This window comes from Podarcis erhardii, assembly GCF_964252035.2.
Source record: "Podarcis erhardii genome assembly, chromosome: 13".
NCBI lineage: Eukaryota > Metazoa > Chordata > Lepidosauria > Squamata > Lacertidae > Podarcis > Podarcis erhardii.
This window is the reverse complement of record NC_138502.1, coordinates 26,944,641-27,053,831: the sequence shown is the minus strand read 5'-3', so window position 1 is coordinate 27,053,831 and position 109,191 is coordinate 26,944,641. Positions and strand designations below refer to the sequence as shown.

The window sequence follows — 109,191 nt, the reverse complement described above, 5'->3', positions numbered from 1 at the left end:
CCCCTGCAATGCATTTGAAATATCAGATTGCAAAAATCCTAAAAGCAAGATTCAAAGGAGCCTTAACCCTTATGCTGGTAGCTCACAGCACCCTGGATGTTGCCTTATGTCAAGTCAGACCAATTGGCCCATCTAGCTTCCTGTTGTCTACACTGGCTGGCAGCAGCTCTGGTTTCAGGCAGGAATCCCCACCTGTGGATGCTGGGGATTGAATTCATATTAAAATTCAGCCTCAGCAGTCAACTTTTACATTGCAGTTGTATATAATAGTGCTTAAGCTCAAAATAGGGATGCGGGTGGCACTGTGGGTTAAACCACAGAGCCTAGGGCTTGCCGATCAGGTCAGCAGTTCCAATCCCCATGACAGGGTGAGCTCCCGTTGCTCAGTCCCGACTCCTGCCAACCTAGCAGTTCAAAAGCACATCAAAGTGCAAGCTAATAAATAGGTACCACTCTGGCGGGAAGGTAAACGGGCTGGCCACATGACCTGGAAGCTGTACGCCGGCTCCCTTGGCCAGTAAAGCGAGATGAGTGCCGCAACCCCAGAGTTGTCCATGACTGGACCTAACGGTAAGGGGTCCCTTTACATTTAAGCTCAAAATAAGTCTGTACCGGGCTGCAGCTTGAACCACTTAAAGCTGACAACTTTTTATTTATTACATTTACAACCCAGCATGCATACTTCTCGTTTTACCCTCACAACAACCCTGTGAGGTAGGTTAGGCGGAGAGTGAGTGACTGGCCCAACATCACCCAGTGAGCTTCATGGCTGAGTGGGGATTTGAACCCTGTTCTCCCAGATCCTAGCCTAGCCCTCTAACCACTGCACATTTCTAACGTACAGTGGTATCTCAGGTTAAGTACTTAATTCGTTCCGGAGGTCTGTACTTAACCTGAAACTGTTCTTAACCTGAAGCACCACTTTAGCTAATGGGGCCTCCTGCTGCCGCCGCGCTGCCAGAGCACAATTTCTGTTCTCATCCTGAAGCAAAGTTCTTAACCTGAAGCACTATTTCTGGGTTAGCGGAGTCTGTAACCTGAAGCGTATGTAACCTGAGGTACCACTGTACTGTAAATCTAAAATGTACTCAGGAGAGATCAGCAGTCATATAGTAGACAAATCAATCTAAAATGGGAAGGACTGAGAGATTTCTGGAATAGCCAAGATTCAACTCCAGGACTTGTTGACAATGCTCAAACCCCATCTGCCCTATGCATTTAAAGCAGTATCATACCACTTTAAATCTGCCCTCAGCCCCAACTGTGGGAAGCATAGTTTGTTAAGGGTGCTGAGAGTTGTTTGTTAAGGGTGCTGAGAGTTGCTGAGAGTCTCTTTCCCTCTCACAGATCCATATTTCCTAGAGTTGCCTGGAAAGAGTGATTTTTATTTTTATTTTTGGTTAAGCCACTCTGAAAATTGTAGCTCTGTGAGGGAAATAGAGGTCTCCTAGCATTTTTCTGCCTTTTGCAAACTACAGTTTCCAGGGCGCTTTGGAGGAAGTTGTTACCGTTTAAACAAATATGATAGTACTTTAAATGCATAGTGCAGATGGGGCCTCGGTTCTACAAAATGATATTATATGAGCATTTATATACCATTTTAAAAAGATCAAGGCACTTTGCGTGCTAAGTACTGTAATCCTTACAAAAACCCCTGTCAGGTAGGTCAGTATTGTACTTCCCATTCTGCAGAAAGGGAGGCTAAGAGAGAGGAGAGGCTTACCTAGCAACTTCATAGCTGAGATGAGATTCAGGTCACAATCCTACACCCATTTCCTGAAAGTAAAACCATTTGTACTCAGTGGGACTTACTCTTGAGTTGATAGGATTACATGTCAGTGTACCAGGAATTTCCAGATTTCTTAGCACAATCTCTTGACCGGGACTTAGCACCCTTAATGTGAGATACTCGAACAGATGGCAGTGCCTCTGGGCATGTGAAGACTTCCAGATTGGAGGCTGCCTGCTGTTGGGCAAGCTTGAGCCCTGGGCCCTTTGCACTTGCAGGAACAAAGCAGTTCAAAATGTTTACATTTTTAGTCAATCACGCAAACCCATCTGACTATGAAAAGAGACAGAAGAATGACTATGTAGAAGATGAGTATTCTCGGGTTGGGGGGAGAGTTAAAAGCCAGCACAATGCAGGACTGGAATACGCCCCCCAAAATGATCTAATGAAGAACAACACACAAAACAAGCCCCCTGCAAAAAGGTTCCGGCAAGTAGGTAAGTGCAGTGGTACCTCGGGCTACAGACGCTTCAGGTTACATACGCTTCAGGTTACAGACTCCGCTAACCCAGAAATATTACTTCGGGTTAAGAACTTTGCTTCAGGATGAGAACAGAAATCGCACGGCAGCAGTGGGAGGCCCCATTAGCTAAAGTGGCGCTTCAGGTTGAGAACAGTTTCAGGTTAAGAACAGACCTCCGGAACGAATTAAGTACGTAACCAGAGGTACCACTGTAAATGTGAAAGGAGATGTAGAACTCAGGGAAGTCGCCGTAATAATTAATTGGCACAAGGTCTCTTGTCCACACCCTGAAGAAGTCAACAGGAGAGCTGTGCAAGAGGTCCTGCTTCCAGGGAGGGGCACGTCACTCCCAGTTGCGACAGCTTCGCTGGCTCATTTACAGGCATGATTTAAAGTGCCCTGAATGGCCGAGGATGAGTATTTACCTAAAGGACTTCCTTCTCCGTGTAGGAACCTGTCCGAATCTTGAGTTCTCCCCAAAGGGCCCTTCTCTCAGTCCCTTTGAGATCTGAGGCGTGTTTGACGAGGGTCAAGAGACAAGGGGGGGGCTTCTCAGTGGTGGCACCCCACCTTTGGAAGGCACACACACACCTTCATCTATGTAGGCAAGAGGAATTATCTCAGGTCAAGGATACATTCCAGCCAAAAAGAAGTGAGGGGTCTGAGAAGTGAGAGGCCAGAGAGGGCATGGCTTAAGGGAGAATCTCGGAGGTCTGGAGGTATGGTATTTTCCCCCCGGCCTAAGGTTCTCCCCTGACTGCCCCAATTAGCTCTGTTCAGTCATTCATCGCAGGGACCCAAGGCGTGTACAAACCCATTCTTCTTTCCCAACACTCCAGGCAGCTAGTGCTTATCATTGTGCTATGACAGGCTTCCACCAATTTATTATTTTCCCTGTGGCCTAAGAGGGAGTTACATGTACAGAGCCTCCAGCTGTAGGAACCCTCTACCTGGAACGTAGAGCTGATGTCGGAACAGGTTTAGTCTGCGAGAATAGAGAAAATGTTTCTTTCCCTGGCCAAAAGCCTTGAACTGAATAGGGGAAATGTTTCTCCTTGGATGCTAATGGTGTGCTTTTTTTTCTTTTTTGTGCTTGCAAGGAAGCTCGCTGCTCCTTTCCCTGGTGTGCAGATCATAAACCCGCCAAATGGCCTTTTAATGTCTGTATTCCCCTTTTAAAAAGATATACAGTGGTACCTCGGTTTAAGTACTTAATTCATTCCGGAGGTCCGTTCTTAACCCGAAACTGTTCTTAACCTGAAGCACCACTTTAGCTAATGGGGCCTCCTGCTGCGCCGCGCTGCCAGAGCACGATTTCTGTTCTCAACCTGAAGCAAAGTTCTTAACCTGAAGCACTATTTCTGGGTTAGCAGAGTCTGTAACCTGAAGCGTATGTAACCTGAGGTACCACTGTATAGGGAAGAATAAACCCAGTATTGGTCAGCCTGCAACACTCCTCCCCACCCCCCAACTGCCTTCAAAACACCAGGGTGACTGTTTAATAATCCCTCTTTTCTCGATTCTCCCACAGCCTTGCTGCTCTCCTCTGCCTAAATCCCTTTTCAGGAAGAGCCTCTCAGATGCTTTGAGCACTGCTGAGCTTGTGGCAAAATCCTGACTCCTGACGGATTATAAGAAAGTCGTGCGTGCAGCAGGCCTTGCCAGTTTGCTCTGCTTCCTCGCCGCTTTTGGCAGCCTCGCTTTGCTGCCAGTTGTGATCAGGGCTTTGCTGGGCTTGTTGTAGTTTCTCTCTGTGTGTGTCTGTCTCAGATATGAAAGGCCAGTGGGTGGGAGACGACTTTAGAAGAAGGGGCAGTTGGCTTGAGAGACTGCACTCTGAGGAGGAAATTCTTGGAACAGGGAGGAATTGCTAGAGAATGGGTTCTTTCAAGGCTTCCTCCAAACCCTGCAGGCAGCCAAAGGCTCTGTGTGTGTGACTTTCTTGTGGTGTTAACTGATTCTTTTCTTTCCCCTCAGCCATATTTTTTTCCCATGCCTTGCAGCTGTTTGCAAGGAGTGGGTTTTAATTCCCCGGGTTCCACCTGAAAGAGGAGACATTTACCTTTGCAATCCCAGCTGAAAAGCATTGCAGAACACCAGGGCCTGTAAAGAATATATTCCCTACCAATATTGGGCAATGGAATATAAAAGACCTTAGGAAAGGGACTGGTTTTTTTACAGACATTATGTACATTATGCTACATTTACACAGGAATCAGCAGCTGGTCACCCCCTCCCATCTCAAAAAGGTTCTTCCAGAACAACCAGAAGCATTTAAAAGGACCAATTAATAGTATTTCTCTGGAACCGTTGTGTCAAATTCCTCGATGTGGCCATGACATCCACTCTGTGTGATCTGCCTTGTGGCTGCAGTCAGTGATTTCAGCTCAGCTGAGGCAATAGTTGCCCAGCAGTGATTTCAGCTTGTGGAAGCTAGCCAGGGCTGCATACCTAGCCTAGCATCCCATGCTCGTCGCCAGTGAAGTGTAGGTGGGTTCCCACAAGGCAAGACATAGCAATAACAGCAAGAACCTTACTTGAACTACATAACTGGAAAACAGAGGCAAAGCAACTGCTTATACAGTGGTACCTCGGGTTACATACACCAGTGTTTCCCAACCTTTTTTGGGCAAAGGCACACTTGTTTCATGAAAAAAATCTCGAGGCACACCACCATTAGAAAATGTTTAAAAAATTAACTCTGTGCCTATATTGACTATATATACAGTGGTGCCCCGCAAGACGAATGCCTCGCAAGACTGAAAACCCGCAAGACGAAAGGGTTTTCCGTTTTTTGAGGCACTTCGCAAGATGAATTTCCCTATGGGCTTGCTTCGCAAGAAGAAAGCCTATAGGGAAATCTCCAGGGACCTCTTTTAAATGCTGGCGGTGGGGAGCAAAGCCTTCCCCCCCCTCCGGCCTTCAGAAGAGGTCCAGGAAGGCCGGCGGGGGCCGAAAGGCTTTGCTCCCCACCGCCAGCATTTTAAAAGCAGTCCGGGATAGCAGGGAAGCGCTTCCCGCTATCCTGGACGGCTTTTGAAGGCAGGCGGGGGGAGCAAAGACTTTTGTTCCCCCGCCCGCCTTCAGAAGAGGTCCAGGACCTCTTCTGAAGGCGGGCGGGGGGCAAAAGTCCTTGCTCCCCCCCTGCCTGCCTTGAAAGTCTTTGCTCCCCCCTGCCTGCCTTCCCGGGAGAGCGGAGAAACGCAGCGTGTTTCTCCGCTGTCCCGGACAGCTTTTGAAGGCAGGCAGAGGGGAGCAAAGACTTTCGCCCCCCGCCCGCATTCAGAAGAGGTCCAGGACCTCTTCTGAAGGCGGGGGGGGGGGCAAAAGTCCTTGCTCCCCCCCTGCCTGCCTTCCCGGGAGAGCGGAGAAAAGCAGCGTGTTTCTCCGCTGTCCTGGACGGCTTTTGAAGGCAGGCGGGGGGAGCAAAGACTTTCGCCCCCCGCCCGCCTTCAGAAGAGGTCCAGGACCTCTTCTGAAGGCTGGCGGGGGGCAAAAGTCTTTGCTCCCCCGCCTGCCTTCCCGGGAGAGCGTAGAAACGCAGCACGTTTCTCCTCTGTCCCGGACGGCTTTTGAAGGGGGGGAGCAAAGACTTTCTGCTCTCCCGGGAAGGCAGGCACGGGGGAGCAAAGACCTTTGCCCCCCGCCCGCCTTCAGAAGAGGCCCTGGACCTCTTCTGAAGGCGGGCGGGGGGCGAAAGTCTTTGCTCCCCTCTGCCTGCCTTCAAAAGCTGTCCGGGACAGCGGAGAAACACGCTGCGTTTCTCCGCTCTCCCGGGAAGGCAGGCAGGGGGGAGCAAAGAGGTCCTGGACCTCTTCTGAAGGCGGGCGGGGGGCAAAAGTCTAATTCTAATTTCAATGAGTGTGCCCTCCCACGGCACACCAGGCAACGTCTCGCTGCACACTAGTGTGCCGCGGAACACCGGTTGGGAAACACTGACATACACTTCAGGTTAGAGACACTTCAGGTTACAGACTCCGCCAACCCAGAAATATTACCTCAGGTTAAGAACTTTGCTTCAGGATGAGAACAGAAATCGTACAGCGGCAGCAGGAGGCCCCATTAGCTAAAGTGGTGCTTCAGGTTAAGATCAGTTTCAGGTTAAAAACGGACCTCCGAAATGAATTAAGTACTTAACCCGAGGTACTACTGTATACATTTCTGAAAGCCTGGGCCACTCCCACTCCCACCGTGATTGGCTGCCTATACTTCCAAACTGCAAATCACGACTCGGAGTTCAAGGGCCAATGGCAGAGGCCCAAATCCTAAAATGTTCTGTCATTGGACAGAATGTATCAAATCAGAACACAGGAGCTCAGATTCCTTACTCCATGGGTAGGCAAACTAAGGCCCGGGGGGCCGGATCTGGCCTAAGTAAAAGGTAAAGGTACCCCTGCCCGTACAGGCCAGTCGTGTCCGACTCTGGGGTTGCGTGCCCATCTCGCTTAAAAGGCCGGGGGCCAGCGCTGTCCGGAGACACTTCCGGGTCACGTGGCCAGTGTGACGAAGCTGCTCTGGCGAGCCAGCACCAGCACAGCACACGGAAACGCTGTTTACCTTCCTGCTATGAAGTGGTACCTATTTATCTACTTGCACTTAAGAGTGCTTTCGAACTGCTAGGTGGGCAGGAGCTGGGACCGAACGATGGGAGCTCACCCCGCTGCGGGGATTCGAACCGCCGACCATACAATCGGCAAGTCCTAGGCGCTGAGGTTTTACCCACAGCGCCACCCGCATCCCAGATCCGGCCTAATCGCCTTCTAAATCCGGCCCACGGATGGTCTGGGAATCAGCGTGTTTTACATGAGTAGAATGTGTACTTTTATTTAAAATGCACCTCTGGGTTATTTGTGGGGCATAGGAATTTGTTCACCCCCCCAAAAAAAATAGTGCGGCCCCCCCACAAGGAGGTAGACATGTCTAGATCTACTGGCCCAGATCCTAATTTAAGTTAGGATCAAGGGTAATCTAGTACAACCCCCTGCAATGCAGGAATCACGGCTAAAGAATCCTTGGCGGGTGACCATCCAACCTAAATTAAAGAACCTCCAGTGAAGTAGAGTGCACCACCTTCCGAGGGAGTCCATTCCACTACTGAGCAGCTCTTTCCGTCAGAAGAGGAATTGTCCCAAGCTAGGGAGAGGTTCACACAATTTTAAGTGATTCCATCTTTCCAATCACACATTCTTCATTAACAACCCTTGACCCTCCAGAGAGGCTGTCCAGAAGGCACAGGTGGTTACCGAGGGGGACAGGGACGGAATGAGGACAGGAAATATTTCCTCCTGTGAATTTAACTAATCTTGGGATCCATGCTACTGATTTCAGTGGGCTTAGTCTGTCCACCTAATTCTGCACAGAATGAGACTGGAAAAAGACTGGAAAAACAGAGCATGTTGCAGCTTATGTGGGGTAGGTAGGGAAGAAGGCTTAAGATGCAGCTTTTTTGTTTTAATCCCCCCCACCCTATGACGTTGTAATCTCAAAATTTATAAATTGATGAATGGTATGGAGAGAATGAATAGGGAGAGGGAACTATCTCCCTCTTTCAAAACACAAGAACCCAAGGTCATCCAGTTCAGGCTACTATCGGGCAACAGGTTCAGGTCTGACAGGTATTCAGTGGAATGCATAATTATCATATAGAAGGTATTTAAATTAACGTTGGAGCTGTAATATCTGCAAAGCAGCCCTTGGAAGAGTATACACATGAATCACTGGAGGTGTCTACTTAGAAGTAATTTTTATTGAATTCATTGGGACTTGGTCCCTAGCAAAAGGAGCTACCACCTTGAAATATTGAGTACAATAAAATGCATACACTATCCAGGCAGCAGTCACTGAAAAATAAAATTTGCCATGATTCATTGTAATGCTGATGCAGTCATAACCACTACCATAGATTGTTTTAAAACAATTAGTTCACAGCTATAACCTCAAAGCAATGGACAGTTCTGTCAGTACATGAATTACCGGTAGAATAAATTTGCAATGGCTTCTACCCTTCCATTCTGAGGAAGCTAGGAGATGAAGAAATTCAGGAGCCACAACCAGGATGCTTTCTGACCACAGAGGCAAACAATTCCTCCAGATTCTGTTGCTCATGAGGTCTGGTTAGGGTGGTTGCTACTTGTTAGACCTGAGGATCTGACCAGACCTTTCAAAGAATTAAGCCTCTTCAGGAGAAGGAATAAAGTCTCAAGGGGAAGGGACAGAAGCATGGGTCACTTTATTTATTGCTAGGCTTTCCTATTACTTCACTTTGCTATCAGCTCTGCCTGTGGGTGTCCACATGACTTTTTCTGGGGTGAAGGGAGAACAGCCATAAAAGAACACCAGTACCTGCACTTTTTGCCTCATCTCTGCTTCTACTACAAATGCTAAAAACTATGGTCACACCATATATTTTAAGCACATAAATTTCTTACTGCCCCAATTAATGCTATGCTGTACTGTATTTAATTTACTCATCCATAGCCAGTTCTTCACTTGATTAAAAAGCCAAGGTGTTTGTTTGGGTTAAAGATAGGCAAGGAAAGCAAACAATACGTTATCTTCAATCTGTTATCAAAATTAACCTCACCAGCATGTGAAATGGCAGGCAGAGCTACATGAAACTCTGTGCATGCTGTGCGTGCATGTGTGACTGCACACACACTAAAGCACATTCAAAGCACATTTCCCCCCTCAAAGAATTCTGGACACTACAGTTTACTAGGAATTGTAGTTCTGTGGTAGATAAACCACAGTGCCCACAATTCTTTTAGGCAAATAATGTGCTTCAAAGGTAGTGTGCAGACTGCCAGTGTGTGTACATATTGCTTACACCCGTGTGCATTGGAGGCAAGCTATATATCTGTTCCCACAGCCCAGGATTGAATTTCTAGAGACCCAGAGGAAAGGAGCTGAACACTGACGAGTGACCATTCTAGAAACCTGCACTGAACAAAGGAATTTTCGAAAAGCAAAAATAAGGGCAATAATATAGGGACGGGGGTTTTTTGGTGTTTTTTTTAAAGGAAAATTTGGGCAGCTGGAAGAGATTTTAAAAAGGTAATTTTTAAGAGAAAGAGAGGTGGCAATACTGCTTGTAAGTGGACGAGACAGGATTGTAGCGCTTGAAGGGGAGGCAGAGATGGGGATTCTTCTCTGCTTCTAACTGGAAGGGTAAATTTCTCCCAATACTGTAGTCTCTCAGGAATTAAAGTGGAAGAAAGAACTACATTTCCCACAATCCCCTGCCCTTGTCGCCAAGGCGGAACCTTTGCGCGTGCGGCTTGGGTTTTCCCCAACTCTATGGCTTTTCCCCCGGCTGCTTAAAGCAAAGGACCGTTTCCGGTCCCCAAACCAGAAGTGGAGCTTGCAGCCTCCCGGCCGGTGGGATGGCGGCTCGGGCCGCGCTCCTACTGCTGCTGGGGGTGGCGGGCGCCGGCCCGGCTCCCGCCCAGGCCTCGCGGGGGGACCGGGAGCCCGTCTACCGAGAATGCCTGACGCATTGCGAGAGGCGCAACTGCTCCGGGCCCGGGCTGCGGCACTTCCGCTCCCACCAGCCTCTCTACATGAGCCTCACAGGTACTGCAAGGCCCCCGGCCGAGGGAGGGCCACGCCCACCGCCAAGGACGAGGCGCGAGGGGGGCGGTGTCCGCGGAGTGCTCCTCATTTGCATAGCCACGCGCACGAATGACGGTGCCCCGCCCAGGGCTCCCCATAGGACGGCTTGGTGGCAGCGCCTACCCGCCCTCTTGGCCAATTCCTGACGCTCTCTCCCGCTGCCCTTGGTGGGAGGGGGTTCAGTAGCGGGCAGTAGCGTCTGAACATGTGCAGAGTGCATTTTCCAATTAAATTAGCAATGGTTCTTGGATGTAGTGCTGATCTGATGTTGCCTCCTCCCCCTCTTAACAGTGAAGTCCTACTCAGAAGTAAGCCCCACTGAGTTCAATTTGCAGGGAAATGCACATAGGGTTGCAGCCTGGGGCTCCAGCGCAGCGAGGCTGCGCACACAGCTGTTGCATTGCTGCATCGTTGTTTGCAAGCAGGACTCTGCTATGCCCCCAAAAGGGCTGGTGGGGCAGCTGCTGCAGGCCTTGCAAGCTGTCTCTTGTTTATTATTGTTGTTTTACTTATTTAGGCTGTTCCTATCTCATCCTGAATTAGGGAGAGTAGCCATTCCTTACCCATTAGGTAAAGACAATTATTTTCTAATGTTTTTAAAGTATCTCTCTTCAAGTGAGATTCCCCTGCCCCCCCCCCCATTGATTTATTTCTCCCAGGTTTCTTAGGTCACTGTTGAAAGTGAGCCCATTGAGTGGCTAGTTGTAGCATTCACTGCTAGGTATGTGGTTCAACTCCTTATCCGCCCTCCAGGTTTCTTGGAGGTTATAGTAAGTAAGTGGGAAGAAGCCACAATTCTTTAATTAACTAGGTTGCTTGTGGGTGGCATAACATATACCATCGTTTACATGGAGTTAGATCTTACGTATGTTTATTCAGAAGGAAGCCGCCTGAGTTCAGTTATATATACTCCCCAATTAAAGCAGGCGATGTGAGGTTGTGGTTAAGAGTGTTGGATAATCTCTGCTCAGCCTTGAAGGCCACTGGGTGGCCTTTGGCTAGTAGTTATATCTCAGCCTAACCTGCCACAAAGGGGTTGTTGTGAAAATAAAAAGGGTACCACTTTGAGCCTCTTCGAGGGAAAACGGGATACAAAATAAAATAAGTGTACAGTCATACCTTGGGTTGAAGTTGCTTCAGGTTGAGCGTTTTCAGGTTGCGCTCCGCGGTGACCCGGAAGTAATGCATTACTTCCGGGTTTTGCTGCATGTGCAGACGCTCAAAATGATGTCAGGCGCATGCGTAGAAGCGGCGAATTGCGACCCGTGCACACGCAGATGCGGGTTGCGTTCTGCTCAGGATGCGAACAGGGCTCCGGAACAGATCCCGTTCGCATCCAGAGGTACCATTGTATATGACTGCAACCTTAACATCCCTCTCTCACTCAGGAAACCTTAACCCCTCTTGCCCATTACATCTCCTGTTCAATGTATATGTATGGCAGAACTGGCAGACCCAGGTTTCAGACATACATTTAATTTTGAGAAGTCCACATGGCAAGACAGTTGGAACCTGTGGTCCTCCAGATCTTGGATTACCATTCCCACCATCTCAGATGCTGGCTGGGTCTGATGGCAGTTGGAGTCCAACAACATCTGGAAGCCCCCATGTTTCATGGGATTGTAGTTCTAATAGAGATATTACAGTGGTACCTCTGGTTACGAACTTAATTCGTTCAGGAGGTCTGTTCTTAACCTGAAACCCTTCTTAACCTGAGGTACTACTTTAGCTAATGGGGCCTTCCGCTGCCGTGTGATTTTTGTTCTCATCCTGAGGTAAAGTTCTTAACCCGAGGTACTATTTCTGGGTTAGCGGAGTCTGTAACCCAAAGTGTTTGTAACCCAAGGTGTTTGTAACCCAAGGTACCACTGTATATAGTTGCATTTGCATGTTTCCTGATTCCAAGCAGAAAACATGCAATATATGCTTCATTTAAAACAAACAAGTTAACTGTAAGAATTCATCCTGACAACAAGCGGCTTGCCAGTCATACATCCATACATCATGCTCCCTTAAAATAAAACAAACTTGGCAAATCTGAGTACCCCTTCCCCGCTGTTCCCATCCTGGTATTTTAAAATTATTTCATGGAGTTCCATTGAATTCAGGCATTAGGCAATAAATTCATTTGCACTAATTTTAATTTGTCCTCCCCCAACCGTATTCTAGGATGGACCTGCAGAGATGAATGTAAATATGAATGTATGTGGTTGACGGTGGGCCTTTACGTCCAGGAAGGATACAAAGTGCCTCAGTTTCATGGAAAGGTAAGCAACGTTCGTGTGCAGCAGCTGCGAAACGTTCCATGTTCAGGATCATTGGGATAGGAATTGAAAATGAAGCTGCTATCATAATGCTGTTATACAAACATATGGCACAACTGCATTTGGAATACTGTGTACCGTTCTGGTCGCCTTACCTCAAAAAGGATATTGCAGAGTTGGAAAAGTTTCAGAAAAGGGCAACCAAACACAGCAACTGTGCGCCTTTGATCGGGTTGCATGGCTGTCGCATCCCCACACCATCCTCCCCGAGTCGCCTTGTAGGGCTCGGTGCAGCAGCCATGCCGCCTAGGGCTGGTGCGTCGACGGACACATGCACCCACGCACCGCGTGTGGCTTAGAGACACACTCCACCACAGTAGCAAGATTCAGGAAGGAGAAAAGAAAGTACTTCTCCACATAACACAGAGTTAAACTATGGAACCTGCTCCCACAGGAGGCAGACATGGCTGCCAGTTTGGATGGCTTCAAAAGAGCTGCCTTTGATAAAAAAAGAGCTTGAAACTTACCAGCTAGTTGGTAGTAACCTTAAACCCTCCTGGGCTGGGATTTTGCTTTGTAGTGGAGGTTTCTGCAAAAATGTATCACCTGACATCATTGTGATGTTAAGTGACTGACCTGTGGGAGTAGCCCTCCAAGGGTGGTGGTGGTGGTGGGGAGCCCAGGATCTGGCCCACTGGCCAAATCCAGTTCCCCACCATTGCCTCAAACCGTCCTGAAAGAGCATGTATACTTTCTCATTTCTGGCTGATGACATATTTTCCTTCTTCTTCTCCCTCCCTTGTTTTCCCACCCGACCCTCAGTGGCCCTTTTCCCGCTTCCTGTTTTTTCAGGAGCCTGCTTCTGCCTTTGCTTCGTTCCTGAACGGACTTGCCAATTTAGTGATGCTGAACAGATATAAAGCTGCTGTCCCCCGCTCTTCTCCCATGTACCATACCTGCATTGCCTTTGCTTGGGTAAGTCATTCTGGGCGGTTAATACCTCACCACGGCAAGATGGGTGCCTTAGCTTCCTTCTCATCTTCTTCAAAGAGGTGGGAAACATGGAGAATAGAAAAGACAAGGAATGCTTCTTGTTGCTTGAGATCTTGTGGGAAGGAAGCGGGGGAAACATGACAGGTTTCCCTACAAGAAGACTCACAGAAACACACCATGTCCTGCTCCTCAGTCCAGGCTGTCTCAAGAAACGCAGAGCAAAGTAAGGAAGTAAGGAGGGCATCTCCCATGAGGAACAAACTCGAGCCATAGCAGAGTGCAGTGTGTTTCCAGTGGCATTGTGGGTATTTGGACAAAGGTTTGCTGAATTATGTGGTATTTTCCTCTGGGATTTTTTTAAAAAAGGGTTATGTTTTGGAACAATGCTTATAGAGTTGGTTTCTGTTATAGAAATTCTAAGGTCATATATATATTCATAAATGTACAAAGCAAACACATACATAAGTATATAAACCACATGTCTGAAATAGTACAAGAGAACAACCCTGAAGCCATTTTGACTCTCCCAAATTGACCTCAGATGGGAAAAGCTTTCCAATTGTCATTGGACTGTAGGGGCTTACACCTCCCTGTAAATACAGTCTGGCAAGTATCTGTTAAGCTGAGCACACTATCAATATGCATAAGAGATTCAAGAACTAAGTATTTACCATCTCAAAGGAATGGCCAGGCTACCCAGAAAAGGCAATCAGATAAGGCATTATCAGGTATAATGGCAGACAGGAGAGAAGTAACACACTCAGATTTCTGCTGGGGACCACCTCTTTCTGTGATGTATGTATGATGTTTTGGGGGGTGGTCTTGAGCTACAGGGTAGGCAATTTCAAAAGTCTATGCAAGAGCTTGCACATCAGTGTTCTGGGTGCCTCCTCCCTCCTGCATGGTGATCACCCTGTTGCAACAGTTTAATAAAGAACAGGCTTACTAGCTACTTTGCCTCTCAATATTCTCTGGTTTGGCCTGTTATTTTCTCCTACCAATAGAGAACCTACATAAGGACTCTATACAGGCTCTTGGGTACCATAAGGGAAAAGGAGCAGTTTTTTCTTATATCAGTTTCTATCTAAGCTTTTCCTTCTACTCTGTGGGCAAATTGTGTTTTGATTCGGAAGCAATTTGAGGAAAAGGGTGGAATAGAATTGATAGATGGTGATAATAAGAGATAGCACGTATCTAGGACTTTTTGAGTGTTTCACATACAGTATTATTGCAGCAGTCCAATAGACTAAAGCAGCATGATTCCTCTAATTTTAAAGAGGGGCTGGGACTTGCTTCTGGGTTTGTTGGTTAAAGTACCATATGGCAGTTATCCCGGTTATCCCAGAATGGCTTGTTTTTATTACTTCTGTGGTAGAAGCCGGTTTTAACAACCTAACTTCATAGAATGTGGTATTTTCAGGATAACCATTTCTTTCCCTGCTCCTTCACTCCCCCTGCAGGTTTCTTTAAATGCCTGGTTCTGGTCTACAGTTTTCCATACTCGAGAAACGAATCTAACTGAGGTGAGCAATTTTGCTCTCGTATCATGAAAAATGTTGGTAAGGGGCGCCAGGGGAATTTTGAAGGCATGGCAGAAACCTCTCTAGTGGGTTAAAAAAAATTAGATAAGGTAAATGGTAGAAAAAAAGGAACTTGTGTGAACCCCAGGTATATAGTGCAGCCAGCATGACAGCATAATCCTAACTATGTCTACGTCGAAGTAAATCCTATTGAATTCAGTGGAGGTTTATCCCAGGAAAGTGAGGTTAGGATTCTAGCCTGAGACTTGCTTTCAGATATGTGCGCTCAGGATCATAATCACATCAAGTTGTTTTTGAGGTAGGATAAGAGGACAGCTATCACCAGGAAGAATCTTCCCTGTTGGGTGTTAAAAATACTCCTAGTAGGCTTCTGAGTATTTGCAGGCCATAATCCCAGGGGAAAGAGAAAACTTTCAATGCAGCTCCCTGTCACTGGAGAAAAGCCATGAATAAACACAAATACCATGAGGATTTTCTAAAGAGAACGTGTAGCACTGAATGAGAACCGGCCCCGATTTCTAACGATATTTCTCATCCCACAGAAAATGGATTATTTCTGTGCATCAGCCGTCATCCTTCACTCTGTCTACCTGTGTTGCGTCCGGTGAGTTTCTCTCCTTCTTAAGAACATAAGGAGAGCCTTGCAGCTGGGAAAGACCAAAGGCCCATCCAGTTCAGTGTTCTGTTATCCCACAGTGGCCAAGCAGGCTGATGTGGTTAGCACAAGCCCAATAGCACTCCCCTACTTGCAATTGTATCTAACCCCCTTCCAAAGCGGTTTCTGTTGGTCACCATTCATCCGGTGACAAGCTTCACCACTTGCCCTGCGAACATATACTTTTTGTCTGTCCTGCCTCTCCCACTTTTCAGCTTCACTGGTTGAAATGTTACAGTGGGGTGGAGAACTTTCTTTGGGCTCCACAGGCTAGATCTTTATCAGCCTTGCCCACCTGTCGAAATCCCCTGCGTGGCTTTGCCAAGTATCCCCAGGCTCCCCCGTTAAGCCCCTGACCTGGGAGGCTTAGGAGGGAGAGTGCAGAGAAACTTGCAAAGGCTTTAAAGCAGCTCCCGCACTCCCAGTTCAGCCTCCAGAGCGGTTGGGAGCAGCTCACGTTTCCCTTTTTAAGTGAGCGGATGAGTGGCAGCAGCAGAGAGGAGTTTCCCCTGTCCACTCACAGCTCCCATATTTCGCTTTTATTCAAAAACTGGGCATCTGCAAAAGGACAGGTCGAAACCGCAAGAGGAAATGTGTGCGGACAGGATATGTGCAGATAGAGGAGGAGCAACCCAAGGACAAAGCAAAAGAGCAGCAAGTAAGGAGAGCTAGTGGAAACTGGCCGGGTCTTTTGGGAGTTGTAGCTGTGGCCATTCGAGCAAAAGAAAATGCTTTGTGTTCTGTCTGCTCAAGTTTCTGAACGGCAGGACCAGCCTTTGCAGCTCAGCCGTGCCCATAGATCAGGGATGGGGAGCCTGCGGCCTCTAGATGTTGATGGGCTCCAACTGGACTCCTTTGTCCTTGACCCTTGGCTCACACCTGGAGGGCCGCAGGTTCCCCATCCCTGGCCTAGACCCGGAGGAACTAGTCCAGAAGTGACCCAGTTCCTACAGCTCTTGCAAGTTCCTTCAGCACTGTCTCTCTCTTTTTCTTTTCTTCCAGGACTTTGGGTCTGAAACGACCAGCCTTTGCCACCGCCATAGGCATCTTCCTGCTCCTCTTCCTGGCCTGCCATGTGTCGTATCTGACACTCGTGCGCTTTGACTATGGTTACAATATGGTTGCCAACGTGGTAATAGGTGAGGGCGGTGGAGCAATGTTCTTCCCCCTGCGGCAGGTGTTGGTTGGTGTGGAGGTGTAGCCCAGCAGATAACCTTTGTATGGCCTTCTCCCCTAATGCCCCCGACCTTTCTAAGGTCCCACCTGCATCAATCAGTATCATGCCACTTTATACTGTTGTAGATTCTCCTTCAATGAATCCTGGGAACTGCAAATTGTTAAGGTTGCTGAGAGTTGTCAGGCAACACCTCCACATCCCCTCACAGGACTGCAAATTCCTGGGAAGAGAGATTAGCTGATTCTGGTCGGAGAATCTCTGATAAGTCCTTCTCTGCATCTGGCCACAGAAAGGCAACAGAGAGATCATTTCCCCTCATTCTGTTTCTTAACCCGAGCAAAAGATTGTTTTGTGGAGATATGCAAGCCGTGCTCAGAGCAGTGGGGTGTATGGGGTGTTAGGGGAAGGGTAGCACCTCTGGGGACGACGACATGTCATGCACCTTCTGGGTTGGTTTGCCCACCTTTGGTTCCCCCCCCCCCCCGCACTCAGTTCTCACCTGTGGCTCCTTGAAGATGTCATGTGACAGTGGCCACACCCCAGAAACAGCTTTGACTGGCCGGGTAAACCAGGTGAGGGTAGCCGATGGGTCTCAATCCCTCGGTGAGTTAGGGACTTGCTCCTGCATGCAAAGACAGGCTCTGGCAGATTGAATTGATGAAGCTCAGTCAAGAAGGCGGTTTATGCACATGCAGTCGAGGGAAGTGAGGGTTAGATGGGGTTCGTCCTCCTGGGAAGGTAGTCCATCTAGAAGGAGGAATACTCTGATCCCAAACCTCTCCTGCCTAGTGGGATATCTTTGGGAGAAGAAAAGGCTAAGGAGCAAATCCTACGCAGACTTGGAGTGGAGTCCCTAAGACTGTTGGGTGGCGCTTTGTACGCCCCCTTTTGGCACCTCCTGCAGCCAAGCTGGTGCCAAACGTATTGCTCTGCTTTCCTTAAGTTAAATAAGTTGGAGTTCTTGTTATTAAATTTAGCAAGAAAAAAGCACACCAAGAACTCAGGCCAATGTAAGTTTCAATAGTGGGAGTGGTCCCTACTCGCAAATTAATAGTCAATTGTAACAAAAACTAATCCATTCAAAAGTATGTATGACAGGGCCCTGTTTCAATGTATTCACCTTCATCAGCTAATTGTTTAAAGGGTGTAAGTTTGAAGACTTTCGGATTATTTTCTATGTCTTATTTTCTATGTTTCTCAGAGATAACAACTACGTGTGGGTAGATCAACGTGTATCTTGGGCTTTTCTGTGCGCACAGAAAATAACAGGATATATATCTGTAGAAAATAACAGGATATATTTATCCGAAAGTCTTCAAACTTACACAACCCTTTAAACAATTAGCTGATGAAGGTGAATACATTGAAACAGGGCCCTGTCATACATACTTTTGAATGGATTAGTTTTTGTTACAATTGACTATTAATTTGCGAGTAGGGACCACTCCCACTATTGAAACTTACACTGGCCTGAGTTCTTGGTGTGCTTTTTTCCTGTTTTCCTTTGGAGCATATCAGCGAGGTCAAGGTCTTGTCGTCTGGGCAGCCAGAACCTCCATACACATTGCCCAGGCTTGTGCCCCAGGGACGTCACTTTAGTGCTGCCAATGCAGTAGTTTGAATTCACCCCCGGAGGCGCACTCCATTGTCTCTTGAGACAGGCAGATGCCAACTTGCAACTTGCTAAGAGCAGCATGTAGGTACACCCTTTAAAAGCACACACACCAAAATAGCTGTGAGCGTAACTTGAGGTTGCATCTATATTGCTGGTACATATCTCCCTTATTCCTTCCCTGTACTCCCAGGGCGTTTGTAGTATAGAGCACCAGGATAGCAGCCCAGGACCCTCAGGGCAGGTTCCCTGGGATCTGCGGATTCACTGGGTGCAGGGCCAACCAGCAAGAAAAGGGCACCTCAGTTATGGTTGTTCAGCATTATAGAGGCAAAGAGAGAGCAGGTCTGTAGATCCCTGGAGCCATGATTTCCCACAACAGTGCAAAAGCTTGTGTTGTTACATATTTGCCCAGAGGTTCCTCCTCTGACTTACGGCTCGGAAGCAGAGTCACAACTTGCAGCTCCCCTTTCTAGCTTCCTCCATGCTTTCTCAGTGGATGATTGTGGGGGATGTATGCATGGGGAGGGGATATTCCTGGCATGCCTTGGGATTTGGTGCTGAGGAGCAAGGGGTCTGGGGTCCAGGGCTGCTAGTGCCTCTGGTGCATCGCCATGTGCATAACACATCTAAGTTCCTGCCCCACTGTGACTACTGCCAGGCATGAAACGCCATCCTCTTTCTGCCTTACCTTGCAGGCCTCCTCAACCTCCTCTGGTGGCTGGGTTGGTGCATGAGGAACCAGCAACGCCTGCCGTACGTCTGGAAGTGTGTGGCGGTTGTGCTGCTTCTGCAAGCCTTGGCCCTCCTGGAGCTCCTGGACTTTCCACCGTTGCTCTGGGTCTTCGATGCCCATGCCATCTGGCACATCAGCACCATCCCCGTCAATATCCTTTTCTACAGGTCTGCCAAGTTTGCTTGCCTTTGCGGGTGGGCCTTCTGCCATTGGTTCTCTGTGATTGCTTGTCAGGGCGCTGCTTGGACTCCCATCTCCCATCAGCCCCAGCCAGCATGGCGAAGGCTCAGGGATGATGGGAGTTGTGTGGTCCAGCAGCATCTTGAATGTCACACACACACACACCACTGATCTATTTATTTTGTATCCCACCCTTCATCCAAGTCAGGGCAGTTCACAGCTCAAAAATACAAGATAACACAGCATAATAAAAACAAAAACCAATACCACCACCTCCCACTTCACTCCCACAAACACATTTAATATTGGCCTGGTTGAAGAGGAATGTTTTCACCTGGTGCTTAAAGGTGTATAATGAAGGCGCCAGGCGAACCTCCTTGGGCAGAGCATTCCAGAAACGGGGAGCCACCACAGAAAAGGCCTGTTCTCGTGTTGCAACCAAAACTCTCATGGAGGAGGCATATGATCTACAGCAGTGGTTCCTTAATACCGAAATACTGAGTACCCCCTTGTTTTTCAAAAGCCAAACCATGGGCCCCTTACTTTTGAAAAGTTAAATATCTTTATGGTAGTTTTTGTTATGTGAATGATGCCATGGACCCCTCGGGTGAGTTATGCAGACCCCTTGGGGTCTGCGGACTGCCAACTGGGGACCACTGATCTAGAGCACACACAATCCAACAAGCTAGAACTTGTTGGAATCTGTGGCCTGTAGCCAGTCCTGCGTAACATATTTAATATACTTTCATGAAACGAAGCTACAAGCAGCCATTTCCCTGGAGCATAAAGTGTACTCCTTCATTCCAGCCCTCATATAGCAATGTACAGAGAAGCAAAAAACAACAGGAACCTTAGGCAGACCAAAACAAACCAATAGAGATACTGAATTAGATCACCAAAATTATATTTAGGAAAGGCAGTAGGGGAAAAGCGAGCTTTAAAGGCCTCCTTGAATGCCTGAACTGAAGGAGCCAAATGAATGTTGACTGGAAGAGGGTTCCACAACTGCAGGTCCACCACCAGGAAGGACCTCTTTCATGTGCTCACCAGCTCTAATCAATTCCACCATTGGGGCATGCAAGCAGGACCTCAGGCGTGGACCTTAGATTCGAGGGAGGGCAATATGGGTGCTGCACCTTCCTTGCGGTTCACGTAGCTGCTATTTCAGGAGACTTGCATTTCAAGGTTTTCATACATCACCAGGAAGACAAGATGGGCACATTCTAGTTCTAGGCATATTGGGTAGCTCAACCCATCCCTTCACTTAGCAACTTCCTCTTTCCTCTCCTTGCAGTTTCCTTGTCGACGACAGCCTCTATCTTTTGAAGGCCAACTCCATCATTAAAATAGACTGAAGGCGCTGGTGGAACACAGCCTGGAGAACACCACTGGTCTCGATGGAAGACATCCATTGGCTCATTTCCAGCAGGAGTGTGCTGTGTTCTGAGAAGTGGCAGCAATTTGCACTTCCTGGTTCTGCCCTCCTACTTCCCCAGCATCCACGTGTGGGTTCTGCTGCCATGGTGTCCTAAACTGACTGTCTGCCTTTCTCCTGGATATATCAGGATATACATCTTGCCTCTCCTGAAACTTGCGCTCGAGTTCCTCGCGCTGCCTTCCCAAGTCTTTTTATGCTTCTCTGGGGAGATTTTGCTTGTGGCTTGTCCTGGTCAATTCATTTTTGAACATTTGTTTTTATTATCCCACCCTGATTAGCTCTATGGTGTTAGATCTGTTGGCCTAATATGCTTTTGCTAAGTCGACTTCCGAAAGCAGCATGGACGATGCTTCTCGACGCAGAATTTTCAGAAGCCTTCTTTGTCATGTGCCATGGGTGAAATTGAAATGTCAACTGTTTCAGCAAAGTAGTCCTGACATGCTGTTTCATTGACAGGTTGCCTTTTGTTCTTTGCCAGCCCATCAGGTAACACTGCTCTGCAAACCCTACTTCCCCACGACTTCCCTGTCGTGATAAAAACAAGAACTAAGATTCCAGGTTGCGGTGACTTCTAGGAGGAAAAAGAGAAGATTTTCCCTCTGACCTCGAAGCTTTGTGCACATACTCCTTGGTGGTGTGAGCTCTCTGTACGGGTTCAGACGCACCTCGGTTCATTCTTATTTTTTCAGAGCCGAGTCCTGGCATTAAAAACCAGGGGTTGGGCCTTGTCTCAAATTAAGTCTGAGCAGAATGGAAAAATATATATTTAAAAGACTTCTTTAAAAAAACAATTGGGGTGAATCTCTGAATTTTTTCATCCTGAAGACTATTCCTTCCAGTCTGTGGAAGCTGTATTCGTCTGTTCAAGCTGATATGCGATTCATGGGGGAAATAAATGGCATTTCTCCTTTCCTTTGACACATCTGCTCTGTTTTTAAAATAGACACAGACTGCAGTGGGGTATGAGAGAGAGAGAGAGAGAGAGAGAGAGAGAGAGAGAGAACTTGTCCACCAAAGTTGCATCTAGTCTACTAACCTTGGGATGCTTACAAGTACAGTGGTACCTTGGAAGTCGAACGGAATCCGTTCCGGAAGTCTATTCAACTTCCAAAACCAAAGCACAGCTTCTGATTGGCTGCAGGAAGCTCTTGCAGCCAATCAAAACCTGCAGAAGCCCCGTCAGATGTTCGGGTTCCAAAGAACATTCGCAAACCGGAACAGTCACTTCTGGGTTTGCGGCGTTCGGGAGCCAAAACGTCCGAGTACCAAGGCATTTGACAACCAAGGTACAACTGTAAGGCCTAATTGTGTCCCCAGCATCTCTGAAATGCATCATGGTTCCATCTTAGATTACAGTGGCTAACAGCCATTCCTGGAGGCCATTTCGCCCCCTACGAACTCTGGGGCAGAGATCTCAGCCTTGAGATCTCCTCTGTTCATTTGCTGTGGGCCTATCTCCTTTTTTGTCTTTTGGAAAGACTTGACGTTGCAGAAGATTCCCTTTTAAGGTGGGGCTGCAGATAAGCTGCCTCAATATTTCTGGCAAAGCCAACTGGTTTTGCGAACCTTCCCAGAGATTTCGGGGGTGGGGGGGCAAGTTCCCAATGACACACCTCTGCAGCCCTGAAATGACATCAAACTTGGCACCACTCCAGGAGTCGGGTTGCAGCACTTTCAGCAAGGTGTGCATGAACCCTTAAGCATTTCCTGCCAGAAAAAGAGAAACAGAGACAGTGCAGCAGGAGGGAGCCAAGACTGCCAAGGGTTCTTCGGAAAATGACTCAAGACGAGAGAACCAAAGAAATAATGGAAAAGACCGGGTGGCTTGCTAATGTCAGGTGTTCTATGACTCTAATCAGCCACCAGGTGGCAATGGAGGCCAGTCGTGGCTTGCTGGTGCCTTGGAAGGTACATTTAATAGAATCTCAGAGTGGTCAGAAACTTTAGAGTGGTCCCCAAGGGTCATCTAGTCCAACCTTCTGCAATGCAGGTATCTCAACTAGATCATACATGACAGGCGGCCATCCAACCTCTGCTTAAAAACCGGCAAAGTAAGGGGAGTTCAGGGATGCGGGTGGCGCTGTGGTCTAAAGCAGTGAACCTAGGGCTTGCCGATCAGAAGGTCGGTGGTTTGAATCCCCACAACGGGGTGAGCTCCCGTTGTTCGGTCCCAGCTCCTGCCCACCTAGCAGTTTGAAAGCACGTCAAAGTGCAAGTAGATAAATAGGTACCACTCCGGCGGGAAGGTAAACGGTGTTTCTGTGCGCTGCTCTGGTTCGCCAGAAGCGGCTTAGTCATGCTGGCCACATGACCAGGAAGCTGTCTGCAGACATACACCGGCTCCCTTGGTCTATAGAGCAAGATGAGCGCCGCAACCCCAGAGTCGTCCATGACGGGACCAGTCAGGGGGTACCTTTACCTGTCCAGTCAGGGGTACCTTTACCTGTACCTTTAAGGGGAGTTCACCACCTCTCGTGGGAATCTGTTCAGTGTCGAACACCTCTTACTGTCATGTTTTTAATATTCTGTTGGGAGCTGCCCAGAGTGGCTGGGGAAACCTAGCCAGATGGTCAGGGTATTAATAAGTTGTTGTTGTTATTTATTGCCACCACTTGAGAGCACCACTTGTTAGGCAAGGGAAGCTGGCTGAGCTAGAAGAATCAACCAAGCCAAGGTTGGAAGCCAGATCTTCTGCAAGTCACTAAAAGCAGGAGGGGGGGGGCAGCCTGCCTTCTGCCCTCTTCACCACCCAGGTGCCAGTTGTTTCGGGCTCTGGTGCCTGCTGACCAGCTGTATTTGTGCCATGATGGATTTTTATATAGTATCTACCTTCTGGCTCGATGTGTGTGCTGGATTAATAATAATCCTCCTGCTGCCATGAAAAGGGCACTTCTTCCCCTTTGAAAGCCCAGGCCGCTTTCAAAGAACTGTACATTCTACCCGTCCTTTTGGCCGGGAGCTCGGAAACGGGTGGGTGAAGGTGACCTGCTGGAGCTCGTCATCAAAGGCCACCTCTGCGCTTCTGCTGAAGGCCAGAGAGCATTCAAGGGCTGCTTTGCACCCTCCCTTTAGGAAAAGTGACCATGCTAGTGGATCCTCGGTGGAGGGCCTGTAGCTCAGTGGCAGGACAGAGCACATGCTGTTGCCAGGGGAGGGCTTGAGGAAATAGAAAGAGCCAAATTGTCATTTCCCAAAAAAGCATTTTTTTTGGGGGGGGGGTTGATAATAGGGGCAGAAGTCCCCCGCAAAAGTGGGTTAAATTGGTTATGTATGCTACCACCGCAGCCAGAATTCTGTACGCGCAGAAATGGAAAGAATAGGAAGTTCCAACAATAGAGGAGCGGACTTTAAAACTATTGGACTATATGGAGATGGTGAAACTGGCGGCAAAAAACAAGAGTCCCAAAAGACGAAATGTTTGCAGAAGAGCGGAGACCATTATTATATTATTACCTGAGAAAACATTATAGTTCAATGAAATTGCAGGCAGGACTGGAAAATATAAGCCAAGGAGTGGGAATGATAAAAGAATGTAACGTGGGACATACGCTATAGAAATAATTTATTATATTTAAGGCAGTAGATAAAAGGATTTGAACAGAAACATCATGGGGGTAAGGGTGGGAAGTCAAAATGCTAAGGGTACATTGTGTGGAAACTGAATTGAATTTGTTAAATTGTGTGGGAAATGAATAAAAATTTATGAGGGAATAAAGGAAATAACAAGAGCCCTCGTGGAGCAGGCCAAAGGCCCGTCCAGCCTAGCATCCTATTCTCACAGGGGCCAACCAGGTACCTGAGGGAAACCAGCAAGAAGACCCCTCCCCAGTTTCCAGCCACTGGTCTACAGAATCATTACTGCCTAGGGTTAGCAGTCCATGATGGCTGGTGATTTGCAGGTGTGCCAAATTGAATAAAATATTGGGGGTGCCCAGGTAAGCCCCACCCCACATAATTGATCACATGATGCAGCACATGCACACCATTTGAATGTCAATGTCCATCAACTTTGGGAAGGGGGGCTGACCCCCTCAAATATTTTATTGAGTGGGAGCCAAAGGGACATCGGCCCCTAAGAATTGGAAGCCCCTATGGTGACTCCTTTTGCCAGTCTGGACATATTATCCTGGGCTAAATGGACTTGATATTGAGATGCATAAGTCTGGACTTCATAGGAGGCCCCCTCCTATGTTTCTACCTCTGTGCCCGATAGCTCGCCCATGTTCTTGGCGAGCAGAGATACATTTTGCAAACGGAATATTTTTGTTGTTGTTAAGGATGCATTTTATTAATTGTGTTTGTTTAAACAATTTATTTGCCGCTTAGCTATAGCCATCTCAAGGATACAATGCAATGAGTAAAAACGAGTTAAGACTATGAAGTCAAAATTCAATTACCATGCCTGCTGGAATTTCTAAAAATGTCTGGCCTCCATTGGAAGCGGGTGCCTTTGCCTGATGCACAGAACCTTTTTGGTTTCCTGGCCCTGTCACTTTCCCCTGGAACATTCATGGAGCATTTGCTCTCATCTGCACATGTGTGACAGCTGCCTCAAATGTTCATATTATCGCTTATTCTGCATTCTGTTTTCTAATTGGATTGGTGGGGGGATGCATCATGCAACAGTGTTTGTGAGGAAAACCACTGGCTTGATCTTGAATGTGGCTAGTGTTGTGTGAAAGCTAAAAACCTAGCAGTGGGAGCGCACTGGTATGTGGTATTGTGAACATCCCCTTAACCTGGACTGTGCCACAGAGGGAAGGGTTTTTGAAACAACAACATCCCAATCTGATATCCGCCCACCAGCAGCTGCTATTTAAATAAGAAATCGAAACACGTCTGGTGAAGCACTTAATTTTGTCCTCGGATGCCTCCGTTGTTGTTTTTTAAAATCTCTGGACTGCCACGCCTAATTCAGACTCTAGCGACATGTTCTCCTCAGCAAGAGGAGATTTCCCTCTTAGATTTCTGCCTTTGTGTCGCAAACAGGTACGGCAATAAACCAGTGTCTGGGTTGTACTGGGCGAGTGGAGGGCTCATATTACAAAATACTGCTCCATTATGAAACATTGCACACGGAAAACCAACATGTTAGGATTTCCTGACTACAACCCTTGTCCCTGACAAATATGTGCAGGGATTTATTTACTTTTGTGCTTCTATCCAATACTTAAGGTTCCCTCAAGCCTTCTGGTACCTCCCTCTTGTGAGTGGTGCTTTTTACCTACACAAGCAACAAGACCACCTGCCTGAACATGAGCAGGAAAGGGAATAATAATGGCAGCAAAGCTTACCTGAAATATAGGTTTTGCCTGCACCATACTACTGATTTTCTCCTGCAATGAGCAGGGAATACAGGGGACTGAAGGCTCTGTTCTGGGTTGCACTTTCTGAAGCCCAAGAGGCCTGGCCAGTGCCTCACACAGGAAGACGAGAGCCTACCACAGGCCATGCCTCAGAATCTTCTGCAACGTGCTAGGATACCTTGGCAGAAGAGTCAATATGGAAAGTAAAAAAGGTCAACATTTGGGAAACCTCCATCCTGCTTCATGTCCTAAGGAACATGTACCAAGGAAAGGTACTTCCAGATTTATTTCATAACAAAATTTATATACCACTTAATCATAGTAAAACCTCTAAGTGGTTTACAAGATACAAGCTTTGCAATAAATGAGGGGGACTTGATATTGCAAACAGGTCATTCAGATGTCACGAAAGGGCTGTTAGCAACAGGATTTTTGTTTAGATTTCAGCACTAGATTTTCCACAGAAATAGTAAATCTGGATTAAAGGTGGGCGGGGGGGGGGGGACAACAGGCTGACATTTTGATCTGTGTGAACGATGCAAGAGAACATTTTAAGCATCTGGCTTCCTCCCAAAGAATTCTGCAAACTGTAGTTTGTTAAGAGTGCTGGGAACTCTAGGTCTGTGAGGGATAAACTACAGTTTGGGGGGAAAGCCATAGGCTTTAAACGTGTTAAATGTCTGGTGTGGAAGTGAACACACACTTATTTGCACTCACAGAACAGAGGATCAGTTATCAGCACAGGAGCAGCAATACAGAAAAGAACAGGAGCAGCATGCAATAAGCTGGGTTTTAGGGCGCAAGGGCCTTGTGTGTGTGTTTCTGCTAGGCGAGCTGGGATCAGGCTGTCTTCTGCGCATGGATGAAGAAGATCCCTTGCACGTCATCCACACCAATCTTCAGGCTCGGCGGCATGACGTAGGAGCGGAAGTTGCGGGTGCGATAGCCGCTCTTGGCGAAGGATTCCTTGACATCTGCCTCGCTGACGGGCACGACTGACAGCTTGGCTTCTCCAGCCAAATAGAAGGACTCGTCCAAAGCCCCGATCATGAGGAAGTGGCCACCAGGCTTGAGAAGCGTCGTGACGTTCCGCAGGGCCCGGTCGAAACTGGGCCGGTCAGGGCTCACGGCTTCCAGGCAGAAAGCAGAGACCAAAGCATCGGCTGGTTGGCTGAGAGAGGAACCTAGAGGTTTGGCCTGGTGGACATCGATGGGAAGGATCCTTCTGAGTTTCTTCTTCAGCTTTTGCTCCTTTTCCTTCCACGGTTCCCTAAATAAATAATCATTTGTTATTTATATGCCGCCCATCTGACTAGGTTGCCCCAGCCACTCCTGGAGGCTTTCAAAACAAACTATAAAACCACAGTAAAACATCACACATTAAAAACTCCAGATGTCTTCTAAAAGTCAGATAGTTGTTTCTGAATCTAAAAAGGAGCAAAGTCAGAAGGAAGAAAATACGAGAAATCTAAAGAAGGAAAAAGAAAGAGAAAAGGAAAAGAAGCGGGGGGGGGGGGACTGAAGAAAGATAAAATAAAAGGACTTCCAGCTCTCTGCGGCTACATATGATATTTATTCTTTAAGATCCAACCATTCTATATAAACCAGCATTTTTTCAATCTTCAAATCCAGATATTACAAGCTCATTTTCTCTTTCGTGCAAAAAGTCCATAAGAAATTTCCAATCCTCAACAAATGTTGGTAATGATTTTTCTCTAATTAAACATGTTAGCCATCTCAGCCAAGTCCAATAATTTTATCAGCCATTCTTCTATAGTGGGTAAGGCTATGCTTTTCTTTGTGCATATAGCAGTCTTTGTGCATATAGCAGTCTTGCCGCAGTAATCATATATTGTAGGTGTTTTACCTCAGTATATTATAAAAAGATGCTTTGTAATGGGTATACTTAGATGGCCATAGGTTTCCCATCCCTCTGCTAAGCTCCTTGTCACCTGCATTGCACAGCCAGTACCTCTTTATCTACTTGCACTTTGACGTGCTTTCGAACTGCTAGGTTGGCAGGAGCTGGGACAGAGCAACAGGAGCTCACCCCGTTGCGCGGATTCGAACCATCGAGCTACTGATCGGCAAGCCCAAGAGGCTCAGTGGTTTAGACCACAGCGCCAGCAGCCAGTAAGGCGTGGTAGATCACAGGTAACCATGATTGCATCCCTAGGCTTATTCCTTGGGAAGCCGTGCCCCTCTCTCCTGCATTTATTTCTTACCCATTGCCTTCAATCTTACAAGTATACTGGATGTAAGGAGACCAGTCAAAGCAGCTGGAGTCTTCACCGAGCACCCAGTTCTTTATCTCGGCCCGATTCACTTCCAGGTAGTCTGTGGCCACTATCTCCTCAAAGTAGTCGCAGGCACTGAGGAGCTGATAAATGGTGGGGCCTGTGCCAATATCAATAAGGGTGCGGCCGCAGATTTCCCCTGCAAGGAGTGAGAATAAAGAACTAAGGTGCAATCATATCTGGAGATAAACAATTACCGTATTTTTCGCTCTATAAGACGCACCAGACCACAAGACGCACCTAGTTTTTGGAGGAGGAAAACAAGAAAAAAATATATTCTGAATTTCAGAAGCCAGAACAGCAAGAGGGATCACTGCACAGTGAAAGCAGCAATCCCTCTTGCTGTTCTGGCTGCTGGGATAGCTGCGCAGCCTGCATTCGCTCCATAAGACGCACACACATTTCCCCTTACTTTTTAGGAGGGAAAAAGTGAGTCTTGTAGAGCAAAAAATACGGTACATAAAATACTAGAAACCTCTTAGAAAATAAATAAACCTGTATTCATAATGAGGGTGGAGGGGGAGTGCAAGTCTTTCCCAAATACAATCATAAAAGAGGATTCAATACCCTGGCCCCTAATTTTCTGTCCAGAAATGACCTTCTCATAAGGTGAAGGGTGGAAGTCAAATGGCTAAAGTCGTATCTTGAGGAGAAACCTAGAATCCAGGCTATTTGGTTCCCTTTTCTGTTTGTGTGGGGAAATGTAATGGAGATGCCTGCTGCAAATGCTCCCCTTCTCCCACTCCCCGACCCCAAAAGATTTGATCCCATGGAGGCGCAGCTCACTGGAAGATTTCCCACCGAAATTATATTGAGAGGCAAGCAGGATCCAGTACTTGTGATACAGTAGTTCAGGAGATACAGGAAAAACAGCACCTGCCAAAATTGCCGCTTCTAATAAAATATCACAGGCACAAGAGGCTTGTATTCTATTGCATTTGGTCACCTTATCGCTGATTGACAAAATGCCCAAGGGAAAGTCAGATAGAAGCTCCCAGCCAATCAAGGCCTGGAGGAATGAGGGGCAGCTTGAAAGATGGTCCTGTTTTCTGGATCTTTCCAAGCCAGCCGAGTTGTAAGAATCTGCACACGAATTGCATTTTAAGTCTTCCACATAGCCAGAAGAGCGGTTCCATATTGTGATGTCTCGCAAGCCACCTACCAAACTAGCATCCCTTTCACTCCACATCACAACACGCTGTCTGGCAAGAGAAGCCTAGGCATCTGGGTCCTCCTTCACACCTTGTAGAAGTGACTCAGTCGCCTCCAGGATCCCCCTGCCCATAAGGATCCTCCCCTCTCATTGGTCAATTGCCCTTCTCACACTCATGATCTCACTGATTAAGCTAGATAAAATGTCTTTCTTTCTTTCTTTCTTTCTTTCTTTCTTTCTTTCTTTCTTTCTTGTTTATACATTTCACTAATTTTACATACATTTTGATATTTCAAAACTTGGCTTCCTTCCCCCTCTTTCTGCAGTTCCTTAAATTAGTTTTTAATATCTTCTGCATATCCAAATTAACTTAATTTGCTCATTTATTCATCTTCTTTAAATATATACTCTTATAAAACTGCAGGTTATTACAATAATCCTGCCCATGTTTTTATCCGTTTATAATTTATCTGTAAATAGTCAATAAACCATTTCCATTCATATATATATATATATATATATATATATATATATATATAATGTTATCTTGATTTCGTATTCTTCTGGTAAGTTTCCCCGTTTCTGCATATTCCACAAGTTTTTGCATCCATTCTTCCTTTACTGGGACTTCTGCTTTTTTTTCCATTTTGGGGCAAGTAACATACTTGCCACTGTAGTAGCATACCTGAATAAGTTTCAATACATTTTAGGTAGTTCTGTCCCTACAATTCCTAAAAGAAAAGTTTCTGGTTTTGTTTTTTGTTTTTACAAAGGTTATTTTAAACATCATTTTCATTATATGATGTATCATTTCCCAGTAAGCTTTAACCTTACTACAAGGCCACCACATATGATAAAAAGAACCTTCTAAGCTGGATAAAATGTGGCAGTGTGGTCTCCTACTTTGGCTGTGTACATTCATTTAAGAATACACTCACACACACACACACACACACACACACCTCGCCGCCAAAAGGCTCCTGGGAACTGTACACACAGAACTACACTTTTTGTGCCACCCCAAACTAAGTAATTGACACAGCACATTGGGGCCACAAGTTAATGCCCACCCCCAAATCCAGTGGCGTAGCGTGGGGGGTGCAGGGGGTGCCGGCCGCACCGGGCACAACATCTGGGGGTTAGGATTAGGGGGGCGCAAATCCACGGGTTAGGGGGCGCAAATTACTTGCCTTGCCCCGGGTGCTGACAACCCACGCTACGCCACTGCCCAAATCCAACCTTGTCCAATTAGCACTTACGGTAACTTTGGCATCAGTTGTGGGTTTTATTTGGAGGGGGGACCTGAAATTTCAGGGCCACATGTTAATGGAGCTCTTGCAAAGCCCCATGGCAGGAACCTACCACAGTAGATCACAGCAGGAATCTATCACAGTCTATCAAAGCAGCCCGCTTTGTGAGATGGCTCAGCCGCTCTGCAAACTTTGCAAGAGAACTCAGTTAATTTGCAAGTCGCCACCTTTCCTAAACTTAAGCGCCAAGCAGCACAGAGCAAAGATCTTATAGGCAGACCCCACCCCAGCAGCTCAGTTTACCTCCTGCTTCTTGAGTCCTAATTGGTTTATTTGCCAGCAGATGAAAAGGTAAAGAGGTTATTATTTACAAACCGTACGGACTAGCAGATTGCAACTAATATATCAGTCTGTAAGATTGCCAGAGTATCAGGATTGTATTCAACGAAGATCTATTCGGAGAAGACCTGCTCAAATTCATGAACCTGGATTAGTCATGTCCCTTAACTCTAACTAAGACTAGCATTGGCTACAATCCTCAGTATTTGGTGCAAAGTTTCAGGGCTCTAGAAACAGGCACAGCTCAGAAATCCAATTAAGAAATTTATTTAAGAGAAGTATTTTTTTTTTAAGGGACAAATTGTAATCGCTATCAATATGAAAATAAAACACCAGACCAGAAAGCTGGCCTGTCTAGTCCTATGCTAAGCAAGCTAATGGAGCAAAGACTTACACCTGCGATCACTTCTGTGGTTGATAGCCTCTGGCGATGGTTAAAAAAACGAGTGACTTGGGCTGCATGCGCACCATCTAAAGAGCATTTAAAGAATCCTAAGGATGCTGGAACTCAAAATGGCACTAAACTAGCACTAAACTTTGGCATTGGTTTCAGGGGAAAGCAAAATTTTGGGGCCACACATTAATGGAGCTTCTTACAAGGCCAAAATCTCACCCAATCTAAGTCAGTTGCCTGGGTTCAGCTAACTATTTAATGTTAATTAATTAATTAATTAATTAATTAATGTTAGAAAGATGCTGAGGTCCTGGAAGGTCATAGTTCAGGTTTTACAAAGCATTTTACTCCCCACCCTCCAAGTTTACAAAGGAGCTCTCTCTTTTTTTGCAATGCACTTTTTTCAAATTTAGACAGCTCCGCATTTGGAAAGCTTACTTCTGATGAATGGTGACGTTGTCAAGGAAAAGGTAAAAATGACCCAGAGGCATAGCCTGCCCAAGACATATTGGCACCTGAGGCCGAACCACTAAATGGTGCCTGCCTCCCAGCCAGGGAAGAAGGAAGGGAATGAAGATCTACATCAGGAACAAGGGAAGAATAAAGGTTTGCGTTGGGATTTGCTCCCCCTGTGAATCCTGCCGCTTGAGGCAGGCGTCTCACCTTGCCTCATGGGTGGGCCGGCCCTGTCAAGAGGCAAGGCAGAAGATTTTCAAACGAGACAAAGGGAGATCACCTTTGAAACCCAGGTTTGCTAAGGAAAACAATTACAGGTCTACCTACCCGTGGCAAAGGCATCTGCCAGGCAGCGAAGTTTCCAGGGCACTGCAAACTCTTCGCTCGTGAAGTTGGCACGGGGTGGCATGTAGTTGTTTTGCAGGTAGGCCCGAGGGTTGAACCTCTGGTAGCTTTCAGCCACAGCCACGATACCATTGGCGCTCATGGCTGGGGAAATGCTTGGCTGTGTCCGGCTCACGCAACCGGCTCTGGGTGAGTGGCTTTATAGCCCAGGCTGACCGAATGCAATTAGTCCCGAGTACTTTGGGCTGATACCATCAGGATCAGCCTGCGGGGCCTGTCTAAATTGGGGCCATTTCTCTCGCACACTCTTCCGCTCGCCGTGGAGTAATTGAGAAGACCTTTCCAGGAGCTTGATGGAGGTCCTGGCAATGCTGGGGGCGAGGGAACGGATTGCTTTATCTCGCACTGGATAGTCGTTTAATAACTCTATTGAAAGGACACTTTATTGAAGCTGTTCATCCAGTATAACCAAATTACTGTCAGGAACTAGGATGGGCTGGTAGGGGGAGTCTATGTCATTTGTCAGGGAAGAGCCCCGCTGGCAGAAGGTTAGACAGCTCCCCCTTCCATGCAAGAGGCAGGGGGGCCTGTGAATCACCCCACTCCTCCTACAACAGAGGAGACTGTCTAGTGGTTTTTACTATTAAGCCCTCTTCTCAGAGAACTCTGAGATTTGTACCTCTGTGAAGGGAATAGAGTTCTCCTAGCAACTCTCAGCCCCCTTAACAAACTCCAGCTCCCAGAATTTTGGGGGAGAAGCCATGACTGTTTACAGTGGCACGTGGTGCTTTGAATGTATGGTGTGAATGTGGTTCTTTTTTTTTGGTAATAAGATTTATTAAAGTTTCAAAAGAATTACAAAAATGAAAAAACAAAAACAAAAACAAAAAGTACAAAATACAGAAAAAGTAAAAAAAAAATTAAAAACATTTCAATCTTTCCATGTCTTGTCTTTCATTTACTTATTTCCCTGACCTCCTCACACCTCCCTCTTTTGTATTCTAGTTCAATTGTTGTTTCAGCAAGTCCTTACCCTTTCTGCATTTATCTTAATACTTTATCGTAATGTATTATAACTTTACATTTTTACATATTAACAATCCATTTTTACGTACCCCTTAACCACCTTATTGCTAAAACCACTTAGCTTCATTCCAACCTCCCTCTAGCATTCCTTAATTTTACAGTGTTTCTGTAAATAGACTTTAAATTTCTTCCAATCTTCTTCTACCAACTCTTCTCCCTGGTCTCGGATTCTGCCAGTCATTTCCGCCAGTTCCATGTACTCCATCACTAAGACACTTTTTGCTTTTCACATTGTTACCCCATCTTTTTCCCCAAGGAGCCTGGGATGGCAAACACAGACCCTATTTTCCAAGGACAGTCCTGGATTGATAGAAGCCGCCCCCTTTTCTGATTTGATCCCGGAATGCCTCGCTTTTCCTTAGGACGTCCCTATTTTCATCAGAGAAATGTTGGAGGGTATGGAGTTATCTGACTCCTGAGCCATCTGATGGCAATCCTGTATAGAGGAGGGCTTAAAAAAAATGTTTAATGTTTTATTATGTTTTTGTATATGTTGGAAGCTGCCCAGAGTGGCTGGGGCAATGCAGTCAGATGTTGTTGTTGTTGTTTAGTCGTTTAGTCGTGTCCGACTCTTTGTGACCCCATGGACCAGAGCACGCCAGGCACTCCTGTCTTCCACTGCCTCCCGCAGTTTGCTCAAACCCATGCTGGTAGCTTCGAGAACACTGTCCAACCATCTCCTCCTCTGTCGTCCCCTTCTCCTTGTGCCCTCCATCTTTCCCAACATCAGGGTCTTTTCCAGGGAGTCTTCTTTTCTCATGAGGTGGCCAAAGTATTGGAGCCTCAGCTTCACAATCTGTCCTTCCAGTGAGCACTCAGGGCTGATTTCCTTAAGAATGGATAGGTTTGATCTTCTTGCAGTCCATGGGACTCTCAAGAGTCTCCTCCAGGAATTCAAAAGCAGTCAGATGGCTGGGGTTTAAATAATAAAATTATTGTTATTGTTGTTGTTATGGAATAGGGCTCCCCTGTTTTCATGAGAGAAATGTTGGAGGGTATGCATGCCTATGCTTTTAACCGTTTGTCCTCACAATGACCCTGTGTGGCAGGCTAGGTTGTGAGAGGATGACTTGGCCTCAAGTGACCTTCGTACCAGGATTTGAGCCCAGTCCTCTTGCCTGGTCAAGGCCTGACACACCACTCACTGGTTTTCCTTCTCTCTTTGCCACCCTCTGCCTTCCTTCCAACCAATACCTCCCGCAATCTCTTGCACACACAGAGAGACATGTGCATCAAGAGTCCTGCTCTCTCTGCCCACAACACTCCTTACTGAGTGACTTTTTTGCCCAGTCGGCTTGTCACGTTGCCCCCTGTCCCCACCTCACCCTGTAGGAGGAGACAGCTCAATCCACTCAGGACATTTTCTCCCCGTTATGCCAAAGTTTTGACATTCTGTCTCTGGGGCTGATCGAAAGTGCCTTTGAACCTGGCACTGTGTCTGTGCGAGAGAGAAGAAGGGAAGGAGGGAGGGCTGTTGGTCCTCCTGAAACCAGAGTGGGGTAGTGAGGGGAGGGGGAATGAGTGGGTGGAAAGATCTTTCTTTCCCAATGACTTCATCCCCCAGACGCGTCGTTACTCAGCTGTGCTGGCTCAGTGCAAACCTCTCCATCCAGTGAATCCCGTAACCCTTCCATCCATCCATCACCAAATGCCTTTCTGAATCGCATCCCCTTGCTCGTAACTTCTCTTCATCAGAGGCAGGACACCTAAGTTCGTTTCATTCTCCAGAAAGTTCCAGAAATTCTGCTGAGATTTCATGTCTGCATAGTGACATTGTAGGAACATATGAGATCATATACAGGGTCATGTACATTACAGAAATTAGTATCCCTGCAGCACATGAGATCATAACGGTAAGCGTTCTCATTATCAACATGGATGAGGCCACATGTCACTGCAGTCTTCTTCCGGCAACCAAGTATTTTCTCAAAAACCTTCCCATCTGAGATGAAGAGTGATCAAGAGAAAGCGGGGAGATTAAACATTTGCATTTTCCCTAGTAATCAACTAGATTTCACATGAAATGCTCCACCTCCTTCGAAATCACTACTTACCCTTGAAGTGATTCCCATTTTACAGATGATACAAGGGAAGTAAAATCCACTGCTGATCAAAGATTAGAATCCAGATCTCAGACCTTTCAAGTGTCCCCATTTTCCAGAGACAGTCCTGGATTTACAGAATCCACCCCAGTTTCTGATTTGATCCTGGAATGTCCCACTTTTCCTTAGGGCGTCCATATTGTTAGAGGGCAATGCCACACAAGCTCCTCTTGCCACTGAGGAATTGTGAACTTCCCACTGCATGAGACATTGGTGACTTGGTTCTTTGGACAGGTGATGAATATGGGCACCCATAAGTTGTCAAAAACTAAATATCGACATCTATTCCACAGTGTCATGCTGCATAAAACACTGTGTGCTGATTGTCAAATACTGCCATGGCTTCAATATTTGGAGGACCCAGAGACGGCCACCAGCTTTAAAAGAGGATTAGACAAATTCATGGAGGAGAGGGCTATCGAAAGCTGTCGCTATGACCTGCCTCCACAATTAGAGGCAGTAATGCTTCTAAATAGCAGTCATAAGAACATAAGGAGAGCTTGCAGGATCAGGCCAATGGCCCATCTATTCCAGCATCCTGTTCTCACAGTGACAGACCCGTTGTTGGAAACCGCAAAGGGAGAGTGCCTCATATGTTTGTGGTGCTTAGCCTCAGCAATTGAAAGAGATATTTCTCTAGGCAATGGCCTGGTATCCCTCTTGAGAATCAAAAGAAATCCTCGTCTCTTGGCTTCCAGTGGGCCCAGATTGGAAGCACCAAATTAAATGGCAACGAACATTATTTCTACAGCGTCTCTCCAGCTCCCAGCTCAGAATAGTGCATGTTTTGATCTTCCGTGCTAAATTAATGAAACGACCCGTCGACAGCCACAAGTTGCTGCCAGGAAATGACAGGGTTAAAAGTGTATTAAAAATATTGTCACGTCACAGATTTGGTTTCCAGTAGCAAACGCACCCAGGGGAAGGGAGGGGAGGTGTCCGGTATCAGAATGCTCCACCGGTGACTTTGCAAGACCGATATAGCTCTGAATGCCAACCCCTCTGGAATCGGCATTCAGGAAACCTATATAAATCACCCGCAGCAGGGACAATAGACTAGACTGAAGGGAGACTCTGAGAACGCATCCTAGTTCGAGCAGAAGCCCAGACGCAACAATGCACGGAAAGAGCGTGGTCCTTCGCAGCTCAGGGAACCTGGCCGCAGCTGAGCTGAGCTGCCAGGTATCCGAGAGAGACACATCCCGGAAGGAATCCTTCAGTGCAGAATGGAAGGACCTCTCACTCACCGCTAGGCCTGAGGAAGGGTGAGTGTTGGGCTTGGGTCTGGTTGGGATGATAGGCTTGGTCTAAAGTGTTATAATCCAGCCAGGCAGCTTTGTATTTGTTACAAAAGTCTACTGGCTGGGTCCTCCCAAGGAAGCCTAGATAAAGCCAAGTATTGGGAGAGGTTAAACATGCATTGCTCTTGGGATCCCTGCCAGCTCTATGGTTCTATGATACAGTCAAGTCTTGGAGGTGCCAGCCATGTCAAAGAGGAAGGGCAGGGGGAGACAGCTCAGGCCCCATCAGTGTATAAAGTTAGGGGGCTTTTTTGCCCCAGTGTGCATCACATAGAGGCACATTGGACATCTCATTACCCATTCACTCAGCTTTTAGACATCCTTTCAGAGCTAATTTCCAGGCGCTGTTTGCTTTCTCCCCCGCTCTGAATAATTTGGTGCCCTCAGCAAATGCGGCCACTGCATCGCTCACCTCTGACAATGAAAGCGGAGTGTCTGCTTTTAGCGATTGTGGTGGTTTGGTTTCGAGTGCTACATCTGTCCTCCGGTTAATCTGTCCCTTTCCTTTCTAACCCTTTGCAAGGATATCACACTTGTATGAGTATGAAATCAGGGGAGAAAGTATTTCTCCCGGTATGAAGCAGTCTAATCGTATTTGCCAGGCTAGGGCTGGGATGGTAAGGTGTGGGGGGGTTTTAAGGCTGGGAGAGGGGGCTTTGGGGTGCATAGAATAACAGAAGGAGGTGTTGCTCAGTGCGGGATCTGTAACACCGGATGCAGCTAGGGCATCGCTGTTAGATGGCTGCCTAGTCTCTGCTTGTCAACCTTATCAGCAAAGAAGGGCATAGGAACCTAGGAAGCTGCGTTAAACTGAATCAAACCCATTGGGCTATCTAGTTTAGCACTGTATGCAGGGACTGGCAGTGGCTTTCCAGGGATTGGGACAGAAGTCTCTCACAGCCCCACCTGAAGATGCTGCAGGCATGTCCCAAATCCGTGTGCGGGGCCTAATTTGGCCCCTGCCGGTCATTTTAATCCTTTCCCTGCGGAAGTTTATTTCTTGGGGTAAAATCCCCCCAAAAGCTCAAGAACTTCAATGCCAAAAAAAGGTCAACAACTACTCTGGTTGGCCCTCACACATGCTCACTTCACCAAATCTGGCCCTCTTTGAAAAAAGTTGGTTGGGATTTCCTCATTCTTCCATCCTTGTGTTATCAAGACTCTTGCCGCTGATGAGCTATGCAGAGTTGGCTAAATTGGCATACAAACTGAGGGACAACAAAAAAGACAACAAAATGAACTGGACTCCTTGGCAGGTTTTGAATAAACATACACAAATTTATTGGTTGAGAACATGATAGATAGATAAGGTAAGGATATGTATAATTTTATAACATGCAGAGAATAATATGTGCAGAGAAATCAGAGAGAGGAGCTGAGGGAAGTCCTTGGTGGGAGGGGGGAGGGAGGGGGGGGAGGAAAAAATAATGTACCGGTATGCGATTATATGGTTTGATAATTTGTTATGTTGCAATTGCTTAATAAAAAGCTTTTTAAAAAAAGAAAAAAGAGTTTGGGCACCCCTGCCTGAAGCCGAGCTGTGGGGTGAATCTATGATTAATTCTCCACTCCTTCTGTCCACAGCTGGTCTCGGTTTGAAGCAGACAAACAGCGCAGAGAAACCTACCGCCAGCAACAGGAAGCCCGGGTCATAGTGCAGAGGTCTCCATGGGGCATCCTTCGCTTGGGTCTGCTGGGCAAACCTCTGACCTCCTACCACCTGCCCTACCAGAGGCCTTTGCCCTTGCCCATCTTCACACCGGCCAAGCTAAGCGCCAGGGAGCTCACCCCGACCCCCTCAGAGTCTGTGGAGTCCTTGCCGGCGACTGGCGTGTGTCTCGACAAGAAATCTGTGGCCGAGATCACCAAGGAGCTGCCCCTGGTCATCCAGCCCACCTGCCCCGACTTCAAGAAAGGCTTGCCCCGCTCCTTGTCCCGTTCCATGTCTCAGGATGCCCAGAGAGGCTGAGCGTACGGGACCCTTCCCCAATGCAAGGACTTTCCTTTGGGAACTGGCTTGGAGGCCTTGGGGGTGGTGGCCCCCCACATCTGTTGCTGCATGAGGACAATCCGAAGGAGCCCAGGCACATAGAAAAGGTTTGGTAGGATCGAAGCCACCTTGATGACTCCAATGGAGAACTCTTGGGGGTGGGGGCAAGGACTAGGACTAGGACTATCTCTGTGTGTGAATGTATATATTAGATGTACAGCATCGTGCACTTCTGCCACCAGTGCTTTCCTTTCTGCACCGTGCATTGCGGTGGTGCTTTTTATTTTATTTTTTAAAAGGACTACCTCCCCAGGGAGAGTTAGGGAGAGCCCCTGAATTAAAGGGGAGAGAAAAAGAAAACAATAAGAACATCATGCACAAAGCAGCTCATGGAGGTTCAGGGCCCTCCTCCCTGTGGTTTCACATAGCTGGGTGAAACACCATTTGTAGATGGATGGTGATGGGAGCCCTGCTTCATGAGCTTAGCAGGAGAGAGCAAGGGTTCCTTGCAGAAAGAAGAGGAAGGTTGAAGGGTTAGCGGCAAGTGAGAGAGTATGGAAGACATTGGCGATGCTCCTGGTTATGTTTTAGCCAATGTGGCCTGCACAGGTGTTTGGTGGGTGGAGAGGAATCTGAATGTTGTACTTGAGGAACGGGGAGAGGTTAATGGGACTAAACAACTTCTGAAGTGGTGTTTTCTTACCCTCCTCCCCAGATAGACCTGACTTGGGGTACGGGGACTCAGTAAAAATTTCCCAGTGCATACATAATGAGGAACATCTGCATCTTGGGGAGATGAAGATGAGCCAAAGTTGAATTAAGGGGCTAATAGAGAAGGAAAGGAAGAGGGTTTAACCTGGACAGAAGAGGTTCAAGAAACAGATTTGGTTTTACACCTGACTCCTCCCCATAGGGTATGATAAACTATAGACAAATCATTAAGAATTGTAGAGAAATCCACTGTGAATACCTCCCCATGCCCTGTAATTCTTGTCCTTTGCTTTACTTTTGAAGAAAGTAAAAAATATTGATCATAGTGGAATGCTGTATGGTGATTTATTGTATTCTTATAAGATAAATAAAAATGAGGGGAATGACAGAAAAAACGTCTCCTTAATTTCAAAGACCTCCTTAATTTCAGAGACCTTGTGTTATTGTTAGGTTGCCTGCAAAGTTGCTCATCTCTCTTTTGCATGCTCAAGGGATGTGCGCCCTTAAGAGCGACGCAGAAGTCCAATGGGTGCAAAGGAAAGGAAGCTGGTGTCCCAGCTATGAAGAAAGCCAAGTCTCTCAGGTCACTTCATGCTGCAACACACCTTAGGAAGCAAAGCAAAGCAAAACCAACCAAACCTTCCCTTGCTGCTTTCGGAAACACCACATCGAACTGGGTGGCATAGTTTGGTTCAGTCCAGCTTGCGTTGGTCAAGGAGCATGCAGCTGTTCACATGACTTCCTTTGGGGAAAGAGGGAAAGTAACATGGTTTATTTACCCTTACAAATGAACATGGCTGGAACTTTGCGGTGGAAGGAGGAGCCCACAGGGGCAAGAACTGCAGTAGGGAAACAGTGGGAAGGGGCAGGATTAAGCTGCTTCTGTGTCTCCATTTGGGCTCTCTCCCTCCTGGAGCTGCTACTACACGTGTATGAATGCAACATCCTCCTTACTTACCAGAGGTAAAACGCCCTCAAAACAAGCACCCTTCCATCACAGCCAGCCCCACACCAGGATGTGTGAATGGAAGTCCCTCTTCAAACACACATACACACAGGTACTGCACAGGAACATGGACCTCCCCAATTATTATGGGCTGTATTCAACTAACAGCGTAGTATAGCCCCATGGGTATACGCTGAGTAAAAGTTAGTTAAACACAACCCACGGAGACACACACACACACACACACACACACACACGTGATTGGAAGATGTCCTTTTAAGTCACAACATCTTTTTGCAACTCTGTCCTGGATGTTGTTGAGAAGAGACCTTTGAATCAGCAAATATTCCCCCCCCCTCACCGAAATCTCCACCCAACTCCACAAATCCCCTGTTGAAAATGTGTCTGAGCCGATTCATTAGCTAGCAGTTTATAGCTAGCTAACTGCATGTTCACAATGATCAAAGCATGAAGACCCTTGTCGAAATCTGTGACTTCCTAAGGATATCCAGGACATATCCAGGGAGTAAATCTATGACTGAAGGCAGGCTTAGCATTGGAAGTCATGTGGAGTTTGAAAAGAAACACCTCAGAATGCAGCCGTTGAGTTCACTGGAAAGGCCTACGTCTGTCTCCAGCCTTTGTGAAAACAACAGTGAGTTTTGCGGCATCTTAAAAGACTTTAAAAATGGATTGTGGCATAAGGTTTTGTGGAGTCAAGTGGACTACTCTTTCTGCCACAATATATTTGCTAGTCTTAAAAGTGCCACAAGGGAAGGGCTGCTCAGTAGCAGAGCCTGTGATTTGTATCCTAAAGGCCACAGGTTCAAACCCTGGTGCCTGCAGACAGAGACTGAAAGACTTATTTAAAATTCTGGAGAGCTACTGCCAGGCATTGTGGACTATGGACTCAGCTACATTAGTTAAAAAACAGCTTTTGGAATGCGTTATAAACATGCAACACCATATAGTGCTGGAGAGCAAATAATTTAAAATATATATATATTTGCAATTTCCCATAGCGTTTTCTTTATTTGTTATAACAATTTAATTTCTGACTTACTTATAGTGTGTGTTTTTTTCTTGTGTGAAGATCCACCCTAAGTCGTACGAAAATTTGGTGTTGCCTTTTACAGCCCAAATCTCCCAAGGGACTCAAAGTCCCCTATGTCCAAGATTGGTCAGAGAAGAATGGGTGGAGGCAGGAATGAGCAGAAAGGAGGAAGGGATATCTTTATTTTTGTGTGGCAACAGAGTCCCACCACCACCACCTTTCACGATGGTGAGGAACCAGAACAAAAGTGTGTAACAACTTTTAAAGATTTTAGAAATTGCCCAAGTCCTTAGCCAAAGACCACCCAAAAGCATCATATAATCGTTACAAAAAGAGGCGGTCTACAACAGAAATTTGAGCATGTGGCCTTTCTGCTGTCTGTCAAGATCCATGATAATGCTTGCCGAATGCATTACCCGGGCCAGCCTGGACCATTCTTTTGAAATGGTAAATCCCCTAGTTTCTGAAACCATTGTCATAGACCTCTCCTATTCATACACAGGGTTTGATAGATTTGTAGGTGAAAAGAATAGGTTTTCCCAGGATATTTCCTTTTACTGCAGGGGAAATATTTGGGGTTACCAAGAGAGCCAAAATGGCATTGGTATTGACCTATGTACTAAAATAAAGTGTCTATTTCTTCAGAGAATATTTCCTAATTTTGAAGAATGAAGGATAGGTTTTCTGTGGAATGTGTGTCCCTTTATTTATTTATTTTTTTAATAACACAATACAGACCAATAGGCCATTGGTATAAGGCAGCTTTGTCCTATATTTGTTGTTGTTTTCCTTAGGCTGCAGACCTCTTTGTTGCTTCTGCTGCCAAGGCAGCTACGCCTCTAGAAATTCAGCCTAACAGCATGAGATACCTTTGTGGGGGTTGCTGTCTGACAAGACCATGCCTTGGCATTGTGCTCTTAAGGAATGGCGAGAGCAGCGCGGAATGTGTTTATCTCCTTCAGAAGGGTGGATCACATTCGGGTTTGTCACATGTGTAAACATATCCCAGAATTCTGTTGGGGCCCTAATTGTTTTGCAAGGTGCAAAGAGCAGCCCCTACACACACACACACACACACACACACCAGGAATGGGGCAAGCAGCCTTGCTTCTGTAATTTTCACATGGCCAAAGAAGTCAAGACAGTGGTGTATGGTGCCCAACAAAAATGGTAGGGCATGCCAGTGCCTTTTTAAAAGAAAAACAGGTGCCGGTACTGCTTAGTTCTTACAGTAAGTGCCACACTTTTAACATGGGGGGGGGGAGGTGCCAATACTACATAACCCCTGAGTACCCTCAGAGAAAAAAAGCACTGGAGCAGTTGAGCAATAGGCAGAGCCAGAGCCAACTCATTTTAGTTTTGTCCCCCTGCTGAGTGCTGCAAGGGCAACTCTGAGGCTAAGGAGGACAGTGCTGGCAGGCAAGGAAGGCTACCCTCTGGGCTTCTTGTGAGTAAGAAGGCAGGCAGGTGGGGGCTGGCCGAGGGCAGATCAAAGGTGGTTGGGCAGTGCCACATTTGTCATAAGAATAGTGGGGTCATCTCAGTGGCTCATCTTGTCCAGCAACCTGTGTAGTGGCCTGAGGGAAGCATGCAACAGACCTGAGCATACTCAGGGACGTGTAATGGTTCCTAACTTGGGACACACAAATGGGGCAGAGGGAATGGAATGGTATCCTAGAAGAGGGCATGGCTGGCTGGCTGGAACACTGCAGAGGAACACTCCACAGTGCAATAGGACCTGATCATACTCAGGGACATGTAATGGCTACCAACTCGGGATACACAAGTGGGGAAGACAGGAGGGAATGGTATCCTGGAAGGGGGCATGGCTAGCTGGTTGGAACACTGAGGAGGAACACAGTGCAACCTTTTGTTGTTGGTCCCACTTGTACTCAGATAATAACCACCCCACTCCATGCACAAGCTCCCCCCTTCCCTAGCAACCTCCGAAACCAAACTGTCTCTGACAAACAGTAACCAAAGTTAGGGCAGACCTTGGCGACTGACCCCAAAGATAGCCTGATATGTACAGGCTCGGGCTACCCTTTGCAGCCCAGCCTTCACATGTCTCTGCCTGTGAGGAGCCCAAGGTCACTAGGATGACGGGCATAACGGGGCAGGCCTGGTGATCTGGCCCCTTGGGGATGTGGGCGAGACCCTGCAGTGGGAGGAGAAAGGGATGGGACAGCTAATCCAAGCCTTTGGGCCAGGTTCGTGATGCCAGAGCAGGGCCAGGGCATTTGGCAATGGTACAAAGTATGGAGTGGGCCGGGAGGGACTTATATAACCCAAAACCAACAAGGCTGCCAAATCCTTCTAGCAATTCTACTGGGAGGACAGTGTGATTCGGCAGGCTCAGAGCCAGGATTCCTGAATACTATTTATATATATGGGGGAGGGGGGCACTGCTGAAGGGTTAGAGCAAAAGAGATGCTGTCAGCTAGGACGCTGGGGGGTCAGGACCCACTGCTGTTCCACGGTCTGGTCTAAGGTGAAACCCAACAGCGTCTGAAAGGGCTGAAGACCACCGACTTCCTACAGCTGCAAAAAAGGAACAGACAGCAGAAAGTAGCGTTTTCTTTTCCAGTTTTCCCAGTCTTAAATCCCATTTTCCACATCTGTTGGCGATGTTTTAAAAAGACCTTGTGAAAATTCATTAGCATTTTAACAAGAATTTCCCCTGGTGCGCACAGCTTTGCATGCAAATTTGCCTTACATACACAGTATTGTCAAGCAATTCCCCTTCATACAACACAGTTTGTATGTTCTTTTCACTATCATATGCATTTATTTGCACACTTTATCCCAGCTTGCGTGTGTGTTTTTGGTACATGTTTCTTAGCTGGAGAGCCACACTGCAAAATTCAGAGAAGTGTGAATTTCAATATTGCATACCCAGTTACAGATAGGTAGCCGTGTTGGTCTGCCATAGTCAAAACAAAAAATTCCTTCCAGTAGCACCTTAAAGACCAACTAAGTTAGTTCTAGGTATGAGCTTTCGTGTGCATGCACACATCTTCAGATACACATACGTGTATCTGAAGAAGTGTGCATGCACACGAAAGCTCATACCTAGAACTAACTTAGTTGGTCTTTAAGGTGCTACTGGAAGGAATTTTTTGTTTTAATGTTGCATACCATCCAACATTCCTCTGATGAAAGTAGGGATGTCCTGTTTATTATCATTGTCATTGTCATTGTCATTGTTATTGTTATTAATAATAATAATTCTGGACAGCTTCCAACATATATAAAAACAGAATAAAACATTAAACACTAAAAAAACCTTCCGTATACAGGGCTGCCTTTAGAAGTTTGTATAGTCACTTATCTCCTTGGCTCGGGGACTGCATAACTCCATACCCTCCAATATTTATCCGGTGAAAATAGGGACATCCTAAGTAAAAGTGGTGCATTCCGGGATCAAATCAGATACTGGAACAGCTTCTTTAAATCTGGGACTATCCCTGGAAAAAAGGGACACATGGAGGATCTGGTATTGTTTGAAAAATGCAAATTGGGAATCTTGCCTTTGAAAGAGGACCTGCAGATGAGAGCACACACCTGTGGTCTGAAATGGAGCAGTCGAGGCAGTTTGTTTACCCCCCCCCCAAATAAACAAATAACCTTTTCAAACATTCAGGCCATCATGATAGACATTTTGGCGATTACTCAATAATACACCTTATCAGGGTTTGCCCCCCTCCTCCACCACCAACCACCCCATTAACTTTATGGATGTTGAAATGAAATGAATGGATGTTGACCTCTAATAACTGGAGCAGAGCCTTCCCTTCTCCCAAGCACACATTCTTATCAGCTTCCCCTGATTTAAAAGCATTCTTGTACTTCTGTATTTGGAAAGATGCTCCCTTCTCTCTCACACACACTTTGGTCTTTAAATGGGATTGAGCTTTAAAAATAGAATAAGGACTTGGCAGGGGACTATCAGTGTGTCCTTTTCTGGACGGAGAAGCAAACTGTATTTTGTTTATTTGGGTGGCAGGTGAGTAGGGAGGGCCAGAGCGGTTGTCTCCAAAGGCCATGAAATAAACCATAAAAAGATAATCCTGGCAGATTAGCACATACACAACCAAGCGCACAACCTTCTAGGCGGTAACTGCCTGCTCTGTGTGCTGTTCCTCCCCCCCCCCCCAATTTTCTTTTTAAAGCATTCCCCTCCACTTGGGACCACTTCCTAACATAACAGCACAAACCCCTCCAACGTGACCAAAGGTCAGAGCATCCAGCACGTGGAGAGTGGTGTGGATGACAGAGGAAACAGGAGACTTCTGGTCTGGGTGAAGCAGTTCTGCCGATTCCCCTGAAACTCAGCCTGCAGGCTGCAGCCCATTTTCCCTCATCAACCCAAAGGGTTGAGAGGGGGCGAGAAAGTTACAAACTGCAGCAAGATGAACTAACATGTATCAGCCTCTTGTCCAAGGATCTCATTTATTAAAAGGTAAAGGGACCCCTGACAGTTAAGTCCAGTCGCGAACGACTCTGGGGTTGTGGCGCTCATCTCGCTTTACAGGCCGAGGGAGCAGCCGTTTGTCCGCTCCACAGACAGTTTTCCCAGGACATGTGGCCAGCATGACTAAGCCGCTTCTGGTGCAATGGAACGCTGACACCAGAGCAACACATGGAAACTCTGTTTACCTTCCCGCTATAAAGCGGTACCTATTTATCTACTTAGGACGTGGGTGGCGCTGTGGGTAAAAGCCTCAGTGCCTAGGGCTTGCCGATCGAAAGGTCGGCGGTTCGAATCCCCGCGGCGGGGTGCGCTCCCGTTGCTTGGTCCCAGCGCCTGCCAACCTAGCAGTTCGAAAGCACCCCCGGGTGCAAGTAGATAAATAGGGACCGCTTACTAGCGGGAAGGTAAATGGCGTTTCCGTGTGCTGCGCTGGCTCGCCAGATGCAGCTTGTCACGCTGGCCACATGACCTGGAAGTGTCTCCGGACAGTGCTGGCCCCTGGCCTCTTGAGTGAGATGGGCGCACAACCCTAGAGTATGTCAAGACTGGCCCGTACGGGCAGGGGTACCTTTACCTTTACCTTTTTATTTATCTACTTGCATTTTGATGAGCTCACCCCGTTGCGGGGATTTGAACCGCCGACCTTTTGATCAGCAAGCCCAAGGCTCAGTGGTTTAGACCACAGCACCACCCGCATCCTTCTCATTTACAGTAGTACCTTGGGTTACATACGCTTCAGGTTACATATGCTTCAGGTTACAGGCTCTGCTAACCCAGAAATATTACCTAGGGTTAATAACTTTGCTTCAGGATGAAACAGAAATTGTGCAGTGGCGGTGCTGTGGCAGCAGAAGGCCTCATTAGCTAAAGTGGTGCTTCAGGTTAAGAACAGTTTCAGGTTAAGAACGGACCTCTGGAACGAATTAAGTACTTATCCTGAGGTACCACTGTATTAGGTATGGGGAATATTAACTATGAATAAGATACTCAGTTAAGATAGGGTTGCTGTGTTTCAAAAAGTAAAAACCAGGACCTCCTGAAAGTTGACTTGCCTAAGATCCAGGACAAAGTGCCACCTTTTGGAGATTCCTCCCAGGCTTCAATTCCACCTTTGGAATCCCAGTAATGTCCCCATAGTTAAGATAAGACCTATGGTGCAAGGCTACAGTCAACCCCACATTTAATGATGGTTTTATAGGAAAAAAATGGCAGCCAGTGCTGCCAAACCTCATGGTTGTCTTGCACCAGTAATGTGGGGAGATAGGGTGGATAACTTTTTTTTTTTTAACCCTATACATTTATATTCCAGTTTTCTTCTTTTATAGAACCCAAAGTGGCATCAGCGTGTTTTTCCAGGCATGTGGTTCTCAGGCAATCACCCATCCAAGGCACAGATCTGCTTAGCTTCAGCAAGGTGGCAATCTTCTGTGCCTTCAGACCATACCATGGGAACAGCTGCAGGAGGTGTGTGTGTGTGTGTGTGTGTGTGTGTGAGAGAGAGAGAGAGAGAGAGAGAGAGAGAGAGAGAGAGAGAGAGAGAGAGAACTTAACTCTTCCTGCCTCCCACTGCCCATTAACTCACCTCCTCTCCCAACTTTGGGAGGGGAGAATAGTCTCAGAGGAATTTGCAAGAGGAAATTGGTGGGGTGGGATTAAACACATTCTCCTCTAAGGGGGATTTCACACTTGCCATGCCCCAGTAAAAGCAGGATTAGGAATGGGTATAAAGGTATTGCTCTGCTCCCAGGTGCCATGCATTTGACAGCCTACTATGCCATGTTTTAGACGGCCTGCTATGCTGCAGGTGATGAAGCTCATTTTGTAAAGTATGTAGAGTATGAGGACAATGTGACAGGAGAACTACAGGGATTGGGGAGGGTATCTTTAACAACAACAACAACACACACAGCTTTTAAAACCAATGCAGGATCAGACACTACAGTGTTGATACACAGCAGGCAGCCGACTTTGGCACTGTAAGGTATTATGGGGCTCAGACAAGAACATGACCCCTTCCCCCAAATAATCTTTATTAGTTTTCCGGTTACATACTCCACTTACACATAATGTGTTGCATTTTACATTTATACTTGCTCCCAAGCACTGACTTCCCTCCTTCCTTCTTCTGGTTTTTTATATCACATATAATTCTATCACATTATTTTCACAGACAAGAACATGATTAAAGTCCTGCTGGATCAGGCCCGTGGCCCTTCTAGTCCAGCATCCTGTTCTCACAGTGGCCAACCAGATGCCAGTTTTTATGTTGCATTCTGGTACACTGCTTCCATTTTCAAAGTATTGAGGTTATGAAGTGCTTTTCTCTCCCATTACATATTTTCCTAAGGATGTCGTCATGCTGCAATCTGTGTGGCCGCCAACAGGTGCTGCTGTGAACTGCAGTGTGGTGAAAAACTGGACTCTGCTGGGCCATTGCAACAGCATCAGAGGAAAGGAGGGAACTGGAGATAGAGGCCGTGAGGAGGAAAACAGGTGGCCCAAGTCTGCAAGCAGAAGTTTGGTGAGATGTCAAGGATAAGGGTGGCTTTGGCAGAGATGGGGTGGGTGGTGAGCAAAGTGAGCAGGGGCATTTTTTATTTTTGTTGTTATTATTTTTTACTTGTTTGATTTATATAACGTCCTTTATCAAAAGATCCTGAGGTGGTATACAACTTTAAAAGCACATTACAGAACATCAAAGATAAAAACATAGTAAAAAGCATACTGACGGGCAGCCTAATAATGAAATCATCACCATCATAACAGTCCTCTCCCCACACTGTTACAGGTCATAGGTTATTTAATAGCCATAGGCCTGGGTAAAGATGAATGTTTTTGCCTAGTAGTGTAAGAAATGTAAAGATGGTGCCAGGTGAGGCTTTCTGGGGAGAGCATTCCACAATCGGGATGACACCACAGAAAAGGTGGTATGAAATGGGTAATCTATGGTATGTATTTTTGTGTTTTAAAATTGTAAACTGCCCTGTGATCCTGAGATGAAAGGCAGTATAGAAAATATAGCAATAATAACAATGATGTTATTTATGTAGATCTGTGAGGTAAAGGTAAAAGGACCCCTGACCATTAGGTCCAGTCGTGGCCGACTCTGGGGTTGCGGCGCTCATCTCGCTTTATTGGCCGAGGGAACCAGCGTACAGCTTCCAGGTCATGTGGGCAGCATGACTAAGCCGCTTCTGGGGAACCAGAGCAGCGCACGGAAACGCCGTTTACCTTCCTGCTGGAGCGGTACCTATTTATCTACTTGTACTTTGACGTGCTTTTGAACTGCTAGATTGGCAGGAACAGGGACCGAGCAATGGGAGCTCACCCCGTCGCGGGAATTCGAACCGCCGACCTTCTGATTGGCAAGTCCTAGGCTCTTGGTTTAACCCGCAGCGCCACCCGTGTCCCTATGTAGATCTGTACAGGATAGCAAAATATCAGACTTCCACTTTTAACAACAACAACAACAACATCAATAAAGCAGAGCAGACCTATTCTCTCTCAACAGTATTCTGGCTGACAGACCTTCTCCCATCCAAGTACTAAGGAGGGAGGGCCTTGTTTTGCTTCTGAGATCAGACAATTTGGGAGAGTTCAGAATGGTCTGGCAGTAGGGTGGCTGACAGATCTTCATAGACAAACCCACAAACTCTCCAGGCCAAACAGAAACTGAGGTTGCATCTGCTTTCCCTTCCCCATCCATTTTGGGAAAAACATTGCTTGCCCATTGCAGATACCATACAGAGTGGCTCACGTTGAACAGACCCAACGTACAAGGGGGAGAGGGAGGCAGCTGTTGACTGAGTTGGGTGAAGCATCAGCACACTTGTGGCCCAGGGGAACTATAACTTGGCTTGCTGTTCCTACAAGGTCCCTAGCCAGAAAAACAGAGGAGTAGCTATTTGTTTTCCCATAGTGAGGATCATAATATGCTGACCTTTGCTCAGGGCCAAGAAGGGAGTGAGACTGTTAAGGCTTAGGCAGCTGGGAAAAACAAACAAAACACACACACTTATTGCCATTTTGTTATTTACACAAAGATTTATATCTTGCTTTCCCCACTCCCAAAAAAGAGTTGCTCAAAGCGGCTTATAAAATATAAAAGGCATGCAAAACAACAATCCATCAGTAAAAACACAAATGCAGCACAGAGCAAGAAAACAATAAACCCAGGCTGATGAATTAAATTAAACTGAGCCACAGCAGAACCAAAAGTCACTGGGAAAAGCAAGCTTTTATTTGTTGGTAGAACACAGAGAAGTCTTGAGGCAAGGAGTTCCACATGCAAAGGATCACCAGCTGTGCCTCAGAAGGCAATGGGCAGCAGGAAAGAGAGGTTTTAGCCCTTCCCACTTGCCTTTTGTAGGGGGGAGTCAAAGGAGAGCACGTTGCCATCTCTTCCAACTGCGCCCTACCAAATCGGACTGAGTTTCCATCTAGCTCCCCACAGGATGCTCTAAGATACTCCAATCCCTTTATCATTTTACAGCGTGATCCTATGCAAATATGCTCAGAGGTAAGTCCCTCTGAGGCCAATGAGACTTACTCTGAGGTGGATGTGTTGGATTGCAGGTTTAGTTGAACATTACACAGTTGTGTTGTGTTCTTTTAAAAAGCATACTATCTAGCTCTATGATATGGGTAGATGATATTCCAAAAGTGGCTGCACCAACATACAGTATTCATATAAAGGTATTATGTGACTTGACCCTGGATAGCTCAGTTGGCAGAGGATGAGATTCTTAAGCTCAGGGTGGTGGGTTCGTGGCCCACGTCGGGAGAAAGATTCCTGCTTTTGCAAGGGGGTTGAACTAGATGATCCTCGTGGTATCCCTTGCAACTTGACAGTTCAGTGATTCTGTTTTCAATCCTTTCAATTCAAAACCAGGGTGCTACAGTTAACGTGGGCATCTGTACACACAGGCAGGAGTATCCCTTCCAAGAGGCCCGAGATTCCTGCGAAAGGTGTAAAACCACAGAAACCTTGACAAGGAAGAACAAAATCATCACAAGGAAAGTTGTTAAATGAGCTGGAGGTTTGTGGGACGGGGGGGGGGGGGAGAAGAAGACTCATTAATTACCTAGCAGTTCTCAGCTGTCAGAAAAGATACTGACAGGAAGAGATATATGTGTTTGTATGTCTCTGCCAAGAGGGACAAGTGGAGCAGTTTCCAACATTTCTTGCCAACCTCTAGGCTGGATGCTTGAAACCTGCGATCCAGACTCCAGGAAAAGGCCGTCCTGGGTCCATTGCATGCTTGGGATATTGTGGGGAAGGAGAAGAAAGGGAGAAATTTCCCCAGCCGGGCCCTTTGTTTCCCGCAAACGGAGACTTTGCTATTTAGAAACAGGAGCCAGGGGGATTAGCGGCAGGGACAGCAGCAATCCCTGTCACCAGGCTCCGGGCGGCTTGTATATCAGGGACAGGTTGTACACAGAGAGATTGGAGAGAAGAGGGTGATGAAAGGAGAACAGGTGGCCTGGAAGCACAAACAAAAATGGAGAGGGAAAAGGAAGAGGAGAGAAAACAACCCTTCTTATAGAAAGGACAGAAAAAAACATTTTATAGGCAGGCATGGCCAATGGGCAACATTTCTGTATGTAGTTTGCCATGGAGATCCACAGGATTATTTTTTTGCAGGTGTGGTAGAGAAAGCAAATACTCTAGGGCTGTTGTTGTTGTTTAGTTGTGTTGGACTCTTCATAACCCCATGGACCAGAGAATGCCAGGCACTCCTGTCATCCACTGCCTCCTGCAGTTTGGTCAAACTCACGTTAGTAGCTTCGAGAACACTGCCCAAACACCTCGTCCTCTGTCATCCCCTTCTTGTGCCCTCAATCTTTCCCAACTTCCCAGGGAGTCTTCTCTTCTCATGAGGCTGCCATACTGTATTTCAAAAAGTGAAAATCCAAACTTGTCTAAGTTAAGCTTTCTTTCTTTTTCTTTTTTTCTTTTTGCAAAATCTCAATAAAATAAAATTGAAGCTTTTGAGCTATTTTTAAGGAAAATCAAAATCAACACTTCCAGAAATAAAAATAATATCCACACTTCCAACATGGGTTGCCATGATTTTCCGTGATTTTTGGAAATTCCACCTGGATGCTATTTCTGACGGACAAATCCTAGATATATGAGCAAACATACATAAATCAAAGGTGGGAACAGGCAAGCTTCTCTCAAAACAAAAGAGAGGGATACCTGCCTACACCTTTTGCCTTGCACCTCTGGTTCTACAACTGCTAAACATGTACAGTGGTACCTCTGGTTACGAACTTAATTCGCTCCTGAGGTCCGTTCTTAACCTGAAACCGTTCTTAACCTGAGGTACCACTTTGGCTAATGGGGCCTCCCGCGGCTGCCACACGATTTCTGTTCTCATCCTGAGGTAAAGTTCTTAACATGAGGTACTACTTCTGGGTTAGTGGAGTCTGTAACCCGAAGTGTTTGTAACCTGAGGTACCACTGTACTTGCTTTTCAAAGTGAAAGCTGGGAACCTGGGACTTATGCTTCATCGGGGGGGGGGGGGTAACTCCCCCCCATTTTTATGCCAATGTTCTGTACATTAAACCCACTTCTAACAACCTCCTGCCTTGTCCTCCTCTCTCACACAGAGTAGGGTTGCCATACATCCAGAATTCCCCATACATAGTCGGAATACGGCAGTCGGAAACAGTTTCCGGGTGGAAATCAGTTCAATATCTGGGAAAATCCAAACGTATGGCAACCCACGTTGGAAGTCTAGATTTTAGTGATTTTCCTTAAAAATAGCTTTTTAAAATTCCCTCTTTTTTGGGGGGGGGAGATTTTTGGGAGGGGGGGAAGTTGAATAACTTCAGGCAAAACTAAAAAAAATCTCAACAGCCTTGGCCCCAAAAACACAGAGCATCAGGGTAACTCAGTTTCTGTGCCAAACACCCAAACCCATGAGCTGTACAAATCATGCAAGATTAAGCTAATTGGCCTTTACTGGCATATTTTGCTGAATATATCCGGCTACTCCTGTCTGCTAATAATTGGTGGGTGGGGTGGGATAGTTTGTACAGTGCATCAGAGTGGGAACAACAGCCTGCCCCTTTTTAAACCACACTAAGGCCTATAAATAATTTTTTTAAAGCAAACATGTGGACAGCAAGTCTAGACTCTCAATGTGCTCCGTTGTAGGCTGAAATTCTACATTCTGGTGCATGTGCAGCACCCTCAGCCTTATGACCAATTGTGTACACTCAGTGCTAAAGGAATCTGAAGTGAATTCAGCTAAAACGAGTTTGCAAGTCCTCTATGTCATATACGTAATTTATTATACTCCATGGAAAGCCTCATAGCTAACTAAAGTTCAGCTCATAAAGGGAAGAAAGAGTCTCAAAGATATCTTTCTATTATCTCAGCCTCTGGCCCTGCCATAGGCAAGAGAAAATGCCCTGGAAAAATATGGAGATATTATTGTTCATCACCCTGAGAATGTCTGATATTTTATCGTGTTTTTAATATTCTGTTGGGAGCCACCCAGAGTGGCTGGGGAACCCAACCAGATGGGCAGGGTATTGTTGTTGTTGTTGTTGTTGTTGTTGTTGTTATTCTGAGTTTTGAGTGGCAAAGCCTAAAGTAAAGGTATCAAGACAGTCTCCATTTTTGGCCATGGAGAACATTTCAGTTCTACGTTTTGGTTTATTCCAAATGTTGGTTATTCCAAATGTCCCCCTCCTGTTTTATAGAAAACTACAGACTGAGCGTCGTGAGAAACGATGCTATTTGTTAACTCATGACATTAATAACAAAAGAAAAAGGGCAAAGCATGAACAGGAAATGGGGACGCAAGTTCTTTGTGTCAAAGGGAGTTTCCAACAGGTTTGCGGTTCAGTAGTCTACTCTGAATCCACTCTTTCTTCAGTGTCTGCCTCACTTCTGTCTTCTCCTTGGCTTATTCCCCGTCTATGCCCTCCTCCATCTCTTCCTGAGCTTCGCTGCTCATTGTGACCAAGACAGGACCAGGTGTTGTAGGTCCTCCATCGCTGGAAGAGCCATCGTCCTCTTCGTCCTCCACGGGGTAGAAGTGCCGAGCTGCTGACAGGAATTCATCTCCCACATCAAGGAGAAGCAGCCTGTCCTAGGGGAGGAAAGGTGACAAAAATAAAGAAAAAAGGTGATAGTGTTGGGTCCATTGAGATCCCACAATAGAGCTGGCCTAAGACACCTGAAGTAGAAAATTTAAAAATGATGCACACACCAAGGCAGGAGTAAATATCGGATTCAATTACATTTTACCTCACAGTAATTGTGAGGTAAAATAATGGAAGGAGGGAGAGTGGCAATCCTTGGGTCACCAGAGGGGTCAGGGATCCCCCAAATCTTTAAGCAAACAAAAAACTAATTTTTGCCAACTACCTCTACCCTGCTTTTATATGACAGAGGATGTGAGGGAAACACATATAAAACAAACCGAAGAAATGGTCCCTGTTTAGGGCAGGGGCCAAAGTACTTCAAGGAGCCTCTGTCACGAGGGAAATTCCAAGGTTCTTAGTAGCACAGGCCTAATACTGAATGGGTAGGGTTGGAGTATGTAATTAACTACAAAGATACAAGTATCTGGTAATAAAATATAAATTAGATTTATTAAAGGAAGTCTGAGTCTAAAAGCATTCAAAAGGGGGAAGCGGAGATAAAGTGATTTATTGTTGTTCTGCTCTGACCGTTTTCTAGCCTAGAGACATCCACCCTTTGTTGTAGAAAATAGTTCCCAATAAACTATTTGGCCTTCTTAGAAGAAGAAGAAGAAGAAGAAGAAGAAGAAGAAGAAGAGAACAGGAGCTAGCACACCCTTTATTTAATTATTTAATTATTGCAAATAAAGAACAAAGCATTCTTCTTCCTATCATCATCATCATCATCATCATCATCATCATCATATACCGCCCTATACCCAGAGGTCTCAGGGTGGTTCACAAAACAATATCAAAATATAAAACCACAAAATGCATAATCAAAATTAAAACAACCTAATAACCCCCCCCCCAAAAAAACCCGCCACATTTTAAAAGGGCACAGTATGCCAATGAAATCAACCAAAGTCCTGTTCCAGACAAAGGAAAAGATTAAACTGAGATCTTTCTGCCTCAAAGCGAGAGAACTGACCAACCAAGCAAACGCCACATATTTTTAGCCATTAACAAGGCTACCTGCAGAAGGGGGAGAATTTCTAAAAGATTGCTTTGTCCTAAAGGCACCACCTTTAGGTTCTGTTGAACAGAAAACTTGGCATCACACTCCCAACACTAGGAGGAGGCGAAACATCACCCTTAACTTGGAGGACAAAAGAAAAAATATTTGGGAGAGGGTATTAAAGGATTCGTAAGGCCAATCAGCACATTAGAAGGAGGCAACTCACAGAGGCTTCATGACACTGGAAACAGTTATTTGAAAACCACAATCAGGCTACCTGGAGGAGCTTGCGTGCTGCTCCTACCTCCATGGTGGCTTCTATGCCACTGTGGGTTAGGCCCACAGCTTCTGTCCCTGCGGTGATGTACTGCACAGACAAGCACATGCCCCAAGAGAAGTTTCTACCGAATCCTTCCTTTACTTACAATGACAAAGAGGTATCTCTCAGGTGGACCACCACGATGCCAGCCAAAAATGGTTGTCTGCTCAGCCAGGGCAGTGTGGATCCTGCGGGCCTCTTGAGGATTGCGAAGGGATTCATATGAGGTGCTGGACGTGACAGTGAGGAGCCCATCTGCTTCAGCTTTGAACCCTACATTGGGAAGAGATCATTTATGCCCATATCCACTCCAAAAACCAACTCAATAAATAATAACAAGAGCAGCCCTGTTGGATAGGAATGGAATCCAGTATCCTGCTCTCACAGTGGCCAAGAATAGGTAAATAATAGTCTTCACCCCTCCAAAGAAAACAGGGAGAAGGCTCTAGTAGTTTTTAGTCATGGAACACTAAAACCAAACTTGAGAGAAATGAAAGCGAGTAAAGGTAATAGCTCTCCTAACACTCTCCAGTTTGGTCTGTGGTGGAAATCCCCCAAAGACACCATACCCAAGACTTCTAGGATTTGCTTCCATCGGTCCTTCATCTTCCGACGGATCTGCCGGTGAGCGATGATGTCAAAGCTCAAGCGTCGGTATTCCTTTGTCAGGATAAAAGAGACCATCAAAAGAATGAACCACTAAGCTATGTTTTTCAGGAAAATGCCCACTATCATGTAAAGTATGTGTGGAGAAAGGCCTATATATTACAGGGATCTCTAAAGGACTGCTTTGTGTGTGCACCTACATGTGCATTAACACACCGAACCCCACTGAGGCCCCTATTCCTAAAGGTCATGTCACCCATGCAGATTGTGTCTATGTTACATCACTTTTCTTTCTTCCATCCATGGATGCAAACAGCAGAATGTGGCAGACAGTTAAAGAGTACATCACTGCTTTTTCCGATGCTATTTTTGTCAGGAAAGGGTTGAATTCCTCCAATAAGTTTCTTTTGGCCCAATATAACCCAATGGAAGCCATTAGCCAACTCCACCTGTATAGCCCTATGCTGGTTTTTATTTGTGGGTCACATTAGAGTGTGACAGAAACTAGAAACCGGTTTATATTATTTTAATGCTTACATCAATGCATCACTGTGTTTGTGGGCACACATACACAATAATTCTTGTCTGTTGCGCAAGGACAACATACCTCTGATCCCCGGCGCGTTTTTGACCTTTTCTCCAGCAACATGTGGAGTTTATGATCATCATCCCGTTCCACGTGAGTCTTGTCCACTGGTTCATTCCACAAGTTGACAGCCTCTAATTCCCGTCGTTTCTGCAACTTGTTGAAATACTGAAGCGTGTCGCTGCAACAGAAAGGTTACAAACAAACAAACAAACAAACAAACAAACAAACATCATCACAATGGCTGCTCTTCAAACCGAGACAGGACTCCTAGGTCTACTTCTTACCAAATAACTCAGTGGTAGAGCATATGCTCAATTTCTGACATCTGCAGGTAGGGCTGAGATTGCCCCCTGTCTGAAACCCTGGAGAATCTTTGCTGGTCATTGTCAACCATACTGTGCTACATGGAGCAATGATCTGGATCAATAGAAGGCATCTTCCTAGGTACTGTATCTGGTATCTGGGCTTTATCACTTTGGATTGAAAGTGGGAGCTCACATGGGCAAATGCTTCTCACATAACCTCTTCCATTTCTCCAAAGAAAATAGGGAAGTCCAGTGCTATTTTTCTAGGAAAAGAAGTGCTGGAACTCACCATGAACACCTCCCTTGTTCTCTAAGAATGCAATGGCGCCCACCTGAGAGGTGCTGGCAAATTCCAGCTGAAAAAAAGCCCCAGGAACATTCTATTCCATACCCTCCAACATTTCTCCAATGAAAATAGGGATGTTCTGAGGAAAAGCGGGACATTCCGGAATCAAATCAGAAACCAGGACGGCTTCTGTAAATCTGAGATTGTCCCCGAATAATGGGGCACTTGGAGGGACTGTTCTCTGTATAAAAATAGTCCCTGCACAGAGACAGCTAGCATATTGAGGGAAAGGCATAGTCTTCTCCCTGACAAGCTAATTGTTTTCATGCACAGAAAGAACAATTCTTTCATGTTGTGATTCCTGCAACTTCAGTCCAAAGCAGTACAGCCTGGGCACAGGTTTACCATTGCGGTGAGCGCAACGCATCTCTTTAGCCTGGTAGATACCAGGTTGGGACTGGAAACCTTGGATTTGAGCCTTGCTGCATACATATGCAGAGCCTAGGACTTGCCGATCAGAAGGTCACATCAAGTACAAGTAGATAAATAGGTACCGCTCTGGCGGGAAGGTAAACGGCGTTTCCGTGCGCTGCTCTGGTTCGCCAGAAGCGGCTTAGTCATGCTGGCCACATGACCCGGAAGCTGTACGCCGGCTCCCTCGGCCAATAAAGTGAGATAAGCGCCGCAACCCCAGAGTCAGCCACGACTGGACCTAATGATCAGGGGTCCCTTTACCTTTACGTACATTTATTCACAATAATTTTTCAGACTAAAAAGTCACCCTCAGTTAAAGTAGACCAATTAATTAAAAGCTGATTAATAGAAGCATTTAATGTTGCAGCCCTAGAATTAAAGTGTGCATATAATTCAAGAGGGCTTTTGTGAAGGCACACACAAAGATTGTGACTCAAACAAAGCATTGTACATTGAAACAGTAGCTAAACTGTGAAAGCAAGAAAGGCGGAATCCTTTCATGATGAATCCTGTAAGTTACATAACCAAAACACCATTGCAGGAGGAGGAGGTTTTCAGCAGGCTTGGGGGAATGCTAAGATTTGCAAAAGTAGAACTGAAATATTTAGACACAGAGCTCTAATGGAGGAAGGAAATGCCATCTGGTTGTTGGGAGTGGGGATGAAATGGAATATCCTGGGAAAGGGTGGCGTTGTCTAGCCAACTGGGGCCCTAAACAGCAATATTCTGTACTTCCAGAATTCCAGAACTGCCAGCTTCCGTACAGCATCACTTTGAAAGCAGAACACACTTACCTTAATTTATGCCGTTGTCTGCCATTGCTTATTATAAATTTGGCAGAAGCTCGAGGCTTGCTAAATGAAAAAGCTGATTTGTAACACATACCCAACCACCAATGGATTCTTCTCCAGTTCTTCTTCTATATGGCAACAGCAGCTGCAAACTTTGTACCAGAAATTCATCTCTCTCTCTTTCTTGCAATGTGTTGTAAATGCTAAGACAGGCTTGAGACCAGCATATTGAAACGCAATAAAAACCAAAGTTAAAACAGAAGATGGAGAGAAAATGGATGGGGCAAGTAGTAAAGGAACTCTGCTTGGGGGGTGGGAAGGCAAAGGCAAAGGAGTCCTATGAATTCTCTTAAATATCATCTGCACGTCATAAGCAGTGATCATGTGAGATTCTCCCCCTTCCGCCATAGCTTAAGGCCTTTTAAACAAACTGCAGAGTATGAAATAGTATATTGTATGTTGCCTCCATGTTTATATGGAATGAAAAGTAGGTTTGTTTTTCATATCTTCAAGAAGAGAGACCGCAGGATTAGACGAGTTGCGAGGCACTGTGGAGCCACATGAAGCCAAAGGAGCAGCGGCATGGAAAGGCAGAACAGAAGCCAGGACATGCTGTGTTATCCACTGGGAGAAATTCCACCATCTATTCCTTCTGCAACCAGCCCTTCCTCCAAGCAGCTCAGGGTAGCATAAATGGAGCCACCTCAGTTTATCCTCATAGCTACTTTGCAAGTTTGATTACGGTGAGCAAGGCAGTGGCTTGCACCCAAAGAGCTTCTTAATCACCAAGTAGGTTGTTTGACCCTAGCAGGGCTGGTCCTGTCACTAGGCAGAGTGAGGCGACTGCTTCTGGCGGCTTATGCAGGGAGGCAGTGGTGTCCCATAGCTCTTCTTCCTGAGCTCCCCAACCATTCTTTCTGTTGGAGAAGAGAGTCGTGTGTTGTGCATCTTGCCCTCCCCCTTTATAACTGCCTCAGGGTCTGTGCTTTGCCCTGTTGTTAGTATTGAAGTAGGATTCGGTGGACGTGGGTGGCACTGTGGTCTAAACCACTTGAGCCTCTTGAGCTTGCCGATTGGAAGGTCGGCAGTTCGAATCCCCGCAATGGAGTGAGCTCTTTGCTCTGTCCCAGCTCCTGCCAACCTAGCAGTTTGAAAGCATGCCAGTGCAAGGAGATAAATAGGTACTACTGTGGCAGGAAGGTAAACAGTGTTTCCATGTGCTCTGGTTTCCATCATGGTATTCCATTGCGCCAGAAGTGGTTTAGTCATGCTGGCCACATGACCTGGAAAGCTGTCTGTGGAAAAATGCCAGCTCCCTCAGCCTGAAAGTGAGATGAGCGCTGCAACTCCATAGTCACCTTTGACTGGACTTAACCGTCCAGGGGTCCTTTAGCTTTCTGTTTTACCTAGGATTCAGTGGCCAGCTCAGTTGGCTACTAGAGGTGGAAAGAGCATGTGTGTGGGCTATTTTGCCCGTTGCCCCAGGAAGCAATATGTCTTGGGCCACTCTTGGAGTTAGACTCGGGCCACATTCCACCTTAAAGTACTATGATAACAGTTTAAAAACAGTCATGGCTTCCCAACTGCCCAAGTGGATTAACCCACAATCGACCCATAGTGACAGGGACCTCTGGGAACTGTAGCTCTGGGACAGGAATAGGGGTCCACAAACAACTCTCAGTTTCATGAAGTCTTTGGAGGAAGTCGTGGTTGTTTAGAGTAGCCTTACTCTGCCCAGGGTTAATAGAATAACCACATACCCATTTGCAATTCTTAGACTTTTCCATTTAACATCCCCACTTCTTCTATAAAACTCATTGTGTGATCTTGGGTTGTGCATCGATTTGTTTCCACTGCAAGGCCAACATCCTATCTTGTGCTAAAAAAATATATGCTCACAGGAGTAATCTACTCATGTGGACAGTAGATCTTCAAAGCTGCCACCCTGCAGAAGTTCACCACTTGGGTGGCACACTAGCTGTGCAAGTAGACTGCACCTGTGAGCAGTTTCTAAATGTAAGTTGCTAACTGGTGTTATCAGATCAGACTCTCTATATTAGAATTTTCCATCTGTAAAATGCTGAACAACAGTAGATCTGCTTCCCAGGATTGCTCCTGGGGCAAAAGCAACAGAACACTCTGAAATTCCCAGGCAAATGATCTGGGGAGGAAATCCCAATGAACACACGGAGATTTGCCCCTGGGAAAGCAGGGTTGCGATCATGCTGCCAAAATGCCAGTAAACTGTGTAATTGTTTTATTCCGCTTTCCAGATAATTACTGTCTCCCAAAGCAGCTCACACAAGTTAAAAGAGAGGAGGAGCAGGAGCTAGTCTGGAACACAGGGCTCAGCAATTAAGGTAAAAGAGTCATATCATCGAGTTGGTAGATTAGCTCCGTTCTTCAGGGATGGAGATTTGAAAGTGAAGGGATGTCCCATGCTAGGCAGAAAGACACATTGAGCCAGAGGAAAGTTGTCACTAGATTTTATTAGATCAAGTAACAAAGAATCAATGCAAAAGGCATACGTGTTATTCAAGTGGCTTTTTAAATGAGGTGTGCAGGTCCACTCCCCATGCACACATAAAAGAAAACAGTTTCTGTGCATTAGATTCATGAAGTCTGTAAGCCTCCCTTTTCACAGTCCATTTGAAATGCTTACGAACAACCCAAGGCGCTTTAATAAGATTAATAGCCGATTCTTAGAAACGGGAACTCGGGCAAATCTCTGATGCTGGCAAAAAATGCAGAAATATTGTAAAGCAAGTCACTTCGGACAACTTCCCTGGATGGCGAGCCTCTTTTTCATCCCTGGAAGCCTATTGTGGTGTCTGGAAACTCACCGCACTCCGCAGTAGGAAAAGCTTCTTACAAGCCTCCCTATTCCGACAAAGATATCAGATGGAGGGGACAGGACTTCCTACAAGTTCCACCCACTGCACAAAACACACAAACAGAGGCAAGGCAAAGGGGAGAAACCAGTATACAAAAGGGGGGGGGGCTCAACTGCTGAAAATACGCCTGCAAGAACAGGTCTGGCACACATGCTAGTTGCCCCGTTGCTGTGTAAGCCAGGTGTGCAGTTTACTCCCCGCAAGAAATCCAGTGCAGAATATATTTATTTGCTTTCATTTCAACCTTTTGACCTCAAGTCCTGCCTTGGGGTCTTAAAATGCACTGAGCGAGCAAGCAGCCATGCGTGACTCTCGCTACAAGACTAATTCTGATTCTAGAGCCTTTAAAAGTGCAGGAATCTGCCTTAAGGCTGCAATCTCTGTGCAATCCCCCATACTACTTCTGCTGAAAGCTGTCCCGCTGAAGTGGAGAATCACAGGAGTCAGTGCGGTTTAACCCAAATGGCTTTGGACAACAGTTGACATTTGAGGCCAAGAACTTTGGACACTTCTGGTAAGTTGCATGTTAGCTCTATGCCAGGATTATTGCACTTATTATGTTGAAGCAAAGGCATTTCACTTCTGCCCCACCCTCCTGTGTCCCAAAGCTGATCCTCTGAAGGGATTAGAAATGTCGATTCCACTCAAGGCAAATTCAGTCATTGGCAGACCAAAAGGCCTGTAGATGTTATGTCCACCACATCTCCAGCTTTCTACACCCAAGCAAGGCGGGGTGTGGGGAGAGAGACACAGAACTCAAGAACTCAAGGCTCTGAAGATTGATTCATGAGCTACGTAGTTTTTCACCTGGAGAATACTGGTTATCAACAGCAAATGCAGGAGAGTAGAGGAAGGCAACTTAAGGACTCTGGGGAGCGAAGGAAGGAGGTTAATATAAACATCTGCTCTGGTGATAGGTCTATACTAGTCTCACTTCTATGGCAAACCCAGATCATGCTTCATGAAACAACAGGCTGCTTTCAATGCTTAGCTCTGATAGGCACCAGGCAGGAGGTTTCCAAGGATGCTCCTCCACCACACACACACACACACACACACACACACACACACTGGAGTGGCAGATAAGGGCTCTGACCTCTCTATATATTAACAAGTCAATAGAACCGATTATAGATCTTGGCCTCCATTACTAACATTTGAAGCCCACTCCAGAATGATGAGGCCACAATCAAACCCAGGAACCACCAACCAACCACTGGGTCAGTTTAGTCTACGGAAGCTTATTTTATAGTCTTTGCTACTCATGGGTAGGAGGAGAAACTGAAAAATAAAGCAACACGGAACTGGGAAGAGCAATGCTTTCAAGCCAAGCTGTCAGTTTTGGTGCACCACTGAAGACCAGGTACTTGACAGGGGGCAGGAGATTTCGTTCTCTCTGGCCATTACCAAGCATACAATAGGCAAATTTCATCCAAACATTCGAGCAGTAAAACCTCCTGACGCCGTCACAGCTATGCCGAAAGGTGGACGACCAGTAGCAGTGCCTGGGACACTTTCTGACTTAACCTGCTGCACTTCAGCCGTGTGACTGTGTGTGCAGGTTATCTGATGGTGCACTTCTGTTCCGCCACGGAAGGCAACTGGATAAGTTTATGGACACACAAATCATGATTACACCCAGGGAGAAAGGAAGGGGGCTATACAGGTAAGCACTTAGCAGGTTCTGGAAGCATGATCATGAAGGAATTTGGCACATCGGAATCCATACATGGCTCAAGTTCTAGTAGCAATGTTAACTTTGATCATCGGTGAAAGGCTCGAAGAAGCCACCTTGGTGCTTCTCACCAATTCGCTTGGGCACGGACCACCTGCTTTGTCTTGACCTCCCTCTTGCCATTTGGTCATCACCTTCAGCCCTTTACCTGGCTGACAACCTGAAGACACAAGGAAAGGCTCTTCAGCCTGATCCAGAATGTCAGCTGCGAGATTTTGTCTTTGTTCTCTGGCAGGAAGAGAGAAGAAGAAGAAGAAGAAAGATACTCCAGTTCTTTGGACCTTTGTTGGGTTTGAGCACGCTCAAAAGGCAACATCAGAGCAAGGAGTTCCAAGAACCTAAGACCTCGCCATGACCTCCATAACACGTTTGCGCAGGTGGAAAACAAATTCCGTCATGGTGGCGCTCAAGCTTTGGTTAATGAGGTAGCGGGGAAGCCGGCCCTGCAAGAAGAGACGAAGGATGAAGCCAGAGAAGTATCTTCAACACTGATACAGGTTCTGAAGCTGCAGTGGTCTGCCTGGCCAAAACTGGCAGCATTTCTCAGGTCTTTGCCAGCCCTGCTACCCAACATCCCCTTTGCTTGGAGATGCCACTAAATGAACCCGAGGCATCCAGTGGTAAGCATGTGCTCAACCACTGCTCACTTTAAGCTGGGGCAGTAGAAATGAACATAGGAATATAGGAAGCTGCCTTATGTTGAATCAATGCATTGGTCTACCTACCTCAAGGGTGGTTCACATGGACTGGGCAGTAGCTCTTCTGGTTTTCACAAGAGAGCGCTTTCGCTATACAGTGGAACCTCGGGTTAAGAACTTAATTCGTTCCGGAGATCTGTTCTTAACCTGAAACTGTACTTAACCTGAAGCACCACTTTAGCTAATGGGGCCTCCCGCTGCCGCTGCTGCACGATTTCTGTTCTCATCCTGAAGCAAAGTTCTTAATCCGAGGTACTATTTCTGGGTTAGTGGAGTCTGTAACCTAAAGCATCTGTAACCTGAAGTGTATGTAACCCGAGGTACCACTGTATCTACCTGGAGATGCCAGTGGTTCAACTTGGGGTTTTTCCACATGCAAAGCATGCGATCTTCAATGGTGCTATGGCTCCTCCCCTTAAACCATAAGATTAAAAGAATGCCACAGAGAAAGGAACTGCAGAACTGAGCAATTTCTGATCCCAGCTGGCAAGCACGATAATCCTTAACTGTGTTGGTGGGTTGTCAGTCACACCGCAACATTTTTTTACAGGTAATACTGTTATGTTAGGTATATAAACACCACAGGATAGTATTACTACTACTACCACCACTACTACTACAGTGGTGCCCCACAAGATGAATGCCTCGCAAGACGAAAAACCCACTAGACGAAAGGGTTTTCCGTTTTTCGAGGCGCTTCGCAAGACGAATTTCCATATGGGCTTGCTTCGCAAGACGAAAACGTCTTGCGAGTCTTGCAAGTTTCCCCCCTCCCCCCCTTTTTTCTAAGCCGCTAATAGGGATGCTTCGCAAGACGAAAAAACCGCTAGACGAAGAGACTCGTGGAACGGATTATTTTCGTCTTGCGAGGCACCACTGTATATTTATTAAATTTGTATACTGCCCCTATACCCATAGATCTCAGGGTGGTTCAGCATAGGGTGTCCTTAAAATCTCCCTCTTTCCTGCATATTCCTCTGCCCAGCGCCTCTCTTTCATCTCATCAGGTCCAAGTTATATCCCCAAACAGGGCACTCATTGGCTAGCAAAGCTATGAAATTGGTCTGATTCTGCATTCTGGAGGGAGAGCAGCCCTCGCCGCTCACTTGGACTGTTCTCCAAGACACATCTTGATCCTCAGCAGTACAAACACATACCACATTCATCAGAGGGGAGCAGGAATGGATTTTAATGGCACTACAGCATCTGGGCCACATTGCTGTTTGATTCACATGAAAAAGTCTAATAAGGACCCAGGACCCAGAAATTTCCAAGGTTTGAGACCTTGGAGGTGACAGCGAGCCATTTAAAAAGCAAAACACATCAGTGGTAGAGCAGGAGAGAAATGGTCACAATCTGGCTCATTCAACTGAAAACACTCAGGAACAAGACATGCCTTACCTTGAGGTCTGTATTAAGTATCCAGAACAAAGTACAGAGGTTCGGGTTAGTGGGACATTTCAGAGCAACGAAACCACCTGGACCATTTTCCGCCCTGGAAAAAGCCAACAACGGGGAGAGTTGTCACAGCAGAAGCAATTTAATAGCTGGCTATTACCTAGAACAGATGTGTGGAGCCACATGCCCAGGAGCTGAATGTGGCCCTCTGTGTCTCTCCAACTGGCCCTCCGGACTCCCTAAGCCATGCCCCCTCTCCGCTGGCTTGGCCCAGAAGTGTTCTTTCCTGATTGGAATGTGTCCTTGAACTGCGACCATGCCTCTCGCTTGTCTGGCTGGAGTACGGAAGAGTTTTGCAGTAACCTGGCCTTTTTCATGGGTGGGATATCTGCAAGAGGCATACCCATTGCCCCACCTACTTTTGCCTGTGGCCCCACCCCATCCCCCATCATGCAGCCCCTGGAAGGTTGCCCATGAAAGAATTGGGCTTGATATATAAAATCCTGTGCCCAAAGCAATGTAATCTGACATCATGAAAATATCAAGCACATACCAATTTCCCCCCTCTTATGAGTAACTGAATTTTCCCCGCCCCCGATACGGTTTTAGAGCCACACTTTGTTCAGTGCCCAGCACAAAGAAGATCCTGGCAGGTCTCCTCTTCCATAAATGAGACAGAAAATCCCCTCCCTGAGCACTTTTCTGAAGATGCTGATACATGCAGCAGGAGTTTTATGGCATGGGCCATTGAGGAATGAGTTCTTACAGATACCTTGGGCCCAGGCCAGGCCCTTAATAACTTCAGAAGCCATGAGCATCTGTGCATGTGCTGCATTTCTATGGGAGTGCCTCAGTTCCCATTTAAAAGAGCAAGCTTCTGACTTGCTGGAGGAGTGTGTTTGCTGTCACCAAAAGCAAGTTTTACAAAAAAAATCCGAAGTCATCTGTGCACCCCCATCCAAGGGAAACTAAACCCAGCTGTGTAGTGCCCTTGGTACTTCTTGCCTAGCAAAGTGGAAACCAGAAAGGCAACAGCAGTTTAGAGGGAATGGTGTTTGGGAAGAGAAGAGCTGGGGGCAGCAGGTGTCATGCCTGTTCCGTTTCAGTGTGTGGACACCTGATGTAGAAAACTCATATTTTCAACCACTTCCCACACATTTCAAATGCTAGAAATCCAATCAGCTTGATCAAGACAAAGAGACAAGGAGCACTGTATTTCATCATGCGCATGCAATGTGGGGAATGTACGCTGCCCTTCTCACAGATTTCCCCCAAGAGCTACGCAGACGCTGAGCTAAAGGCCAATGACTTTTTAATGCTATTAAGTCAGAAAAATGAAGTTGGTGAGCAAAGACACCCTGGCTGGTCACCTGAGGCAGAGGCTCTGAGAATAACAAAGGGGGCCTTGATGCTCAGGCAAGAGCTCTGCTCATCACAAGACAGCAGCTGGGAGCCAAAGTTGGACTAGACACCCAAGAAGCACTGAAGAACCATTTCGTTGAAAAGCTGGTTTGAGTGGACACCTCAACACCTGCGACTTCCCCAAGGATCAAGGGTTACTGACTGTCAGTCACATGCAAAACACCTTTCTTGTTTCCCCATCTTCATGCAACCTTCCCCTACTGTGCTATTTAGCACTGAAGAGCTCAGGTTTAGTTCTGGAGAAGGAAAAAGGGAAAAGATGCCCTTTCCCCTTTGCTTCCTCCTAAAACTTCCCCATACAGTACAGGGAGGGGGATATTTTAGCCCTGTGGTGCAGATTCCTCTGAACCTAATGTCCACCTCTCCAGGATACTAAACAATCAGAGGTTCAGCCAGGCTAATTCCCTCTCTCCCCACCCCAGCTTAGCATTCTGTTGGTTCTAGAAGACATTCAGTCCTTGGTTAACCAGGTTGTTACCCCCCCCCTTTAATTTTTATTTCTAAATATCTGAGGAGTCCCCCTAAATTATGCATAAAACTACCATATAGTTTCATGTTGACTTCCGGGTTAGCGCGATCGGTTAATGGCGGATTCCCTCCGAGCTCCGGAGGGAATCGGCTCTGCTGAAGACGGGTCTTACCGCGCCGGCGATGCGGGGACCCTTAGAAACCGCAGGCGCAGAAGCCTGCGGACTTGGTGACTCGGCGGGCACCTTTAAGCGCCTTCCCCGACCCACGAAGAGCCTTTTTAAAGGCTACGGAGAGGGTACGGAGAGCGGCGTGGTGCTGGGAGTAGACCGCTACTTCAGTGGAGCGAAGCCGCGAGCCATGGCCGGAGAGCGCTGACTTTTTTCCCAAAATTTGGACTGGAAAACAAACAACCTGTGAGTAGAATGGAATTTGGACTTTAAAATTTTTACCTTTGAATTCGGCACGACCGGGGGATGTGCTAAAGGGAAGTCCGCACCCCCCCTACCTACAAACGATCTAAAGCAAGGATTGGAGAACTAAGGTGGAGAGATTACTGTCTTTTTGGTGCTAGATAAAAGATATTTCCATGAATTTGACAGAAGAAGTCTTTGTGCTGGAGAGAAAGGGAGGAATTTTGGAAGTTTTTGTGTAACCCCTCCCCCCGAACCCGGGAGCGTCCTGTGTGTGTGCCGGAGGAAAAAAGAATAAGGAGTTTGACAGCTGTCAAAGGAGCTGTCAAACGGGCAGTTAAAGTCAAGAACTTTGCTATTTAATAACTCTCTGAACTAAAGGTGTTACATTTGAATTGAGGTGGTTGGAAACAAAGTAGTAATAAACAACAAAGTAACGGATTGTTGGAAAAGGACTATTAAGCAATTGGAATCCCCCTAGGGGGAACTAGAGACATTACAATGGCTGCAGAGGGAAAATTACTGGCAGAGATAGAAAAAATGTTTTTTCTCGTGGGAATCTTGCAAGAGCAGAGTACGGCTATGAACAAAGAACTTATGACCTTGAATTCTAAAACAAACAACTCTGCTGAATGCATAAAGGATTTGACTGATAAAAAATCTGCAGCTGAACCAGAAGAGACATCTTTGGAATTGGTGGAGAGGAAAGAAGGAGTGGAGAAAGTACAGGTGGAAAATACCAACCAGAAGCCTATGTCGTCAGAAAATAAAGAAGAAGATCTTTGGATTACAAATCTGCGAAAGATGAGAAAGATGAGGAAGGAAGTCCCTGGAGTACTTGGAATACTGGAATTTAAAAGAATAAAGAAACATGATCGGGACTTCCTCTTTGAGTATGGGAGAGCAGCTGACCTTTTGCAGCAATTGCTTTTAAACATTTTGGATGGAAGAAAATTTGATGTGACTGTGACAGAACTCCTTCGAGACCTGAGGACCAACAAAAAGGATTACCAACAAAATCGGCAGAGAGAGACTGACAGAGAATTGAAGGCCTCGGATGTGAGGAATCCGGGCTAGGAACTGTTTTTGTGGACATTTGCTTGGGAAGGGATGGAAACCGGGATAGGGAGGGTGGGGAGAATAGAATTTCAAAATTTTATGATTTTTGTATTTGGCCATTGTGACCTATAATTAATATAATAAAGGGAGAAATTCGTGGAAGGGAAGTTAGGTCGACCTTAGAAAAAGGATTTAATGTTTATAAGAGAATTGGATAAATTAAATGTGGACAAGTAAAAAGAGCTAAGTTTTAAAAATAATAATAATATGTTTAAGATTATAGATAAGAACTTGCTGAACTAAGTATCGGAATTGGGATGTATGAAGAGGGGGTGGGGGGAAGTCAGGGAAAGAGGGTAAAGAAAGTAAGGGTATGAAATTGTATATGTGTTGTCTTTGTCTTTTTGTGTGTGTGTGTCTTTATAAAATGTAAAACCCCCAAAAAAAATTTATTAAAAAAAAAAAATGTTGTCTCATTTCATATTACATACTAGGCTACCCAGTTTTAGAAGTATCCAAGGTCTTATTTTCATTTTGGGAAGTGCTGGTGTAATTTGCATAATGTCTTGTCCAGGTGGATTGTCCATGAAACTTTTTATTTTTCAGAAATTAAAAGTCAAAGACTTACGTACGATTTAAGCCAGTGCATCGGAGGAAACCTACAGGTAATAAAATAGATCAAAGCACCATCCATAGGACTCTTTATACCTGACATATTTGGAAGTAGGGGGACGTGCGCTGTGAACTGTTGCCATCCCTGATGAAATGTACCGGTCTCTCCTTCTCTCAATCCGACGCACATTTATGAAGTCCCTGGGAACACAAAACAAGAGGTCACCACCCTCCTTTAAAAAGAAAGGATTGTCAAGGGTCGAGGTCAAACCAGGACTCACCTGGGTGACACAACGCCAGCAGCACCACCACCTGCTACATCATAGGATACAGTTGTGTTGTCATCAATCCGTTCCAATATCTGTTGAGAAAGAAGAAAAACGAGATGCTTCCCTCCACCTCTGCTGACATAAATCTAAGAAAACACAGTCTCTTTCTTTCCAGGAATACTGCCTATGGGAAAGACAGAGACCTGATGGAAAATGTTCAGCACCTTCACAAAAACAATTCCCAGTTACATGGGGGGGGGGGAACTGTGATAGCATTTGGTTCAGCTGAGTGCAGGGCTCTGTGTAGGACTTTGAAATCAACTAAGACAGAAGGACCCATGCTTGCTAGAAAACAAAATCTAAAAGCTGCACCATGAACAACCTTGCAGAATACCAGAGAGAGCCTTAAACAGGGTTGGGTTTATCCCATTAGATGGTTTGCGCTTCTAAATCATTTTGCCACACCTCAGTTCTGTTTCAACTAAATGTGAATTTTTTTGCCCTGTGTGCCTGCTCCCCCGCAGGCACTTCAGGAAGAAACCCCACAACACAGTGCAGAAGTAGCAACCCATCCCTCAGCCATGCAAATGGTTTCAAACTCCCGAGGGGCAAAAGCTTCCCCGTTCACGCTAAGAAAGGTGAAACAAGGCACTCAGGGGCAGCTTCATCACAGGCAGCTTCTGAGGAGCTCAAGGAAGTATGCAGAAACGGTAGGACAGGAAAAACTTGCCACGTCCAACAAAGATCAAGGAAGGACCTCAATATACAATCCACTGTAGCCCAAAACTTCCTCCCTAAGTGGGCAACACAGACAACAATTCACAGCAGTGAGAGATGAACATACAAAAGGTTTTCGTTTGTTCCTGGTGTTGCCGCTCATCAGAGACTAGAAAAGATTGAGAGTGACTAAAGCCAGGAGTTAAAATTTAGGGATAAGTAATTAGCAGCTGAGTTTGCCAAGACCTACCTGGCATGCTAACAAGGTTTTATTCCACAGGACCATCTTCTCCGGCTGAAGAATCATCTCCTGGTAAACTATTTCGGCAGGACACTGTAGAATTGCCTGCAAGGGAGGGAGGTTTGTTAATCGCCCAGCTCTCTTTCACTAGCTCTGCCCTGTCCCTCTGAGGGGGGCTCGCCTACAAAGTCCCCCAAGGGATGCAAAGGGAACCTAGCTAGGAAGAGGCGACAAGCAGCCCTACCCCCCCCCAAAAAAAAAGCCTCTGAAGAGTCCTAAAGAGCCTTGAATATGGGGAAAAGGGGCAGCAAGAATGGATAGAGGGAATAAATGAAAATGGATGAAAATGCCTTATTTTTGCCTTGTGGTTTTTCCTACGCCTTGCAGGGCATGGGGATGCCTGCATGGAGGATGCAAGAAAGGTCACTTAAATGAAGACTCCTTTGATGTGTGAATTATGGGGGAGCATGTGGATGTATGGCTGTGACTTTGGCCTCATCCGTTGCTGGCAAGCAGACCACAGTAAATAATGCCAAAGGGACTTCAGACCTTGGGCTGAAAAAGGTTCCCAGCCCTGATTTGTTGAAAAAGGAAGACCGCTGCCACCCAAGTTCTCCAACGGGGAAGTTTTCCAAGAGGGATGAAATTAACCCAAGCCAGTGGAAACTAAAGGATGATCCTTTGGGAAGATTAGTTACCCTGTGGCAATGGTCTTATTTCCACTGGGCAGCACACGTTCCGTGCTCCCAGAAAATGAAAACACAAGTTCAGTTCATGCTTGGCAAAGCAAGCGGAAACAAAAGTTTGTTTCGCTGCTAGAAGCAAATTAACATTCATTCCCCCAATATCCCCAAAGAGGAATCCAGACAGAATGGACGGCTGCCTCACCCATTCTGCTTCCTCTCCCCCAATCCTACAAACAACACTCCTTCCAGATTTTAATTCCTGTGCGACAGCCTCCACACGCCCCCATCTCTTTTTAACTGAAGACTGACTTCTGCAAGTCATTGGCTTCAGAGGAAAAGTCAAGGCAACTTACCTTCAGGATGAACACCTTGCCGTAGTATGGCATTTCCAGAGAGTGAACCGTGTCGCCAAATTCCTGCATATGGGGGGGGGGGCACATTAGTTCCACAGTGGAAGGGCAGAGCTGCTTTTCTGCAGCACTGAGAGAACTTCCAGCGTTTAATTAGGCCTCTTGCCCCATTGCTAGAACACAGGGCTGTCTAACAGCATGCTAATATTCTACCCTCTCCTCTAAGCGCCAGGTTCCAGTGCTGCTATCAGAAGATGAACAAGTTCAAAGTAGAAACCACAGTAGGAATAGCAAAAGCAGGAATAGCAACGCCCCCCCCCCCAGAATAGCAAAAATATGCATCTTTTTAAAAAAAAAATCTCAAGAGGGGAGAAGGGGTGTCGAGTCACACAACTGCAGCATCACTTCTTTTTGAAAATTAAGTCATCCTCCTAATTTTCTATGCTGTTTAGTTGCAGAACAAGCTTTTAAGTGGTGTGAAAAATAAAGACAGTACCGCTATTTCACCATGTGGGGGAGGCATTTAAAAGAGCAGCTACTGAAGAACAAGGCTCTCTCATCTCATGGCAAGGCTCCCCAAGATTCTTAAAAGTAAACATACTAAGGTTACACTCAGGGAGAGCAGAACAGCCCTACCCAGCTTAAAATAGACGATTACTTCTTTTCGAAATCTGATCAGAAGACTGACACCACTTCCGCCCTCCCCCCTGCAAGGGCGATAAGTCATCTTTCAGGAACCATAAACTTACACTGCATCTCTCAAATGTCCAGTTCTCCTCTTGGGCTAAGATCTGGTCGACCACCTCCATTGCTGCTTTGCCTTGTTGGACGTATTCTCTTTCCTAGGACAAAACTAACAGTTAATTCATTTCCTATGACAAACAGGCCACAGTTTAGGGATAAAGCACCAGTTCCACATCCTCTGAGTTGCATCCAATGCTAGTCTCAGGCCCCGTCTGCACTATATAGTTAAATCAGCACCATACCACATTAAACAGTCATGGCTTCCCCCAAAGAATCATGGGATCTGTAGTTTGTTAAAGGTACTGAGCCATCGTTCCCCTTGGAGCTGTAATTCCCAGAAGAGAGGAATAACCACTTTGAGAACTGTAGCTCTTTTGAGGGGAATAGGGTGTCGCTGTGGTCTAAACCATTGAGCCTTGGGCTTGCCGATCAGAAGGTCGGCGGTTCGAATCCCCGCGACAGGGTGAGCTCCCGTTGCTCAGTCCCAGCTCCTGCCAACCTAGCAGTTCAAAAGCACATCAAAGTGCAAGTAGATAAATAGGTACTGCTCCGGCGGAAAGGTAAACGGTGTTTCCGTGTGCTGCTCTAATTAACCAGAAAGCTGCTCAGTCATGCTGGCCACATGACCCGGAAGCTGTACACCAGCTCCCTCGGCCAATAAAGCAAGATGAGCGCAGCAACCCCAGAGTCATCCACGTCTGGACCTAACGGTCAGGGGTCCCTTTACCTTTAACCACTCTTAGAACCCTTAATAAATTATGGTTCCTGGGATTCTTTGGAAGATAGGCAAGTGGTAGGATACCAACCACCTGTCTCCTGGATCCTTGCCCATCCTGGCTTATAAAAGCTAGCCGGGAAGGACTGGGCGATGGGCTTCGTGGGGTGGTGAATGCTTCCCTCCGTGAGGGAGCCTTCCCAGAACCGCTGAAAGAGGCGGTTATTAAACCGCTTCTTAAAAAACCATCTTTAGATGCGGCCACGATAGCCAACTATCGCCCAGTCTCAAACCTTCCATTCTTGGGCAAGGTGATTGAGCGAGCGGTTGCCGAACAACTCCAGGCACGCCTGGAAGAAGCGGACCATTTGGATCCCTTCCAGTCGGGATTCAGGCCTCATCATGGGACTGAAACTGCCTTGGTCGCACTGGTTGATGATCTCCGGCGGGCTAGGGACAAAGGTGAGAGCTGTTTCCTAGTTCTGCTGGATCTCTCAGCGGCGTTTGATACCATCAACCATAACATCCTTCTGGACCGTCTTGAGGGGCTGGGAGCTGGGGGCACTGTCATACAGTGGTTCCGCTCCTTCCTCCTGGGCCGTGTTCAGAAAGTGGGGGGGGGGATGAGTGTTCAGACCCCTGGGCCCTCACTTGTGGGGTGCCTCAGGGTTCTGTCCTCTCCCCCATGCTTTTCAACATTTACATGCAGCCACTGGGAGAGATCATCAGGAGGTTTGGGCTGGGTGTTCATCAGTATGCGGATGATACCCAGCTCTACCTCTCTTTTAAATCAGAACCAGTGAAGGCGGTGAAGGTCCTGTGTGAGTGTCTGGAGGCGGTTGGAGGATGGATGGCAGCTAACAGATTGAGGTTGAATCCTGACAAGACAGAAGTACTGTTTTTGGGGGACAGGAGGCGGGCAGGTGTGGAGGATTCCCTGGTCCTGAATGGGGTAACTGTGCCCCTGAAGGACCAGGTGCGCAGCCTGGGAGTCATTTTGGACTCACAGCTGTCCATGGAGGCACAGGTCAAATCTGTGTCCAGGGCAGCTGTTTATCAGCTCCATCTGGTACGTAGGCTGAGACCCTACCTGCCTGCAGACTGTCTCACCAGCGTGGTGCATGCTCTGGTTATCTCCCGCTTGGACTACTGCAATGCACTCTACGTGGGGCTACCTTTGAAGGTGACCCAGAAACTACAACTAATCCAGAATGCGGCAGCTAGACTGGTGACGGCCGCCGAGACCACATAACACCGGTCTTGAAAGACCTACATTGGCTCCCAGTACGTTTCCGAGCACAATTCAAAGTGTTGGTGCTGACCTTTAAAGCCCTAAACGGCCTCAGTCCAGTATATCTGAAGGAGCGTCTCCACCCCCATCGTTCTGCCCGGACGCTGAGGTCCAGCGCCGAGGGCCTTCGGGTGGTTCCCTCACTGCGAGAAGCAAAGCTACAGGGAACCAGGCAGAGGGCCTTCTTGGTAGTGGCGCCCGCCCTGTGGAACGCCCTTCCAGCAGATGTCAAAGCGATAAACAACTACCTGACATTCAGAAGACATCTTAAGGCAGCCCTGTTCAGGGAAGTTTTTAACATGTGATATTTTATTGTATCTTTGGTTTCTATGGAAGCCGCCCAGAGTGGCTGTGGAAGCCCAGCCAGATGGGCGGGGTATAAATAATAAATTATTATTATTATTATTATTATTATTATTATTATTATTATTATTACTGCTTTAAATGCATAGTGCAGATGAGACTGTACTCAGAGTAGACCCATTGAAATGAGTGAAACCAAGCCTCTCCACCAGCCTAACATCCCCCTCCCCAGCTTGCTTTCAGTGCTGCCTTCCTGCTTCTTCCCATCCCCACCTGGCAGCAGAGGGAGAGCTGCTGCAATTCAACTAGGTAAGTATGTAAGCGTGGCTTATAATATGGATGCACTGGCTGTCGTTCAACTGCTCACATGGAGTGAGCAGCAACTCCCTCCAGGCAGGATAAGGTCCTCCCAGGATGCAGGCACGTACCCAAACCACATCAACAATGACCCATAAGTTCGGAAAAAAACCAATAATGGTCTGGCAAAAGTATAATTGTAAATGGACTACCCATGTTTTAACTGATTCTAACACTGCATTTCTACAACGTCGGAACCTTGTGGTGAAGGGCAGGTAAGAAATCATAAAAGTAAACAAATGGCAATGTACAAAGCAAATTATTTGGGATGCTCAAAGTGAAAATTCAGAGTCGAGTGGTTTGGATTAATGCTGCCCCCTGGTGGCCAACAGGAGATGAGAGCAATGCACACATCATGAAACAGACTTCTCTCATATTATATATATACACATATATATTTACACACACACACACACACACACACAACCTGACTTCCACAAACCAAAGATTGGGATTCTGAGAATTCTGAAGCATTTCACACTTTCCTCACAGAGTTTGAGGGTAGTTAATCAATTTTATAAGCTAACTATAAAAATTTGTTATACAGTAGTGCCCCGCAAGACGAATGCCTCGCAAGACAAAAAACTTGCTAGACGAAAGGTTTTTTCGCCCGCGATTTGCCTCGCAAGACGAATTCCCCTATGGGCTTGCTTCGCAAAACGAAAACGTCTCGCGACTTTGTTTCCTTTGTGTAAAAACCGTTAAAACCAAGGGTGCTTAGCTTGAGCAGCTGCAGTTGCGACTTGACTTCGAGGAGCAACTGTTAGCACGTGGTTTGGTAGCCTTTTCTCAGACTTTGCTCACTTTTGAAGATTTTCCAAAACTTTTCCAGAACTTTTCCAGAACTTCTCTTTCATCCATTTGGTAAGTTAAACTTTTAAAACTTTTTTGGGGGTTTTGGATTTTGGGTTGGGGTGTTTGGGATTCAAGGACTTGGTGTTGGGAAGGGGTTTGCGATAATCTGGGGGCTTGTGGGCCTTTTTTGGGAATTTTTATGATTTTCTGTGACCACTGGGCCAGGTTGATTTTTTTTGAAAAATTTTCTGAGTTTGAATTTCTGAGTGCTGGCCATGTTGTTATTTTTTGAAATTTTTTTTTGTCTGGGTGGGGAAGCAGTTGGGGAGGGGTTTGCAGCAGTTGGGGAGGGGCTGGGGGAGCAGTTGGGGAGGGGTTTGCAATTTCTGTGTTGTGGGTGGGTTGGTGCGTGTCTGTGGGAGCAGTTGAGGTTTTTGAAGACATTGGTGATTTTTGAAGCTTTTCCTAAACTTATTTTGCAGCCATTTGAGGTTTCTGAGGACGTCGGTGGTTGATTGTTGAAGCTTTTCCAGAACTTCTCTTTCATCCATTTGGTAAGCTAAACTTTTAAAACTTTTTTGGGGGGTTTTGGATTTTGGATTTGGGGTTGGGGTGCTTGGGATTCAAGGCCTTGGTTCTGGGTTTTAATTTCTGTGTGGTGGGTGGCTGGCTGCTTTTGTATTTTTTGGGTTTGAAGCACATCACTGATTTTTTTTTCTGTTTCTGAGTTTACGAAGGTAGGAGCTGTGCTGCCATGGGACCCAAGAAGACTGCTGCTGCGGTGGCCGGCGAGAGGAAGAAGGAGAAGGTGACGCTGGAAATGAAGAAGGAGATCATCTGGAAGCACGACGGCGGAATGCGTGTGACGGACATCGCCAGGGAGTACGGCAGGAACCCATCGACCATCGGGACCATCCTGAAGATGAGGGAGAAGATCCTGGCGACTGATGCAGCCAAGGGAGTCACCAGGATCGTGAAGAACCGCCCAGCTGTCCTGGAGGAGGTCGAGAAGTTGCTGCTCATCTGGATAGAAGAGAAGCAGCGTGCAGGGGACACAGTGTCTGAGGCCGTCATTTGTGAGAAGGCCAAGGCCTTGCACGCTGACCTCATCCGGGAACAGCCAGGAACCTCAGCTGAGCCAGAAGTCTTCAAGGCTAGCAGAGGTTGGTTTGACCGGTTCAAGACAAGATCTGGCATCCACAGTGTGGTCAGGCATGGAGAGGCTGCCAGTTCTGATGTTCCTGCGGCTGAAGACTTTGCAGCGGAGTTCCTGGAGGTTGTGACGACGGAGGGCTACGTTCTGCAGGCAGAGGCTGCGCAGGAGCAGGCCTCACTGGAAGAGGAGGAAGCAACTGAGGAACGGCTGTCCTCCGAAAGACTGAGGGACATTTGCCAGAAGTGGAAGGAGGTGCAGACTTTTGCAGATCTACACCACCATGAGAAGCACGTGGCACATGACGCTGGGAACTTTTATGATACGAGGGTCATGTCGTCTTTCAGGGAGCTGCTGAAAAGGCGGATAAAGCAGCAGACTATGGACAGGTTCTTGACCAAGAAGCAAAGAGTGGAAGAGGAGCCTTCTTCGAGTGGTCCCCCAGAGTCTTAGAAAATGTACTGTACACTTTGTTGATTTTTAAATGTTTTTCTGTCATGTTTATAAAGTTAATTTATTTTCCCTTCAATTTTTGAACTGCTCTTTACAGTATGTGTGACTTTAAAGAGCAGTTAATAAACTGTTGTTGTACCAAATTTGGCTTTGTTTGGACTTTTTTTGACCATAGGAACGCATTAATTGATTTTCAATGCATTCCTATGGGATTTCGTGCTTCGCAAGACGAAAAATTCGCTAGACGACAAAAATTGCGGAATGAATTAATTTCGTCTTGTGGGGCACCACTGTAATCAAGACTCCAAGGCTACGTGTTGATTAAAGAACAAGAGAAACCATGTTTTTCTGGTAGTCATCTGAACCTTTACCAAAAGACAAGGAGGAGAATGCTCATTGTGTGCGTGCGTCCACCCTTGTTACCTAAAATAACACAATGGATGCTCTACTGTTGTGTCTGCAGTTGCACTGCAAGTTGTGAGAGTGGTACAGGCCTATCTAAAATTACTGATGCCTGAAGGCATTGAACAGGTCGATTCCGGAAACCAAAGTACATTGGGAACATAAGCGTGGGAATTATATTATAGTTACTATGAAATGTGCATGCATTAAAAACAGGAACACAGCGTGCAGAAATGAATCTTATTTAAAGAAGCTTTTGGAAGAATGCATGCATACACAAAAAAATTGTGCATAAATAATAATAATGTCATTTATGAAATTCAATTATTGCTTTTTTAAAAACTGGTGACTGGGTGCGAGTACATACAAACAACACCTAACCACTACAAACCACCTAGAGCTAGTCTTAAGCCTACACTGGTTTCCTTTACCCATCAACGTGGCTGCCAGAGAGGACAGTGGGCTTAACATAGATCAGGGGCAAATGGAGGCTGAGAGACAGTGGATTAGCTGAGTTACCCCAGCCTCTTCTCATAGCCAAGCCAAAATTTAGACCAGGGGCTCTCTGGCCCATGTGATTAGCCATTATACTACACACCAGCCCCTCAACAATGCATTACCCCTTCTGTTAAACTGAGTGTGTGCTTGTGATAACCATTTTGGTGGGCCACATATGCTGCCGAAACATTTACGGAATGTACCCTGCGTGTTGCGAATGAAAGTGACAGTGTTCAAGCAAGGGCTTACAGCTAGGGACAACCCTCCTATGCCAAGGGAAACAAGGCCAAGGTCTATTAAACCCTATCTGTAAGGCATGAAGGAGCTGTAGGAAACAATTGCATTTGCGAGATGCTGTCTATGCAGCCCCCACAACACTGAGGTGTATTTCTGACCACGCTAGCAATCTTTGGAAACTGAGGCAAACGTGAAAGGGGCTACATATTGCTGCTCAGCTCACATAAAGGCTTACCCAGTGGTGTAGGAAGGGGGGTGCGGTGGGTGTGGACTGCCCCGGGTGTCATCACTGAGGGGTGGTGGTGACAAAATGACAAAAATATGTGTTTTTTAAATAAATAGATAGATGATAGATAGATAGATAGATAGATAGATAGATAGAGAGAGAGAGAGAGAGAGAGATAGATAGATAGATAGATAGATAGATAGATAGATAGATAGATAAGGGGCTCACAACACTTTTTTTTTTTAAAAAAAACTCCTGCACCCACTGCACGCCCCTTCCTATGCCACTGCAGGAACGCTCTCCCCTCAAGGGATATCCAGAAACCAGAAGCATTGCTGCCTCCAACTTTGCAGGCAGAGCAGTTATGGCTAGTAGCCTTTGACAGTCCTCTCCTCCATGAATCTGCCTAATCCAGAGGCGTGGCTAGGTGAGGTGGGGGGCACTGGGCGTCACACCGCAGGGGCTGCAGCGTGCCTGAGCCACATGTCTCTCCTGAGGGGGAGGTGGCGGGCGGACTGCCTGCAAGCTCTGTGCTGCTTTTTCGAGTCTGCCTCAGCCGCCCTACAGCTGAGGGGGAGGCTGTGGAGAGGCTCCACGTAGCACACCCTGCCTTGGCTTGCCTTGCCATAATGGGCAGCTGGCTGCAGGACGCACCGGGCACCCGAGCGGCTAGCTACGCCACTGGGCTTACCTGGTCAGTTAATGTCCTCTTTCCCAAAAGTTCATCATCCGAGTCATCTGATCCTAGAAAATGAGGGGGAAAAGGAAACGTTTAAAAGTTAAATGATGGGAGATCTGGAAGTGTTAAGCATAGGATACGAAGCAGCATCACACAATTTCAAGGCTGTTTGTTCACAAAAGTTCATCTTTAGGAATGACAGGCATTTACTGTCTGTTGGCTGCTGAGCAAGGGTCATCTGATGGCTGGAGTATGCCAGAGTAGGAATTACCCACCTCCAGGCAGCCAATTCTCTTGGGTTTCTGCCTGAGTCACTGGTTTTAGGTGTGCTGCCTGACTGGGAGGAAGCTCAGAGCAATACTTCACACAGAGATGCAACAGGTAGCCTTCCTTAGAGCAGTGTTTCCCAACCTTTGGTCTCCAGCTGTTTATGGACTACAATTCCCATCATCCCTGACCACTGGGTCTTGCTAGCTAGGGATGATGGGAGTTGTAGTCCAAAAACAGCTAGAGGCCAAAGGTTGGGAAACACTGCCTTAGAGGATGAACAATAGTGCTGCATCTCTGCATTGAGACTGAGTGACAGATCCCAGTGTCACCTAATGCAGATGCAACAGAATTACCTCTTCCCAATTCAACTTCTGCAGAAGAAAAGCAAGGCCAGAACACTGGATCATGCAAGGACGCAGTGGGCTGCCTCCTGTGTGAACAGGAATATATAGCCCATAGAACCTTTTGGTCCATGTATTTCTTGCAGCACACTACTATCTCCCAGGTAATAGGCTGAGAGTTCCTGAAATAACCCTTTGTGCTCCCCCTCTCTCTTGTGAACGAAAGTATGGATACTGCAGAAATGGGGCATATGGGAAGTACATGTTATGACTGGCCCCTTCTTGTAACATAGAAGTATAGAGAGCTTAGCCGTGCTCAAACAAGCTTTAGGTTACTGCAGCTCAGAAGAGGAGTGGCAATCTCGTTGTGTTTGCAACTTTCATATTACACTCCAATTTCATTGTTCTGTATGGGACAATGACAATAAAGATATCATATCGTATTGTACACATTAACTGACTAGTAAAGAGAGGAGTGAGTTGTTGTTATTATATTATTATTATTATTATTATTATTATTATTATTATTATTATTATTATTATTACTACTACTACTACTACTACTACCAGTGCTCAGTTAGAGACAGACTTTCAGAAATACATTATGCCCAAGTTTTTGGAAGAAATGTCATTACCTGCAACGGATTCTGGAGGGGAGTAGAACTGGCCGTCTGAAAGCGCCCCTGAATAAAGGCGGGGTCCTCGGGCCACAGCAGCTTGAGCTGCCAGGTACCCTGGAAAGAGGAGGGGGCGGAAATCAGCTCATTTATATTGCATTGCATTTATATCCCTGGCTCAACCTGTGTGACCCCCAGATGAGGGAGGAAAAGCTGTCTGAGGAAGGGCAAAACTGTGCTTGAGAAGAGCCAGCAATCCTCTCAGTAATTCTGCTTCCCTTAATAAACTGAGAACAATAACTTCATTGAGGGCAAACTGGGAATCTAGTTTGATGAGCAGCTCGGAATGAAAGACCAGGGAAGCACAAGCCCTGGAAAAAGAGGCAAAAGTTGGCCTCCTAAGCTTGAACAGAGTGAAGAACACCAGGACTGGGCTGGCCTCCTTACTTGGTGGCTTGAGCTGAAGATCTGCCTGAGCAGGTGTGGGAAGGGGGAAGAGCTAAGCTCAGTGAGAGGAGCACGCATGCTGAAGCATTTCACTTCCAGCAACTTCAATTTGCAGATTCTCAACCAAGTACTGAGCTTGCAGAAGGATGTTGGCCTGGCATTTTAAATACGTGGGCCCTTGGTTGTCGAGGGAGACCACCAGAGTCATATGGAACAGAATGGATCACCCTCGACATCCTTTCCAACCTCATTGTGGCAGCACAAGTTTCTAGCCCTCATGGTTACGGAAGAATACTAGGAAATATCTTCACCTCGTTGACTCACTATAGATTTTAACGCACTGCAAACTCTGAATCACAGGAAGAAAGCCAAAAGGAAACCTAATCAATGTATGCAGATGCACTTGGTGTATTCTGAACTTGGACATTTTGTTGCACAACAACAAGGCAGCGCATTGTCGCTTAACACACTCAGACACCTTTGCACAGATAGGCAGATTTATCACCACCCTTTAGGAGTTGGCCAAGCTGCTTCCCCCCTCAACCTTTCAGCTGGAGACAAGACATGTTATCTACATGGAGAATGATGGCCTCTTTGCCTATCATATCTCCAAAGCAATTAAGCATCTAATGCAATAGAGAGCTTTTTCCTCCAAGCAACCCTGAGCGTTTCCCTAATCCAATCGTGGCAAAGTGCTTGCTTAGTTTTGTCGTCTTTAAACCCTTTTCTCAACATGCAAAAACAAAACAAAACCAAAACCCCAAAGACACAGAACGGAAGAATAATCTTTTGCATTATTTTGCTTTTTAATGCTTTCCTCGCATAGGACTAATCTAACATATTAAAAGGCCTTGAGGCATCAGAATGTAGATCCAGCGATACCTACTGTAAATACAGCAACCTGCTTCCATGAACCCTTAAGGTCATCTGCTTTCTGAGTGCTGCCACCCTCACCCCCCTCACAACACATGGGACACGACACTAGCAGGGCTGTCAAAACCAATTTTACCGGGGTAGGAGATTTCTTCCATTCATCCAGCCTCACTCAACACAGACTCACATTGCTCTTCCTCAGCCTCTTGGGGCAAGACTTTAAAATCCAGAAACCATGTTTCCAGCCAGGCAAGGACAAAGGAAATGATGGGCAGCAGATAGCCAAAAGCCCCTTTGTTCAGCAGCTGTTGGTGGGGAAAAAAGGAGACGACATGATTCATATGAAATGATCTCCAGTATTTGTCGTGGAACAACTACACCCAAGCACTTGTAACTATCCATTTGTACCCCAAACCAGCAAGCAGCCATGAAGTTTAAAATGTTCCCATTTTTAAAAAAAACCTGAAATTTTGCATCATCTGCTTTTAAAGGCTTGCAATTTGCTCCAAGATTTTGGAAAGGGACCATAAAGATTTAGAGTAGAACCTATGTTTGCTATCAGCAACTCACATCTGAAAGGATAACTTTCACAATCAGGAAGGCACTGGACACCAATGTAGTGATCTGGAGGGTGGGGAGAAAAGAGAGAAGCCCATTAACAAACAAACAAACAAGCAAGCAAGCAAGCAAACAAACTACAGCTGCAATTCAATGTTATGTACGTCTCTGAGAGCAAGATAAAAAGTCGACTTCTTACCGCAATGACCCACCAGTGGCGGAGCTTGAGGACAGCATATCCCAGGAGCAGCACCGAAAACCGGAAGAAAGCCAAGAGCTGATAAGAAGGAACACAAGAGGCAAATCATGAGAAGGCCACTGTGAAGGTCTCAAAAACGCAAAGAAGTTAAAATCTCTTTTTATGAATCAACCTCAACTGGCACCAAGAACAGGCAAACTTTCAGGCTTTCACAGGACTCTTATCCAGGTAGGGCCTAACAGACAAGGAGTTCTGTGAAATGCACAGACTATTGAAGCTGCCTGTGTACTGACCTCATGGCTCCTTTGGCAAAGTCATTCCCCCGCACTCCACCTGCCATTCCCACCCCCAGGTCTCTCCTTGGCTATTACTGCAAGCGACAATTTTGTCAGGATACTTACAAATATGTCAAAAAAGGACGTTTTAAAGTTGTACTCGATGATTTCATACTTCAGACTCTCCTGGATGCTTTTGGTTGCCTGCAGATTGGCAAGATTAAAGTCAAATAAATTAAGACACACCACAATGCCAGCCTGGGACTTTTTAATGCAGTGCTCCGACCTGTGACCATCTAAAGCCTGCTCTCTGCGAGGATCAGCTGAGCATTTGAGCTCCCACAGAGAGTTTGGTTGTGCAGATGATCCAACCATGTCTCTACTGCCCCACACCAAACATCACATATGACATCACGTGTAAGGCAGGTGGGCAAGGTTTGGAGAAAACATCCACACAGGCCAAACTGGGATCCAAGCTAGAGGTTCCTCACCCCTGACTTTTAATATGCTGGTGCCAGCAATCACTGCTTCCAGGGGAATCATAGCATTGCTTTATATTAATGGGTAGGGTTTTCCTGATGCTTAGTTGAGCCATCTGAAAACATGTGAGGTCAGGAATTTTTCCTGCAAGGTCAGATTGGCTCCCGCTTCTGTAGTGTGTAGGTCACTTTGCTTGAGTCATCGGTCTTCCTGCCACAAGCTTGCAGCGTGCACTGGTCCAGATTTGTGTGGGTTTCTTTGTGGGCGAGGACAACATTTGGATTTATCCTTCGTTTCAGCCCAACGATTAGAACAGTTCTAAGCAATGACTCACTGCTTATCTCAGGCTTGTTTATCATTTAAATCTGGGACTAACAATTTGCTAACTCAGTTCAGCCTCTGATTTGGTTTACTCCTTCTGAGGCCAAAATGAGCTCACAAAGAACCCCCAGATAATAGGAGGGGGAGGAAGAAGAGTTCACTCTTTTTCTACCTAAAGATGAGCAGTAAAACAAGGACTTGCCACAGTGTTAGAAACTCAGATATATAAGCTGATATCGCCAAATGGCACCTTAAACCTGAGTTACAGTCACCACAACGGAATGTCTAGGCACATTTTCTTTTTAGTGAAACATTATTATTATTCATTTTATTTCTATCCTGCTTTATATTTAAAAGAAAATTTCTCAAAGCAGTTTATAGAACATCAAATAAAACAAATGCAAGCTTCAAGGAAAATATTTCAGATTCTTCTCTAAGTGACATTTTGCTTTCCTCAAATTTATCTACCTACTTGAACTTATAGAGCTGTCCCATAGCATAAGTACTCCAGGAAGCCAGTGTGGTGTAGTGGTTAGCATGTCAGACTGGGACCTGGGAGGTCAGGGTTCAAATCCCCACTCAGTCATGAAGCTCACTGAGTGACCTTGGGCCAGTCACTCCCTCTTAACCTACCTCACAGTCATTGTAGGGATTAACTGAAGACAGAGGTGAGCCATGTACTCCTCAGAGGAAAAGGTGCGAAATAAATGCAATGAATAAACTCTTCCGCTTAAGAAAGCTGGAGAGGCCAGCCAGATGGAGATGTCAGCTGCCAACCTGGAATCCAGAGTTCTCCACGTGGTTGCAGTTGGACCTGCGCCACTTGCAAAAGGCACCCAGCACATGGCTAATTTCTAAGAGTGATTTGCAACTGAGTGACCGTTAGATCTCTGATGGCCCTTCAAGCCATTATGTGGCTGGGCAGGACAGCCAGATCAGCAGCTCTCCCCTCCCTCACACACAAACACACACACACATGCAACACAAAGGTCTGAAAGGAGGGAGGGAGCTTCAGCATGCACAGGCTTCCCTGTGATCTTGAACCCTATGTGTTAAGAGCCTGCAGATCCCATGAAAGACTATATATGTGTGAAGACTCCCTCCCTTTAAATGGTTTGCTCTGTACATGGGGATGCCATGCAGAAGGGGCTACCTGGCACGTCCCAACTTCCTGTTCACTGTGTACAATTCCACCGTGTGCAGAAACCTTGAATGGGGCTTCAATCTCATGAGTTGCTCTTGGCCCAAGCAGCATCACCACCTGAGCAGACTCAGCCTGGGATCTAACAATACCCGACAACGGACAGACTTGTGGGCTGCGATGAAAGCAGCACACTGACAGCTCAAGGCAGAGGCGGTGAGGGGAACCAGCACGGAGGAGTCTGGCACACTGCTTTCTGCCTGCCTGGACTCTCAGAGAGAGGCACTCCCTGTTTTTTTGTTTTGTTTTAAACTGAGCCTGACTCACTGCCGTTGCTATATGAACATGTTTAGGGACAACCACTTCTGGGATCCTTGTTTAAGCCAAACCCCGGGGGGAAGCAGGAAACCATATTCACAAAGGCCAGCTCCTCCACTCACGTTCAGTTCAATTATCCAGAGGAGCGAGACGAAGAGAAGATCGAAGGTCACAAAGAGGCAGAAGGTCCGACGCACGTCAGAAATGGCTCGCCTCCTCTCGGGAGAGAAGAAGTGGTGCGGGGAGAGGCCTGGGCTGTGGGAAAGAGAGGATGCAATGGCGGGAAGACTCTGCTCCAGGTCACCGTTCTGCAAGCCCCACAACTTGCTCATCCTCAGGCAGGAGGGTGAAAGGGTTGGCTCTCGCGTGCAGACGTGTCATCCGTGACTCTGTCAATGGCTCATCTGCAGTGGGGGTTGCAGGGGGGCTGGAGAGAAAGAACAGGGAAGTGAGATCGTCTTGGTATTCTGGCAACAGAGGGAAAAGGGAAAGAGAATGAGATCAAGGTCCTCAGCAGGAAACCAAAATGCAGGTTAACGCTTTGGGTGCACGTAGTGACAGCCAAGAAACTGAGAGTTATTTACACCTCTCAAACACACCATGTTTCTTTTCCTTTTTTGCTATCTGTTTTTCTGGGTTGAATAAAAAGGAAGCATGAAAACGCTGGTCTACCTCATCCCAGTTTTTGTTCCTTGAAGCCCAGATGGGAGTTGAGGGAACTGGGCCCTGACTCACAATAGCTGCAACTGTTATATCAGATGGCGGTTCAGAGACTTGGAAGGAACCAAAGGTCATCTAATTCAATTTTCCTACCCAAAAGGCAGCAGAGCTGGAAAAAGATTTTGCAATAACTAGACTCCAGCAGCAGCTACTGGCCAAGTACCCCCAAAACCCTATCTGCTTTTCTCTAATTTCCAGCATCTTTGGAGAACACCAGCCACCCCCCCCCACCCGGATCAAAGTATGACAGCCAGATCGCAGGTTTTCTAGATATGTCAGAAGATCCCTGCGCTTTGTTTCCCCCAGAGCTAGGTTCCATAAATAAGAAAGTAGGGCCTGCAGACATATGAAAAGTGAAGCATCCAAATAACATTTCACATATCACGTTTTAAAGATGGAAAAGCAGTTCCCAAGAATGAATATGCACACGCACAATTTCATCTCCCAAGCAGTAGCTTTTGCCAGAGAAATATATGACAGCAGCAACTGAGAAAGGATTAGACTTTCCAACTGTAAACTTCCTGCAAGGGGGAAAAAGTCCAACACAATTTACACATGCAAGCGCCCTTTCTTATGCATGCGTGTGTCAACCCCTGTGCAAATAAGACTCTTAAGCCACTTAGCTTCAACTGAAGGGGGGGAAATGTCACTTCACATAACTGAGTAAGAACTGGGACCTCCACTTTGTGCAGGAGACCCAAGCGTCTCAAACGAAAGAAGAAGTTCAGCCATCTGTGATTCCTGAATAATACACATCGGTGCCTCTATCCATCTCCTCGCTCTGTGCAGAAGTCTGAACACTACTTAAGCAGCTGTCATAGGATCGCTCAGTAAAATTGCTCATTGCCACCCCCTGCCCAAGTGTATCTCTGGCTGAAAGGCAGAAGAACGAGGGTTTTTCAGAACAGGTATACAGCATCCATGAAGATGAGAGGTTAAAGGACTGTGGATTTTGGTCACCCATGTTGGGGGAAGAAAATTCAAGACTATTTCGTAGAGCTCCCTCCCAGGTAAGCATCCTTAGGATAGGATTGCAGTCTCCTGAAATATAACTGCTTTATTTTGTACAAGTAACACTGCAAACATACCCAGCACTAGAGAGAGCAAGCTGAAAAACTGTTATACCGCATGCTACTTAAGCATGTGTAGCTTGATTTTTACCATCTGAGAGGTTTGGGGGGAGAGAAATAAAAGGCTGAAAAGAGAAACCACCAATTTTGTAGTAAACAAAAGAAACCACATGTCAAATAACATTTCACCCATTCCAAGAGCGAAAATATTCCACAGAACCATTTTTAATGGCTCTTCCAAAATCATTTTTCCCCCTGTTGGAAAAACTGAAAAAAGAGAGTTCTTAAAAAAAGAACTTTCCCCTCCAAAGTATTTTTAGGCTACCAGAGGATAAGACCTTCACACCCCCTTTGTGAACTCCTAAAGGCACCTGTGTGGCCTGTGAGAAATATACTTATGCACAGCCTCCCTCTCCTCCAGGAAACTCTAGGTGCTGAACATAGTCTGCCCCTCCACCTCCATTTTTCCCAACACACCCTGTGAGGTAGGTTAGGCTGAGAGCCAGCAATTGACCCTGCTCTCCCAGGGCCACAATCTAACCACTGCACGGCACTACAAAGAGAATGCTGGGCTAGACTAACATTCTTCTGATCCTGCAGGGCAGCTCTTCACACCAGAAGTTCTTGACTCACCCTTTTCTTCTGGAGAGTGCGTTAACAGTAGCAGTGTTGTTCCTCCAGCATGTGACTGAATCACTGTCAACTCAGCTGGATTGTTTCGTTTTTCATTCCCCTTCACTCAGTTCGGTCCCTTTTGACATTGACGCTTAGAAGACAATCCAACTGTTTTAGATTATGCTTTATAGGATTTAAAAAAATAAAATCCACTTTTAAAACAAGCAAGCAAGCAAGCAAGCAAACAAACAAACAAACAAGGTTGCTATCTGTGGTCTAGAAGACTGCGTGGGAGACTGGTTTCCAAAGAGGTTGAAAACAGATGAGCATGTTTGCTCTCTAGCATCTCACCCCACTGCTTGAGGAACAAGCCTGTTAAACCCCAGAAGAGCTGAGTTGAGGACCTGAACAGACGCAATTTTCTTTGGCAGCATAAACAAACCAACCAAGTATATCTGTTAAGCAGAATACGTTCCTCTCTCAAGTCTCCACTTTGTTCGTAGGGCAATGCCACTGACAAGGGATCCGAGGGCAGGTGAGAGTTATCCTGGAGGCTGATTCACTCACACACACATATAAAGTGGCACCTTGGAAGTTGAACAGAATCTGTTCCAGAAGTCCGTTCGACTTCCAAACGTTCGGAAAACAAGGCACGACTTCCGATTGGCTGCAGGAAGCTCCTGCAGCCAATCGGAACCTGTGCTGGACATTCAGGTTCCAAAGAACGCCTGCAAACCAGAACACTCACTTCTGGGTTTGCAGTGTTCAGGAGCCAAAATTTTCGACTCTAGGCGTTTGGGATCCAAGGTATGACTGTATACACAAATAGCAGCAATGCCAAACCTCCTACATGGGAGACACCTGGGGCTTGAACTTTCTTGCATCAACTGGAAGACCACACACATGTTTATATGTGACTGCCACAATAGCAACACCCTTTTCTCTCTTTTCCGAGCAGGCCTAATCGCAGGAGCGCCACCTTCCACCTCTTCTTTGCGATCACTTGCTAGGCAGGTGCTAGTTACTCCTATTAGCATAGTTCTGACTGGGCTTGTTCTCTTGTCTCCCAAAGAAGGGAGTTGGGGTGGGTGGGTTGAGGGCTGTCAGCGCAGCTTCCTGAATGAAGATTGATGAAAGTCATTTTGCTAAGAGGAGCTGCACATCAACTGTAAAGATAGACGCGGTGCTCTGAGCACCGCCTGGCTCATTATCTAGGCTAGAATCTATCTGCCTGCCTGTGGGAATCATCTGCCTGTGTTCCTGTTTAAACAAGGCAGATCTGGGTAACAGCCACTCTTTACGTTTCAAACATGGGGGTCACTCATTGCTTCTTCATCCTAGAATCCTAGACGTAGCTTAACAACTGCAGACAACTGAGCCAGCCTGCAACCTTCAACTTCAAACTGAATAAAAATGCAGTCTCGCACCTTCAACAGCAGGTCTATTTTGTTCTATTTTTGATGTCGTTTTCCTCCTTATCCACACAGCCTCTGCTTTGGGTAACATCCTGCCTGATCATGCATACCGGAGAACTCAAAAGCTTGCAGCTGGCACACCATTTTGCAACATTTTGGTTGGCCATAATAAAGGTGTTGCCCAACTGTGGACTTGAGGGCTCTGCTTCCCTAGCTTACATATCAACATGGCTGCCTTTTGTTGTTTTTTCCAGCTGCCCCTACTTCTGCCAACACTATAGAGGCAACCATTTAAAGCCACTTAAGATATTACTATAACTGATGAATTAGCTTGCAGAAGCTGCTTGGGAAGGATTTTCTCTCAGTTGGCTAAAACCTGGTATATGTCATCGGTTCTCAAGCCAATCAACATTCATGGAGGGATGTGTAATTCAGACAACCAACATTTCCCCATAGAGGGGTCAGCAAACTTTTTCGGCAGGGGGCTGGTCTACTGTCCCTCAGACCTTGTGGGGGGCTGGACTATATTTTGAAAAAAGAAGAACAAATTCCTGTGCCCCACAAAATAACGCAGAGATGCATTTTAAAGAAAAGCACACATTCTACTCTTGTAAAAATACCAGGCAGGCGCCACAAATAACCCAGAGATGCATTTTAAGTAAAAGGACACAATCTACTCACATAAAAACATGCTGATTCCCAGACTGTCCATGGGCTAGATTTAGATGGTGATTGGGCCGGATCCGGCCCCCAGGCCTTAGTTTGCCTACCCATGAGCTACACCACGAAGGAATGAAATTACAGTGCAGAATTCAGAGCTGGTAATGGTGATGAGGAAGGAGAATCCAGCAGCTGTAGCAAAGCCCCGAAAGAACAAGGGCTTAAGTGGAGCCCAAGGTTATCTGTCAAGGCAGCCATGAGTCCCTGATCCTGCAACTGAAGGGAAGGCAGGCAGGAAGGCAATCAAACTGTGTTCCAGGTTCAAGGTTCGACCCAAGGATGCAACTGAAGGATAAGCAAAGAAACCTCTTGAATATGAATAGGCAGGTGCCTATTAAAACCAGATTCCTATTAAAGGTTTCTGGTTAAGGTTGTTCTCTGGGAAAACATAGTTTGATACAGTTTTTCAGCACACAACTGAATTGGAAAATTCAAGAAGTCCAAAAGCCAGTTAACTATGTTCCAATATGCATATTAGTTCAACAGCAGATCAGCTTGAGCTGGAATTTGCAAATATCAAATTTGACTGGGGGAAGAGGAGGTTTTGGAGTGGCTTGAGGTCTTTCTTCTAGGAAAAGATATGAGCCATGGTACCTGCACTGGCATGCAGCACAACTGTGGTGCAAAATTTGGATGGTTTACGGCACAATTCTACCAATGTTGACTCAGAGGAAGTCCTATTGAATTAAATGGGGCTTACTCCCAGGTAAGTAGGGCTATGATTGCAGTCTTCAATCAATGGGGCATATTGCTGCATGCAACTGTCATGTGGGATGTCATGCCACAATTATCCTGCATAGGTTTGTGTGACTTTTTTTAACATCCCACACAAAGATGCCCCGAAGGTCCAACTTTTACAAAAGGAGGCTATGCAATTACATTCCTCACTGCACAGCAGTCAACTAGCTATCACCTGCAAATCTGAGAAAAACAAGCTTTGGGACAGTTGTGCTACTGAGTCTGGCAGTTTAGTGGTATGCCCCAGGGTTTGCATCTACAAGCCAGCCTTAGTGGATTGGACCTGTTTAAGAAATCTTCCCTGAACCCACCATTATTACCTGGGCTTTGTATACTTGCTTTCTACTTCCTCCCTGTACTTTTCCATTTCTCCCCCTCAGAGCCATTTGCTAGCAGATCTACTGCTGGTTTGTTTGTTTTTTAATGTTACTCAGTGCCATTGTTACTCAAGTCCTCTCTTTGCTAGTTCCCAGCTGTAGTCAAGGTTTGTTCTTTTTTATCAGTTTTTTTAAAAAATTCATTTGATTCCTCTTCAGCCTACAACGTCAGCATAAAAGTCTCAAGTTCCCTTTGGCAACTCTGGAACATTTCCTTCAAAGCTACCAACGCATCACCCAACAAAATAACCATTCCCTTGCTATTTCTGTCCTGCTTTGCCGACTCAGTGAGGTGATAGAGAACGGCGCATACGTGATTCAACACCATAAAAAGTGCACGAGGCAACAATGCAGAAACTAAAGGTTAAATACATAAACCAGCAGAAAATATAAACCCACTAGTATGCCAACTAGGAAGCGGGCAAAAAGTATGATCAAGAACACACATTTAAAACTTTTAAGAAATTGAAAGCCTATTGAACAACAAGTCTTCAGCTTCGAACGAAGCGTCATCAGGAAGGTTGCCAAATCAATCTTCTGGGGCAAGGCATTCAGCAACAAAGAAGGTCTTATCACATACTCCTGCTATACTAATCACAGATGTACAACAAGGCCTCTCCCGTAACCTTAGAAAACAGCCATGTGAATATGGCAAGAAGCAGTTGGCAGCCTTTCTCAAGGTAGGTGCTGGATTCCTACTCTGGTCAGCCAGCAAGGGAAGGCTAGCCTAGAGCAGAGGTTTTCCAACCTTTTTGAGTCCACGGCTCCCTTGACCAACTCCATTCTTTCTGCGGCACCCCTGTGGGGCTCAGGAGTCCAGATATGTCACACCTTGCCTGCAAAGCTGGCAGCCTCTCACCCTTTTTTGAACACCCTCCCTTGTGGAGTATTCCCTCAGTGTCTTCTCCTCAAGGCAGAGGTGAGAGAGGGCATCAGAGGAGGGAAAGAAAGAAAGAAAGAAAGAAAGAAAGAAAGAAAGAAAGAAAGAAAGAGGCCAGTGTTGCTTGCAGCACCCCTGGCCATCATTCAAAGGCACCCCAGGGTGCCATGGCACACTGATTGAAAACCACTGGCCTAGAGGAGTCTCGGCATCTTGGTTCTTTGCCATTTAGGGCCTGTGCAGCGTAATCTTTTGTATGTTTACTCAGCAGTTCCATGGGACTCCCTTCCTGGTTAGGTAGAGGATTTCAGCCTTAAAAGATAAATAACCAGCGATCCAAACTGAACCGAGAAGCAAATGAGAAACCAGCATGGATGGTACAGCAAATGACTCATATGCTCTCAATAATTGGTCGAGGGCCAACTTCAGCCAGCAACAGGAGCATTTTTGGGGTAAATAACTTTTTTTATTCATTTTGAAGCAAAAAGACTATGAAAACATTTCCAATTTACATACACAGGGTATAACACAACAAGAGCATTCTCAGACTAGGCTGGATTTTCATTAAGAACACTGACCTGCTCAAGCTGCAAGGAGACAGCAAGCCTGGACACTTCCTCAGAGGCCACTATCCCAACCCAGGCTCTCCTCAGACCCCACCTCCACCTATCATTTGCCCCTTTCCTCCATCTCATCACCAGCTCCTCACCTACTTAGCTACTTCTGTAGTTTTCCTCTCCACACAGTTTAACCAATTTAATATCAACACTTCTCTTATTGTTCCCATGGGGTTCACAATGCACAATGAGGCTGATTATCCAAATCTTAATCAGTGGGATTCGGCTAGTAGAATTCCCTTCCCTGGTATCTGTTTTCAACACCCCACCTTTCAACCAAAGGAACATGTACAAATAGTAGAAGTTTGTCAATCCAAGCATGAGCCACAATCCTTGCTCCCATAAAAAGGGGCTCACCCCTTTCCCCCTAGATTTATGCTTCTTCAGACAGGCCAAAACACCTCTTGACATCACCTCATCACTTCCTACTTCCACTCCTAAAAGCTGGAAACCTAATGGGCTGGAGATCTTTTTAAAAAATAAGATCTTAAACTTCTTTGCCTAATTGATCTCAAATCCATTTAGCTTCAATATATATTTATAATTATTACACCTTTCTGACTCAGTTGCTCTCTCCCAGTGGATGAGACAAAAATGATGCTGAGAGAGGGAGAACAAGCTGGGAAACAGGTAATTTAGGGTAGGCAAGAAAAACACAGATTGACTTTGTCAGAAATAGCATCCCTGCCCCCACACTTCTTACTCCTTTTTTAGATTTACCTTGTTCTGCTAGGAAGAAGGCAAAGTCTTTGAAACCTGACCTCTCCTACACAAGGAAGCAGCACTCGCCCCACACAGGCATGCTATCACGTAAGTTAGTGTGTCATACAGGGACCTGGGAGACCAGGGTTCAAATCCTCACTAAGCCATAAAACTCACTGGGGGAACTTGGGCCAGTCATCAGTTCTCAGCCTAACCTACCTCACAGGGCTGTGAGGATAATATGAAGGGATGGAGACCTCTTTGGAGGAAAGATACATTTAATAATGTAGCATGTTGGTTGAGACACTAAGCGAGGGGTCAGCAAACCTTTTCAGCAGGGGGCCAGTCCATTGTCCCTCAGACCTTGTGGGGGGCCAGACTATATTCTAAAGGGGGGAAAAGAGAACAGATTCCTATGCCCCACAAATAACCCAGAGATGCATTTTAAACAAAAGGACACATTCCACTCATGTAAAAACATGCTGATTCCCGGACCGTCCGCGGGCCAGATTTAGAAGGCGATTGGGCCGGATCCGGCCCCTGGGCCTTAGTTTGCCTATCCATGCACTAAGCAATGATCCAAGAAGCCTCTCACCCTCCTCAGCAGAATCTCAACTCTGCCACAAACTCACTTAATTAATCCAAGGCAATCTATTACAGTGGTACCTCGGGTTAAGTACTTAATTCGTTCCGGAGGTCTGTACTTAACCTGAAACTGTTCTTAACCTGATGCACCACTTTAGCTAATGGGGCCTCCCTCTGCCGCTGCGCCGCCAGAGCACGATTTCTGTTCTCAACCTGAAGCAAAGTTCTTAACCTGAAGCACTATTTCTGGGTTAGCGGACTCTGTAACCTGAAGCGTATGTAACCCGAGGTACCACTGTATTCTTAGCCTGAGCTCCCATTTGCAATATAGTAGTAACAATATTGATCTACCTTACTGAGTTCTTATGGCAGATGCCACTTGTGCTACTTGCTTTACATCTGCTAATTCCTTGACACGTGCCAAGCCATTTTTGCATGCTTTGACTGTTACTCATCAGATGATCTCTGGGGACATTCCTGTCTCCTGTACTTTTTAAGGAAAATAAGCACTTCTCCTTTCCCCAGTCTACTAAAATTTCTCTTCCTCTTATCCTTTCATTGCCAAACACATGCATTAAAAGATTCTTTCAATTTATTTCCATTGTTTCCACCCTAAAATCACATGCGGTCAGGCTCAAGCCTACATAATAGTTCTACTGTCTGACCTAGAAGTCTTTATGTGAATAAAGACAGCCCTGCTCAGAAGAACTATAAAGTAGGTGCTTATACACATTACAAGTGCTACATGGTGACTGAAAGTCCCATATACAATCATAGCCATTAGGAGGCCTTAGGCGAACTGCTCTACTCCAAAGGAACTTACACTACAATAATTCTGATAAATCTTCTAGGTAGCAAAAGCCTAAAATGGCAAGTGTTCCAAAAGTTGCAACCTTACAGGGTTGATGCAAGGATGACTAAAGTATGAGCACTATAATTATAACTATTTTTTATTAGAAATACTATTTGGTGACAGTCCTTCATTTTAGGCAACATCTAGCTTCTTCTCTCTTTTGTTTTTGCCATTTTCCCTCCCATGGCAACATCTAGCTTCAAAACAAAACAAATTCCTTCCAGTAGCACCTTAAAGACCAACTAAGTCAGTTCTTGGTATGAGCTTTCGTGTGCATGCACACTTCTTCAGATACAAAGTAAGACATAGAACTATGAATCTAGCTTCAAAGTAAGACATAGAACTATGAATCAGCAAGTTCCCAGTCCAAATCTTAGATCCATCATGAATTTCATTATGCCAAGCCTCAGTTCCCCATCTCTGAAAATTTGACCCCACTATTTATTGCCCTTGTACTGCCATGCACCTGTAGCTGTCAACAATGCGCAACACTTAAATCACCTGATGAAGTGCGGGATGTAGCCTGGGAAATCTCCACCCACAATAAACAAGGTTAATCTTCTAAGGCGCCATTATTTGTTGCTATAGACCCAAACCTGCAACAATGTGGTTTTTATTTATCATAATTTTTATTATTATGACAGCAGCAGCATGTAGGTTAATAACGTTGCAGCTATAAGACTCAGGAAGCCCCCAGGAGAAATTTCACCTCAGGGCCACAGCAGAAGTAAGCCACCCTCACATGAATACACACATCTTAAAAGACCCACAACTACAAAATGAGGACGATTAATACTGACCTACCTTACAGGGCTGTTGTTAAGGATTCCTGACCTAATGCATGTGAACCGTTTTGAACACACCAAAATTCAAAGTATTAATTCACATCCTAACAATAATATATGTCTATATGTATATCTATATAGAGATAGAGATAGAGATAGAGATAGAGATAGAGATAGAGATATAAATGCCCCAATTTTCACGAGCCTGTCTTTCTTCTTTCCCTACGAGCTCATCCTACACTGCAAGGCCGGGCTTCCCCCACCGCTAGACGTTTACCTGATGGGCCACTGCCTGCCCAGAGGCCTCAGCCTCCCCTCAGCAACAGGAACAAGGGATGGGGGGCAGGGAGAGAAATAGACGGAAGTAACCGCCACTTCGGACAGGACACTACTTCCTATCACGTGATCGCAGCGTGACGTGAAGAAAAAAAACAAGCCGGCACGCGCACCCTCCCTCAGTCAATTCTCCGAAAGCGAGAGCAAAAGGGGGCGGAGTCAGAGCGGGGGCGTGGAAAGCAGGAAGCGAGAGAGAGCGCTAAATGGTTGACGGCAGAGGGCAGGCGCGTGGGGGTGGGGTGGGGAGGAGGAAGCTACGCCATTGGTTGGAAGGAAGCCGTTTGCGTATCCCTCATTGGCTACGGTGGGAGAAGAGAGGCGAGATTTAGAGCGCGACGCGAAACGTTCAGGTCGTTGGGCGGGATTCCGTGTAAGATTCCGCCCATTGGTTTCTTGGGAGGTGAAGGCTGTGGCAGTGATTGGTTGGGAAAAAAAGGAGGCGGGAGGCACTTATTGTCTGATAGCGGGTGGGAGTGCGGTAGGAGTGTTGATTGGTAGTTGTTGGATCAATGAGACACTTTTATTGGCTGGAGGGAGGGGGAAAGGAAGCAAAGGGGTTCGGCAGCTGGGAAAACATAAATACAAAAAGAATGGAGTGGTTGCGTTGGGATGGAGGAATGTGACCTGTGTGGAAGGAAAAGGTGCGGGAAGTGGTTGAAGTTTGTGAAACGGATCTGTAAGGAGTCTGGGACGCACAGTAGCAGGGAGGGCTGAGCATACGTGTGTATAAAGCAGACACGTGTGAGAGAGATCAACTAGCTGCAAGAGAGGTTGCATGGGGGTGGGTTGTGATTTTCGGGGAGAACTCGTGATCTCTGGGTCGGATGTTGGTGGGGAGAAATTAATTGCTAGCCTGGGGATTTGTCCCCAGTATTTTGTATTCAGGTGGAGAGAGGGAAGACACGTGTGTTGTGGCTGTTTGGCCGCTAGATGCTTTTGGACTACAGCTCCCATCATCCCTGACCAATGGCATTTGGGAGGCTACAAGTTCCCCAGTCCTGTTGTATGCGATGTAATCTGCATGTGTGCATGAAGAAGAGACTAGGCTTTTGTGAGACATACTGCATTTCCAGTTCCGTTGTAATAGCAGCAGCACCACTACCAGTTGTGTATAATGTATTTCATACTGTAAAGTGACAACGAGGCAACTCTGAAAATCAATTCCACTCCCATTAGTATTGTAGGTGGGGCTGGGGCTGAGTCTGAGGTGGAAAAGGAGATTTGCTCATGCAAGACAGGGCAGAGTAAAAATTGTAAACCGTTTGGATTACGGCACACAAACAGATCAGGGAGGCCGTGAGATGAGGTTGTTATGTGTCTCTGTTGAAATCGGCAAGGGCAGGTGACTGTTTCATAGAAAGTGATCAACAAGTTTGTACAAGACCACATATGTTTCTAGCTGCTGTTTCATAACAGCTAGAGAGATAGCTATCTCAGCTGTTGCTCACAAGTGTTTATTTATTTCGAAGAAAGATATACATGGCCTTTCCCCCACCTTTTCTGCACTAACCTATGCACCTATAAGCCTGTTCCTTTGTTACTGAAGTTTTGGACTTTTTCATTATTAATACAGTTCTAGTTACATGTTTTGTATGTCTATATTCCTTTACTCACGCTGGAAAATTATGTAGGTGCCTAATTATGAATGACATCGCTATTTGCTAGTCTGCAAGCTTTGCAGCTCTACATTTTATAGGCGGTTTTTAAAGGTTGCATAAAAGTGTAAGTACAGTAATATGTTGTCTGAATAGCAACTAAACTTGGAAGAGCGACTGTGATGGCTAGCAGGCAGTCCAACTTTTCATACCAAGTCTGCAAAAGTACTTCAACTCATGGGCCACACACTGCCTTGTTGCACAGCAGTGGTGGTGGGGAGCAAGGCCAAAACTTGGTCCCCCCCCCCCCCAGCCATCACACTGTTTTCTCAACACTGGTAAGCAAATTGCTTCCGGATTCGGGAAGGAGGTGCAAGGCTGCAGCAGGTTCCTAGAGCCCTCCCACCCCCTTCCAAAACCCAGTGCTGCACTTACCTGGTTTTTGGGAAGTTGCTGTGGAGGCGTCAGATGCTGCCAGAAAAAGGCCTTGAGGTCCACATGTGGCCCTTGGTGTTATGATCGGTGCTGTCCTTAGTCACCGTTTTCCAGATGGAAGAGAAGCACCACTCGCCTACTTTTCCAGGACACTATCTCTGACGGAACGGAATTACAGCCAGCTCGACAAGGAGGCATTGGCACTTGTGGCTGGAGTGAAGAGGTTCCATGAATACCTCTATGGCAGGACTTTTGACCTCATCACTGACCACAAGCCACTCCTGGGCCTCCTCGCCGGTGATCGTCCAACTCCACCGGTTCTCTCGCCACGCATGCTGCGATGGACTGTTTTCCTGGCTGCCTACCACTACCGGCTCATCCATCGCCCGGGGAAATCGATGGGCCATGCCGACGCCCTCAGCCGTTGCCCTCTTCCAGCATTTGTGGAAGACCCGGCTCCAGCTTCATCGCTCCTTCTGATTGAGGATCTTCCGGCAGCGCCTGTATCAGCTGCCACTGTGGCCTCCGCGTCTGCCCAGGATCGCACCATCAGCCGGGTGCTCAACTGGGTGTGGAGGGGGTGGCCACAAGGGCCTTTTGCATCGGAGTTCCAGCCCTTCGCAACCAGACAACATGAACTCTCAGCTCATCGCGGCTGTCTGCTGTGGGGAGACCGCGTCGTGATTCCCCAGGGACTCCGTCAGCGCGTCCTGGAGGCTCTGCACGTTGGCCACCCGGGAATTGTCAAAATGAAGGCGTTGGCTCGGTGTTATGTCTGGTGGCCTAATATGGACGATGCCATCACTGCCTGGGTGTCCGCCTGTCAAGCGTGCCAAGAGTCGAGGCCTGCACCACCGGCAGCTAAGGGACACACCTGGGAGACGCCAAAGACACCCTGGTCGAGGGTGCACATCGATCTGGCTGGCCCCTTTCACGGCCGGACCTTTATGGTAGTGGTGGACGCCTATTCCAAATGGCTGGAGGTCGCCCTGATGCCCTCCACCACTACCGAAGCTGTCATCCGGGTGCTGCGAGGCCTGTTTGCAACGCATGGGTGTCCTGATGTCCTTGTCTCTGACAACGGACCACAGTTCACGTCAGGCACGTTTGAGCGGTATCTTTTGGGACTGGGCATCCGCCATGCCCTAACGGCACCCTTTCATCCATCCAGCAACGGGCAAGCGGAAAGAATGGTGCGCTCGACAAAAGAGGCACTGGCGCGCCTGGACCGGGGAGACTGGCATGAGCGGGTCGCCGAATACTTGTTCGTGCAACACATCACCCCTCATGCGGCCACAGGGAGGAGTCCTGCTGAACTGCTTATGGGCCGCCGCCTCAGGTCACCGCTCGACCGGCTACACCCGGACTTTGCCGTGGCTGAACCCCCAGGCTGTGCCAACGCGCCACGGTCATTTGTCCCAGGAAACCAGGTCTTTGCCCGGAACTATGTGGGGGACATTCCTTGGGTGCCAGCCACAGTAGTGGGAGTCACGGGACCTCGCTCGTACCAGGTGGCACTTGAAGACGGACGCTTGTGGCGACGGCACATAGACCAGCTTAGGCGCAGGGTTGGGGACTTGGACACTACCGAGGTGCCCCCAACTGCGCTTGCGGCTCCAGAAGAGACACGTACAGATGGCGAGGCCCCACCTACACCTCCCTCGCAAACTGCCAGCGTGGAGCCGAACCAAGCCGCTTCAGAGGGTCTGCCAGACTTACCACAGACTCAGACCACTCCACTTGCGGAGGCTCCACCCACAGCAGCGGATCCAGGGGATTTGGTTCCAACGCCACCTAGGGTCGCACCACAGCCTCAGCAAGAACTGTGTGGCCCCCCGGACTTGGCTACCAGTCCCCGGCGGTCTGGCAGAGTTCCCAAGCGCCCAACTTATTTAAAGGACTATGTTGTTGGACATGTATCACTGTTGGTCTAAGTATGGGAAATGTAACCAATATGCTTTTGTGCCTAATTGAACCATTACGCGTAGTGCTGTATATAAGGAAACCATTACGATTGTAACTAACGCCTTATCTCGGTGGGGAGGGGTGTTATGTAGTGAAGTTTCACCCTGGGCCAGCAGGGGGATACTGTATATAGTTTTCACTCAGGTCTGTAGATAGTTTTCCCTCAGGTCCGCGTCAGTTATTTTAGGCGGGAACTCTGGGTTGTTGTTGCTACAATGTTGACAGCCGGCTGCCTATAAAAGCAGGCCGGCTGAGCTGTTTGCAGTCAGTTCTATTCCAGCTTACGAAATAAAGAGCTAGTTGGAGAAATCGCTGTGTCGTCGGCTATGTCAACCCACAACTTAACACTTGGGACGTGCGCTGGACCACCCTGGGCTAGAGTGTTAGGCTAGTACCTTGGGGACCTCAAATCTCCTCAGCCATGAAGCTCACTGGGTGATCTTGGGCCACTCACCCCTCTCTCAGCCTGACTTCAAATGGTTGTTGTGAGGATAAAATGGAGAGCGAGGAGTGCCACGCCGAACTCATTGGAGGAAAGGTGGAATATAAATGTAGTAATATTCCTTTAAATAAATAAAAAAAATCTTTTTGATGCCATAAGTCATCCCTGCTAAAAGAGAGGGATGGGGAGTTTATGGTCCTGGAAATATTGTTGGCCTACTACTCTCATCACTCCTGAGCCATTGGCCACACTGGCTAAGGCTGTTGGGGGCTGGAGACCAACATTTTCATTTAGGAACATTTCCTGCAGAAAAAAAAAAGCTGTTGAGTCCTGCGATATCTAAATCAGTGCCTTAATCTGGGAGAATATTATTTCAAGTTCTGTTCTTCAGTTTTAACATGCTTTTCAGACTAATCCCATCATGGCTTACGTATGTCAGAAATTCAGCATAGTCATGGTGAAAATGAAGCATATGAAAACGTTACCTGTGTTTTCAGTGTGCAGTTATGGTTGCAATCCTTTACCCCCAATAATAATAATAATAATAATAATAATGCAATGCAGTCACAGCAAAGAAAAGAACACAGCATTTAGTTTATGGCATCATTTTACGTGGTCTTAAAACACTGGCAGTCCTTATAGATTCTCCTCAGACAGGTTTGTGAGGCTGATGCAAAAGCTTTACTTTCTTTCCCCTTATGTATGGAAAAAAAGGGAGATCAGGTTTTATTGCAATCCTAAGCACGCTTAGGAACACGTAAGTTCCTTTGGACACAGTGGGACTTACTTCCAGCTAAACATGTATAGGATTGCACATTGTAAGCCTCTCTTCCATTTCTATGGCAGACGTTTCCTCCCTGAGAATTCTGCCTTCAGATTTTATAGAATGGCCACCTTAGCATGCAGCCTGGAGTCTGAAATCCAGCCGTGTTACTGACAAAGATAGCAGTCAGAATATTTAGCTGAGTAAATTCTGTTTTCTGTTTGTCAGCCATGCATTTACAGACACACAAACAAATACATAATGAAGTTTTGTGTTTAGAGGCATGTGTTTTCTGTAACTCTGTGGTGTTTGTTTTATAAAAGATGATATAAATAAACCATTTTTTTCCCATTATATGCAGTCTAACGCCATCCCTGTTTGTTTGGGAATAGGTGCCATGCAGAAGGCTGCCATTATTTTAAGTCGGCTTTTCATACATGCATTCCACATTGATGGCCCTCACTGCCTATCATGGAAATCTTAATGCTTACTAGGCAACATGCTTAGAAGACTCCGATTGTAACCAAGAAAAACACATGGAAAAGGAGAAGCTCCTTCTTGCATACCATTTCATTGGGCAATTACATAGCTGAGCTTTAAAAATAAATAGCCTGATTGGTCTGGCGTCAGATTGGCCAAATGGCAATCATATATACAGAGAGAAATGCAATATTTACACAAAGTTGCACACCCATTCTGGAAAATAAACAGCATTCAATGTGTGAGTTTGGAATGCTTGCAAATCCCTGTGGACTTAATATTATTGAGGAAGGTATTCCAGACACAGGAAGCTACTGATTCACAATTTCCTCGCCTCAATGCAACAGCCTTTAGCCGCCCTGAGCCCGGTCTTGCCTGGGGAGGACAGGGTATAAATACAAATTTACTTACTTACTTATTTACACCTGGCCCATACAACTCTTTGCACAAACACTGCATTTATTGGATACAAGGAGTGGGTGCATTGTCTTGTTGCAGTGAAAGGAAGATTCATTGAGAGATTATTTCTCCTGCTGGGTATGTTGCTTGCCAGAAAAATCAAGCTGACTGCTTATTATTTATTATTTAGGAAGCATATAAAATAAAGTGCTGCACTAAGACAAAAAGCAAGAGACAGTCTTGCTTGCAGGCTTTCAGTCTTAAGAAAGGGAAAAGGACAGGGAGGAAAAGATGAAAAAGCAAAGTCAGACACCGTTTCTTAAAGTAGTGTAACAGTAATGTAACTGTCTTTATAATGGAGATGGTTTAGGAAGAGAGGAGGATAGGGCTGCCTCAAGACATTGTGCCACACGAGGAAGGTGGGCCTGCTCTTCCTGCTGCCACCTCTGGCTTGAAATAGTTTTTGCTGCTGCGTTAGCACAACAATGTCTAAGTCCTCCTGGGCTATCTTCTGCCATGATCCATATGGTTGTGACCTGAGAGACCAAGATTCAAATTATCACTCGGACATGAAGATCTTTGGGCCTGTCATAGCCTCTCAGCCTAACGTACCTCACAGGGTTGTGGGGGGATTAAATGAGCAGGGGAAGAACGGGCGGGGGGGGGGGGAAGGTGGGAGAGAAATGCAATAAATAGATATCACGTTTGGTTTGCTTGCTGCATCTGGCCTGTCTCTCCCACCTCCCCTAATTTGTGCCATCTGCTGTGGAGTGACCAGTGGTGGTCCCAAAGAGTAGGTAAAAAAATGTAAATGACCCCTGGACGGTTAAGTTCAGTCAAAGGCAACGAGGGGGTTGCGGCGCTCATCTCGCTTTCAGGCTGAGGGAGCCGGCGTTTGTCCACAGACAGCTTTCTGTTTTTTTTTTTATAAATATTTATTAAAGTTTTTAAATATAAATGCACAAATAATAAACAGTCTTACTTCTATCACAGACATAATTTCATCACTTCTTTGGACTTCCTCACGTCTCCCGCTCCCGTTTACATCGTTAAAAGTTTTTTCCAAACAAATTATCAACTTGTTTACAATCTCATGTCCACTCATTCAAATATAATCTAGCACTTCTTCCAAAAAATTTTATATTTTCTTTAGTCTCACTTATCATCAAATTTCAAATCTAATTTAATGGTGGCCAGTTTTTTATAATCTAGCATCCTTCTTAGCATTCAACCAAATTACAATGTTTTTGTAGATACTTCTTGAATTTCTCCCAGTCTTCCTCCATCTTCTCTTCTCCCAGGTTACGGATTCTGCCTGTCATCTCGGCCAGTTGCATATAGTCCATCAGTTGCATCTGCCACTCTTCCAGTGTGGGTAGATCTTGAGTTTTCCAGTTTTTTGCGATGAGTATCCTTGCTGCCGTTGTTGCATACATAAAGAATGTTCGGTCCTTCTTTAACACCTTCTGGCCGACAATACCCAGAAGGAAGGCCTCTGGTTTCTTAGTGAAGGTATACTTAAATACCTTTTTCAGCTCATTATATATCATTTCCCAGAAGACCTTCACCTTAGGGCATGTCCACCAGAGGTGAAAGAATGTTCCTTCGTTTTCTTTACATTTCCAACATTTATTATCAGACGAATGGTATATTTTGGCAAGTTTAACTGGGGTCATGTACCATCTATATATCATTTTCATTACATTTTCCTTCAGAGCATTACATGCGGTGAAGTTCAGCCCAGTGGTCCACAACCTTTCCCAGTCCTCAAACATAATGTTATGCCCAATGTCCTGTGCCCATTTTATCATAACCGATTTAACCATTTCGTCTTGTGTATTCCATTTTAACAGCAAGTTATACATTCTAGATAATACCTTAGTCTTTGGTTCTAACAATTCAGTTTCTAACTTCGATTTCTCCACCTGGAACCCTAACTTTTTATCATTTTTAAAAACTTCTTTAATCTGAGCATAATGTAACCAGTCTCGCACCTTATCCTTCATTTTCTCTAAACTCTGCAATTTCCAATTGTCTCCATCTTTTTCTAATATTTCCCAATATTTTGGCCATTTAGCCTCCATATTGGGTCTTTTTAGGGCCTTAGCCTCCAGAGGTGAGAGCCACCTTGGAGTTTTATTTTCCAGTAAGTCTTTGTATTTTGTCCAGACATTAAACACTGCTTTTCTGACAATATGGTTCTTAAAGGCCTTATTGATCTTAACTTTGTCATACCATAGGTATGCATGCCAACCAAAAGCATTGTTAAAACCTTCCAAGTCCAACACGTCAGTGTCTTCGAGAAGTAGCCAGTCTTTTAGCCAGCAAAAAGCTGCGGCTTCATAGTACAACTTTAAGTCTGGCAGGGCAAAGCCCCCTCTTTCTTTCGCATCTGTTAATATCTTAAACTTAATTCTGGGCTTTTTGCCCTGCCAGACAAATCTGGATATATCTTTCTGCCACAGACAGCTTTCTGGGTCGTGTGGCCAGCATGACTAAACCGCTTCTGGTGCAACAGAACACCGTGACAGAAACCAGAGTGCACAGAAACACTGTTTACCTTCCTGGCACAGCTCTACCTATTTATCTACTTGCACTGGCGTGCTTTTGAACTCCTAGGTTGGCAGGAGCTGGGACAGAGCAAAGGGGAGCTCACCCCGTTGCACGGATTCGAAGTGCCAACCTTCCGATCGGCAAGCTCAAGAGGCTCAGTGGTTTAGACCACAGTGAAAGTGTCCCAAATAATAATGCTTAGCTGTTTACTACTGTACTGTTAAACTTTAAACCATGTTTGCTGCAACAACTGCAAATACTGTTTAAAGTTTAACACATGTGCTAGAGTCACTGCACTCACAAGGACTTGTGGGGTCTGTAGAGGCCTTCGAGAGTACTGCAGTGGAGATTGCGGCGTGGGTCGGATCCAGCAAGCAAACAAAATGGCAGCACTGAGTGGCTTGGCAGGTGAAGGCAGCTGCAGATTAGCAGGGGGACATTGATCCACCCTTGATCCCAATCACTGCCTGAGACAAGAGGCTCACCCTTGTCTACTGGTAGGGCTGACCCAGAAGGAGGAGCCAAATGGCTGCTGGTCCTTCAGTCAAATGAATGCAGTAAGCCCGACTGCCCCATCACTGTCTCTGCAGCAGCCAGGTGGAATTACAGTGGTACCTCGGGTTATAGACACTTCAGGTTACAGACTCCGCTAACCCAGAAATAGTACCTTGGGTTAAGAACTTTGCTTCAGGATGAGAACAGAAACCGCACAGTGGCGGCGCAGCAGCAGGAGGAGGCCCCATTAGCTAAAGTGGTACCTCAGGTTAAGAACAGTTTCAGGTTAAGAACAGACCTCCAGAACAAATTAAGTTCTTAATACCACTGTATTACTAATAGATGGCTGTTAAGGGGAACATCATTAAACCGAACAGAAAATGTACCTATCTGGAAATTCCTCAACTTTATATATATCTGTTTTTGTAACTGTAGTTATTTAATTATGCTGCATTGCATAGTAACCCTTTACTGTAAATATGTATTGTACTGTAAATATGGATTGATTAAGCTCTATCGTATGTTGACAAGAGAGGAGGAGCCAAAGAATTTTACAGCTGATAATTCTGGTTTCTTTTCTTTTTTTATTTTTTCTTGCTTGCAAACTAGGGTTACAGTTTATGACTCAGACCCTTGGACAGGCTGTTTGACATTTGGGCTGTGACTTTTATTGTTCCACTTAACCCACCAGTTGGTGTGGAATTTATTGCTATACTTAAGCAGTATGAGAAAAAGAGGCTGGCTATCGTGTCTTTGAGCTCTTTCAGTTTCAAGAGCAGAATCATTTCTGCTGTGAGGCTCAGATGGATTGTTTCTGACTTTTGCTTCCTCCTTTCAAACTGGCAAATAAAATATAGTTTTGCAAAGGGGTTTTATTAAGCATGGAACACCCTAAAAATGCTTAGGTAAAGGGAAAGGGACGCCTGACCATTAGGTCCAGTTGTGGCCAACTCTGGGGTTGTGGCGTTCATCTTGCTTTATTGGCCGAGGGAGCCGGCGTACAGCTTCCGGGTCATGTGGCCAGCATGACTAAGCCGCTTCTGGCAAACCAGAGCAGTGCACGGAAACACCGTTTACCTTCCCGCTGGAGCGGTACCTATTTATCTACTTCCACTTTGACGTGCTTTCGAACTGCTAGGTTGGCAGGAGCAGAGACTGAGCAACGGGAGCTCACCCCGTTGCGGGGATTTGAACCGCCAACCTTCTTATCGGCAAGTCCTAGGCTCTGTGGTTTAACCCATAGCGCCACCCGCATCCCTTTTTAAAAAAAATGCTTAGCAAGGGACAATTCAGTACCAAGTGGGATTATTAGGCAAAGCAGGACGCTCCTGTCTTTGCAGAGATTGCCGGGCTGTGGGCAACAGCCAGCAACCCTGCGGAGAATTTAGAGTGATACTGTTAAAAACCTGTATTTGTTCCTCAGTGATTCATTTTGATGGGAGGCGGAGCAATAAGTTACCTTTGCTCTTGAGTCACCTCTGAGATTTTCTGCCCTCGGTTCAATCCTTGGATATTTACGTGGATGATTACTGTTATTAGCGGCTCTGAGCCCGGCTTCGGCTGGGGAGGGTGTGATATAAATCTATTATTATTATTATTATTATTATTATTATTATTATTATTTCAAAGGCTGTGGTTTGTAAGGGCTTTTGCTGTCTCCATACAGTTTGCAGCACTAGAAAGCAGTGAAGCTGCACTGAGGCCCTTTTAGTTAAAGATTTGGTTTGCACTGAATTTAGTAGTATTTGGCCGGAGTTCCTGGAGCTCTTAGGACTGTAATTTTTGTAATATGCCTGTGTGTAGCTTTCCCCATTTCCATGCCCTCCAACATTTCTCCAAAGAAAATAGGGATGGCCATAATAATAATAATAATAATAATAATAATAATAATAATAATAATAATACCCCACCCATCTGACTGCCAGGTTGCCTCAGCCACTCTGGGTGGCTTCCAGTATATATATAAGAGCATAATAAAACATTAAACTTTTAAAAAGTCCATATACAGGGCTGCCTTCAGATGCTTTTCAAGGTGGTATAGTTCCTTATAACCTTGGCTCGGGGGGTCGCATTACTCTATACCACCCTACATTTCTCTGGTAAAAATAAGGACATGCTAAGGAAAAGTGCCTGTTGATTTTGTCCATGGAGTTTTCTTGGCAGGGATACTGGAGTGGCTTGCCGGTTCCTGCTCCAGGTGGATCACATTTAGTCAAAACTCTCCACTATGACCTGTCCGTCTTGGGTGGCCCTGCATGGCATAGCTCATAGCTTCTCTGAGTTATTCAAGCCCCTTCGCCATGACAAGGCAATGATCCATGAAGTTTGACCAAACTACGGGAGGCAGTGGGAGACAGGAGTGCCTGGTGTGCTCTGGTCCATGGGGTCACGAAGAATCGGACACGACTAAAGGACTAAACAACAAGGAAAAGTGGGACACTGCGGGATCGAATCAGAAACTGAGATGGCTTCTGATATTCTGTGATTGTCCCTGGAATATAGGGAACTGTGGAGGCTCTGCATTTCTTTTTGTTGAGCATTAGGCCTAAGGGAAGAGTGAGGAACCGTTTTCAGCCCCGAGGGCTGCATTCTCTCCTGATGGGCAGCCTTCTGCATGCTACATGCCAGCGGTTGGTGAGTCCAGAGGCAAAAGGGCAGGGCTTCTGATTTTGTATGGTAGGCTACGTTTCAGCCACACCAAAACCAGGGGTTTCTATACTCCTTCTCCATCTCTTCAACTAGGCCCACAAGAAACATCGCCACACTTCAAAGGCACATGCCAGCCGGGCGAAAGTACTTGAGGAGGAGCCTCTAGAGAGCAGGGCAGGTGAGGGGTCTGGGCTAGGGAGAGAGGGCACAGTGTAGTTCAAAACCCATGAGCCAGAAAGACGGACATGGAGGGCTGCACCCAATAGGCCTGAAGTTCCACAGCCGGGACTAAGGCATTGCAGGAGGGGAATGTTCTGGGGACAATGTGTTGTTCGGGAATGATTTTTGTGTTATATAAACAAAATAACAGAAATGTTACATAAAAATGTAATGGAGGGGAAACAATCCTTTTATAAGGTATGCACAATTTTTTCCCTATTTACTTTTCTTGCATTTATAGCCCATCTTTTTTTCCACCTTGGTCCTAAGTGTGGCATATGTGTGGCTCTCAGACAGCACTGACCAGACCCAGGTTGGCTTAGTTTCAACAAGATGGTCGCTTCATGTTCTTCAGAGGACAGCTCAGTTGGTTAGAGCATGGTGCTGAGAGCACCAAGGTCACAGGTTTGATTTCCATAAGGGACAGCTGCATATTCCTGCTTTGCAGGGGGTTGGATGAGACGATCCTCAGGGTCCCTTCCAACTCTATGATTCTACATGTCTTCAGCCTGTATCCTGAATCCAAATGGGGCAGATGTGGGGAGAAGTTGAATTGCTGGTCTCCATGACAGGTGGGTAAGCCTGTTCCATGTAGCCCTCTGCAGTGGGCTTGCTGAATTAGCCAGGGCTGCAATGTCCTAGTAACTTGATTTTGCCGTTTTGAGAAGTGCAGCACTTGATTCCTGATGCAACAGAAGTGGTTGCTGGGGGAAAAGACATGTTGACTCTGCACAAGGATTTGCTGATACGAGAAACCACACGGACAGGAAAGTCCCACAAACTTTCCCAGAACCTTCAGGGTTCCCACTCTTCCAAATATTGACACTACTCAGCCTGCGCTGAACTTTCTGTTGGCTGAAGGAGCAGAAAATGGAGCACTCAGTCCGGGCATATCTACGCTACATACGTATATTGATGTTATGGTCTGGATAACTATCCCGAGTCGCCCCGTTCACATATGATATTCCTTGGAGTGTGGATTCCTTTTTCTAGGCAAGTTGAAACACGTTGGTCTGCCCTCTTACCTACAACTGAGGCCTTGGAGAACGAAAAATACGCCAAGGTTTGGGCACCATTCCACTACCCAGACCTTGCCACCTCATCCCATCACACCATGTGCTAGCCAAATGAGAACAAGCTGTTACATGCTCTGAGCAGCTCCCCTGGAAAGGATCAAGGAACAGACTAAGCTTGATTAAGAGAAGGCAAGATTGGAGCAGTTAAGGCGGCATGAAAACAGCCCTTGTCTCCTCAAGTGGGGTAGGTGCCAAGACCCAGCTGGCTTTGCTCACTTCCTTGCAGAAGGCCGAGTGACGACTTGCAAGTGGCTCTCTGGCAACAACAATGTCTCTTTGCTATATGCACGGTCCCAGCTGGGAGCTGGCCTGAAAAAACCAGTTTCCATACTAACGCAAAGTATTAGAAGGGAGTAGATTTTTCCTGTGTACTGAGAGCAGAGTCCAGGTGGGGTGGGGGAGAGTGGAGGGTTTAGGTGGAGGGGGAAATCAACCAAACACCCAGTGGACATACACAGTTGTACAAAGTCAATCCTTTGACAGAAAGAAAACAAGGACGCCTGTCTGAGGAGGGATGAACAAGTGATTCATCGTCTGCTCGAGTGAAAGTCAGCCAGCCACATTGCATGCAAGGGGTTGGATGCCATGCTCTGCTGCAGACATTTTTAGAAATATTAGCTTCAAAATATAAATTTCCCCCTTCATTTTCACATTTCAGGAGACAAATGTTTGTATACATTTCATGCCGCATATTCAGTGGTACCTCAGGTTAAGTACTTAATTCGTTCTGGAGGTCCATTCTTAACCTGAAACTGTTCTTAACCTGAAGCACCACTTTAGCTAATGGGGCCTCCTGCTGCCGCCGCACTGCCAGGGCATGATTTCTGTTCTTAATCTGAAGCAAAGTTCTTAACCTGA

General features: G+C 46.3%; 6 protein-coding genes across 7 annotated transcripts; 3 read left to right on the top strand and 3 right to left on the bottom strand.

Moving 5' to 3' along the window:
* Positions 1-9,606: 9,606 nt before the first annotated feature.
* On the top strand, positions 9,607-21,377 carry PGAP3 (post-GPI attachment to proteins phospholipase 3). The gene is made up of 8 exons (XM_081837055.1): positions 9,607-9,824; positions 12,033-12,130; positions 12,950-13,102; positions 14,581-14,643; positions 15,204-15,265; positions 16,319-16,455; positions 18,804-19,008; positions 20,316-21,377. The coding sequence occupies exons 1-8, from the start codon at positions 9,635-9,637 to the stop codon at positions 20,374-20,376; spliced, it is 969 nt and encodes a 322-aa protein (XP_081693181.1). The 5' UTR covers positions 9,607-9,634; the 3' UTR covers positions 20,377-21,377.
* A 3,388-nt stretch (positions 21,378-24,765) lies between these two features.
* Positions 24,766-32,594, bottom strand: PNMT (phenylethanolamine N-methyltransferase). The gene is made up of 3 exons (XM_081837061.1): positions 31,982-32,594; positions 27,991-28,201; positions 24,766-27,035 (listed from the first exon to the last, which is right to left on the bottom strand). The coding sequence occupies exons 1-3, from the start codon at positions 32,139-32,141 to the stop codon at positions 26,606-26,608; spliced, it is 801 nt and encodes a 266-aa protein (XP_081693187.1). The 5' UTR covers positions 32,142-32,594; the 3' UTR covers positions 24,766-26,605.
* A 3,633-nt stretch (positions 32,595-36,227) lies between these two features.
* Positions 36,228-39,584, top strand: TCAP (titin-cap). Its single transcript, XM_081837066.1, has 2 exons — positions 36,228-36,452; positions 38,073-39,584. The coding sequence occupies exons 1-2, from the start codon at positions 36,304-36,306 to the stop codon at positions 38,455-38,457; spliced, it is 534 nt and encodes a 177-aa protein (XP_081693192.1). The 5' UTR covers positions 36,228-36,303; the 3' UTR covers positions 38,458-39,584.
* A 13,961-nt stretch (positions 39,585-53,545) lies between these two features.
* On the bottom strand, positions 53,546-58,506 carry LOC309327669 (melanoregulin-like). Its single transcript, XM_081837058.1, has 5 exons — positions 58,289-58,506; positions 56,357-56,516; positions 55,713-55,803; positions 55,250-55,416; positions 53,546-53,772 (listed from the first exon to the last, which is right to left on the bottom strand). Exons 1-5 carry the CDS (start codon positions 58,363-58,365, stop codon positions 53,587-53,589), a joined length of 681 nt encoding a protein of 226 aa, XP_081693184.1. The 5' UTR covers positions 58,366-58,506; the 3' UTR covers positions 53,546-53,586.
* Positions 58,507-60,664: 2,158 nt separating this feature from the next.
* On the bottom strand, positions 60,665-95,401 carry STARD3 (StAR related lipid transfer domain containing 3). Of its 2 annotated transcripts, none has more exons than XM_081837042.1 (15): positions 95,204-95,401; positions 84,972-85,276; positions 82,716-82,793; positions 82,315-82,392; positions 82,128-82,181; positions 81,745-81,862; positions 80,256-80,354; positions 79,022-79,074; positions 71,906-71,998; positions 71,160-71,222; positions 70,130-70,225; positions 69,175-69,254; positions 68,990-69,094; positions 64,923-65,016; positions 60,665-63,266 (listed from the first exon to the last, which is right to left on the bottom strand). In XM_081837042.1, the coding sequence occupies exons 2-15, from the start codon at positions 85,179-85,181 to the stop codon at positions 63,162-63,164; spliced, it is 1,326 nt and encodes a 441-aa protein (XP_081693168.1). In that variant the 5' UTR covers positions 85,182-85,276; positions 95,204-95,401; the 3' UTR covers positions 60,665-63,161. The 2 variants fall into 2 exon arrangements, with proteins under 2 accessions (XP_081693168.1, XP_081693169.1); XM_081837043.1 differs by lacking the exon at positions 95,204-95,401 and adding an exon at positions 87,273-87,294.
* Positions 75,113-77,110, top strand: LOC309327674 (putative CENPB DNA-binding domain-containing protein 1). The gene is made up of 3 exons (XM_081837064.1): positions 75,113-75,460; positions 75,792-76,598; positions 76,674-77,110. Exons 2-3 carry the CDS (start codon positions 76,116-76,118, stop codon positions 76,965-76,967), a joined length of 777 nt encoding a protein of 258 aa, XP_081693190.1. The 5' UTR covers positions 75,113-75,460; positions 75,792-76,115; the 3' UTR covers positions 76,968-77,110.
* Positions 95,402-109,191: the final 13,790 nt, after the last annotated feature.

Bases quoted from the DNA above. Each gene is read 5' to 3' on its own strand.
- PGAP3 (XM_081837055.1), top strand. From the start codon at position 9,635: ATGGCGGCTCGGGCCGCGCTCCTACTGCTGCTGGGGGTGGCGGGCGCC. The intron at 14,644-15,203 runs GTGAGCAATTTT...CTCATCCCACAG, and splicing joins GAGAAACGAATCTAACTGAG to AAAATGGATTATTTCTGTGC. The intron at 19,009-20,315 runs GTCTGCCAAGTT...CTCTCCTTGCAG, and splicing joins GTCAATATCCTTTTCTACAG to TTTCCTTGTCGACGACAGCC.
- PNMT (XM_081837061.1), bottom strand. From the start codon at position 32,141: ATGAGCGCCAATGGTATCGTGGCTGTGGCTGAAAGCTACCAGAGGTTC. The intron at 28,202-31,981 runs GTAGGTAGACCT...CACTCCTTGCAG, and splicing joins GGCAGATGCCTTTGCCACGG to GGGAAATCTGCGGCCGCACC. The intron at 27,036-27,990 runs GTAAGAAATAAA...TTATTTATTTAG, and splicing joins TGTAAGATTGAAGGCAATGG to GGAACCGTGGAAGGAAAAGG.
- TCAP (XM_081837066.1), top strand. From the start codon at position 36,304: ATGCACGGAAAGAGCGTGGTCCTTCGCAGCTCAGGGAACCTGGCCGCA. The intron at 36,453-38,072 runs GTGAGTGTTGGG...TTCTGTCCACAG, and splicing joins ACCGCTAGGCCTGAGGAAGG to CTGGTCTCGGTTTGAAGCAG.
- LOC309327669 (XM_081837058.1), bottom strand. From the start codon at position 58,365: ATGAATTTCTGGTACAAAGTTTGCAGCTGCTGTTGCCATATAGAAGAA. The intron at 55,804-56,356 runs GTATGTTGTCCT...ATCCTGACAAAG, and splicing joins AAACGCGCCGGGGATCAGAG to GAATACCGACGCTTGAGCTT. The intron at 55,417-55,712 runs GTATGGTGTCTT...TTCCCAATGTAG, and splicing joins GCAAATCCTAGAAGTCTTGG to GGTTCAAAGCTGAAGCAGAT.
- LOC309327674 (XM_081837064.1), top strand. From the start codon at position 76,116: ATGGGACCCAAGAAGACTGCTGCTGCGGTGGCCGGCGAGAGGAAGAAG. The intron at 76,599-76,673 runs GTTCCTGCGGCT...CTGCAGGCAGAG, and splicing joins GAGAGGCTGCCAGTTCTGAT to GCTGCGCAGGAGCAGGCCTC.
- STARD3 (XM_081837042.1), bottom strand. From the start codon at position 85,181: ATGAGCAAGTTGTGGGGCTTGCAGAACGGTGACCTGGAGCAGAGTCTT. The intron at 81,863-82,127 runs GTGAGTTGCTGA...CCCCACCAACAG, and splicing joins TGAAAGTTATCCTTTCAGAT to CTGCTGAACAAAGGGGCTTT. The intron at 69,095-69,174 runs GTGAGTCCTGGT...TTGTGTTCCCAG, and splicing joins GCTGGCGTTGTGTCACCCAG to GGACTTCATAAATGTGCGTC.